The sequence below is a fragment of the Lynx rufus genome, unplaced genomic scaffold (assembly GCF_022079265.1).
Source record: "Lynx rufus isolate CCGP_SWC_20201006 ecotype Redwood Valley unplaced genomic scaffold, mLynRuf1.p SCAF_19, whole genome shotgun sequence".
Taxonomy (NCBI): domain Eukaryota; kingdom Metazoa; phylum Chordata; class Mammalia; order Carnivora; family Felidae; genus Lynx; species Lynx rufus.
This window is the reverse complement of record NW_025814833.1, coordinates 28522344-28650225: the sequence shown is the minus strand read 5'-3', so window position 1 is coordinate 28650225 and position 127882 is coordinate 28522344. Positions and strand designations below refer to the sequence as shown.

Below are 127882 nucleotides of genomic sequence, written 5' to 3'. Positions count from 1 at the left end.
GCGCTAGGTCTACTTTGGTCCTATCCTTATAGCTCTCAGGGGACTCGAGCTTTCATGAGCCATCTCAATATTGTCCCCCGGTGTCTCTTAACTGGATAAAAAGTTGTCCCCTTGGGAGATGCCTGAAACTCCATCTCATTTAAATCGGGTTCTCCTTGTTCAGCCCTCACTGGGAAAAACAACAACACTGTAGTAGCTCATAAAAGAATCGACTCAAAGGCAAGGAATATGCGTGTGCCGGTACGTTCCGTTTTCCTCACACGTAAACCACCCGAGATACGAGTTATCGTTCACGCCAGGAACCTGTGCAGAGACACTCATCAGTCTCGCAGAGAAGATCCAATCGGTGTGTGCTCAAATCTACCTGAGCTCCAAGCACTCCTCTCCCCTCCCAAAGAAGAAATCTTTTGAGGTGTGGCGCGTTTCTCCCTATCCTCTTGCACCTTTTGCACGCTGTCTTAACGCGCGTTTCACCCAACTGGTGTCACCTTTGACACCATCTCTCGTCTCTCTTCCTCAAAGAGTGTTTACTCTCAGCCTCTCGATCTGGCACACCAGAAAATCCACAGTTCTTCCTATTTTCCCCCATACGTATCAGATCACACCTTAGTCTGTATGGGCTCTCTGTTACAGTCTCTGGACTTTCATCTCTACCTCTACGTGAATGAACTACAAATCCCAAACTCTGATCTGCCACCCTCCCTTCACCCCTCTACGGGTTGGACACTGAACACACATCCTTTTGAGGGACCTAGCAAACTCAAAAACTAAAACTGCTTAAAAAAAAAAAGTTAATGTTTATTTATTTTTGAGAGACAGAGCACAAGCGGGGGAGGGGCAGAGAGGAAGGGAGGCACGGAATCCAAAGCAGGCTCCAGGCTCGGAGCTGTCAACACAGAGCCCGACGTGGGGCTCGAGCTCACAAACCGTGAGATCAGCGGTGAGCTGAAGTCTGACGTCGAACCTAAGACTCAGGTGCCCCTCAAAAACTAGAACTGCTTTGAAATGAGCTCATTCCCCCCACTACAGACCTGAATGCTTTCTGAAAATGTTCATACCATTTCATACCATTAATGGTATCCAATTCCTATTATTCTGCTTAGTAGAGGTCCTGATTCTCAAACTCTTTCTTTTTTTTTAATCTCATGGCCATATAACCTCCTTGCTAAGGCAAATAACATCCAGGAAACTCCAAGATACCCCATTTTGGACTCACTTCCACTAACCAGCTCTTTAAGTTCTGTGAGGATAGTGAGCTGGAAAAAAAAAAAAAGACCTAGAACAGGTGTTCAACTCCAAATTCTGGCTCTGTCGCATCAGGAACTATCCTAGGGACTCTGAGCCCATTTTCTCCTCTTAGTGCCTGTGTCTGTCAGCATTCCCAAGAAAGCTCGTGGCTGCCTGTCCCCTGTACCCTGGCTCCAGCCTAACCACACTGCCCTGTGCACGCAGGGCTAGACTTCAGAGAAGCTAGAAGCCCAGGTGAGGATCCTTCCCAGTCTCCCCACTGCCCTATCCCCAGACCTGTCTTCGTCACTCCAGAAGACCAAGAAAATTAGTTTACCTGTTTCTTCAGGCCTAACCACCTAATCCCAGGCTGTTTTGCCTCAGCACAAATCGTTCTTTTAGTGTCGGGAACTTGAAAAACACCAAAGTCACAGATTGCTTCCCTGACCACACAAAGCAAATGTCTTCAAGCCCCAGACTCTGCCTCTGTTTACAGGCCCCAGAAACTTAGTAGCCCCTTTGAGCCTTCCCTCCTTTTTCACTGTGAAAATCAAGACCCTCAAGAAGACTCTTCACCGTCTTTACTCCGCAACCTACTTAAGTATCTGGTTAGGGCCCCTCCTTTCTTCTCTCCTCCAGCCTCAGGTGAAAGAGGTGCTTCCTCCTCCCTGATGAAACCACCTACACTGCAGTCTGTACTCCGCATTCTGTCATCTCCTTCCTGCCTCTTCCAGGATCTAGTCCGATAATCATCTCTCTCCACCGTTTGCAATGGCTCCTTGTCCACTGTCTTTCTTTTTATCGAAGTATAGGTGACATACGCCATAGGTTACATTGTTAGTTTCAGGTGCCCAGCACAGTGATTCCACAAGGCTATGCATTATGCTGTGCTCACAAGTGTAGCTCCCATCTGTCCCCATGCAGCGCTATTATAATACCACTGACTACATTCCCTATGCTGTACCTTTCATCCCTGTGACTGATTTATTCAAAAACTGGTCTTCCTGTTCTCCCAAACCACTTCCAGATCTCTTCTGAGAAACAGGCCTTTGTCTACACCTGCCTCCACTATCGCACTAGTTCTTTCTCCCCCTCGGCGATGAGCTTCTCAAAAGAGTTGGCTACGTTCTCTATACTCTGATCCCTTAGTCCAGAGATTAGCAATGTACAGCCAGCTGAATCCAGCCTGCCACCTGTTTTGGTATGACCTGAAACTAGGAATGCTTTATACATTTTTTTTAATAGCTGAAAAAAAATCAAAAGAAGAATATTCTGTGGGAATGCAAGCTGGTGCAGCCACTCTGGAAAACAGGATGGAGTTTTCTCAAAAAACTAAAAATAGAACTACCCTATGACCCAGCAATTGCACTACTAGGTATTTATCCAGGGGATACAGGTGTGCTGTTTCGAAGGGGCACATGCACCTCAATGTTTACAGTAGTTCTATCAGCAATAGCCAAAGTATGGAAAGAGCCCAAATGTCCATCAACGCATGAATGGATAAAGAAGATGCGGTGTATACACACACACACACACACACACACACACACACACACAATGGAGTATTACTTGGCAATCAAAAAGAATGAAGTCTTGCCATTTGCAACTACATGGGTGGAACTGGAAGGTATTATGCTAAGTGAAATTAGTCAGAGAAAGACACAAATCATATGACTTCACTCCTATGAGGACTTTAAGAGACAAAACAGATGAACAGAAGGGAAGGGAAACAAAAATAATATAAAAACAGGGAGGGGGACAAAACAGAAGAGACTCATAAATATGGAGAACAAACTGAGGGTTGCTGGAGGGATTGTGGGAGGGGGGATGGGCTAACTGGGTAAGGGGCATTAAGGAATCTACTCCTGAAATCATTGCTTCACTATATGCTCACTAATTTGGATGTAAATTTTAAAAAATAAAAAAATAAAGTTAAAAAAAAGGATAAAAAAAAGAATATTCTGTGACACGTGAAAATGATGTGAAATTCACATTTCAGTGTCTATCAGTAAAGGTTTATTGGCCACGACCATGCCCATTTGTCTGCTTATGGTCTGTGGCGGCTTTTGCACTATAAGGCAGAGTTGAGTCGTTGCCAAAGAGACTGTGGAGCCTGCAAACAGCCTAAGCTATTTGCTGCCTGGTCCTTTATGGGAAAGGTTTGCTGACCTCTGCCATGGTCTCCACCAGTTATCCTTCCATACTTCTACTAGAGGGATCTTTCTGAAGCACAAATCTGATTATATATAGCACAGCCCAGCTCCAACCTCCCCCCCCCCCCGCCCCCACCATTGTCTTCGGTTCTGGCTCCTTAGCGTGGCACACAACACTCCCGAAGTCCTGACTTCCGACCACTTCTTTACCTCCTAGCCCATCCTTCTCCCCAAAATATATGTTGCTTCAGCCATTCTGAAGTCCTTGTAGCTTCCCAAATGCTTCACGTGGTTTCCTACATCTATGTGCGTTTCCATGCACTCTCTCTGCCTGAATGTTCTTCAACCCTTTCCTCACCTAACTTCTGCTCACCTGACAAAACTCAGTTTAAAGCTTTCCAGGATGCCCTCGGGCTGAGTGTGGGGCCCCTTGTATGAGCCCCCACAGCCCCTTGCGCAACTCTCTCTTAAGCCTTCCTGAAGTATTATCATGCTTGATTTACAGATCTGTTACTCTACAGGTCATGGGAACCTTGAGGGCAGTAACCAGGTGTTACTTATTTCTTTACCGACAGCACCTAGCATAAAGTCTAACCAAAACAGGTATTCAATAAAACACATCTGGGCATCCATGACTGTCTCTCAAATTTAACTGAGTACTAAGGAAATCACCATGTTTGCAGAGGACATTAAATTCTCTTAGCGACATAGACTCGGTTCAAGGACTAAACTGAAAGAGGACTTTACAGTACTGGGTACATAGTAAGTGTTCAGGAAATACTTGGTCACTGAAAAGTGTAGATAAGTTTAGCCTCTCGGTTAGCACAGTCCTCGGCTTACTGGATGTGCTTGATAAACGTTGAGTTGATTAATTCCTGTGTTGGGGGAAATGCCAGAAACTAAGCTGAGGCCGTACCTGGAAGGTCTTTATGCTGCAGACATTTTTAACTCATTTATCTCCCTGGTCAACACTTCCCCAGTGATGGGGCGCCTGGGTGGCTCAGTTGGTTGAACATGTCTTTTTCTCAGCCCAGGTCATGGTCTCCCGGTTCGTGGTATCCAGCCCTGCGTCAGGCTCTGCGCTGTCATTGTGGAGCCTGCTTGGGATTCTCTCTCTCCCTGCCCTTCCCCCACGCTCCCTCTCTCTCAAAAGAAACTTTAAAAAAAATCTTTAAAAAAAAGATTCTCTCTCTCTCTCTCTCTCTCTCTCTCTCTCTCTCTCCCTCTGCTCCTCTCCCCTGCTCGCGCATTCTCTAAAATAAAAAATAAAAAATAATAAACCCCAAACTTCCCCAATGTTAATTTGACAGCAGAAAGGGGCAGGAGGTGAGGCCAGTTGAGAAGTTAGAAAGGTGAGAAAAAAGTGGTTAGAACAGTAGTCTTGCTGAAAAGTCAGGGGGCCTTAACTTATCGGTTGCAGTAGGAATGGAAAAGGGAGAAGGGAGGCTGGATGCAAGAGCCAATGCAGATGTAGGATTAACCCGTCTTTGCAACTGATTGGCTGGGTAGACTGGGAATGCTTGAGGGAGAACGACTGGAAGATGACTGGAGGGTTTTGAACCTGCATAACTAGAAAACACAGGACTGCTGATAGCATTAAGATGGGAGGCAGGAGGTACAGGTTGGCTCTGGACAGGTCGGTTTTAAGGGACCAGCGGGATGGCCAAGTAGAGGGTCTGCAGTTCACGAGTGAAGTCAGGACCGGTTAAAGATTTGGGAGCTATATGCACAATATTGAAGTTATGGGAGTGCATGTGTTCTCCAAAGAAGGGAAGGTAGAAAGAGACCCGGTTTTGGGGCCGTGCTATAGGGAATGCCTATATTCAAGAAGTGGGAGACTGGGGCGCCCGGGTGGCTCAGTCGGTTAAGTGGCTGACTTGGGCTCAGGTCACGATCTCACGGTTCACGAGTTCGAGCCCCACGTTGGGCTCTTGTTGACAGCTCGGAGCCTGGAGCCTGCTTCAGATTCCGTGTTTCCGTCTCTCTCTGCCCCTCCCCTGCTGATGCTCTGTCTCTCAAAAATAAATTAAAAAAAAAACTATAAAAAATTTTTAAAAAAAGAAGCAAGAGAAAGAACAGGTCACAAATATCAGTTAGGACCTGGTATAATGCTGGAGTTTTCCATTTATTTTCTAAATGTACCAGCTCAATGTGCTAAAAAAAAGCAAATAAGGCCATTTTCAGTGCCAAGGCTACTTGAAATGAATAATCATATTAACCTCAGACAAGTAACCTAGGATACTTCGTGCAGATGTGGTAATGAAACCCCAGGAGAGTTATTAGTAGCTCTAGAAATGGTCCAGAGAAGAGCAATTAAAATCACCAAAGGTGAGAAGCAACTGATGTTTCAGGAAAAACTAAAGGGATAAGGAACCCTTTTAGTCTAGAAAAATATCTAGGAGAGTCAACAGTAGCACAGCAGCAATAATGGCTAGCATTTATTTAGTACTCACCATGTGAGATTATTCCAAATGACTTACATGGATGGTCTCACTCAGAACAAACAACAATCTTTCAAGGTAAGTACTATTATTATCCCCACTTTACAGATGAGGAAATTGAGGCATAGTTAAGTAACTTGCCCAATCTCCCAGATAGTAAAGGAGAAGCCAGGATTCAAATCCAACCTGATTCTAGAGCATATGCTTTTAACCCCAGTGGTATAAACCTTTCAGTGAACAAATCTTAAAGATATGAATCAAGTAATCACAGTCTTGCTTACTAAGATTCAAAACGCTAGATACCAAAGCACCACTCAACACGTTAAGAGGGATACAGCATTTTGTTTGAATTTCTTACACTGAACATACACTATTTTTGTGAAGAAAAAAGAGATTATGCAATTATCAAGACAAATATTGAAAATAGTAGTTTAGGGGCACCTGGGTGGCTCAGTCAGCTGAGCGTCCAACTTCAGCTCAGGTCATGATCTCACGGTTCGTGGGTTTGAGCCCCACATCGGGCTCTGTGCTGACAGCTCAGAGCCTGGAGCCTGCTTCGGATTCTGTGTCTCCCTCTCTCTCTCTCTCTCTCTCTGCCCCTCTGCCGTTAGCGCTCTGTATCTGTCTTTCAAAAATGAATAAAACCATTAAAAAATTAAAAAAAAATAGTAGTTTACCCAGCAGGTGGTAAAATTCTAGAATTTGTTACCCAGTGAGGTTGGAAGAAGTATAGTTTGAAGAAAGGTTTAGTACCTGCAATAGATATATTCCTCTTCTAGATAACCTGTACAGTCAAAGGGAAAGTGGGTTTTTGAACTAGGTAGGAAAGGACAGAGCATGCTGGATAGAAAGAGAATCTGCATGGGAAATGGCACGTACGAATGGTGTATGAAGTTACTCGCCTCGCTGGGTGGCACATAACAAAATGAATTAACTTGAAGACAATTTTGGATTGTGGTGCCTTCACTATACAACGAACGATCCTGGGAAGACTTGATGAGTCTTCATAAATAACATCTGGGTAGGAAACACTTCAGAGGTCTTTGTCCCCACCTTTAACAAATCCCCATCATGTACCCACTGTGAATATGGAAAATGGCTGTTTCTGTAGGCAAACTAAAGGCACTTCTGGGTTCACCTAGGAACTTAAATGCTCTTTCACATGAAGTTTCTCTTTTGTTATAAGAGTTCATGAACACAGCGCTGCCCCTTGCTGTACCTTGCACCTTTGGGATTAACTCCAACCTGGAATACAATGGATGAATGGACCCAAGGTACTTATTTGAATGATACAGAACTTGGTAACCGTGACTATGAATACTTAGGCTTCCTTCATGTTAAAATCTACAGATAAGACCATTAAAATCCCACTCCATGAATAGGAGTTGACCATTTACTTCTAGAAAATGTGAAACTAGCCTCGTTTCTTTTGCATTCTTTACACGGGTAAGATATTTAAAAGAAGAGAATGGGGCATTCATATTAAGAATGTAATGGAGAAAATCAGGGGCACCTGGGTGGCTCAGTTGGTTAAGCGTCCGGCTTCAGCTCAGGTCGTGATATCGAAGTTCACGGGTTTGAGCTCCACATCGGGCTCTGTGCTGACAGCTCGGAGCCTGGGGCCTGCTTCAGATTCTGTGTCTCCTTCTCTCTCTGCCCCTCCCCCTCCTCATGCTCTGTCTCTCTCGCTCAAAAATAAATAAAAAATTCTTTAAAAAAGGAACGTGATGGCAAAAATCATATCCAGTGCCAGGTGGCTTATACAAATACCAGATTCCTTACTGGCTCTTTCTGTACCCTCATCTTTTTAAAGGAAAGGAACCGGGGCGCCTGGGTGGCTCAGTTGGTTAAGCATTCAACTTGGGCTCAGGTCATGATTTCACAGTTCAGGGGTTCAAGCCCCACATCGGACTCTGTGCTGACAGCTCGGAGCCTGGGGCCTGCTTCAGATTCTGTGTCTCTCTCTCTCAATGCCCCTCCTCCACTCACGCTTTGTCTCCCTCTCTCTAAAAAATAAATAAACATTGGGGCGCCTGGGTGGCGCAGTCGGTTAAGCGTCCGACTTCAGCCAGGTCACGATCTCGCGGTCCGTGAGTTCGAGCCCCGCGTCAGGCTCTGGGCTGACGGCTCGGAGCCTGGAGCCTGTTTCGGATTCTGTGTCTCCCTCTCTCTCTGCCCCTCCCCCGTTCATGCTCTGTCTCTCTCTGTCCCAAAAATAAATAAACATTGAAAAAAAAATTTAAAAAAAAAATAAATAAATAAATAAACATTAAGAAAAGAAAGGAACCAGATCTAAGCTCTCTTCAGAAACCTCCTAATAATTTTTCTACTTCAGATAAATTAATATTAGCAGAGACAATTTAGTAAGGTGCCTGAAAAGGCTAATTTCAATTTGACCATTGTCAAAGCTAAAACCAAGTTCTTTTTTTTTTTTTTTTTTTGGTCTTTACCTTTTCTATCTTGCTACCTCCTGGGGCGGAAGGAAGCACTTTCAAATCAGTACAGAAGGATTATTTCCTTGTTCTTCCTGATTGTGAGGTTTATAAATACACCTACATTTGTAAGGAATACATTATACTGTACTTGATATTGATCGAGTACTGTGTCAAATCTTGGCTTAGAGGTGAAAAAATTGGAGCAGGCCCAGAGAAAAATAATGACCATAATTAAGGGTTTGGAAAATGGAATCGAGGACAAAACACATAAAGTTTAGGAAATCTGAAGGCTCTTGGATGTCTTCTTTATTTTCTAATTTTGTTTTCAGCTTTGGGGAAGGTCAAGTATATAAGAAAATGTTCATCATCAATCAAAGAGTTATCAAAATTTAAGAGGGCATACAAGTCCACAGGGATTTTTGAACCCAATCCAAAATAATGGAAGGACTCTTTATAGAGATCCTTTCAAACAAGGATACGTCACTCCCCACTTCTTTCCCATAATCCATTCAGCAAACATTGGTTGAATGCCTACTGCATGTGACAGGCAATGTTTCAGGCATGGACAGAAATCTCTGTTCTCTCCAAACTTACGTTCCAGTGTGGGAAGAGAGACAATGAACAAAAACAACACAACAAACATCATAAACAGGTAAATTATAGAATATTTCAAAAGGTGATATAGAAATAGAGTAGGCTACGGGGAACAGGAATGGGAGATTGCAAATTTACAGGGGGTGGCCAGGATAGGGATCTTCGAGCACACGTCAGTTAGCAAAACGTGGAATCCCGACAGGGCAGAGGGCATTTACCTCCTAATGTGCAGCTTACAACGCTGTGCCAATCAGTCAGGGGGCACTGGAGGAGCTGAGAATGAATTCCGTTTCGGCCACATTAAGTTTGAAGTGCCGCGGCACAGAAATAAATGATTAGCGGGTCTGGAAATGCAGATCTGGAGCGAAGGAGAGACGTTTGAGATCGAGACGTCGCTTTGGAATCCCTGTGGTCGAAGCGGTGGGAATGAATAGGTGAGCTCGCCAAAGGAGAGCAGGGTGGAAAGAATTCCAGGGAAGAACCTCACTAATGAATGTCTACATTTTAGGGGATGGACACAAAGACAAATCAAGAAAGGAGAGTATACTTTTTTTTTTTTTTTCTGATCAGAGAGAGAGAGAGAGAGAAAATGGGCCGGCGTCGTTCGCGCCCTTTCATTGCAACCTAACGTAAACTGGCTCCCTCCAGAACAAAATTCTCCCATGGCACCATACCCCCTGGGGCGTGAATCTTCCTTCAAGCCCTTCTGAAGGTAAGGGGAAAGGAACTAACTTATACGGAGCATCCCACGCATGCCAAGTGTTTGGGGCTCCAAATCCCGGGATTTTCCTTCTCTATACCCCCCCCCCCAACCCCGCCGCCGCTTCCCTTTCTGCCTCCTTCAGCAGTGTCGGCTCCCAGAAGGCTGAAGCACTGGACCGGCCGTCAGAAAACACATGAGACTTCTGGAGCTAAAAGGCAAAGCAAACAAACAAACCCCCCTGCCAGGAGTAGAGACCCGGGGCCGCCTTGAACCTCCCCCTCCGGCCCTCTCGCCGCCCCGCCCCTCAAGCCCCACCCCGGCCTCTCCGCAGGCCCCGCCCCTTGCCCCGCGGCCCACGCTCATTTGCTGGCGCCCTTCCGTTCCGCTTCTCCATTGATCCGCTTTCGCTTCTTTCTGCAAGGCTCTCAGCTCAGCGCTGCCCCTCGCGGAGAGGCCGCGCGGCGCAGGCTCGGCTCGTGGTCACTCGCGGACCTTATTCCGTGTCGCTTTCCCCTCCTTCCCGTCATTCCTGCTTCCGCTTTCTCACGGCTCTTTGGTTTTTCCACCTCTAAGGCATTTCGCGCCCAGGGGTTCGGTGACGTCATCTGTCTGCGCTGCGCGGACACCCGCCCGTGGAAGAAGGAACAGTTCCGCCGCCCTTCGCCTCTTTTGTTGGGCTGCCGCTCCTCCGGAATCATGGCGCCGTCGCTATGGAAGGGGCTGGTGGGCGTCGGCCTCTTTGCCCTAGCCCACGCGGCCTTTTCCGCTGCTCAGCGTAAGTGCCGGGGTGGGATGGGGGCGAGACCGCGGCCGCTCCTGTGCGGGACTCCGGGGGCGGTGTGTGGGCGCACGCTGAGGGAGTGTCGGACCGAATTTCCCGGGGATGGTCATTTGAGCCCTTAGAGTTGGGGGTGACTCCGAGAAGCGGCGCGGGGCTTGAGTTTGAGGAGACGGACACCTGAAATTGCAGCAGGGATGGAAGGGGAAGGGGGTGCCTGGGAGAGGGCTCTGAGCTGGCTGCAGGGTGGGCAAAGAGGGAGGCCGTGGGGCTGCAGGGTGGCCAGAGAGGGAGTTGGCCCGGAATCCGGGACGAGTGATGTCAGATCCAGCGTGGGGCTGAGCAGGCTAAGTGTCGGCTTGAGGACCTCTGGTGCTCATGGTCCCATGACAGCTAGGTGGACAGCATCTTGGGCGCTCCTGGGCTGTCCAGGCGGAGACTGAGAAGTTAAATGACCGTTTGCCTTGTGGGGGCACTGTGTTGCAGGAGAAAGGGCACTGGACCGGGAGTCTGGAGGGCTGGTTCCGAAAAACTTGCTTTACCACTAAATCTGTATGACCTTGGGCAAGTCATGTCCCTTCTGTGAGCTTTCACTGAGGTGGATTTTAGTTCTTGCCTTTCCTGTGTCACAGAGTGGTTGGGAAATTTAAAAGCAAACAAGTAAAAGTACTTTAACATACCAATACGGTTGTATCGTGGAGAAGAAACTTGGAAGGCCAACAGACGAGGTAGTGCAGTCTTTAGACAGCGGATCCGTTTTTAGGTCTTTCTCCTAGACCAGGGGGGGTCAGCAAACTCTGGCAGGTGGGCCAAATGCAGCCTCTCTCCTGTTTTTGTAGTCAGCTACACGTAGTTTCACATTTTTTAATTTGTTGGGGGAAAAAGCAAAAGAATATCATTTTATGATCCGTGACAGTTATAAAAAATAAAAAAAATCTAAGTTTCAGTCTCCATCGATAAAGTTTTACTGGCAGACAGCCACACCCATTCATTTAGGTGTTGCCTGGCTGCTTTCTAAGTGGGGAGTTGAGATGTTGACACAGACAGTGTGGCCTGCAAAGCCTAAAATATTTATTATTTGACTCTTCACGGGAAAAGTTTGCTAACCTCTGTCCTAGCGCACGTGGGCAGCTCATTTAATCCATTGCTATGATCTGTCTGCCTAGCATAATCCTCCCCACGGTAGGTACTCAATACATTTGTTAAATGAAGGAAGTGAATTTAAAGTTGAACTTTATTCGTTTGCTAGATTACTTCCCATCTTCAGGAGCAAAGTAGAAAATGAAATGTGAATTCCTTCAAAGCTTTAATTTTTTTTTCAAGATAAAATCTTTTGTTCTGTTTATTATACACAGTTAAAATGACCGAGCTATTTTCACTACTTTTTTCATGCATGGATTATGACATGACATTTGTCTGACGGAAATTCAGTTTTATTTTTTACGTACATTTTTATTTTGAAATTTTAGATTTGCAGAAAGGTTTCAAAGGTAGTACAGAGTTACCGTATACCCCTCGCCCAGTTTCCCACATTGGTAACATCTTCTGTTACCGTGGCATATTGTCACAACTGAGAGACTGACGCTGGCATATTACTGTCAACTGAAGTCTAGCTTTTATTTGGATTTTACAAGTTTTTCCAATAAGGTCTTCTATTCCAGGAATCAATCCAGGGTATCACATTACATTTGGTTGTCTTGTTTCCCCAGTCTTCTCTATTCTGTGACAGCTTCTCCAAAGCTCCAATCTTTAATGATAACAATAATAACAGCTAACATTCATTACGTGCTTACCATGTGCCAGGCACTGAACTAAGCACTTTATGTGTATTATATAATTCAGTCCTACCAAAAGCGCTGTGGGGGAGGTAGCTGTTGTTATGATTTCTTTTGAAAGATGAAGAAGTTGAGACGAACGTAGCTAGGAAACTTGCACAAACTGACAGAGATGATACATGGCGGGGTCAGGATTCAAAGACAAGCAGTTTGGCTCTAGAGCCTATGTGCTGCACCACTTTATGAAATTCAGTTTCATGTAATTGGTTGAAATTGCTCTGTGCTTAGGTGCTAGAGGTACAGTGATGCCCTGGGGAAGTTCAAAGTCAAGTGGGGAAACAAATGGATCAATAAATAATCACAATAAAGTAATATAGATGCTATGCTAAAAGTACATAAGGATGCTTGGAGATGGTCCGGGGGTGGGAGGTGAGGGACAAGGAGGTTAAGGAACGTATCTCAGAGCCTTGCTGCCCAAGTGTGTTTAACAGACCAGCCTCGAGGGAATCACCTGGGAGCTTGCTAGAAAGGCAGAAACTCAGGCCCTGCCCCAGAGTTTATTGAATCCTAATCTGCATTTTAATAAGATCCTCAGATGATTTGGTTGTGCAGTCCTTTGAGAAGCGCTACTGTAGACGAGATTAGGGTACTGTTGAGTTCTGCGTCATTCTGTACAGTTGGCTTCGGCGTTGGAATTTTAAGAGTTCTAGAGCGAGGAGATCATGGAAGTAAGTCTGACTCCTTCATTTTACAAATGAGGAAATGCCTGGTTAAAGGTAGTGTTAGAGTCAGATTAGCCTTCATGCAAAGAAGAAGGCTGGCTGGGAATCGAACTGACAGTAGGAAGCTAGCCAAACCTATTTTTGGTATTGGCTGGATGTTTCTTTTACACCGGTCCTTATGTTAAACCCATAAGATGAAACTTGAGAAATGTCTCTAAGTGCACTCTTTTAAGAGTCACTACATGTTCCCTGACAGCAGTTTGGGTTTTTTAGTCCACAGCACATTATTAAATAGGGCTTGTGCAAGATTCTTCTAGAGTTAGAGACTCGTGTTTCCGGTGAGATGAGAATGCCTTGTGGCATTTGTCACTGCAGTGGGGCCTCTTTATAATGCTTATGTTGCAAAAAGACTAATATTTACCTTGGAAGCTAATTGTGTCCTGTCAGACCGTAGCAGTGGATAGCAAACTATTGTACTGTAGCAATGCCCATCTTTGCTGCAATGAGCTTTGTTACGGCAGAATGGCTATCATGTATCTTACTTAATCTTCACATTATCTCCATTTTACTGTTGCAGAAACATGGGCAGTTGAAAAATAGATACTGTATTTCTTTGACACTCAGACACACATCCCCTTCCAAGTCCTTCATTCTAACATTCTGAAATTGAGATACATGTTACAACTCATGGTGATGGATGTCTTCGGGTTGAATGAGATAAACTCAATGACAGTAAGTTGAGGAGCTGGTTTTATGATCCAGGCTTATCAGCTTCCAAATCCTGATGCTTTTCTTTCCTACCTTGCTGCTTCCCGAGGCTAAGGCAGCAGCGGAATTGTAATTTAATCGGAGAGGCAGAAATTGACATCCTGGAATTTCACCTGTTCTCCCACTGCTCCAACATATTCTGGCAGGAGAAAAACATATCCGTACCGGTATTACTTGGTCCATACTATGTGATGGTGGTGCTACTTCAGAGTTGAGATTTTCTGTAGGCTTATTCGTTTTTAAATAATTGTGATTTCTTTGACCCGTTAGCGAAAGAAACAGTTTCAGAGGATTCTAGTTTTCCTATAGTACTGAAAGAAAGAAAAAAATGTGGTTTTAGGTATTTCTTCCTTGTACTTGCTCACCTTTCACTCTTTCTGTGTTTTATAAGGTGACAAAGCAGGTCGTGATGAAAATAAAATAGTTCAAGATCAGGCTGACCGCCTTAGAAGATAGAGGTTTTTGAGGAATCCGGGATTAGCGTTGCTTTATGTAGCATATAAGTCAGCCGCTTCTTTGGTGTATTGATTTGCTTGCATTTTAAGAAAGAAAAATGGGCTACAATTTCCTTAATGGTATGCTTCTGGTTTATAGATCGTTCTTATATGCGATTAACAGAAAAGGAAGATGAATCACTGCCAATAGATGTAAGTTGGTCATTTATATTCCGTTAAAATATATTTTAAAAATTAGCCACATCGCTTATAATAATTTTTTACTGGTTTTTATTCTCATAAAATTTTCCAGACATGAAATAACATCTGTTCTCTACTTTACTTTTTGTCACTCATTGTAAAACCCGAAGATTTGGAAACAAAAGATTTCTGTGTTTGGTTTCTAGAACTGTAGTTTAAATAGTCATTCTTGAAGTTTCTTCGTTCGTAGTCTGAGACGAACTTAAAAAGTTGATTATTTGGCTTCATTTTTTAGCAAAGTTGCTTTTTATGTAAAGTTTAAGAACAAGAAAAAGTAACATTGTTTAGGGACATATATGTAGGCGGTAAAAGTAAAGAAAAACAAACACACGTGTTGTTGGTTTTTTTTAAGCTAAAATGTTACATTAGTTGCACTCACCCTTTTTATCTTTAAAGGACTGTAAATGACACACTAGTAACTTCTTTGTAACAGAATCAAACAGTATGTGTAAAAAGTAAAACCAACCCTGTACAATAAAAGAGAAGTGACCCCACTGGTCAGCAATTCTGCTTCTACTCCCAACAGTTCGGAGTATGTCAGTGGTTCAGCCCTCTTCCTGTGCACAAACAGTATTATCTTTACTTACATATGTACAGTTTTACCTAATGAAAACAGTTTTTCTTTTAAAAAGTTATTATCTCTGTGTATATATGTATGGTTTTATAATTAGCTTTTTATTACTTAACAGTTTATTGTGACATAATTTCATGATAAGTCATTGATTTACCACATTCTTGTTAATGGTGCCTGGGATTACATTGTATGAAATAGGTCTCGGTACACTGGTGGGGGAATGTAAATTGGTATAACATGTGATATGAGTTTTAATTTAGAAAGTTAAGAGTAATAGCTTGTGGCTAATTTTGACTTTAGTTGTCTGTTATGAAAGTTTTGATAGATGAGACTATTAACTCACTCTCCTATCACCTTTGCTTTGTGGTGGATTAACCCCCCCCCCACCACCACACATGTATTCATTTATATCTTTTTAAAATACCTTGCTGCTGTTTACAAATTGGGAAATTTGGAAAATACAGAAAAATCACAATCAAGAAAATCAAATGTGCCTGTAATCCCATGTTGGTTAATATCAAACATTGCAAGTTTCTGCTTGCACAACCACTTTGGAAAACATTTTGGTATTACCTAATAAAGTTGAACGTGTGTATACTCTCCCCCAGTGGTTCTACTCCCATGTACCAGGAGACATACACCAGGATATCCATACTGACCTTTTAAAAGTAACACACAGGAAACAGCCCCCGTAGCCATCAGCAGTGGAATGAATAACTTTTGGAATATTCATATAATATAAAACATGATGAGAATGAATGGACTACAAGGATACATATATTACAATAGGGGTGAATCTCACAAGAAAGTCCAAAAATGGGAAAAAAGGAAGCAATATACATTTTAGAGGTACATACATAGCTGGTAAAATTATAAAGAAAAGCCTCAACAACTGGTTAATCTACAGTTCAGTACAATAGTTCACCTTGAGGGAAGGGTGAAGGATATAACTGGAGAGGGACATGTGGGACTTGAAAGGTACTGGTAGGTTTATTTCTTAAGCTGGGTGGTGGGTCAGGGGTGTTCTTTTTATACTCAATGATATTTAACCATAATACATTTAAAAATTCTTAGTTGCTCTTGGAAGCAGGTAACCGTTGATAACTGAGTTCTGAATGGCTCAGTACCTGTTTGCTATTTGAGAAGACCCAGAAGTATCTTTGCAGCCAATCCACAGAATGTATAGAAGATTTTGGTGTGTCTGAGTTCAAATTATTTAAAGGGAGAATTGACTCCTTGGTAGGACCTGGGAGAAATACTTGTCAGAGGCTAAAAAGAGATGGAGAGAAAATGGCAAAGTTTTATGATGATATTTGTATGTTATTTGATAATCTCAATCTTTATACTCACAGATAGTTCTTCAGACACTTCTGGCCTTTGCAGTTACCTGTTATGGTATAGTTCATATTGCAGGGGAGTTTAAAGACATGGATGCCACTTCAGAACTAAAAAATAAGTAAGTCCTTCCCTTTTCATAGGCATTTAGTTTCATAGGGGTTTTGCTTCATTTACATAATTTAAAATGTATGTTTTCTGGTACATAAAAGTTGGTTTTGTTTTTACATTTTGATTATGCAGCTCGTTTGAGTAGTGAGGTGAAAATACCGAGGCAGTGTTTGATGAGATGGAAAAATGGAAGTCGTATGACAGATTGACAGTAGACTAAGATGTGTTATATTTGCTTAAAATTATTTATTGGTTCGACGGATGGAAAGAAATAGACGTATAGGAAGATATCCCCTCAGAAATTGTTTCCTTTCATCCTTCCTCTTTTTCCTTCCCTTTCTTTCCTTCCCTTTCTTTCCTTCCCTTTCTTTCCTTCCCTTCTTTCCTTCCTTCCTTCCTTCCTCCTTTCCTTTCCTTCCTTCCTTCCTTCCTTCCTTCCTTCCTTCCTCCCCCCACTCTCTTTATCCACTTGTTCCAGCTCAGTCTTTGGAAGAATAGGGGTTTTCTGTTTCCTCTACCACTTGAACCTAGTCTGTGACATAGACTCTGCTCTCTGGCCCTTTCCTCTTCCTGGACTACAGTATATTTGTTATTTTGCTTTCTTTTTTCTCCTGTACTTCTAAGCTATTTCCTTGAGCTTTGCTTGCTTTTTCTTTTCCATATTTCTTACTGTCATGAAATTATCCTTGTACCTTTGTTCAGTTCCATCTCTGGACTTCACCCACCTTCTTGAACCTGGAAATTTTAACCCTTTACAATGTGTCCTCAGAAGGATTCACAGTGAGCATTTATTTGTTAGAGGAAACCCACCCCCTTGTTACTTTTACTTTTCAATTTACATTTTAAATAGTCACATCTCAGGCTTCCTGTTTTACGTGGGAGTATGCTTGGATTTTTAGGTGGGCTGACTTTGAGATGTGAATTTTTATCGAGGCAGAGTCCTTCTTTCTCCAGGAAAATAATGTTTAAACAAACCAATACTAAAAGCCATACACTTAGGTGTTTGTGAACTTTTTTAGACTATATATATATATATATATATATATATATATATATATATATATCTTTGCTGAGAAAATAGAAAGGGTACTCTACTATCACCACCCACTGTAGTTCTTACAAAGAGTCTACCAAGAATTGCAGGCAGAGGGCCAGGAAAGAAGTAAAACAGAATGGCATTAAGTAGGTGGTAGCAAAATATATAAATTTAGTAGGTGGTAGCAAAATGTATGAGTTTGGACAACAGAAGGTACAGAAGGGCCAAAAGGAGCTTTCTGTTGTACTTGAAAGATTCTTGGAAACAGATCTGTGAAACGATCGTATTGCTTGAGTAGTGAGGGCCAAATGAAAATAATCAAAGGTAAAATCTGTGTACTGGTTTTTAAAAAATTTTTTTGGCATGGCTAGCTAGTGTAAGATTTATAGATGTGATTACAGTTGAGCGATGATTCGTGCTATTATTCATAGAAAGGAACGGCTGAAAGACAAATTTGAGGGCTTTATGTTGCTTTCCCAGGCTTCTTATTTTCCTTGCGCAGGAAAAAGAAATGAAACACAGTATGATTATAGCCTGTTTATAGTCTGATTTCACGGATTTAAACTTAGTTAAGAGCAAATTCATAATTCATTAGAAGCCTGCTTGTTTTCAAATAGGCTTTTTGATAGGTTTGTCTAAAGTGGATGCTCTTTGTTTTTTCTTTTAAGGACATTTGACACATTAAGGAATCACCCATCATTTTATGTATTTAATCATCGTGGTCGAGTGCTGTTCCGGCCTTCGGATACAACAAACTCTTCAAATCAAGATGCATTGTCCTCTAATACATCATTGAAGTTACGAAAACTTGAATCACTGCGTCGTTAAGATTTTTACAGATTATAATAACAGGACAGGACACAGAGCTGGAATATTGGAGTTTGGGGTATAAAACACTCCCCCCCCCCATCATCAGTATTTATATTATATTGATTTTTCAGACCTAATTAAAAAGAGTCTATGGCCCTTGTTTGTACACTGTTAATCAAATCATTAATGGAGTATAAGTTATCTGTGAAATGAGTCTTTGAGCTTTCATAGAGAGAATTCCTTTTTCCACTTAAAAGAAATTCCTATCTTTTGTAAAAGTCACTGTTTTGAACACATTTCTTTGAAAAATGTTGATGATTTTGTAACTATTTATTTTCTTAGATTTCTCTTCTTTTGCACTTGAGTTTTTGGGATCCTTTTGGCAATAATGTGACTACTGCATTTTGCAGCACGAATGATAGTAGAAAGGTCTTTGGTTCTTAACAACAAATGGACTTCTCTAAAGAGACCAAAATGGTGACTTAGTTTTTCTGACGCCCCCTAAACAGTGGCTCTGCTCCAGCAGATACATGCCAGTTTTTAATTTCTCACGACCTCTCACCCCGCCCCACTCCCGTATACCTTCCCACGTCAGCTGTCTTGTGCCATCACTTCTCTGGGGTTCTGTGTGCAGTGAGCGATTCTTGTGTCCGAAATTCTTTGTCATAAGTAGGTTTAACAAATTCAACTTGCCGTAAAGCTACTTGTGTTCTCTTCATTTATCTGTCGGAAATTTCCCTAACCGATTATGTAGTTTAAGGATAGCTGCAGGTAGACCAAAAAGACCACTCATGGTTTCATTAATTATCCTGTCTGCAGAAGAATAGTAATCACGGAAGAAAGCCCATGACTGGTCATTAGCCTGTTTAACTTCTTCGAAGACTCTGTTATTTTACTGCATACTAAACTAGTGAATTAGTAAAACTAAAGGAAAGTTCTCATCAGAGGTCAACTTCCAAGGCCTCGGGACAAATGTGTTTTAAATATTTGGAACTAATACCTTTAATTAAAAACAAGGTCATTTAAGAAATTGTTTTATGGCTTCGGATTTATAGCAGGCTTAGAGTTTTCCATCTTCATTGTGTGCTGCTGAAGGTAAGGATGAGGGTACAGAGGAGACTGGTTTTTTTTGTTTAGAAACAGTAATTTTAGGTTCAGGGAAATTTGGCTAGCTCTTTGATCTGCAGGGAGCGTCACATTCTTTTGTAGAGAAGGTTGCTTTTGTTGAACTGTGCAGGTATGAAAACATTGCTTTTGTTGAATTGTGTAGGTGCAAAGGGAATAACTGTGCAGATTTGAAAAGGAAATATGCTTTAGGCAAGAGTCGTAAGGTGCCCTTATGCCTGGTGGCATTTTTCCCATTAGAAATGAACCTCAGCTCTTCTATTCTGCCTGGTAACACACAGCCCCAAAGCACGAGATTATTTCATCATTGAGTTTTTATTGTCGTTTAGTTTTGTTTTGCCAAGCCAGTCTGTCTGTGGAACACTGACTCTGCTCTCTAAGGAGAACAAAGTTAGAAATCTGCTGATAGCCTAGAATAATTTAGAAATGAATGAACAGTGGAATTCAGGGGTTAATGTGGTTATAATGTAAATCAAAACAGTGTGTGAGAAGGCAGCTCCTTATATCAGGCTTGTCTACCATTTCCTCAGGTATGACTTGACTTGCAAGAGCCTCTTTTCTGCTTTTTGGGGGCTGTCTTCCTTTTTTAATATTCACATACCTTCGAGGCTGCCATTTAAAGGGTATAGTTCAGTGGTTTTGTAATATAGTCACAAAGTTGTATGACCAGCACCACAGTGAGTTTTAGAACATTTCTGTCACCCCCAAAAGAAACCCTGTACCCTTTGGCAGGCACCTCTCATACCCCACCCCACCTCCCAGTGCCTCCCAGCCCCGGGCAGCCACTAATCTGCTTTCTGCCTCTATAGATTTGCCTATTCTGGTCATTTAATACGAGTGGATTCGTACAGTGTCTGGTCTTTTAGTGACTGGCTTCTCGAGTGTAGTTTTGTTGCACGTGGAGTGAGCGCGTCTCCTCCCGAGAACTGTGATTTCTGTGGAAGGAAGTGGTTGGTAAAATCAGTGGATGTGACTGGGGAGGGCCAGACACTTACTCGTTTTCTAGTCAGTTTTAGGCTGAATAGTTTTTCCTCGTAATCAGTCACTCATGATCTACTACTATTTACAAGATTTTGGCTAGGCTCTAGAATGGATATTGAAATCTTTGCCTGCCCAGTCAGGAAAGTCCAAGTAAAAATCATGTTAAATATTTTGGCAGATAATTGACATAGTTTTCAGGTGCGTCTAACTTTGTTAGCAGGTGTGTATACCTCAAGCCAGATGAGCTTCCCAAATTTCTTCTTTACTTTCCTCCCGTGAATTTCTGTTTCTGTTTTCAAGTATGTACCATAGGACTAAAGCTGATTTGGATGCATCGTAACAGTGCTAAATGAATTAAATTCAGAATTTTATTTATAATACTTTGAGACCGTCCATGACTACCTAGGGTAGTCCAAAAATGTAGTGATGTGAGCTAGTTAAGCCTGCAGGGGACTGCCAATTTTAGAGACATTCAGAAGCGTGTACTCAATATTGAAGGCTCGCTAGAATATAGCAAGACACTTCTTAATAACCAGGGAACCAGCCAAATGCTATCGGCTAATGTCCCAGCCACAGACAATGCAGATCGGCGGATTAGAGACCATGATGCTCTGCTAACTCCCTAATGATTGTTTCCTAAGCACTGTGGCTTATTTTTGAGTGACATGACAGCATCTTCCTGGTTGTATGTGGCCTGTTTCCATGATGTATTGAGTAGTGTTGTTTGTTGTGAACATCAATGCCTGTAACACCAAGCTAAACACCTTCTTTTGGATATGTTTCCTCTCTTTAAATGACCTTGCCCTGTCCAATAAATAAATGATTGTCTCACCCTGTTTTTGGTAGTGGTTTTTGTTTTTGTTTTGTTTTTTAAATATCATTCTCTTCTGCTTCTCTGTCCCCAGAAAAATGTAAGAGCTAATTTTATGACTGTATTTTTTTTTCCAGTGTGATGCTGTTTTACTAAATTCAATGGATACTTCACTTTTTCTTGTACATGTAAAGTCTAATGGCTATTTTGTGTTTTTTTTTTTAGAGTCAAAACAGAATGTGTAATCTCACTTATATTTATAAATTATCACATGCCCTTTGGAGTATAAGAATTTCAGTCCGTGAGTAGCAGTGTCCAATCATCCCATTGCAAATTTGTTATAACTTTATACTTGACATCATTATGATTAAAGCATCAGGTGGCCAATCGGGAGTCTGATGAAAATCCAGGGGGAAGTTCTGGTTTGTAAAACTTGGCACCTCTCTGGAGCATTTTGAAAACTAACGCCACCAGCATTCAATTCTATCTAGGGATATGTCAAAATAACCTACAAATCAAGTATGAAGTTAATATGCACATGGCAAAAACAACAAATCAGATTGTACAGAAAGGCATGACATTAAAACCTGCCCCTTCCCTCCCGTGCCTAATGCCCCTCTCCAAAGGTAACCAGCTTAAAGTGTCATGTGTATTTGTTCGGGGATGTCATTATTTGCCAGCAAATATATATTAAAAAATTTTTACACTAATGGAGTCAGAATGTATACACTCTTCTGTATATTGCTATTTTTGCCACCTGTGTCTTGCAAGATCTTTCTGTATCAGGCTATACAGAAATACCTCATTCTTTTTAATGACTGTGTGGCGTTCCAGTGTATGAATGTGTTACAAATGTCGAAACACTGATGGGATCTCAGGTTTTCAGTATTGTACTATGGTTAAACCATACTCCAGTGAACAGACTTGTACGTATAATGAGATTACACCCACAGGGTTACTTCCTAGCAGTAGGATTGCTGGGTCAAAGGCTATTTTTCACTTTCAGTTAAGTAGTTATTGCCAAATGGTTCTCCAGAAGTCTTTGCCTAGTTATTCTCCCACATATAATGTATAAGAACAATTATTCCCAAGGCCTATGCCGTTGCTGGGTACTAAACTTTTAAACATCTGATCATCTGAAACTGAATAAGTGATACCTTGCACCTTACTTCAGCTATATTGCATTTTAATAAAGGATATGGGACACATTTTCATGTTTATTGGTTACTTATATTTCATTTTCTGTGAACTGTGTGGTCATGTTCTGTTTTCTACTAGATGCTTTGTTTTTTATTGATTTGTATGAGCTCTTTGTAAGCTAAGAAAATTGGTCCATTGTCATATGTTTAGCAATATTTTCCTGAGATTGATTTATTTACTTATTTATGTAGTTAAACTTCTCAGTCTTTATGGCTTTTGGGATTCATGCCTTGCTTAGAAAGGCCTTCTTTACATTTAAGAATAAATTTAATGTATTTTTCCAGTACTTTTAAGTTTTTTTTTTAATCTTTACATCTTTGATTCATTTGGACTTTATTTAGGTAGAAGGAGTGAGGTAAGGATTCAACATTTTTCTCCCCAAATAGCTGTGTGGTTATCCCAACTCCATTTTTTGTCTTTTTTCCCCCACACTGATTTGAAAAGCCATCCTCATTCATACATTGAATTTATGTATATACTTAGACCTGTTTCTGAGTTCTGAAGTCTGTTGCAAAAATGACCAGGATTTTTCCTACTTATTCATGCATGTTTATATTTCCAGATGGACATTAGTATCATTTGGTCCATTTCTAGAATCCTGTTGGTTATTTTTCTAAAATTGTATTTTGAAAAATTTCAAACTTACGGGAAACGTGAAAGAGTAATAATAAGAATGCCAATATACGTTTCATTTAGAGTCACCATTCCTAATATTTTGCCACTTTTGTTCTTCTCTCCTGAATAGTTTATGGTAAATTGGGGACTTACATAATCACACTTCACGACATCACGACATCCTTAAATATGTCAGTGTGCCATTTCTATAAGAATGAGTACATTTCCCATTTAACCACAATACAACTCTCACACTGAAGAAAATGCTGAACCATCCAATATATTCAAATTTCCCCATGTGTCCCCAGAATGACTTTCATAGCTGTGCCCACCAAGGTTCACACATTATAGTATGTCTCTCTAGTCTCCTTTTTATTTTATTTTATTTTATTTTATTTTATTTTACGTTTATTTATTTTGAGAGAGAGTGAGCAAGCGAGCACGAGTGGGAGAGAGGCAGAGGGAAGGAGGGAGGGAGGGAGGGAGGGAGAGAGAGAGAGAGAGAGAGAGAGAGAGAGAGAGAGAATATCCCAAGCAGGCTCCACACTGCCAGTGCAGAGCCCAATACGGGGCTTGAACTCACGAACTGTGAGATCATGACCTGAGCCGAAATTGAGAGTCGGATGCTTAACCAACTGAGCCACCCAGACGCCCCTCTAGTCCCTTTTAAACAGTTCCTCTACCTCTTTTTAAAAAATGATATTTTCCAAATAAACTTTATTTCTCAGAACTGTTTTAAATGTACACAGAAATTGGGAAGATAGCACAGAGTTCCCACATACCCCATGCTCAGTTTCCCCTATTGCTAACATCTTACATTACCATGAGACATTTGATACAATCAAGGAACCAATATTGATACATTGTTATAAACTACAGTTAATATTCAAGTTTCCCCAGATTTTACTTACGTCCTTTGTGTGTTCCAGGATTCCAGCCAGGATACTGCATTGCATTTAACTGTGATGTCTTCTTAGGTTTTCCTTGGCTGTGGCAGTTTTTTATACTGTCCTTGTTTCTGATGATCTTGACAGCTTTGAGGGATACTGGCCAGGTATTTGGTAAAATTTCCCTTTATTGCAATTTGTCTGATGTTTTTACCATTACACTGGGATTACGCGTGCTATTGTTCTATCAAGGGTACATATTTATGAACGTGACTTATCACTGTTGATGTAATTCCTGATCACCTAAGTTAGTGTTTGTCAGGTTTCTCCACTGTAAAGTTCCTTTTTTTTCCCCCCATTTCCATACTGTCCTCTTTGGGAGGAAGTCACTATGCATAGCCCACACAGGGAATAGGGACTTCTGCTCTACTTCCTTGAGGATGGAGTATCTACATAAGTTATTTTTGGCATTCTTCCTTTTTTTAAATTTATTTTTATTTTTTTTATTTTTACATTTATTTATTTTTGAAAGACAGAGAAAGACAGAGCACAAGTGGGGGAGGGGCACAGAGAGAATGAGACACAGAATCCGAAGCAGGCTCCAGGCTCTGAGCTGTCAGCACAGAGCCCAACGCGGGGCTCGAACTCACAAACCTTGAGATCATGACCTGAGCCGAAGTTGGATGCCCAACCGACTGAGCCACCCAGGAGCCCCATTTGGCATTCTTCTGCACCGGAGGTATGTTTCTTCTTTCCCCCTTATTAACTTATTTGGTCATTTATATGAGTTTCGACTCTTGGGTATGTTTTTTTACACTTTGGATTATCATGCAACACTACTTTGAGGTGGAAATTGCCCCAGTGTTGGACATTGGTAGCTCTTTCACTGGGCTCCTGTGTGTCCCTTTGACATACTCCCATTGTTGTGGATTTTTTCGTTTTGTTTTAAGCACTTCCTTACCTTCTGCCACTACAAGATGTTCCAGGCTCATCGTGTATATTTCCTTCCCCAGTCCTAGAATCGGGCTTTTCTCCAGGGAACCTGAGTCCTTTTCTTGAAGAATGGTATTAGAAGCCAGGATCTGGGCCCCAGTGCTGCTGGGGTTTTGTTGCTTCAAGACCCTTTCAACTGATGGGGCAAGAAAATATATGTGCATACACTAACCTGTGCATATACACACATATATAAATATTTCCATACATAACTGCTGTATCTCTATTATGTGAAACACGAGTTCATACCGACATTCCATCCATCATCACATAAATCATTCTAACCACCTCCCCTTGCTGATCTGCAAACCGCTACTCCCATGCTAAGAAACCTGGCTCCCACGGTCTGCTACCTGTTTACTTGAATTGTTTAAACCCATTATACATGGTTTCAGAATCGTTACCCTGTACTCTCATGGAAAACAACATTCCCAACTACAGCAGTGATTATACATGTTTGTTTGCCATTGGTTTTATAGACCCCACTCATTTCCAAAGTTACTTAGGTCTACACCCCTCCCCTTCAGTATGTTTGCTTCACAAATTTGTAATACAGTTCGATTGCTTTGTCACATTCTGCATTCTATCTTGGGATTCCCCTGACCTAAATGATTTTTAAAAATTTGTATACATCAGTGGCACAAAAACAGACACTCAGCTCAGTGAAACAGACTAGAGAATCCAGAAATGGACCCACACACGTATGGCCAACTAATCTTTGACAAAGCAGGAAAGAATATCCAATGGAATAAAGACAGTCTTTTCAGCAAGTGGTGCTGGGAAAACTGGACAGCGACATGCAGAAGAATGAACCTGGACCACTTTCTTACACCATACCCAAGAATAAACTCAAAATGGATGAAAGACCTAAATGTAAGACAGGAAGCCATCAAAATCCTCGAGGAGAAAGCAGGCAAAAACTTCTTTGACCTTGGCCGCAGCAACTTCTTACTCAACACGTCTCCAGAGGCAAGGGAAACAAAAGCAAAAATGAACTACTGGGACCTCATCAAAAGAAAAAGCTTCTGCACGGTGAAGGAAACAATCAGCAAAACTAAAAGGCAACCGACAGAATGGGAGAAGGTATTTGCAAATGACATATCAGATAAAGGGCTAATATCCAAAATCTCTAAAGAACTTACCAAACTCAACACCCAAACAACAAATAATCCAGTGAAGAAATGGGCAAAAGACATGAATAGACACTTCTCCAAGGAAGACATCCAGATGGCCAACTGACACATGAAAAAATACTCAATATCACTCATCATCAGGGAAATGCAAATCAAAACCACAATGAGATACCACCTCACACCTGTCAGAATGGCTAACATGAACAACTCAGGCAACAACAGATGTTGACGAGGATGCGGGAAAGAGGATCTCTTTTGCATTATTGGTGGGAATTCAAGCTGGTGCAGCCACTCTGGAAAACAGGATGGAGGTTCCTCAAAAAACTAAAAATAGAACTATCCTATGACCCAGCAATTGCACTACTAGGTATTTATCCAAGGGATACAGGTGTGCTGTTTCAAAGGGACACATGCACCCCCATGTTTATAGCAGCACTATCCACAATAGCCAAAGTATGGAAAGAGCCCAAATGTCCATTGATGGATAAATGGATAAAGAAGATGTGTATATATACAATGGAGTATTACTCGGCAATCAAAAAGAAGGAAATCTTGCCATTTGCAAATACGTGGATGGAACTAGAGGGTATTATGCTAAGCAAAATTAGTCAGAGAAAGACAAAAATCATATGACTTCACTCAGATGAGGACTTTAAGATACAAAACAGATAAACAGAAGGGAAGGGAAGTAAAAGTAATATACAAACAGGGAGGGGGACAAAACATAAGAGACTCTTAAATATGGAGAACAAACAGAGGGTTACTGGAGGGGGTGTGGGAGGCGGATGGGCTAAATGGGTAAGGGGCATTAAAGAATCTACTGAAATCATTGTTGCACTATATGCTAACTAACTTGGATATAAATTAAAAAAAATAAATTGTATACATCAGGGTTCACTTTTTGTGCTTTGAAGTTCAATGGATTTTGAGAAATTGATAATGTTATGTATCCACAATTGCACTCTCATATAGAATAATTTCATAGCTCTAAAAATCCCTGTGCTTCAGCTACTCAACCCTCTCCCTTTCCCTTGAGCCCCAGTTTACCACTCATCTTTTTACCGTCTCTATGGTGTTGCCTCTTCCAGAATGTCATATAGTCAGAATCCTGCATTATGTAGCCTTTTTAGACTGGCTTCTTTCCCTTAACAATATGCATTCAAGGTTCCTCTATGTCTGTCTATTGTTTAATTCATTTTTTTAAATCTCTGAATAACAGTCCGTTGGATCGATGTTCCACTGTTTATTTGCACATCACCTTTTGAAGGACATCTCCAGTTTTTGACAATTGTGCATAATGCTGCTTAAACGCATGCACATTTTTGTATGGGCATAATTATTCATATTAGTTGGATAAATACCAAGGTGCATGCTTAGCTGGACCATATGGTGAGATAATGCTCTGCATCCTCGTCAGCAACTGGTATTGCCAGGTTTTAAGTTTTAGCTATTTTAATAAGTATGCAGTGATATCTCTCTCATTTTAATTTGCCGTTCCCTCATGACAAATGATGTTGAGCACCTTTTCACATACTTCTTTGCCAGCTGTATTTGTCTTCGGTGAAGTATCTAATTTGGATCTTTTCCCCAACTTCAAATTGTGCTGTTTCTTTTCTTACTGTTGAGGTTTAAGAGATTTTGGTATATTTCAAATACAAGTCTTTTACAGACATGTGTTTTTCAAAGATTTTCTCCCACTCTGTGGTTTGTCGTTTTTTTTTTTAATGTTTATTTTTGAGAGAGAGAGAGAGAGAGAGTGCAAGCGGGAAAGGGGCAGAGAGAGAGGGAGACAGAGGATGCAAAGCAGGTTCTGCGCTGAGAGCAGCAAGCCCAAGCTCAATGCAGGGCTCGAAGTCACCAACCATGAGATCATGACCTGAGCTGAAGTCGACGCTCAACCGACTGAGCCACCCAGGCTCCCCTGTGGTTTGTCTTTTCATTCTTGTAAAAGCGTGTATCACAATGAAGTTTTTATTTTTAGTAAAGTCCAACTTATCAGATTTCTTTTGTGAATTTTCCTTTTGGTTTTGAATTTAGAAACTCATTTCCAAACCCAAGGTCGTCTAGATTTTCTCCTATGTTTTCTTACAGAAATGTTATTGTTTTTCATTTTATATTTAGGCCCATTATACATTTTGAGTTAATTGTTGTGAAAGACAGAAGATCTGTGTCTAGGTTCATTTTTTTCCCACATGGATGGATAGCTGATTGTTCCAATCCCATTTGTTGAGAAAACTATGCTTTCTCCCTTGAATCACCTTTGCTCCTTTGTCAAAAGTCATTTAACTATATGTGCTGGTCTCTTTCTGGCTTGTCTACTCTGTTTCATTCATCCACGTGTCTACTCTTTTGTCAGTACCATACTGTCTTTATGACTATAGCTTTATTTTTTTAAATTTTTTAAATGTTTATTCATTTTTTTTTTTGATAGAGACAGAGTGTGAGCGGGGGAGGCCAGAGAATGAGGGAGACACAGAATCCGAAGCAGGCTCCAGGCTCCGAGCCATCACCAGAGAGCCCGACGCGGGGCTCGAACTCACAGACTGTGAGATCATGACCTGAGCCAAAGTCGGATGCTTAACCGACTGAACCACCCAGGAGCCCCAACGACTATGGCTTTATATTAAGTCTTGGAATTGGGTAGTGTGGGTCCTCCGTGTTTGTTCTTATTTTTCAGTATTGTGTTGGCTGTTCACGGTCTTCCATCTTTCCCTATAGTCTTTGTGGCCAGTTGGTCAATAAAATAACTTGCTGAGATTTTGATTTGGGATTGCTTTGAACAGATCATGCTGGACAGAATTGATATTTTAATAATATTGAATCGGGGCGCCTGGGTGGCGCAGTCGGTTAAGCGTCCGACTTCAGCCAGGTCACGATCTCGCGGTCCGTGAGTTCGAGCCCCGCGTCAGGCTCTGGGCTGATGGCTCAGAGCCTGGAGCCTGTTTCCGATTCTGTGTCTCCCTCTCTCTCTGCCCCTCCCCCGTTCATGCTCTGTCTCTCTCTGTCCCAAAAATAAAAAACGTTGAAAAAAAAATTAAAAAAAAAAAATAATATTGAATCTTCCAATTTGTGAACATGGAATATCTCTTTACTTATATAGCTCTTGTGGTTTTCCATACAGATATCCTGTACATATTTCATTTGATGTGTATGTGTTTCATTATTTTGGTGCTGTGGCAAATGGCATTTTTTTTTAATTTCATATTCCAATATTAATCACTGGTATTTAGGAAAGCAATTGACTTTTATATATTAACCTTATATCTTACTCCTTATTATTGTTATGTTTAAAATTGGGAATGGATCTTGAATTTTGTCATATGCATTTTTGGTATATATTGAGATAATCATAATTTTTTCTTTGTTTACCTATTGAAGTGGTAAATTATAAGAATAGATTCTTATTTTTTTATTTAAATTTTTTTTTAACGTTTATTTATTTTTGACACAGAGAGAGCGCGAGAGACAGAGCATGAGCAGGGAAGGAGCAGAGAGAGAGGGAGACACAGAATCCGAAGCAGACTCCAGGCTCCAAACTGTCAGCACAGAGCCCGATGCGGGGCTCGAACTCACAGACCGCGAGATCATGACCTGTGCCGAAGTCGGACGCTCAACCGACTGAGCCACGCAGGTGCCCCAAGAATAGATTTTTAAATGTTGACTCATCTTTGCATTCAAGGGATGTAGCAAATATCCATTAAAAATAACAGCCTGCTAGGATTTTTGTTTTTTCAATTTTCTTTAATGGTAACCCTGCTTCTATAATAATTTCTTCAAACCACAGGTTCACTAGTAAGACTAAACTTCTGCTGAAAGTTGAATTTATTTCTTCCGTGGTTATTAAGGGCACTGTCCTCCTTCTCTGCCGTAACTTATAAGCCTTTCTTTTTCCAGGCAAACGTTTTATAATGTAACTTCATTCATACAAAAATATATGGGACATTTTACATAAGATGAAACTTAGTAAAATGGATGTTTGTAAATTTATCATCAAACTTAAAAATGAGAGTATTACCAATGCAATTGTATCCACCTTTTCTGTTATGCTTAGCAATTTTTTTTTCCTTCTTAAGAAATCTTTTCCTATTTTGGAGGCGCCTGGGTGGCTCCCTTGGTTAGGTGGCCGACACTTGATATTGGCTCAGGTTGTGATCTCCAGGTCTTGAGATCAAGCCCCATGTGCTCCGTGCTTAGCATGGAGCCTGCTTGGGATTCTCTCTCTCTCTCTCTCTCTCTCTCTCTCTCTCTCTCCCCCCCCCCCCCGCTCATGCTTCCTCTTTCTCTCTCTCAAAATAAATTTAAGAAATAAACATGAATAAATAAATAAACATTAAAAAAAGAAACATGAAAAAAGACGTATTTTCCTAATTTGAAGTCTTTTTTCTTTTTTTTATTGAAGTATAGTTGACATCCTATTCTGAAGTCTTCCAAATTTCTTCTACAGTCTTTTTTATATATTTAAGTACTTAATCATCTAAATTGTTTCTTTTTTTGTATATGGTGTAAAGAAGAAACCCAATCTATTTTTCACATAGATTGCCAATTGTCCCAGTGCCATATACTGCAAAAAGAAGAAAAGTCTGTTCTTACCCCAGTGATCTGAAATGGCATCTCTGAAATGCATGAAATGTCCATCTATGCATGACGCGGGCTCTGCTTTGTTCAATGTATGTATCTCTGTATCTCCGGCACATTGTCTTTATTACTAAAGGTTAGTAAGTCTTGAGACAGCAAGTCAGATTCTCCTACTTTGTTCTTCTTTATGTTTGTCTGGGCTATTTGGGGGTATCTACTTTTCCATGTAAATTTCAGAATCAGCTTGTCAAGTTTCATGAACAACTCTATTGGGATTTAGATTGTAATTGTGCTAGATTTATACACTAAATGAGTGGTCAAGGAAATGGACACCACGTCTTCCTATCTATGGTGTTTATGGTATAGCCGTCTCTTTAAATATTCTCTGGTGTCTTTCAATAAAATTTTATAATTATCTGCATACTGGTTTTACACACATTTGGTTATATTCATTCCATTCTCTCTCTCTCTCTCTCTCTCTTTCTCTCTCTCTCTCTCTCTCTCTCTCGCATACACACACACACTCTCATATACATATATATTCCATATATATACTATGTATTTCTATCTTTATATATTTATTCCTTATATAGTTTAGCTAACTTTAGCAATAGCTTAAAAACTTACATTCCCAAAATTTCTTGTGGCTGTTATATAGAAATACAGTTAATTTTCATGTGTTGATTTTACATCTAGCCTCATTGTTCAACTCTTAGTCTATAGACTACTTTGAGTTTTCAGGTTAGCTAAACAACTTATTTATCTTTTATTGTCTCGTGGTGCAAGCTAGGGATTCTTGTAGTGCAGTGTTGAATAGACATGGTGATAGTGGACATTCTTGTCCTGGCAAAGAATATTTCTCATTTTCATCACAAGGAATGATGTGCATTGCAGATTTCTGGCAGATTCACTCTTCAACCAATGCTTTTGATTTTGTCCTCATGGATAGTTATTACGTCTTATCAATTGTGCTTTCTACATTGATTAGGATCATTGTATGACTTTGCTCCTTTGTGAATACAGCATACTGGTTACGGATTTCTTGCCTCTCAGCTCCCAATTCAGGCCCACCAGATTTGGCCTGATCTGGTTCGTTTTCTTGCGGCAGTCGTCACTGAAGTTTGTCTGTAGGGGGCGCCAGAGACATTGCAGGGGGAAAGTTTTGCTTCCTGATCGGGTGGCGCTGGCACCTGCTGGGCACCAGGCTTCTCCAGCACCAGACCCTGCACGCAGCTTCTCCTGTACCCAGCTGCTACAGGGCGGTGTGGCCGGCAGCACGCCAACAGCTTCCCTTTAAACCCTCCCAAGCAGTAATACATCCGAGCGCTTCCGGTGAGACATCTCTGCGTACAACATCCTCAGCGACCCCTGAGGCAGATTTCAGGCAACTGTCAGAAGGCTGATTTCTAGAAAGTTCCAACGGTGTGACACCACAACTTGACTGCCATTGTCTGAGTTACTTCTAGTCTCCTTCAGTAAGGTAAGGATTTCAACTCCTGGGGTGGGAATACTTTTCCTTGGGCACTTTATCTCTGCCCTGGAAGGGGGACTCTTCCTTGGGTGTTCTCAGGCCAGGGGGTGGTACTATTCCTTGGTTGACCTATCTCAACCCTGGGAGGGATTGAGGTGCTTCCTTGGGTGCTATAGATCAGCCATGGGGTGGGGAGACTATTTTGTAGGGGTTCTGCCTTCAGCTATATGGGGGACTCTTTCTTGGGTGATTGTTTCAGCCCCAGGGGGGAGCTTTTCCTTGGGCACTCTCTCTCTCAGCTGTGTTGATGAGGGGGCTTTTTTTGGGTGTTATTTCAGTCCAACGAGGAGGATCTCTTCTTTGGGTGATTAGCTCAGTACTGGGGGAAGACTTTCCCATGGGTGCTCCTTTTCTCAGCTATGTTGGGGGAAGGGACCTGCCTTTCTTGCTTATCAGCCATGCAGTGGGGAGTTACTTTCTTGATTGCTTCATTTCAGCCCTGGGTTGGGGGCTGTTTCTTAGATTCCATATCTAAGCCCTGTGAAAGCGCTCTCCTCTATGGGTGCTTTATATTGCCCTGGGGTGGGGGTTCTTCTTTGGATGCTCTGTCTTAGACACGGAGAGGGGGCTTTTACTTAGGTGCCCTGTCTGAGTGGAGGCAGGGTGGAGATCTTCCCAAGGCCCTCCATCTCAACCATGTTAAAAGGGGGGCTTTTTCCTGGAGTGTTTGCTCTCAGCCCTGGACAAAGGGATTCTCCCTTTGGTGCTACAGCTCTCATTCCAGAGGCTGGGTTTCCAGCACCACAAAAATCCTCTGCCATACATTGAGTCATAGCTCGGCGTCTCCAAGATCCGGACTTCAACCCTTTGGAGGTGGGGATTTTCCTCTTAAGTTCTCGCTAAGTCCTGGAGAGGACTTTTCACTGGTTGTTCTATTTCAGCCCAAGTGTGACACTCTTTCTGGGGTGTTTATGTCAACACTGGAGGAGGGGCTTTCCCTTCGGCACCATATCTCAGCTAAGCATTTGGGGGACTTTCCTTGGGTGCTATATTTCAGCCCTGGTGAGGATGCTTCCTTTGGTGCTGTAACTCAGTGCTGGGAGTTGTGCTTTTCCTTGGGTGCTCTTTCTAAGCCTTGAAGGCTGGCTCTTCCCTGGGGCTCTATCGCAGCCCTAGTGGGGATGGGAGGGACACGTTATATCCGCACTTGTGGAAGAGGCCATCGGTATTGAGGCACAGGACAGGTAATAATCCTTGTCTCACAAAAACTAGACTTGATGGTATTCCGTTTTACCCCAATCTTCAATTAGAGTTTTCCTTAATCTTTCTGTGCTTTGGTTTCCTTATTTATAACAATGAGAATGATAGTCATACCTAGTTCACAGGGCTCTGCAGGGGATTAAGTGAGTGAGTCAATACATGTAAGGCGTTTAGAACAGTACCTGGCAGGTACTCAATGAAATGTTTTCACCCTCTTTGTACTCTCCTGTTGTGGAAGATGCAAATGGTGTGGAAAATTGTTTCTTGTGATTTTATTCAAATAACACGGGGCATAGTTTTGGTTACCTTTGGATGTTGACAGCTTAAAGATAACCTAGGGGTGCCTGGGTGGCTCAGTTGGTTAAGTGTCCGACTTCGGTTCAGGTCATGATCTCGTGGTTTGTGAGTTCGAGCCCCGTGTCGGGCTCTGTGCTGACAGCTCAGTGCCTGGAGGCCCCTTCAGATTCTGTGTCTCCCTCTCTCTCTCTCTGCCCCTCCTCTGCTCTCTCTCTCTCTCTCAAAAATAAATGAACATTAAAAAAATAAAAAAAGATAACCTTCTATACTTCTGGTCCTTATTCCCCAACATCGAAAAGCACCCCTCTCTACCTGGCACCTTGATGGACATATTTGAATTTCCCTGTGTTTGGGGACTTAACATTTTCAGACTACCTAACCCTTCACCATCTATGTGTAGCATTAGGTAGGTAATTAATAGTTGTCAATGATGAATTTAAAGCATAAACACACACACACACACACACACACACACACGAATGATTTCCCCTAAAGAGGGTTGACACAGAATGGGTTATACCTCGTCCATGGGTAACCACGTGTTTGGCTCCTTTTGGTTGATGAGAGCCACTCATTCCCCAAACGTTTTGATTAATCATGGTTGTATCATGTTTGACTTTGGACAACCCCTTGTATTTTCACTTCCTCCTCATTTCACTTAGACTGCATTAAAATTAAGTTGCATTTCTGAGAACAGAGCATTTATTTTTTTAGGTTCATTTATTTATTTTGAAGAGAGAGAGCATGAGTGGGAGAGGGGCAGAAAGAGAGGGCGAGAGAGAATCCCAAGCAGGCTCCATGCTGGCAGCACAGAGCCCAACACAGGACTTGAACCCATGAACCATGAGATCGTGACCTGAGCCTGAATCAAGTCAGATGCTTAACTGACTAAACCACCCAGGCGCCCTGAGAACAGAGCATTTCTTGGTGGATGGTAAATTCTTGTTGCACGATTAACACTTATATTAATGATGCAAATGCATGATTTTAGACATATATGCAGACTTTCCGATTTTGCAGTGGTTACATTTTTTGTCATTAATGGACATGTTGGTTGATTCTTTTCAGTGAATGGTGACTGATGGGGCAGATGAGTTTGCTGCAGGGCTTGAAAACACAATGAAAAGTCCTGGAGAACTCGACGGTCCTTCGTCATCTAAGAGAAGGTAGAGTATGGCCTTGCTGTTAATGAAATAGGAAGGAAGATGGTAATTATGTCTTTGAAGAACAGATATGAGCATGCTTGCAAATAAACGAGAAAGAATCTAATAATGTGCAACCAGTTGGAGCTGCTGCAAGAGTCAGTAGGATGAAGCGGGTCTCTGGGGGCAGTAGAAGATGACGGGCTCAACCGGAAGATGGGCCTGTGTTCACTCTCTGCAGTCCTCACCTCCTGTTCACACTCTAACCCAGTGCAGCCTGGCTCCTACCTCCTCCGCTCTACCTGAAACTGTGTTGCCTTTAACTTCTCAGCAGCATTTGACACGGTCATTCGCTCAGTCCCCCACGAAAAACTTCTCGGGTTTCCAGAAACCCCATTTTCCTGATTTCTTCCCTCTTTTTCATTCTCTTTCTCTGGTTGTTGTTTTTCATTCCCGACACTAAGTACTGTAGGGGCACTAATTCGAATCCTGGGCCTTCTTCCCCTTGAATGTAGCCTCTCCCTAGATGGTCCCACATAGTCTTGGAACTTTAAATACGATGTGTATTTCAACAACTCCCAAGTTTATACCTCTAGATTACAACTTGCTCCTGAACTCCAGACTCAAATTCAAATGCATACATGGTACCTCCGCTTGCATGGCTAAGAGACATTTAAAACTCAACCCGTTCCACACATTTAAACTGAACTCCTTGGGGCGCCTGGGTGGCTCAGTCGGTTGAGCGTCCGACTTCGGCTCAGATCATGATCTCACAGTTCGTGGGTTCGAGCCCCGCATCGGGCTCTGTGCTGACAGCTCAGAGCCTGGAGCCTGTTTCGGATTCTCTGTCTCCCTCTCTCTCTGCCCATCCCCCACTCTCGCTCTGTCTCCCTCTGTCTCTAAAATAAACAAGCATTAAAATAAATAAACAAACAAACAAACAAACAAACAAACTGAATTCCTGAACTCCCTCACTTTCCAAAGCCTTCTCTATATACAGCACTATTTTGCCTTTTGGTGTTATATCTAAGAAATTATTGCCAAATCCAATGTCAAGGAGCTTCCCCTCTATGTTTTCTTTCAGGAGTTTTATCATTGTAGGTGTTACATTGAAGTCTTTAATCCATTTTGAGTTTTTTTGTTTATGGTGTGAGATAAGGGCCGCACTTTATTCTTTTTTATGTGGCTATCCAGTTTTTCCAGTACCATTAAAAAAATTTTTTTAAAGCAGGTTCCACGCCAAATGTGGAGCTTGAACTCGTGACTCTGATATCAAGAATCACATGCTCTACTGACTGAACCAGCCAAGCACCCCCGTCCCACCCCCCAGTACCATTTTTTGAAGAGACTCCTTTCCCCATGGAGTGGTCTTGGCACTCTTGTAGAAGAGAATTTGACCATATATGCAAGGATTTATTTCTAAGATCTCTATCCTATTATTGGTCTCTTTGTGGATCTTCCCGCCAGTACCACACTGTTTTAATTACTGAAGCTTTGTAATACATTTTGGAATTAGGAATGTGAGTCTTCCCATTTTTTGAGTTTATTTATTTATTTTGAGAGAGATGGAGAGAGCGAGAGCAGGAGAGGGGCAGAGAGAGAGAATCCCAAGCAGGCTCTATGCTGTCAGCCCAGAGCCCAACGTGGGGCTTGTGAGATCACGATCTGAGTGGAAATCAAGAGTCAGTCGCTTACCTGACTGAGACACCCAGGTGCCTGAGTCCTCCGGTGTTTTCCTCCTTTTCAAAATAGTTTTGGTTATTCAGTGTCTCTTGAGATTCCATATGAATTTTAGGATGAATTTTTCTATTTTTGCACAAAATGCCATTGTGATTTTGGTAGGGGCTGCACTGTAGATTGCTTTGGGTAGTATAAGCATCTTAACAATATTAAACCTTCCAATCTATGGACATGGGATGTCTTTCCATTTATTTGTATCATCTTAATTTCTGTCCGCAATTTAATTTTTTTTTTTTTTTTACTTTTAGAGAGAGAGCGAGAGCATAAGTGGGGGAGAGGGACAGAGGGAGAGAGAGAATCTTAAGCAGGCTCCATGTTCAGCATGGAGCCCAACACAGGGCTCGATCCCATGAACCCTGAGCTGAAATCAAGAGTTGGATGCTCAACTGAATGAGCCACCCCGGTGCCCCTTAAGTTTATTTATGTTGAGAGAGAGAGAGAGAGAGAGAAAGAGAGAGAGAGAGAATCCCAAGCAAGCTCCATGTTGTCAGTGTCGAGCCTGACTCGGGGACTGATCTCACAAATCTTGAGATCATGACCTGAGCTGAAATCAAGAGCCAGACGCTCAACCAACTGAGCCACCCAGGTGCCTGTTTCAGTGAGTTTTTAAAGTAAACTCTACACCCAATGTGGGGCTCACACTCATGACCCCAAGATCAAGAGTCACAAGTTCTACCAACCGAGCTAGCCAGGCACCCCATTTCGGCAATGTCTTGTAGTTTTCAACGTACAAACATGTCACTTTCTTTGTTGGGTTTATTGCTAAGTATTTTATTCCTTTTGATGGTATTATAGATGGAATTGTTTTCTTCATTTTCATTTCAGGTATTTCATTGTTAGTGTGCAGAAACGCAGCTGATTTTTGCGTGTTGATTTTGTATCCTGCAACCTTTCATGTAGATTCATTTTATAGTCCCATGTTTTATATCCCCCACAATGTCTTGCATAGCATAGATGTTTTAGGCATCTTTTGGTTAATGGCATTTCTGTTTATTTTCAGGTTTAAAAAAAGATTCAGGACCTTGAGAAGGTACTAGAAAAAGTTAATTTTCATTCACCATCTTCATAACAGAGCTAATTACATCAAAAACATAACCTGTTATCGCAACTCTCTGGGAAAAACAAGGATAGGTTTGCTGTGCTGTAGAATGATGCTGGATTTTTCTGGTTTCCTAGAATGTGACACTCAAGGGAATTGCCTTCCAGAGGTTAAGAAAAAGCAACGGAGCTTTTTAATGTTATGATTCTCCATCCGTAAAGTTTGGCTTTAGCCCTAAAGACATCCTTTGAAAATACAGTTGGCTTTCTTACTTGTTTGTTTTCCCATTTGAGGAGATGTGTGTTAGTAACTCTTCAGGCAGAAGCTATTATATTCCTGGTTTCTGCAGCGGATCACATTGCTGGCACTTATAACTACCTTCTTCTTTTAAGTTTATTTATTTAAAAAAATGTTTATTTATTTATTTTGAGAGAGAGAGAGAGAGAGAGAGAGAGCACAGGGGAGGAACAGAATGAGAGGGAGAAAGAGAATCCCAGGCAGGCTCCATGTTGTCAGCGTGGAGCCCCCAACTCGGGGCTCAATCTCACACACCGTGAGATCATGACCTGAGCTGAAATCAAGAGGCAGATGCTTAAGTGACTGAGCCACCCAGGTGCCCCTATAACTGCCTTCTTTCACAACCCTTGTCCTCTGCCAGCCCCTCAGCTCCTCTTGAGTCCTTGCCTGGGGAGATGACTCAAACCTTCATTCCTGAATGGTTTGGGCATTAGATGTTCTCTCTCAGTTAGGTTATTATTATTATCTATTGACTTTTTTCCAGCTTCATTGACAAGTAAAAGTGTAAGATATTTAAAATGCATACCGTGATGATGTGATATACGTATGTCATCCATTGACTAATCGCGGAACACGGGTGTATCAGGAAGCTCTCTAGATATGTCAGACATACTCCTCCGTAGCACTTTTGTAGTAGGAACTCAATTTGCCTTTGATAGTCAGGTTCAGTCACCACAGCCAATACAGTACAGCCCTTCTTTTCCTGTCGATCGAGAGGTCTGGGGAGTCCAAAGTGGCCAGCTGGAAGTCTCAACTTCCCATTCAATGGAGTCATTGTTTTATCCCCTGGTGAAAGCATTTCTTTCTTTGGAACTAAGACCTCTGGTCCAGAAGAGCTAGATCTATTATCACGGGGACAGGAAGCAAAAATTTTCTATTGTATTGCTAGGGGTAAAAGTGAGGAGAGGCATACCCGTTTCCATACCTTGATTGCAGGATCCATAAAGCCATGTGACAAGAGGAACGGCACCATGTATCTATGCATGCACGTGCTTAGATAAATGGTGACCATCTCCTAGAGGCTGTTGCCCCAGACCCTCAAATTATTGCCACTAAGCTAGAAACAATGGAGGTCTTCCAAAAGTCATTCCACTTCAGGATGAGGAGAAACCGAAAACCAGTGAATTCCACGAATATTGCTCAATTGCTGCGCTCATTTCCTATGAAATGGGTTTCTTGTTTAGAAGTGATGCTGTTTGAAATGCCATGATATGGTGAATAAGGCAGTTTTCTTTTCTTTAAAATTTTTTTAACGTTTATTTATTATTGAGAGAGAGAGAGAGAGAGAGAGAGAGAGAGAGAGAGAGAGAGACAGAGCATGAACATGGGAGGGACAGACAGAGGGGGAGACACAGAATCCGAAGCAAGCTCCAGGCTCTGAGCTGTCATCACAGAGCCAGACACAGGGCTCGAACTCACAAACCATGAGATCATGACCTGAGCCGAAGTCGGACGCTTAACCAACTGAGCCACCTAGGCACCCCTCCTTTTCTTTTCTTTCCTTTTCCTTTTCCTTTCCTTTTCTCTTTTCTTTTTTTTTTTTATTCTCAAGTTGGTTAACATACAGTGTATGTCTTGACTTCAGGAGTAGAACCCAGTGATTCATCACTTACATATGACACCCAGTGCTCATCCCGAAAAGTGCCCTCCTTAATGCCCATCACCCGTTTAACCCATCCCCCACCCCCCACTCCCATCAACCCTCAGTTTGTTCTCTATATTTAAGTGTATCTTATGGTTTGCCTCCCTTTCTGTTTTTATCTTATTTTTCCTTCCCTTCCCCTATGGGCATCTGTTAAGTTTCTCAAATTCCATTTATGAGTGAAATCAAATGATATCTGTCTGTCTCTGACTGACTTATTTTGCTTAGCATAATACCTTCTAGTTCCAACCTCTAGTTGTTGCAAATGGCAAGACTTCATTCTTTTTCATCGCCAAGTAGTAGTCCATTGTGTATATGTTCATCACCTCTTCTTAATCCATTCATCAGTTGATGGACGTTTGGGCTCTTTCCATACTTTCGCTACTGTTGATAGTGCTGCTATGAACAGTGGGGTACATGCGCCCCTTCGAATCTGCATTTCTGTATCCTTTGGATAAATTCCCAGTAATGCAATTGGTGGGTCGTAGGGTGTGAATAAGGCATTTTTCAAATCAACAAATACTGGTTTCTCCAAAGCACTGCAGGTGGGAAGGAAAATCCATATCCAGAGTAAGTATCTGTTTGGGTGAGCACAAAGCATTGCCCCTTCCTTAATAGAAGTGTTCTAGAGTGAACTCCCTGCCACCTGGTAGCATATCAGGGGCTCATGTTGGCCCTGCTTCTGGCCCTCAGAAGATGGGGCACTCAGCAGTGGCTGTGGTGAGGTCAGCCTTGGTGAGTGGAGGCCCATGGTGCTGAGCACAACCTCCATCCCTGCCACTTGGCCACTTAGTTCTTGACCCCCCTGGGTCCTGACATGGCTGCTGGGGAAGAGCCTGGTGGATATTTACCAGATGGGTATGCTAGCCATCAGAATATTGAATGTTGGTGCCGGGAAGGTTAGTTGCCCAGTTAGATTGGCAGATCACCCATGACACACACTTCCCTTCATATGTCTCTTCAGATGAGTGTATCCACATACGTCTTCCCCAGACCTCCTTGCCACCAATTTTCAGTCATGTATTTTCAAAGTCCCTGACCATTCAGCTAACGACTCGGACGTGGCATATGCGTGGCCATACACTCATACCGCTGGCCATCTCTCCTCCAGGCAGCATGGCCAAGCGAGCGCACTGCTCAAAATCTTCCCTCTGGGAGGCTTCCTCTTCACCACTGTCCTTCAGGGCTGTCGCAGGTGGGGCTGTAGCACAGCAGTTGTCCACTTTTGGCCTGCGTAGGAGGCAGGGTTCTAATTATGCCCCCACCATAGTCCAGTCGTCTGGTAATTCAGACACTAATATGCGTACTGCTGAGGTCGGATTTTTTAACGCCAAAGTGCGTATTTTATTGTGGTAGCATTAAACGAAAACCCCAAACAACGGTGTTTCTACCGGTGAGGTGAAAACACTGTTTAAACTTTGTTATCAATCAAATAGAATCCAGATGAGAGTATGTGTTATGAAGGTCCCAAAGCCCAGGCACATCTTAACACAGTGGTTCAGGAGTCTGTAATACTGAAAATCGCTCTCCTCTCACAGGGGGCTTAAAAACCTATTTTTTGAATTATAAAGCCAGTGAAGCAACCCCTTCCAAACAAATGTGTCAAGAGTGAACTAGCATGTTCCATTCAACACTCTAACGATTTCGTTGTAATGCTTTGTACTGCAGTGGCAATTTTATATAAATTTTGCTGTATTTAAACTAAGCTTTGAAAGTGGGAAAGTATATAAAGTTCCAGATAAAATGATTACGAGATGCAGTTTACTAAGGTTCCCCCCCCCCTCCTTTATCTTTGATTGATGACCTTTAGCAGCTATGAGTTGAACTTTAAAATACCACCCCTGGAGCACCTGAGTGGCCATGATCTCGGGGTTTTTGAGTTCGGTCCCTGTGTCCGGCTCTGCACAGAGAATGTGGGGCCTGCTTGGGGTTCTCTCCCTGTCTCCCTCTCTCTCTCTGCCTCTCCCCTTGTGTTCTCTCTCTCTCTCTCTCTCTCTCTCAAAATAAATAAATAAACTTTAAAAAGAAAATAAAAAATAAAATGCCACTCCCAAAATGAAAACCCAAGTTTTAAATCTTTTTTTTTTTTTAAAGTTTACTTATTTATTTTTGAGAGAGAGAGAGAGAGAGAGAGAGAGAGAACGAACATGGGCAGGGAAGGAGCAAAGAGAGAGGGAGAGAATCCCAAGCAGGCTCCACGCTGTCAGCGCACAGCAGCCTAAGGCGGGGGCTCAATCTCAGGAACTGTGAGATCATGACCTGAGCTAAAACCAAGAGTCAGATGCTTAACCAACTGAGCCACCCAGGCGCCCCCTAAGTTTTAAATCTTAATCAGCTATAACTGGAAACGTTTACTATATTTGGACACCTTTTATAAGGTTTCTTCTTTTTTGTATTAAAGCAGAATCTGGTTTCCAGGCCCTCTCATTCGATTATGTATCCTGATTGGGCCAATATCTGAACTAGAAGACTGTCACTTTTGCTTCTGTAATTGTGACTTTTCTCTGGGGTCTTCTATAGCTTTTACAGAGTTCATAGTCCCTAATACCCCCCCCCACCCCTGTTTCCCGGGTGGGGAAATGGCAGCCATAATAAACTTCTCACTGATAGAGTTTCTGGAAACATGTACTGTTTGTTATTATTTAAGAGGGGCTCGATGCGGGAATTCTGGGTGGATGGACTACAGGTTTTCTTGTGGTGAGTACCAGTTTCCAGCGTGAAAAATGCTGGGCACTTGAGGAACCGCACTTTCCAGAATGCTGGAAGCCAGGGTACTGTCACATATGGAAGAATCCAGTCCCCGCGACAACCACCATCAGAACAGAAAGTGTCTGCATTCTCTCCGCTTCTGATACGCATCCCGGGGGGAAGGCCCGCCCGCGGTGTAGTCTGCGGGGTGCCAAGTTTTCGTCCCCACCTTGTGGGCAGTGCCACAGAAACTGCGCCCGGCACAGTCTATCTAGGTCCCCTCTAACTTCCCCATCTTTTCGAAGACACGGTAAAAGCCTGGGGGCTAGGCAGTGATCCCCATCCAGCAGAAGTGTGAAGTCGGGCGGCGTCCTGAGGGTTTTTTTGACCTTTTCCCTGACAAAACGCAGCCCCTCCCCCCACCGATGTTTGGGCTGGGAGAACTTGGCTTCTCCCCAGTGGCCGAAGGAGTCGGGGTACTCGGCGTTAACGCATCCCACCCTCAAAGCTGCATTCTTCTCTTGGTCCCTGGGGCAGTCCCTGGGATCACTGTCAACACTGCCAACGGCTGGATGCCGCAAGGACGGACACCTGCGGAAACGGACGGAAATGCACACGCCCAGCCATCGCCAGAACCCCGCGGCTGCCCTCGCTGACTCATCCCGGCGGGGGGGGGAGGGTTCCCGCTCGAAGGCCTTCAGCTCGCCGGCGACCCTGGGGCTCTGCGCGTCCCCGCCCCCGCGCCACCGTCCCCGCGGCTGCAGGCGACCCCGCCCCCACGGCTGCAGGCGCCCCCGCCACTAGGAGGCGCGCTCGGAGTCCCCGGCTCCTCTGCAGGGAGCCGCACGCGACCGGGAAGACGCCCCGCCCGCCGCCGCCCTACCGCACCCCAGCTCCGCGACCGGGGCCTCCAGCGTCCCCGCGTCCTGGTCCTCGCTGCTCCCAACAGCCCCGCAGCCTCCTCCCACCCCGGCGGTGACCTTCTGTGATGGGCTTTTGCAGCTGGCCTAACCTCCCTGTTTCCACTGTCCGGGAGCTGTCGCGTCCCGTGGATGGGCCTGACGCACGCAGGTGGGTCCGTTGAAGGCAGGCCGATTTCCTGATTGGGGAGCAGAAGAGGAAGCCAGGAAGGATTGGCCACCCTTTGCCGCTTGGAAGATGTTGGGGTCCACGTGAGAAGGGGTGCGGAGGAAAGCAGGAGCTGACAGCGGCTCCTGGATGACACTCAGCAAGGCAATGGGGACCTCATCTTTACAGTCTTACACACGCCAATAGATCCCCAAACCTTCTCCGTCACCAGGGAGCTGGACATCAAAACCACAATGAGATACCACTTGACACCCACGGGGATAGCTGCTAACAGGTGTTTAACAAGGATGAAGACATTGGGACCTTCCCACGTTGCCGGTGGGAATGCAAAATGATGCGCATCTGCCCAGAACAGCCTGGCAACTCATCACAACACTAAACATAAAGGTATCAAGTGACCCAGCAATTTCACTGATGGCATGCAAGAGAAATAGAAGCTCGTGTCCACGCAAAAACTTGTACACGAGCGAGATCCAAGCATATATTGCTTCTGCCTCCTTACCCCTCCCTCTAGAACCATTCTCCTACATTTACCCCAGGCTACCCTATACCTATTGGAAAAATCACGCTGTTCTTTTTGGTGAATGTCACATCTCCCCGTGGGTCTCATTGTGTAACCCGCTCTTCTGGCCGGCGGGCACTCGTGTCTAGTCATAGGTTAAGAAGCAGTGAGAGGTGGTGGTAGGAGGGGAATCAGCAGGGCCCTGCCAGAGAACCATCTCAGGTGAGACCCTTACAGGTTCTTCAGGCAAAGGGGAAATAGCCCTTCTCAGGCAGGAGTGGAAGGCCTGCTTTTTCCTGGCAGAGATACTTCCGGAAATTCAGAGGCTCAGGGACCCGCACTCATTGGCATGCACCCGTATATCCCTATTCCAATTTCCGATATCCCATTTTCCCCTAACATTAGCAGAAGAGACCCCGTGAAGTTGTAAATTCAGTTTGTGTTGTAATTCAGCCCCTCAAAGATTAAACTTTGGATCTGGACTCCCCAAATCTTGCGCCTGTGGCTATACCAGGTACTGGTTTCTTTCAGGCCTGTCACAGGACTTTTCAGGTCCTTCATTTGGACGTTGGTCTGAGACTGTAAGGTTCTGAGCTCAGCATTTTCTTTCCTCGAGTTCTGAGGCCCCTTTAGAAATGACAAATCTACTCCATAATACTCTTTATCTTTTGTCTTCATAATACTCCTTATTTTGATGAAAATATTCTAACATATCATACACTTAGTCACCCGGAGACTCGTCTTTTATAGGCACTTGATTATAGGTATGAAAAGTTGAAAATTTGTGTAACGCTTTTGCCACTTCCTGCTGCGGACTAACAGTGCCCACTTTACCACTGGAAACAGGGTCATTAAAGCCTTCCAATCTAATTAAAGGCGTATTCCAGAAAACACAGTACAAATTCAGAGAACACACTGTCAAGATTAAGTTCCTTTGGAACCACTCTCGGGACCACAACCTGTATCAGTCAACCTTCGACCCGAAAAGCAGAACTAATGGGAGCTTTTAAAGGGTGTATGTATATTACATAGACAAGTATATATACAACGAATGTAGTTGTTATGTGGAGTTGGTTCCAGCAGTCCCTTAAGGCTACTGTCTCCAGGTATGATCTTGGAGCAGGTCGGGCAGGCAGGAAGGGAAGACCGCGTGCAGGTTGACTGGCACCTTCTACGCTTTTAAAGCACCAAAAGAGGGAGATGTTGGTCGAAGTGTACGGTTGTGGTTGTGTAGGACGAAGAAGCCTAGAGATCTAATGTGCAGCATGGTGACTCTAGTTAATTCTGTATTGAATCCTGGCAATTTGCTGAGAGAGTAGATTTCTGGTGCTCTCACCACGTGTGTGCACACACACACACACACACACACACGGTAACTGTGTGAGGAGATGTTAATTAGCTTGACTGTAATAATCATTTCACCGTGTATATGTGTATCACACACTGTGCTGTAAAACGTAAACATGTACAATTTTTTATTTAAAAAAGCAGAATAAAACATAATTTTAAGATACACTAAAAGACAAGCAAAATACGAATTTTTCTTTTCATGTTTATACCACAGGTTATATTTAGCAGTGTTACACTCTTATTGATTTGCAGATATTTTGTGTAGCAAAAGACTGACTTTGCATATATAAAAAGAATACATTTTATTGATTTTTTGCAAGTTCATTGATGCTGGAGAGATTTCTAGTTATGTCTCTCTCAGGATTTGTCATTCCTTCATAGAAAAATAAATTCTACTATTTTCTTTTAAAAATTTAAGATGAGCTCATAAGAATTTGGACTTCAAAACATCCCTCATTGTCATCAATGGTATTTGTTCATTTTTGGTTCCAAAATGGTGAACTCAGGGGCGCCTGGGTGGCTCAGTTGGTTAAGTGTCTGACTCTTGATTTTGGCTCAGGTCAGGATCTCACAGTCGTGAGATTGAGCCCCGCGTCTGGCTCTGCACTGACAGTGCGGACCCTGCTTTGGATTCTGTCTCTCCCTCTCTCTGCCCCTCCCCTGCTCACCTGTATGCGTGCTCTCTCTCTCTCTCTCTCTCAATAAATAAATAACCTTTAAAAAATGATGAACTTAACAGCTGGGTAATTTTAAAAGGTGGATTTCAAAATAGGCCAAAGTGGAAGATATCAGCACAGAAATTGCTGTCTTCACAAGTCTAGAAGACGGTGGTATAATGGGATTAGTAAGGGTTTGGTCATCTCCCTCGCTTAGCATTCAGCCAGCTGCAGAAGAAGTCGGGGGGATAGATGAATGGATAGATGGATAGATGGATGGATGGATAGATAGATAGATAGATAGATAGATAGATAGATAGATTTGTTAAAGAAAATGGCCTTACACAATGTGGAAGGCAGTTAAGCAGGCTCTATAAGGTTGTTGTCATCTCAACTAAGGGTAAGGAGGTAGCAAACAGGCTGGAACTCACAAACGTGATCTGGGGCGCTATGAGGACAGACTGAAGTGCATACTCATCCTTGTTGCCTCTGACCTTGGTGACAATGGTGACCCATAGAAGCCAAGAGGGCCCTTTGCATGGAGTTAAACACACACACCTGGCCCAGAAGATAGAGCCGCCGAAGGAGGATCCAGGGGAAAAGAGAGAAATTGCAGGGCCAGCTGCTACTTCACCCCAGTGAAGTGAATCGGCCAATCAGCAACAACGTGTGTGAGCTACAAAATGGCTGCTGCTTCCCCTCACACACCATCCCCTATCTCCACAGAAGCTGCCCGTGGCACATGCTAACCAGATGCATACCAGAAAGGGTATTGTGGGTGACGTGATTTGGCCTGGCCAAGTTGACACATTACAAGTGACACAAGTTGACACATTACAAGTGACTTTCTCCGTGACACTGAGAAAATCCTAAGCCTTCTCTAAAAGAGGGCACTAAGTCTTATATTTTCTCACCTTGCTTATTCTTCTGCTACCTGATTCACATCCCAACTTAACATCCTGTACCTTAAATGCTGAAAAAAAGTTAATAACACACCTTGTGTTGCAAGACAAAGGGAAGGGAGGGTGTCAAAACCAAAATTATTTGGTTAATATATATGTGGATAAATTCATATGAAAAGAAAGAAGTAAATACTCATTATTAAAGCCCTTTTTTCTGCATTTGATTACATCATTACTTCTTCCACTCTCCATTCCACATCCTCTTACCTGGTGACTGGTGATACTCCTTTTCCTGATGGGGGGTCGACCCTAACTTTGTCTCCTGAGGTTCATGGTCCTTGGTCCTGAATAAATGAGCTTGGTGTAGTTTGCATTGACCATAGTAAAGGGACATGGGAGTATGGAGAGGTGACCCCCACAGGATCACCTGCACTGCAGACCATACTTCTTACTCTACTAATGACTAAGGGTCCCTGAGTCAACCAAAGCCCAGACTTCACGAAAGGTCCAAAGACTCATGTATGAAGGGGAAGCTTCTTAGGGAAGGACCCTTCTACAGAAATTTCTATTGTTGGAAGGACCCTTGTAAAAAAAAGTTTCTATTGTTATCTTTCTCCCATTCATACCCAAAGGGGACTGCAACCCTTTACCAGTGTGACTGTGCACTGGGGACAAGAAATTATCAGATTTATCCAATATCACAGGACCCCAGCTCCAAAGTGGCACTACTTTTCTGGACACATTAAATGTCATCCTGGTCCTTTTGAACAACATTTGGCCTACCACTGGGACTTAGCAGGAACGAATGCTTGACCAAGGGACACCGAGTTCCCAGGTCACCTGAGCTGCCCGTCCTAACCTGGGTGACCCACCAGTCACAGCAGTGGGTGTGCAGAGAAGCACCCCTTTTCCAATGCAAGTGGCTGTACAAGATCAACTCAAGCAGGTCCTGAAGCCACAAGGGCTTTGCACGAGGAAGTGGGCCCAAAACCCATGGCTCTGACTCCTGCTACCTTAACTTCTTTCTCTTGGAAAGAAGAGAAGAATTTGAAGATGTTCCCCGTGACCTTTGCCCTCTGGTGTTCTCCCATCGTCATACTGGTGTCCTCCCATCTGACCTTTAGAGTGGGATTCATGGGAGTGCCAGAGCTCCCCTCCTGAGCCTTTTCTGCAGTTTCCTCCAGCTGGTAGCATTGCAGGCAGCCGAGGTAGTTAGCAAGCTCGAGAAGAATCTGATGTGTCATTGCTCACTTGGAGATGGACAGAGCCCCTGAAAAGGGCCTGACAGTGGCCTCTAGAGGTGACACTGAGCCCTAGCTAACAGCCCGTGAGAAATGCAGGACCGGTCTCACGGGACAAAGGACTTGACTTCGGCCAACAATCCCAGTGAATTTGGAAGCTCATTCCATCCCGGATCTTCCAGATGAGAACCCAGCGCAGCTAAAATATTGACTTCGGCCTTTCAAGCCCCAAAGGAGAGAACCAAGTCAAAACTATCCAGACTTCAAGCTACAGAACTGTGGGAGAAGAAATAACAAACACTGTTTCAATCCACCAAGTTTGGTATACCTTTTGAAGTCACTAAACTGGGGGCAAATTGTGACACAAAATAAAAAAACTAATACCCTCTCGGAAAGGGGATTCACATATGCCCATGTGGATTTCACGAAAACCAGCTGGCTAGAGAAGCAATGCATGAGGCCTGGATTGGGGAGTTCTTCCTAACAGGCAGGACTGCCGATTCTAGTTTCTTCCAAAACAAGAAGAGAAAGAGTGTAAGTAATTTACAACCGGATACACTGGGTTTAGACTTTGTTCAAAATGTAACATACACGAAGAGGCGCGGGGGTTAGTGGAATGAGATCCTGGGAAAATCCACTCCAGCATGAAAGCAATAGGAACACAGGCATCGTATCTAAATGAACTGGCTCACAACTGTGCAAAGTAACCCAAGGCTTGCCAGGCCCGAAGAGCGTTTACTCCCGAAACCTGGCTACATCCCAGTAGGAACAGCGAGCCTTGGGCTGTGGTAACAGCACTATTCCCACCGCCCCCTCCCCAGCTCCGCGGTGGTCTTGAAACCCATGACCTCACATCCAGGGTAGCTCTGAACGCCAGCAAGCTGTCAGCCACTAGAGGAGACGGAACTGATTGCAGTTCCCCAGCATCTCTATTCCTAGACAGTTGTCACTGTTTGACGTGCCTGGTAGTCACCCTGAAAAGCACCACTTCTGGGGCTTATCCGTAATTGAACAGTCGGAGACCCCCTGTGTGCACAGCGTATTTACTACCTGAAGGTGCAAGGTAGGAATTCCTGTAGGGAGCGTTGAATAGAAGGGATGATGGTGGGCAGTCTCATCTTGCTTTGATTTTAGTTGGAACACTTCTAATGTTTTTCTCCCAGGGAGAATGTGCAATGTCAATTTCTGCTAGACGCCTGTCTTAACAAATGCTTTTAATTTTTCCTCATGAATATTTGTTCATTTTTATCATAAGCATTCCTCCTTTCCTGTGAATATAGTATGCTGGTTTTTTATTTTTTCTGTCTCAGCTTCCTACTCACCCTTTTTTCCTGAAATGTGAAAAATATTCTGGTTCCTTTAAAAGTTTTCCTGTGGCGTCAGTGACCGAGGTCTGTCTGTAGGGGGCGCCTGACACATGGTGGGGGGGGTGGAAAGACGTGCTTCGTGGCGCTGGGGGACTGGCACAGCAGGCTCCTGGGGACCCCAGGCTTCTCCAGCACCAGGCTCTGCGCCCAGGAGCTGAAGGCCCGCTGTAGGGCAGCGGGCCTGCGGCATCCGGGGTCTGCAGCTTGGCTTATACCCCCCGGGAAAGTAATAATGTATCAGTCCTCCGGCCACACACGTGCCTGTGCACACCGCTCCCAGAACCCTTAGAGGGCGCATTTCCAGAAAGTTCCACGTGAGAGGCACCACAGCCTGACTGCCATTTTGCGGGTTACTGCCAGGCTCCGGGAACAAGGTCAGGATTTTAACACTCGGAGCGCGGATTCTTTTCCCTGGGAGCTCTCCCTGAACTCGGGAGGCGTGCCTCCCTTAGGTGCGGTATCCTGCTGGGCGATCTACCTCAGCTCCGTGGAAACAGTTCCTTGGCTTCTGGTCTCGGCCCGGGGGTGGGCGGCGTTTCCCTGGGCGGCGGGTGTCGGCCAGTTTGGCGGTCAGAGAGACAGAGTTCCGCGAGGGGCTTTCCTCGTGGAACCGTCTCAGTGCTGGGGAGGGGACTCTTGTCCGGGGCTGATGTCAGTCGTGAGTGGGGGTGGGGGTGTTTCCTGGCAGTGCACCCGAGCCGTGCGAGGGCAGCGTTTCCTCGGGCGCGTCGCCTCAGCCCCCAGATTCCTGCCCACGAGGGCCACTGGCTCAGCCCGAGGGGGCACTTTTCCCTGGGTGCTCTGTCTCAGCCACGGTGGCGGTGGGCTTGGCTCGCGTCGGGCTGGTCCCCGGGCGGCGGGGACGCTCAGCCCTGGGGAGGCTTTCACGGGTGCTGTGTCACAGCCAGTGGGGGTGCTGTTCCTCGGGTGTTTAAGACTGGAGTCGAAGTCGCCGTCGGGGAGACAACTTGACGTTGGGTCCTTTCTCGGCGCTGGCGGCTTGGGCTCTTTCTTGGTGCTCCCTCTGCTGCCATCTGGGGAGCCGAGACTGTTGTTGGAAAGGTCCATCTGTGCACAGAAGGGGGACTCCGCCTCGAGTGCTGCGCCTCGGCCCTGGCTGAGGAGGCGTCCCTTCTGCAGTGGGGGGACTAGGCCCCGGCTGCTGTCTCAGCCGTGGCTGCGGAGCAGTGTGGGGCTCTGTCTCAGCCTTTGGGGGGGGGCCTTCGTTGGGTGCGCAAAGGCACTTTGGGGGGGGTGCTGTTACTTGGATGCTGTGTCTCAGTTGTGGGGTGAGGTACTTTTCTTTGATTTATTATTTATCTTTTTTCTTTTAGCTACGACATTTTATTCTGATTTTAAAAATAAAACTTGTTCCTATTGGGGAAAAGATGAAATGTTATAAATACAAAGAGAAAACAGTAAAGCATGAACATATTTTTTATCTTCCCTTTCAGCAGTTTTTTTTTATGTGCAGATACGTTTTAACCCAAATCGAGATCGTGCTGCATATCTCAGAACCTGTTGTGTCCTATAAGTTTTTTATCATCAGCAGTTTCTCTAGTTGGTCAGTGTTAGTGTCAAATCTGTGCTTTAATGGTTGCAAAGTACTTGTAGCAATATAAAGATATTTCACCGCTTCTGTAGTGTTAAGCTTTCAATATATGTGTAATTTTCCACTTTTTAAATTTCATTTATAATATAATACTTATAGACAATATTTTATGAAATTCACATCTATAAATTAGCAGAAACAGTATTGCCGGGGACGAAGTCATGAAACATTAACCTTCAAAAAATGGCAGCAGTTAGGAAACTTTACAAGAAGGCACATTTTCTTGTCACTTGGCCATAATTACTCCCGTTAGTGCTTAATTTTTTTTTTTTAATTTTTTTTTTCAACGTTTATTTATTTTTGGGACAGAGAGAGACAGAGCATGAACGGGGGAGGGGCAGAGAGAGAGAGGGAGACACAGAATCGGAAACAGGCTCCAGGCTCCGAGCCATCAGCCCAGAGCCCGATGCGGGGCTCGAACTCACGGACCGCGAGATCGTGACCTGGCTGAAGTCGGACGCTTAACCGACTGCGCCACCCAGGCGCCCCCGTTAGTGCTTAATTTTAACATTTATATGGAATGTAGTGTTTTCTTGACTTACTTTTAACTTTTTTCCTTATTTTTTTGTATTTTTATTTCATTTCAAACATTTTGAACAGGCACTGGTTCATTCTAGCAAAAAAAAAAGAATTATTTTTTTATTTTTATTTAAAAAATGTTTATTTTTGAGAGAGAGAGATGGAGAGCGAGTGGGGGAGGGGCAGAGAGAGAGGGAGATAGAAAATCTCAAGCAGGCTCTGCACTGTCAGCACAGAACCCGACGTGGGGCTCGAACTCACAAACTGTGACATCATGACCTGAGCCGAAATCAAGAGTTGGACACTTAACCAACTGAGCCACGCAGGTGCCCCGAAAACAAAAACTTTTTATTTTATTTATTTATTTATTTATTTATTTATTTTTTAAACAAACACTTTTTAAAAAGAATACTGAGAGGGGGCGCCTGGATGGCTCGGTTGTTTAAGCGTCTGACTCTTGGTTTCAGCTCAGGTCACAATCTCACAGTTCATCAGTTCTAGCCCCACATCAGGCTCCACACTGATTGGGATTCTCTCTGTCTCTGTCTCTCTCTGACTCTACTGTGTCTCTCTGACTCTCCTGTGCACTCTCTCTCATAATAAATAAACAAACTTCAAAAGTAATTAAAAAAGAATACAGGGTAGCTTTCAACAAACTAGGGGGAAAGTATGTACAATGAATATGAAAGATATGGGGCATATGGTCTTAATATATAAAAACCTAACAGAGAAGAACAAATGTAATAGTTGGGGAAGTTAAGGGCATTTAAAGAAAAAGCAATTCACTAAAGAAGAAGCAACAATCACCAACGGGTGTATGGGGACATGTTTTTATTCACTAGCAAAGCTGATGTCCGTTGTTTTTGTCTATTGTGTCCTTTTGGGGAACCACGCGTCCTCTCCTTCGCGGGGTCGTACCAGAACTGTGCCCCTCCTAACACAAACTAGGGCAGCCCACACTCTTTGCAGACAAAAGTCAAGGCTGAGTTGTTCAAACAGCAACATCTTAAAAAAACTCTTCATCAGTTCATGCTTCCTGTATCTCCAGAATTACCCTGTTTGAACTGACACCAGGTTGCTCAGTTGTATTTTCCTTGATTTATCTCAGCCTTGAAAGTTCTGTCTAACCTTTCAGCTATGGCCTTGGGAATCTGGGTGGGAGTCTGGGTCCAGCAATGGATAAGAGTTCTAGATGCACCGCGTTATAAACACTCTACAGACATTTGGGAATCTAGGCCACTCTGGGGGCTGTACAGGGACCTCTCATGATGTTTAAACTGCATTTCTCTGCTGATTAATGAAGTTGAGCGCCTTTTAGATATGGATTGACCATTTGGGTATGTCTCTATTAAGTGCCTCTTTGGGTCATTTGCTTATATTTTACTGGGATGTTTGTAAACTTTTTAAGTTTATTTATTTATTTTGAGAGAGAGGGAGGGACATAATCCCAAGCAGGCTCCACGCTATCAGTGAGGATCCCAATGTGGGGCTTGAACTCACAAACCATGATATCATGACCTGAGCTGAGATCAAGAGTCGAATGCTTAACTGACTGAGCCACCAGGGGCACTTGGAATGTTTGTAAGTTTTAAACTGATATAGTTCTACGTAGATACATTCTGGATTCCAGCAATTTTTGGAGAGAGAAGTGTATATATATATATATATCTCCAGTTATACATACATGTTTATATATTTAAATACACAAAATTTACATATTATTTATACTTACTATCTATTTATACATTATAAATATATATGAATATATGAATATTTTATATATAAATGTTTGTCCAACTATGTATATATACAATTTTGAGTCTCTCCTACCGATCTGTTTTGCTTTTACTCTCTCTTAAAAGCATCTTTTTGATGAACAGAAGTTTTAAATTTAATTCTATCCAATTAAACAATCTATTACTTTTAGTCAGTGCTTCTTTTCTCTTTGTTAAAAAAATCTCTGCTTACCCTAAAGCCATGAAGATAATATCCTAAGTTTTCTACTAGATCCCCTATTCATCTCTAATAAAGTTTTATGGAATGAAATGGGGTAAGAATAAAGGTTCATTTTCTCCCCCTGTACCTATCATGTGGATTTATCAAAGACAGTATCCTTTCCACAATGATTTGAAGGGACTCTTGTGTGATGAATCTAGCTGTTTTGTATTTCCAGGTTTGTTTCTGGGTCCTCTGCCCTTCCACTGGTGTGTTTGCCCAAACTTACTTCATGACCACACTGTTTGTTTGTTTTTTTTAATATTTATCTTTGCGAGAGAGAGAAAAAGAACGAGCAGGGGAGGGGCGGAGAGAGGGGGACAGAGGATCCAAAACAGGCTCCCTGCTGACAGCAGAGAGCCCGATGCAGGGCTCAAACCCATGAACTGGGAGATCATGACCTGAGCCGAAGTTGGATGCTTAACTGACTGAGCCATCCAGGCACCCTGACCACACTGGTTTTTTTTGTTTTTTTTTTTGTTTTTTTAATTTTTTTTTTCAACGTTTATTTATTTTTGGGACAGAGAGAGACAGAGCATGAACGGGGGAGGGGCAGAGAGAGAGGGAGACACAGAATCGGAAACAGGCTCCAGGCTCTGAGCCATCCGCCCAGAGCCTGACGCGGGGCTTGAACTCCCGGACCGCGAGATCGTGACCTGGCTGAAGTCGGACGCTTAACCGACTGCGCCACCCAGGCGCCCCTGACCACACTGTTTTAATGACAGTATTTTTATAGTGAATCTTCATATCTGGTAGGGTGTGTCTTCCAACTTTGTTCTTTTTCCTCAAGACTGTCTTGTGTATTCTGAGTCCTTAGGTAGCCATAGACTTTTTACTATCTGCTTGTTAATTTTTCAAAAAAAAAAAAACAAACAAACAACCCACTAACATGGTGGGATTTTAAGCAGGATTGGTAGAGATCACCTGGGGGAGATTTGATCATAATGAGTCTTACCAACAAGAATTTCAATCTATGCAAAAAGTATTTCTCCTCATTTCCTGGAGTCTTTAATTTCTCAGTGATGTTTTGTTCTTTTCATGTCATGCTTTAGCACATCTCTCATTAGGTTCAGATATTTGATGTATTTGATACTATTTTCAATGGGATTTAAAATTTTCTTTTCTGATTATTTGTTGCAGAAATAGAAAAAGTGGTTTTTATTGTATCTTATAACTTGACTAAATTCACTTATTAACTCTAATGATTTGTATTCTTTTGCATATTCTATATAGAGAACAATTTCATCTGTGAATAATGACAGTTTTACTTCTTCCTTTCCAAACTTTATAACTATTATATTTTCCGGGTGCTACTGCACTTTTTAGGACCTCCCGGAAATTATTGAGTGGACAGTGGACATCCTTGCCTTTCTTCCAAACTCGGGAAAAACTGTTTTGATATTTCACTATTAAGTATGGCATTTATTATAGTTTTCTCTTGTACATGTGCTTTATGAGATTAAGGAAGTCACCCTGTATTCTAAGTTGCTAATTGTTTTTTTCATGAATAGGTGTTGAAATTTAATCCATTTATATAACTTATATGGTTTTTTCCTTTTTTTGTTTGCTTGTTAATGCGACACATCACATTGATTTTCAAATTTCAAAACAATATTGCCTTTCTGCAATAACCCCCCCTCCTAAGACAGGACGTGCATCCTTCAGGATACTATTATATTTTATTTGTTAAACTTTTGTTTAGGATTTTTGTGTCTAAGTTCAGGAGAGATCTTGGCCTTTAGGTTTTCTTTTTCCTTCCATTGTCTTGTCAGCTGTTGTGAACAGGTTTGTAGTGGCCTCCTAAAAAGAGAACAGAAAAGAGGAACTATTTCCCCTAACAGGTTGACGCAGATTGGTTTGTACTTCTTCAAAGAGGTAATCATATTTTCATCCACGTTTGGCTGATGAGAGTTGCTCATTCCCTAAGCACGGTGATTAATTATGATTATAACATGTTTGACTTTGTATAGTCTTCTATGTTAGCTTCCTCCGTTTGCCCTCTAGACTGGATGGAAATGAGGCAGGGTTTCTTGAGAACAGGGTGTTTGTGAGGGCCTGGTAAACCTTGGCCTCCGAGAAAACTCCCAATGATGCAGATGCATGTTGTATACACGTATGTACAAGGCGGTTTTACAATGGTTGCATTTTTGTCGTTGATGGACTGTGTTTCTTGATATTTCTCAGGAAATGATGACAGATAAAGCAGAGGAGTCTACTGTTGGGCCCGAGAAGCAAATGAAATGTCACAGAGAACTCATGACTTCTCCTCTGTGTAAGAGTAGGCTGACCAGGGGGCTGCTGTCAATGATGCCGGAAGAAGAGGGAGCATTCCAGGCCAGGGGCTCAGCCGTGTCTTTGGAAGATGGTGAGGATGCCTGTCCCCCACCCCCTTTCTGACCTGCCCCAGTGCAGCCTGGCCTCTGGCCCCTCCCTGCCAGGGAGCAGTTCGCTCAAGGTCACCGGCTTTGGGTGACGCTGCCCTTAATTTCTCGGCCACACTGGGCACAGGTGTTCCCACTCTCCTACTTGGAAACCTTCCCGGATTCCCAAGCTCCCCACTCTACTGGTTTCCTTCTCTTTTTTGGTGACCGCTTTCCTTCTTTTTCTTAAAAATTGTTAATGTTTATTTTTCAGAGAGAGAGACAGATTGTGAGCAGGGGAGGGCAGAGAGAGAGAGGGACACACAGAATCCAAACTAGGTTCCAGACTCTGACCTGTCTGCACAGACCCCAATGGGGGGCTTGAACCCACAAACCATGAGATCATGACCCGAGCCAAAGTCGGACGCTTAACCGACTGAGCCACCCAGGTGCCCTGGTAACCCCTTTTCATTCTTGTCTTCTGCTTTTCCTTTATTTTTCTCCCTATAAATATTGTAAAAATTCCTGAATCCAACCATTTCTGTCTGTGCTCCTAATTCTCTCTGACATGATCTTTCACCAAGATATTACAGTAGCTTCTTATATGGTCTATCATTCTTTTTAAAAAGTTTATGTATTTATTTTTAGGAGAGAGAGAGAGAAGGGAAGAGGCAGAGAGAGAGGGAGAGAAAGAATCCCAAGCAGGCTCCATGCTGTCAGCACAGAGCCCTACGCAGGGCTTGATCCCATGAACCATGAGACCATGACCTGAGCCGAAACCAAGAGTCGGACACTTAAACCAACTGAGCCACCCAGGCGCCCCTGATCTATCATTGTAGCTCTGATCTGACTCATACTGTCTGCCTCTGCAGCCCAACTGACCATGTGCACACAGAAATCCGACCCTGCCGCGTCCATCCTGAAACCCGCCACCAACTCCCCCAAGCACTCAGAACAGAATCGGAGCTCCTGACGCTGGTCTACACGCTCTGCAGGACCCGGGCCTGCCCTCCTCTCCTGCACGCGTCCTCTGGGTGTCCTGCTTGTTCTCTCTGCCTCAGTTCTTTGCTCCACGGCCCCGGCTCGTCCCCTCCTAGGGGCCCTGCACCGGCCCTCAGGGCAGCCAGAAGTCCTCCTCACGTGCACAGGCCGCCCTGTCTCCTGTTCCAGACTCTGCCCAGGGGTCACCTCCTCAGAGGACCCCGCCCGACCCCAGGGTCAAGGAGACTCCCCTTCCTGCTCTCTGTCACATCCGTGATGTCTTCCTTCCCAACGCACATTCACACTGTGTTGTTTCCTTTGTCCATTTTACGTGTATTACCTGACCTCCCCATGAGAATATGTCAGGTCTGAGATTTTCCTCTGGCCTATATTTCTGCTATGAAATACAAAATTTAAGAAACCGTGGAGTACATGAATGTCTCTGTGGGGTTGTTCAAACACCCCTGTACCTAACTGCAGCTCAATCTCTAAATTTAGCTTCTACACGCTCCTGTCAGTCACAATATCCACGGGGAGGTGAGGGAAAGTGGTCCATCCACACTGATGGCTTCTTGTCAAACTCCGTTCCCCCAGAGCCTATGAATATGTCAGGAGATGGTATTCCACGCCAACCAGTTGGATTCTCTGTCTCATGACTTAACCCGTCTCAGCAAAGGTGGGCTGAGTCACAAACCTGGTAGCAATTCACTGGCGGGACGAATCATTCCCCACTGTCTCTCTACAGATGACCCCAAGGTCGCCAGGAAGTCTGTGCTGTTCGGAATGATGCCGGATACGTTGTCATTCAATCCAGAGGCGATGAATAGTGATGTAAAACATCAAATCATGAAAGAAATTCGACAGTTTGGACGAAGTAAGTAGTGTCAAAACTTGTATCCAGACAAACAAACAAAAACCCATGGGAAGCCCCTCTCATTTCACGACTTGGAATAAATCTGGCTTGCCTCTTGAGGTTGATCTGTTTCCAGAATGGGGTTTTCCCGTAATTTAGGATAGCTCATTTTTATTCTGACTGAAATGTCCCAGTAGACTTCTTTTTTTGTTCTTTTTCAGTTCTTAGTTGGTTATCGTTTACCACAATTCCATAGGTAGGTATGTTCAGGTGTCCGGATGTAGGCATGTAAAGCTTGTTACACGTACTATGTAACATTCTAGCCCTTGAATGACTCTACTGGGGCAGCAGATACACCAAGATTGAGTTCTACCTTCTCTTTGTATTTTAGACATATTGACGGGATTTTTTTTTTTTTTCTAAATGTCTTCAGACTATGAAAAAATCTTCAAATTGCTTGAAGGAATTCAAGGACCTCCAAAAGTGAGGAGACAGTTTGTTGAATTTGCCATCAAGGAAGCAGCAAGGTGGGTATAGAGAGAAACTCCAGTACATCTCACATTGGGGCCCAGTGCGGTGTTGGGGGAGGGGTGGGGATGGGACTGCCTGGCGTTTCTCAGACCCTGGTCCTCACTCAGAATTCGTGCTGTCTCTACAGCTATTTAGATCGATATTATCTAAGTCTCACTCATTCTTCCAAGCTCCAGGAGACTTCTGTTCACACAGAGTTTCAGGTGGGCATTGACCCTGAATGACACTCTCTATATTTGCTGGATTTTCCCTACCACCAGGGTCCATTTTCTATTCCCATGTAGATTGAACCACATCATAGGGATTTTTTTGGGGGGTGTCTTTTGGTTAATGACGTGTCTCTTCATTTTCAGATTTAAAAGACGAGACTTAATTAAGCACCTTGAGAAGATACTCGACAAAATAGAATCTGACAAATTTCTCAGCAAAGATAAGCATAGCCCAAACCTATAATCCTGTTATCTCAACAATCAAAAAATAAGAACCAGATTGCTGTCTTCTAGAACGGAATGGGATATTGCTAAAGCCTCCTAGCATGTGTTAGTTAAGAGAATTGCCTTCCAGAGGCTAAGAAAAAGTTGTTGTAGTTTTAAAAATTTTATTAATTGTTGTTAATAAAAGCTGGGCTTTTGCCCTACGAGTTCATTTGAAAGGGTAACTTGTGTTTGTTTGTGTTCCCACCTGAGGTGGGAGTTACTATTAAGTCATCAGACTATGGGACAGTCCTAGTTTCTGCAGGTCACATGGTCATAACTGGTGTCTATTACAGTGTCTGCTCACTGTCCATTTCTTTGGAAATGTCCATTTCTTTGCCCTGAGACTGCACCTCACCTAGTCATGGTGCTTGGCCTGGGGGTCGGGTGACTTAATCCTTCTGTACTGAAGGATCTGGACCATTAGATGTCCTGCCTGATTTGGGTGGTTGTAACTTTCCACATACTCTAACCACAAAACATGGGCATATTAGGAAGTGTTCTAGACCTTCCCCACATCCTTAGCCTTAGCCACTGCTTAGCAGGGAACTCCATATCCTTGATAAGTTCTACCACCTCGGCCAGTTCAGAAACCCCCTTTGTATCTGTTGACTGAGACAGATGAGCAATCCCAAGTAGTTAACTGGCAGTCTCGGCTTCCATTTCAATGAGTCATTGCTGGGTCACCTGTTGATAAAATTTCCCCATTTGGAACAAAAACCTTTGGTCTGGCAGAGCTTCGAGATGTGGGGGTGGGAAGCCAAATTTTGCTACTGGATACATCGTAGGAGTAAGTGGGAGGAGGTCCCCACATTGCCAGTTCTTCACTGCCGAAGACACAAATGTGGTTATGGGAGAAACGCCATCACATACCAGACGCTAAGATAGAACATTGCCGCCTCCCAGAGTCGCCTCAGTTCCAAAAGGAATTGACATCAAGCTGGAACACTGAGACTCCAAGAGTCATTCCGTTATTTATCGAGCCAGCCAATTCAAGATGATAGTGAACGTACGACCAGTGAAATCCATTAGCACGACCCCATTGCTGTACTTTATTTCCTGTCAAGTGATTTTCATTCTTAGACATGATACAGTGTAGAATACCATGATGGTGGATATGACATTTTTAAGTGTTTATTTTTGAGAGAGAGAGAGTGAGAGAGAAATGGAGAGAGTGAACATGCGTGAGCAGGGGAGGGGCAGAGAGAGAGGGGGCAGAAGAGAGAGAGAGAGAGAGCACACGCGTGAGCAGGGGAGGGGCAGAGGGGAGGCAGAAGATCCAAAGCAGGCTCCATGCTGATAGCAGCAAGGCGGAAGCGGGGCTCAAACTCACGAACCATGAGATCATGACCTGAGCTGTAGTCGGCCAACCAACCGCCTGAGCCACCCAGGCGCCCGTCCTTAAGGAATAATTTATGACATAAGCTCATCTCTGATATAGAGATGTCAGGCTGATATAGCCTGAAGGAGGAAGTGAAGGTGCATTGCTGCCTTTTCCAGCTCAAGGCAAACTCCTTCTGGTGATATTCATTGAAGAAAGAAAAAAGCATTTACCCAACCAATACTGTATACCAAGTGCCTGGGGATGTGTTGATTGCTAAAACAACAAACCCACATGTAGAACAGCAGCTGTAATTGGAATAGCCATCGTTAGGCTGATGGTAATAATCTCTCTTTCTCTAAGATCCATCTTTTCTGCATAAGGCAAGTATGGAAGTTGGAAGGGATGTCCTAAGAATAACAACTCTGCATCTTTCTAATTCTAATGGTGGCGAAATCACTCCACTCCCTACAGGAATATGATATTGCTCTGGGTTGACTATTTTTATAGTTAGGGCAGTTCTAGCGGCTTCTGTGTAGCCTTTGTTACCAGAATAGCCCTCATTCCATAGGTCAGGGAGCCAATGTGGAAATTCTGCCACTTACTGAGTATGTTCTTTCTAATTCTGCACTATGGCTCTTGGAAATGACCAGAGCATGGATTCGTTGACTAATTGGATTCATTGTGAGAGGGAACCTAAGATAAAACCACACTGATTGCCTGACCTCCATAAGCCAATACTCTAACCAGAGAACAATACTGATGTATGTATTTGAGTGTCAGGTCAGAGCCAATATTGAATAGTCTCATGGAATTCTCATTATGTACCTTTCCACTGTGCATTGTCACCCTAGCAATTGGCCCGGGGTCAATTGGGGAAACTTGGGATAGCAATTCACAGCATAAATATTTGGCGATGTAGCATGGTCCTTCCTCAAGGACAAGCCCGCAGTAATTTATGACCAGCAGAGAAGAGGAGAGCCGCGACAGATGCCTGGGCTCCCCTTAGAAAGCATTTTACCATGGCCTTGGTGGAAATTGTATCTCTTAGAACTCCCAAGGTGAGTGAACACATCTTACAGGATAAATTCACTCTAACTTTCCAGTCTCCTTAAGGCTTTGGATTTTTCCTCTGCAGTACATCGTGAAAGTTCTCGCATTTCTCCTGAAAGAAGGATGGGCCACCTTTGGGACTTATCTCAGTCAGCCGACCAAGCAAACTGTTACAGCCATCCCCCTATCTGCTCAAGCAAAACCACTGACTCCGCCTTGGCTTAATGACTCCCTATCAATAAATTTGGCCTACCTTGACTTTATTTTTTCTTCATACTCTACCTTCAAGTATTTTCCTGCACAAATTTCCCAGATTTCTAACTCCTTGTTTTAGAAAAATCATGCCGTTGTTTGGGTAAACTCTACACCTGTGCATAGGTCTCACTAAAACTCACGGTTTTTGGCCTGTGGGAATTTGAGGCCCGTTGCAGGGCTTTGAAGGAACGAGAGGTGCTGGATGTCGCTTCGGTGCAGGGTTACTAGTGCCCTGCAAGGCGGCCACGTCAGGCAAGATTATGACAGATTCTTCAGACAGAGAGGAAATACCTCCTCAGAAAGTCTGCATCTGTTGGCAAAGACACCTCAGAGAATTCGGGGGTTCAGATTGCACAGCGTCATCAGGCTGTGCCTATGTGCTGCGCTACAATTTTCAGGGCCCCGACCATTCCCAAGTAGTGCCCTAACAATATGTGAAAAAACCATGAGAATCTGGGACTTCGTGCTGTGTTGTAATACAGAAGATGACAAGAGTAGACTTTGAATTTGGTTTTCCCACCTCTTGGCCGTGTGGCCAGGGGAGATAGTGATTTCTTTCGTGGCTAGTTCATAGAAGCTTGCACATCCTTTATGTAGACCTTGAGCTGGGACTTTAAGGACATGAGGGCATTATTTTCTTTCCCTATATTCTCTAGCTGACTTGGAGGCAACCACTCCTCTACCATATACTCCTTATTTTGACTAAAATGTTCCCAGGTAGCACCTACTGTTTACGCCGACCTTCGGATTCTGTAGGTTCTTGATTATAGGCATCCAGATGTCATAGTTTGAGAAACTCAGTGATCACTTCTGCCACAGAATACCAGTGCTCTTTCACCATTGGAAACAGAGTCACTAATGCCTTTAAATCGAATCAGATTAAAGAAGAAATCCCATAAACCCAGAGCAATTTCAAAGTACTCATCCTTAGCATTCCGTTTTTCTGGAACCACTCTCAGTATAAAATCTGTATCAGTCAGGCTTCAGCCAGGAAAGGAAAACCAGTAGGGGACAATACGCACACGTGTCTGTACACGTACATGCACAAATGTGTTGCCGTGTGTGTTAGTATAGACCTGTTGCCGGGAAATGGTTGCATGCAGTGGTACTTGCTCACGCAGCAGTCTCTGCAGGACCACGGTCTCCTCCTCTGATGCCGGAGCAGGGCAGGCGTTCAGGAGCAAGAGATGGGGACCAGGCCGAGAGCCACGGACATGAGCTTCACCCCCCACGCAGACCGCCAAGACCGCCGAAGCGCGGGCCCGTTCACCTGCACCCGGCCTTGGGGAAGAGGCTATTCTGCAGAGGCCAGGGCCCTTGGAAATGCACTGACTGCCAAGGCCTTTTACTCTGCTGCGGGTGAGACGTCTCCTCCTCGCAGAGGCTTCCCTGACCACCACAGGGAAACACGGTCCACCCTTTCCCATCTCTCCATCCCATCTCCACTTTGTGCAGCGTGCGTACCATTACCTGGCAGTTTCTCTGTCCGGCTGGTGTCTCCTGGAGGATCCCTTTGAATGAGGTCTAGTTCACGGTGATTTCACACCTAGATAAGTGGCTGGCACTTAGATGGGTTCTAACACATATTGAATGAATTATTTTTATTCCTCACCACAAGCAGGGGAGGTGGATGGTGGCAGGAGCCTCAGTTCAGCAAAGGGGATGTGGAAACAAAGATGTTCCGTACGGAGCCCCCGGTCAAGAGCAAAGGAGGGGGTCCCTGGAGAAACCACTGGGGGCCGGGTCTCCCTTGAAGCCAAGTTCTTTCCACGCCTCCGATGCTGCCCCTGGACTCCACAGCCTCTGGCTGCCCCTGGCCCACAGTCTCCCACTGGTCCCTATTTGTCATCTGACCCTGGATCTGGAACATTCTCTGCTCACTCTCCCTCCCTGATGGGAGCTCCCAGGGGAGGGAGGGCCTGGCTCTCACCTGCCTCAGCCTCGGCCTCAGCCCTTCAGCGCTGAGGACTCCCAGGGACACCTGTCCTGTCACACAGGCCTAAGCTTGTGTCCCTCAGCCAGTGCCGGGCCCGTAGGGGAGTCTGCTCTCCGTGTGTGCCCCAAAGGAGATCCCTGCCCATCAGCGAATGACCCACCGTGCACTGCTCTCTGCCCCGGAGCTGGTAGCCTCTCCTGGGTTCTGGGCCACGACTGTCTCCCATAGGCAGCACCAACCCCGAGCAGCACATTTGCAGAGCACCTACATCGTGCCAGGATGGGCTGGGGCTACCTCATGAGGCAGGGGCTGCGATTTCCCCTCAACACCCGAGGAACCGGAGCCCCCAGGGAGCACGTCCTTGCTCAAGGTCAGACAGCTAGCTGGTTGGGAGCTGAAGCCCGAGTTCAACCCGGGCGGCCCTCCCTCCACTGCGTGCGCTCTTGAGAGCCGTGCAGCTCTGGGCCCGGACCTCACAAAAGGGAAACTCCATTCCTTACTAAATTGAGATGTAAAGTCCAAAGAGCGTGCGGACTTTGCCTCGCGGGGTGAAGAAGTTGCTAACCTTCAAAAGAAACCCGTCAGTTATCTCGCCAGCAAAATGCACGTATTTGGGAATAGCCGAGAATTGCGATCTGGGCCAAGCAAGCTCCAGCAAAACCACAGGCGAATTCAGAGAGCAAAGCAGAGGCCGGCTCTCTTACAGAGGAGAGGGGACAGCAAAAACAGCGAGTCCAGTGGAAGCAGGGAATGGATTCAGGAGCTTTGATGGGGGGGGGTCATATTAACCTCAGGTGCTAATCTCCGTGTCCTTCTTCCATGACAACTTACCCCGATGGTTCAGGAAAGGGCGAATACGTGACAAGTAGATCATGTGGGATGAACAAAAATCAGGGTCGCGAGCAATTGTGCCCTTGGATGGGCGGCAGGTCTCTGCTTATTTTTTAAAATAAATGTTTATTCCATTTAAGACAGAGAGCAGGGGAGGGGCAGAGAGAGAGAGAGAGAGAGAGAGGGACAGAAGATCTGAAGCAGGCTCAGCGTGGGCTCCGTGCTCACGGCAGCAGGCCGGATGCAGGGCTTGAACTCACGAACTGTGAGATCATGACCTGAGCCGAAGTCAGACTCTCAACCTACGGAGCCTCCCCAGAGGCTCCCCAGATCTCTGCTTCTTATCCCTGATGTTCTGCTTCAAGCAGACTTTCCAGAAGCTCATTATCCAATTCATGGAATCACTAAAAATGATGGTCAGGGAGCCTAAGAAGAGGAATAGAGTTATCACCTTGTGGCAAAAGTCCCTTAGGATGGCAGCAGTGGGCGGCACAGACCTGTGTTTAAAGTGCTTGGGTTTTTTGGTTCTTTGCCCTTCTTTTCCAAAAATGTTTACTTATTTTGAGAGTGTGTGACCGGTGGAGGTGCAGAGAGAGAGGAAGACAAAGAGGGAGAGAGAGAATCTCAAGCAGGCTGCATGCTGTCAGCGCAGATCCCCACGTGGGGTCTCAAGATCGTGACCTAAGCTGAAGTCCACTGTCAGATGCTTAACAGACTGAGCCAGCCGGGAACGCCTGTGTGTATCTGCTTTGACCATAACTTTGGCCCTTTCAGCCCCGTGCGACTGACCACGCAACCACGGAAGGGCAGGTGGAAAGGACCGCGGGCGTGTGCAAACACACTTGGTAGCCCTCCCTTCCCCCATCCCTGTGCTGCCCCACGCCGGCCTCCTGGTTCCCTGCCTGTGGCAGCCTGCGCCCATTCGCGGGCCTTTGCGGCTCTTCTGCCCCTGCCTCAGCTCTGCTTCCCACGTCTTCCCACCCGCCCCGTCTCTCCTTAAAGGTCAACTCCTCAGAGAAGAGCTGGGTCACCCAACTACAGTAAGACCTCAGTAGTTCTCCTTCCGCCCCTTTACTGTCAGAGCACTGCCACTTGCAGACAGTTAACCGGTCTGCTTCCTGGTTCCGCGTGGCTTCCAAGCGGGCAGGGACTGCTACCTGTCCCTCCGTGCTCAGTCCCCTTCCTTCCTCACTGTTAGAAGCCTGCTTCCGCCTTGGCGGCCGTGTGTCCTTCAAAAAGTATTTCCCTTCTCAGATTCCTGTGCAGTGTGGGATGGCCCTTGTCCACAGTTCTGGACAAAGACATGTCAGCTGAGAATGTGTAAGGAAGTCCTTTCTTTCACAGCCGTAGCTGCCTCCTTCCACGGAGGAGTCTGGACGCATGGAAGAGGACAGCCCGAATCCCCTGCATTCGTGCTGGGCGGCGTCACTGAAGTCTGAGACGTGGGAAAAATATGTGTCCCTAAGTATCTGGCTTATGAAATTATATCGTAGTTATTTTTTCACCCAGAACATCAAAGATGTTGGAAAGACAGACTTATTTCACTTAGCTTCATGCCCTCTAGATCCATTCCTGTGGCAAATTGTATTTTTTATGGCCGAGCGATATTCCACTGTATAACATTCCACATCTTCTCTGTCCGTTTGTCAACGAAAGTCAAATGCCGTCTGGGGTACCTGTCATGTGAACACTCTCACTCATATGTACAAGTTAAGACACGAAACAAATGAACAAAGAACAGAGGGACAGACAAAAGAACGGACTCAACTATAGAGGATGGATGGTTAGCAGAGGGGAGGGAGGGGGAGGGAGGGGTGAAATAGGTGAAGGGCATTAACAGTCCACTAGTTGTGAGGAGCGCTGGCTAAGGTCCAGATTTGCGACTCACCATGTTGGACATGTGCAACTAATATAACACTGTGTGTTAATTATATTGGAATTTAAATCAGTGAAACGTTTGTAAGTCGTTGGAAAGATATCGAAAGATTGAAAATTGGGTGTACCTTAACTCACGATATTATTTTCAACTTGAATATTTTTGTCCCCAAATAGAATTTGTTATAATCTCACTCCCTGGCTTTCACGGTAGCAAAGTCATCAATCAGGTTTCAAAAGATACTTCTTGCCGATGTCATTTTGGACCAGCAACTTGCCATGTGCGCCAACTTCTCTTGCCAGATGATGATTTATAATGATTTTTATTTAACTTCGGCTTACTGACCGTTCTTTTGCAGGATGCCACCGTGACGGGTGTTGTTCACGAAAAATCTCAAGGCTACTTCTCCACTTGGACAAGAGTGGGCAAAGGAAAATCCATGAGTCTCTCATTCTTGTAAGCAAAGGAATAGACCTTCTTTTAAGCCAACGGCTTTACAGACAGTCACGGTTTATGGCCAGAGAGTTTTATTGCCTTCCTCTGTTTTGTTCATACTATCATCTCACATATATACGTTACCTAAGAGATTGTACCCGAGTTTACGAAACACTTTTGATTCACTGTACTGTGTGGATGTCATATGATACTCATAGCTTTTACAAAATTGTGAAAGTCTCTAATTTGTGGGCAAAAGTGTCTTGACTGCATTTGGTCTGATGCCTTATAATGTCTCCATTTCTACTTAAATATAGTCTTCCAGCAGAAATAAAGCACCTTCTTCGGGCAATTGATGCCATCAGAAAATGAGCGCATCACAACACAGGTTTGGTACGATCACTTCTGCAGGCATAATGGCCTCTAAGCACACTTGTATGAACGTGTCATAGTTGGCCCCTCATTGTATCCCTGGCCTGAGCATTCTAATGCCAAGGTTACCTTACAATGTATTAAAAACTTTATCGGCTGGGCTGTATGTAGTCAGCCTTTTCTCTTCCTTTCAACCAAGTCAATAAAAATCTTTATTGGTATGAAATCATCCTTAGTGTGCTCATACTTAATAATCAGAAATTGGGTCGCGATGAGTCATATCTGGTGTACGATCAAGAGGCAAGAACACACATTTTGCTTCATTTATTCTCAACGATAGGCCATACGTAACATATTTTCCGGAAGCATTACATATCTGTCTTTAGCTCTATAAGAGAAACATGACACAGAAGACTTTTTTAAAATCAGCCAAGTTAATAGCTGCATCAACAGTGTACAATAGCAAAATGATCTTCAACATGATAAAGGCCTGTGAGTTCAGTTAAAGTTTAAAACTTTCAAGCATTTGGGGTGCCTGGGTGGCTCAGTTGGTTGAGTATCTGACTTCGGCTCAGGTCATGATCTCAGGGCTCGTGAGTTCTAGCCCTACATCTGGCTCTGTGCTGACAGTTCAGAGCCTGGAGCTTGCTTTGGATTCTGTGTCTCCCTCTCTCTCTGCCCCTACCCTGCTCACGCTATGTCTCTCTCTCTCTCTCTCTCTCTCTCTCTCTGAAAATAAGTAAACATTAAAAAAATAAAACTGTAAATATCTGGACTTTCAGTGATTTCCTGGGATCTTTAAAGAGACAAATTATTTTGTGCACAAGCACACCAGTCACCAAATCCATTCCCAAAAACTCAACTGCTTTGTTCTCTACTTTGGTCACCTTCCTCTAACCACCATCATCTATGAAACTGTGCATTTGCGAGTAAGGATACTTTTGCCTGGGGACAATGTGGTGCTGTGCCCTCACTGTCTGCAGATGACAGGGCCACAGTGGGACCTGACGGCAGGTCCCAGGGGGTGAGGGTGGCCTGCAGCTCACAGCGGTCAGGAAAGCAAGGATGATACTCTTATGTGGCAGGGGACCGGACTGGCCGGCATTCTGAACGAGCGTGGAGGCAACAGTCACCCTGGGCCTTCCAAAGGACGACATGAATTGGCCACAGTCGTGATTTCAGCCATTTAAACCTGGAGCAGAGATCACTGTCAACACTACCCAGAATGAGGAGCTACAGAACTCCGAGATAAGGAACAATAAATGGGTGTGATTTCACCCACAAAATTTGGAGTAACGTTTGAAGCCGCCAAACGCGCGTGGTTTCATACACAAAATTAAAACGAACCCACTCCCTGAACCCGCGTCCATTTCCTCCTGTGCATTCCACTAAACCAGTTGGCCAGAAAAGCAATCCACGAGGACTGGTTCGCAGGTAGTTTTGCACAGAATGCAGGCACTGCCCATACTAGCGTCCATCCAAATCAAAAAGGAACTCGGTGTAAACTGTTTACAATCTGAGACACCGGATTTTGACCGTGTAGAAAAAGTAGCACGTAGGAAGAGGCACGTCTGCATTGGTGGCATCAGGGCCAGTGAAAGTCGACTCCAGCATGATAGCGATGAGAACATGGGCAAACCCTAAGTAAAGGGTTTCAGAACCGTGCAAGTTAACACAGGGTTTGCAACCACAGGAAGAGCGTTTACTCCCGAAACCTGGCTACATCCCAACACGAACAGCGAGCCTTGGGCTGTGGTAAGGGCACTATCCCCACGGCCGCCTCCTCAGCTCCGTGGTGGCCTCGAAAGCCACGACCTCACATCCGGGGTAGCTCTGAACTCCGGCAAGCTGTCCGCCACCGGAGGAGACAGAACTGATTGCAGCTCCCGAACATCATATTCACAAATAACTGTCACTATTTGACGTGCCTGGTGACTCCCTGAAGGGCACGATGCGCGGGGCTAGATCATAATTGAAGGGTCTGACAGCTCCCTGTGTGCACTGTCATGGTCATCATCTTAAGGTGCCAGGCAAGACCCCTGTGCGGACAGAACAACAGAAGGGACGATGGTGAGCAATCTTCTCTGGCTTCAACGTCACGTGTAATAAATGCTTCTGATGATTTCCCCCAGGAAAAACGGGGAAAGCAGATTTGGGCAGGGACCTTTTTATCAAATGGTTTTTATTTTTCTCATGAATTACATTGCACTGGGTCACGTCGGTTTCCTGCATCGATTATGACAATCAACTAATCCTCCTTTTTTTCTCTGAGGTCAATGTGCCAGCTTTTGGTTTTCCGTCTCAGCTTCCTACTCACCCTTTTTTCCTGAAATGTGAAAAATATTCTGGTTCCTTTAAAAGTTTTCCTGTGGCGTCAGTGACCGAGGTCTGTCTGTAGGGGGCGCCTGACACATGGTGGGGGGTGGTGGGAAAGACGTGCTTCCTGGCGCTGGGGGACTGGCACAGCAGGCTCCTGGGGACCCGAGGCTTCTCCAGCACCAGGCTCTGCGCCCGGGAGCTGCAGGCCCGCTGCAGGGCAGCGGGCCTGCGGCATCCGGGGCCTGCTGCTTGGCTTACGCCCCCCCGGGGAAAGTAACGATGTATCAGTCCTCCGGCCACACACGTGCCTGTGCACACCGCTCCCAGAACCCTTAGAGGGCGCATTTCCAGCGACTCCCAGAGGGCACATTTCCAGAAAGTTCCACGTGAGAGGCACCACAGCCTGACTGCCATTTTGCGGGTTACTGCCAGGCTCCGGGAACAAGGTCAGGATTTTAACACTCGGAGCGCGGATTCTTTTCCCTGGGAGCTCTCCCTGAACTCGGGAGGCGTGCCTCCCTTAGGTGCGGTATCCTGCTGGGCGATCTACCTCAGCTCCGTGGAAACAGTTCCTTGGCTTCTGGTCTCGGCCCGGGGGTGGGCGGCGTTTCCCTGGGCGGCGGGTGTCGGCCAGTTTGGCGGTCAGAGAGACAGAGTTCCGCGAGGGGCTTTCCTCGTGGAACCGTCTCAGTGCTGGGGAGGGGACTCTTGTCCGGGGCTGATGTCAGTCGTGAGTGGGGGTGGGGGTGTTTCCTGGCAGTGCACCCGAGCCGTGCGAGGGCAGCGTTTCCTCGGGCGCGTCGCCTCAGCCCCCAGATTCCTGCCCACGAGGGCCACTGGCTCAGCCCGAGGGGGCACTTTTCCCTGGGTGCTCTGTCTCAGCCACGGTGGCGGTGGGCTTGGCTCGCGTCGGGCTGGTCCCCGGGCGGCGGGGACGCTCAGCCCTGGGGAGGCTTTCACGGGTGCTGTGTCACAGCCAGTGGGGGTGCTGTTCCTCGGGTGTTTAAGACTGGAGTCGAAGTCGCCGTCGGGGAGACAACTTGACGTTGGGTCCTTTCTCGGCGCTGGCGGCTTGGGCTCTTTCTTGGTGCTCCCTCTGCTGCCATCTGGGGAGCCGAGACTGTTGTTGGAAAGGTCCATCTGTGCACAGAAGGGGGACTCCGCCTCGAGTGCTGCGCCTCGGCCCTGGCTGAGGAGGCGTCCCTTCTGCAGTGGGGGGACTAGGCCCCGGCTGCTGTCTCAGCCGTGGCTGCGGAGCAGTGTGGGGCTCTGTCTCAGCCTTTGGGGGGAGGCCTTCGTTGGGTGCGCAAAGGCACTCTGCGGGGAGTTGTTCTTCCGTGGATGCTGTGTTGCAGCCTTGGGCACGTAATTTGCCTTGAATTCTGGATCTAGCCTTGGGGGAGTTTCATCTCACTTTTCAACTATCACCTGGGGCATCAAGCTGGGGACCTGGGTCCACAGTGCATGAGAGTTGGTTACGTTCCATACTCACAAACGCTTGGTGTACAGGCAGTCTTGAATCTCAGCCACCCTGCTGGGTGTGCAGGGGCCTCTCCTCAAGTCTACGTGTGCATTTTGTGCTGATTAGAGGTTGATTGGCCATCCGTGTGTGTGTTTTACGAGGCGCCTTTCCAGGTCTTTTAGCCACATTTCATTGAAATATTTGTGTTCCGCTGAATTGATTTGTAGCCCTACATATATTTCTATTTCTGTGTATATTTAAATATATCATCCTGAGTATCTTCTGCAGATCTGTTTCGCTTTGTCACCATCTCAATAGTGTCATTTTGATGAACAGATATTCTCCGTTCAATTAAGTATAATTGAACGATCTCTTCTTTCTGGTCAGTGCTTTTATTTTTTCAAAACCTTTCCTACTCTAAAGCCGTGAAGGTGACGTCCTAGGTTTTAGGCCAGATGTCCTCTTCATCTGATATCAATGTGGTGTGGATGGGACTGAGGTCAGGGAGGAGTCCCATTTCCCCGCAGGGACCAGGTGGGGCTTACCGAAGGGACCACAGTGGTTCGCGGGCCCCAGTGTCAGCCGTCTAGCAGCTGTTATTTCCGGATTGATTTCTACACTCTCTAGGGTCTTGCACGGGTGTATCCGCCCACCCTTGCTCCAATCCCACGTGCTTGCCATGCTCCTCCTTTCCAGGAAGTCTGCTAGCTGGCGTCGGACCTCTTCCAACCTTGTTCTTTCTCTGAAAGGTTGTCTCAGCCCTTCCACTCTTTACTATCAGCTCACTAATTTCCCCAAAAGGAACAAGATGGAGTTTTGAAATTTGAAATAGAAAGTTATTTACATTTAAATATGGTTGCAATAGTTACTCCTGGCAGAAATGGCAATGATGACTTAATGAGTCTTGCAATCCGTAAAAAAAATGTATTTCTCTCCGTTGCCTTGAGGCCTGAAACATCTCTCAGTGGGGTTTTTGTGTTACGTATAGTTCTCTGGGACACCTGTCATTAGGTTTACTCCCTGGGTCTTGACGTTGTTGACCCTGTTTGCAATGGTATTTTAATTTTCTTTTTCTAAATATTTTGGTTATTACAGAGAAGTAGATGTGGTTTTTGATTCTTCCTCCTGAATACAATAAATTGGCTGTTGTTCACATATCAACTCTAATTGTTTGTATCCTTTTGGATATTCCATGTACAGAAAAATGTCATCCGCGAATGACAGTTTTGCTTTTACCTTTGCACAATTTATACTTGTAATATTTTCTTGGCACTGTTGCAGTTTTTATGACCTCCATATATTTTCGAATAGATCGTAGACGTCCTTGTCTGGTTTACAAACTCAGGTAGAAAATGTTTGGTGTATCGCCATTAAGTATTATGTTTGCTATAGGATTTTGGGGGGTGAATACTCTCTATTAGGTTAAGGAAACTACCTTCTATTCTCAGTTGCTGATAATTTTTAAGCATCAGTAGCTTTTGAACTTGGAACCATCTGTAAAATTAATAATGGAACCTTTCCTTGTTTTTTTTTTTTTCCTAAATACAATTGGACTGATCAAATTTTAAACCAATGTTGCCTTCATGAAATACACCACATCATAACATGATGCATATCTTTTATCTTTGTTTGCTGATCTTTTGTTTCGAATTTGTATATGTGTTTTCAGGAAAGGAATCTTGGCCAGTGGTTTTCCTTTCTTCTATGTCCTTGTTAGATGTTGGTGTCAGGTTTATACTTGCATCATAAAATGAGGTGGGAACTGGTCCAAGAGTTTATGTAACACTGATATTATTTCCCCCTAAATTCTTGGAGTACTCATCAGGGAAGCCTGCTGGATAGGAAGTTTTTGTTTATTTTTAATTTTTTAATTTTTTTTAATTGGATAGGAGGTTTTGAAATTTTGTGTTAATCCTTTTACCAGATACAGGAGTTCTAAGATTTTGTCTTTCTTCTTTAGTAACATTTTGGTAATCTTTATTTTTCCCTAAGTGTCTCTATTTTATCTCCGCGAATGCAATGGAAGGTGCCAGGCAGGAGCCTTGAGAAAGCAAAGGAGGGGTGGCCCCTGGGTTGGCCTGGAATCAGGTTTGAGAACAGATCAGCTCCCTGTGCTGCTCAACCCTCATATGGTCACTTTACTCCAGGCCCTGACTGTGAACATTTTGAGTTCAAATGCAGTCAAAGGTTTATATTCAAAGTTAAATGCAGTTAACATCTTGCAGTTCGAATGGCACTAAAGTAGTTTTCAGGGGATGACAGTTCTCAGGGAGAGGGATTCACACTCACCAGCATCACAAGAGATCTGCTGATAAACAAGCATGTCAATGGCAGGGTGACAGATGTAGTCGAGGTGATGGAAGTCGTGCTCAGCAGACTGACACGCTCTTCCCTAGTCACTCCTGGATTTCTTGGATTTCTTGACTGTGCTCCAGTGCCGCGCGTGAGGCCTCACAGCAGGGATTCCGGTGACCTTCAGTTCTTGTTCTGGCCACTCTTGATGTGGCCACCCCCGCCTCATCTCAACACTTTATTCTTTTTTAATTTTTTAATGTTTTTATTTATTTTTTAGACAGAGAGAGACAGAGCAGGAGCAGGGGAGGGGCAGAGAGAGAGAGAGAGAGAGGGAGACGCAGAATCCGAAGCAGGCTCCAGGCTCGGAGCTGTCGGCACGGAGCCTGATGCGGGGCTCGAACCCACCAACTGCGAGATCATGACCTGAGCCGAAGTCGGACGCTCAAGCGACTGAGCCACCCAGGCGCCCCTCAACACTTTTATAAGATGGTCTGTTCCGAGCAAAGGGCTTTTCATGACCAGACGAAACTGAAGGCTGCATGCTAGCAACCCCTGGAGAAGGCATCAGTACTACCAAACCCTCCCACTGCTCCTGGGACTCTCTGGGCCCCAGATCCCTTCTGACTCCACATCTTCTCTTCCTTACCTTGGCCCTGAGTTTTTGCCACAATTATCGCTCTGTGAAATACTGAATAAATTAGTACGAGTAGAGCATTTAGCAGAGTAGAGCATTTAGCTGGCTGGTATGAAATGCTCCATGAAAATAATTCTCCCCTTTTGTACTTCTCCTTAATGGGAACTGTCAAGGATTCAGGAAAGGAATTTGTCCCCAGTTCGTTCCAATATGATGGGGCAAATTTGGGGGTTACCCTTAAATGAGAAGACCTTTCAGCTAGTCTGTCATACCAATTCGTGCCAATTGATCTATGAACGATATTGAGAAGTGCCCGTCACAGGGCTCCTAGATGGACACATTGGACTCTGTGCCATTGGACACGCGTGGATGAAAGATTTCCGCCTCCTGTCCCGTCACCCTCGACGAGGGGCATTCTGTAAAGACTCGGCCAATATCGATAATGTTTATTTAAATCAAATATGGAAAGGAAACTGAGTTATTTCCCCTGAAAGGGTTGACACAGAATGTTGATTCCTTTGTCAGCGAGGTAATCATGGATTTATTTAATTCTGGCTGAGGGGTTCGCATCCTGCAAGTGAGCTGATTCATCGTGTGCGATGTCTGCCTTTGGACTTCGCTTGTAGGATAGCTTCCTCCCAAGCTTCCTCCATTTTTCTCCCTAGAGGGATGGAAAAGAGGCTGGGGCTCCTGAGAACGGAGTGTTTGTGGGGGCATGATAAACCTTGGCCCTTGAGAAAACTCACATCAACGATGGAGAGGCATGTTGTATGCACATATGTACAATGCAGCTTCAGCATGGTTGCATTTTTTTAAGTTTATTTGTTTATTTTGAGAGAGAGAGAGAGAGAGAGAGAGAGAGAGAGAGAACCAGCAGGGGAGGGGCAGAGAGAATGAGAGGGAGAAACCCGAGCAGCCCTGTCTCAGGGCTCTGTCCCACGAACCGTGAGATCATGACCTGAGCTGATATCAAGGGTCTGAGCCACCCACGCACCCTAGTTTGGTTGCATTTTTGTCACTAATGGGCTATGTTTCTTGATGCTTCTCAGGAAATGATGACCGATAAAGCAGAGGAGTCTGCTGTTGGGCCCGAGAAGCAAATGAAACGTCATGGAGAACCCATGACTTCTCCTCTGTGTAAGAGAAGACTGACCGTGGCAATGCTGTCAGTGATGCCGGAAGGAGAGGGAGCATCGGAGGCCGGGGGCTCAGCCGTGTGTTTGGAAGATGGTGAGGATGCCTGTGCCCCACCCCCTTCCTGACCTGCCCCAGTGCAGCCTGGCCTCTGGCCCCTCCCTGCCAGGGAGCAGTTCCCTCAAGGTCACAGGCTTTGGGTGACGCTGCCCTTAATTGCTCATCCACGTTAGGCACAGGTGTTCCCGCTCTCCTTCATGGAAACCTTCCTGGATTCCCAAGCTCCGCACTCAACTGGTTTCCTTCTCCTTATTGAATACTCCTTTTCTTTCATTCTTTTTCGAGTCTCCTGGCCCTCCTCTTAATATTGTACTCCTTCCTGGATCCCACCATCGGGATGTCCCTCTACCCACCGCCGCCTCACTCAGCAGGTCGCTGCACTAGCTTCTGACCTTACAGCCTGCTCTCCCACTTGACCCTCCTGACCCATCACCCCCCGCAGCCCGACTGACCCCGTGCGCACGGAAATCCGACCCTGCCGCGTCCATCCCGAAACCCGCCGCCAACTCCCCCGAGCACTCAGAACAGAATCGGAGCTGCCGACGCTGGTCTACACGCTCTGCAGGACCCGGGCCTGCCCTCCTCTCCTGCACGCGTCCTCTGGGTGTCCTCCTTGCTCTCTCTGCCTCTGTCCTTTGCTCCACGGCCCCGGCTCGTCCCCTCCTAGGGCCCTGCACCGGCCCTCACGGCAGCCACAAGTCCTCCTCACGTGCACAGGCCGCCCTGTCTCCTGCTCCACGGGTCACCTCCTCAGAGGGCCCTGCCCCACCGCGGATCCTGGAGGCACCCCCTCCTGCTCTCTGTCACATCCCTGATGTCTTCCTTCCTAACACGAGTTCAAACTGTGTAACTCCCTTTACCCATTTTACACATACCGTCTGACTTCCCCATGAGGATGTAAGTTCCACAAGGGTAGGGATTGTTCTCGTCTGTCTCGTTCACTGCCGATCTCCCAGCATTTGGCTCAGTGCCTGGCACAGAGGAGGCTGAGTAAATGAAGGAGAGGTGTCAACATGATGTAGAAAACAATTCGTCTTCCGAGGCAGAAAAGACAGATGAGGAAGATCATTAACTGACTGGGAGTGTTAGTGATGGAGTGCCAATATCAGGCATGCTGACATCAAGTGGCACATTCAGCTTTTTACCTTGTAAACGGCATCAAAGGGGCATTAAACCATGAGTGCCAGGGCCCTGTGAATGTTTGTTTACTGGTTGTCCTGTCCGACTACATTTCTGTATGCACGCAGAGTGCCAGGAACGCAAGAGGCTTCTTTGTTCTGTTCTTTTTCCTGAAGTCCAACCTTCAGGTCCGATACATAGATCCGGTGTATCCTCCTGCTATGACCTGAGAACTTGAGAGACTGTGGAGCACGTGGATGTCCGTGCGGGGTCGTTGAAATGCCTGCCATTGCAGCTCCGCATCACACTTGGTTTCCAGATGCACCTGTCGTTCACAATATCCACAGCAGGCGAGGGAAAAGTGGTCGATCCCTACTGATAGCTTCTTGTCAAAATCCGTTCGCCCAGAGCCTATGAATATGGCAGGAGATGGTATTCTACACCAACCAGTTGGACTCTCTGCCTCGTGACTTAACCCGTCTCAGCAAAGGTGGGCCGAGTCACAAACCTGGTAGTAATGCACTGGCGGGAGGAATCATTACCATCCGTCTCTCTACAGATGATCCCAAGGTCACCGCAGTATCTGTGCTGGAAGAAGGGCCAGGGAGACTGCCGAAAACGATGGAAATCACTGTGGAAATGAAACATCAATTGAAGAAGGAAATTCAAAGATTTGGACGACGTAAGTAGAACGGGAATTTTCATAAGTGAAACCACAGGAAGTCTTTCTCATTCTATGAGTTCAAAGTTTTTTTAAGTTTACTTATTTTGAGAAGGGGGGGCAGAGAGAGGGAGAGAGAGAGAATCCCGCAGCCTCTGCACTGACAGTGCCGGGTTGGATCTCATGAACTGTGGGGATATGACCTAAGCTGAAATCAAGAGTTGGATGCTTAACCGACTAAGCCACCTAGGCGCCCCTCTCATTCTGTGATTTAGACTGGATTCCACCGAGCTCTTACGGCTTCTCCTTTCCCAGAATTGGGTTTTCACATAATTTAAGACAGTTCCTCTTTATTGTGACTAAAATGTCTCAGTACTTTGTTCTTTTCTAATCTCTTAATCGTTTATTATTCCTAAGGGTTCCATGGGTAGCTATGTTTCGGTGTCCGGATGTAAGCATGTAAAGCACAAGTACTATGTAACATTCTAGCCCTTGAATGATTGCTGAGGCAGCAGATACACCAAGATTGAGTTCTGCCTCTTCTTTCTACTTTAGAAATACTGACAGTTTTCTTTCTAAATATATCCAGAATATGATAGAGTCGTCAAACTGCTTGAAGGAGTGCAAGAACCTCTGGAATTGCGGCAAAAATTTTGTTGCATTTTGCAGGAGGAAGGCGACAAGGTGGGTACAGAGAGAAACTCCAGTATGTTTCACAGCAGGGCCCAGGGAGGAGCTGGGCAAAGGGTGGGGACAGGACTGCCTGGCTGTCTTAAACCCTGGCCCTCATTCAGAGTTCATGCTGTCTCTGCAGTTATTTAGATTGATATTATCTGATCCGCCTCATTCTTCCAAGCTCAATAAGACTTGTATTCACGACAGAATTTCAGGTGGGTGCGGACCATCGACCGACACTCTTTGTATTTCCTAGATTGTCTCTTACCATGAGGGTCCATTTTCTATTCCCATGTAGATTGGAAGCTTCTCTTTCTAGTCTTCACAGAGTCTCCATAATTATGGGTTCTTCGATATCTTTTGGCTAGTGACTTGTTTCTTTGTTTTCAGATTGAAAAGACAAGACTTAATAAGCCACCTTGAGACAGTACTAGAAAAATTGGAATCAGACCAAATTCTCAACGAAGATAATCCCACCCCCAGTTTATAATCCTGCTAGTGAAATGATCAATAACAAACCAGAACAAGATGGCTGCCTTAGAATGGAACCCGATATTGTTGATGCCTCCTCACATGTGTTAGTTAAGACAATTGTCTTCTTGAGGCCAAGAAAAAGAGTTGGAACTTACATGTTATACATTTCTGTTATTAAAAGCTGGGCATTTTCCCTAAGTATTTGGTTTGAACAGACGATTTATTGTGTGCGTGTGTGTGTGTCTGTGTTTGCCTTCCCCCTGAAATGGGGGACCCCGTGAAGTCATCAGGTTGCACTGAATCCTACTCCTCAGCGGGTCCCAGGCCTGTAGCTGGCATTCATAACTGTCTTGTCCACTAGCCATTTCTTCTTCGTTTTGCCTGAGAGCTGTCTCAGCCTGAGGGGTCAGTGGGCTCCTCCTGAGGGGATGACTCACACCTTAATTACAGATGGACCTGACCAGTGGATGTCCTCACTGAAGTGAGTTGTCATAACTTCCTTTGACTGGAGTCAGCACCGTGAGAGCGCCGGGAGACACCCAAACCTCGCCGACATAGTCCTCCTCAGCGTCTCGTGTCGTGGCGAGCCAGTGTCCTTAACACTCGGGTTCCGTCTCCCCACCCTGTGCAGGCGCCCCGTGTTTGCCTGACGGTGGGGAGAGACGAGCATCCGGACTGACCGCCGGGCAGCGTCTGTTTCCATCTCGGTGGAGTCAGTGTAGGGGCTCTGGTGGAAAACAGTCCTCCTTTGGGAAAAGACCTCCGGTCCGGGGAAGCCTGAAGCCGTGGGGACAGGAAGCAAGATTTCGCTACTGGATGCGTGGGAGTGAGAGTGAGCGGAGCCCCTCACATTGCCATCCCTTCAGTGAGGAAGACGTGATCACGCCTACGGGAGGGACAGCTCTCTCTCTTGGCAAATGAGGGAGAGCGTGACAGCCTCTAAACTATATTGCCCCAGCCCCTCAAGGTACCGTCTCCAAGTTAGAACCAAAACTGAGGCTTTGAAAGATCCTTCTATGATTTTTGTTTTGAAACTTCTGCTTGGGGTGATGAGGCAGGTCATAACCCCAGTGAATTCCGCGAGCATGCGCCCCGAGAAGCAATATCCTTGTTTCTAAGTGATGCTGCCTGGAAATCCATGACAGGAGATCAGGCATTTTCTAAGTGCATGAATGTTGGGTTTCTCAAAAATCGATGGGTGGGAAGGAAGATCCATCGGCAGAACCGAGGTGCAGCTACCTTTCCCTGAGGAAAGAGACCAAAATGATCAACCTGCCACCTGGTAGCTGACTGACCATGTGGGGGAATGGCGCCATATTGGGTTCTCGGGGTGGGTCTGTGTGACTGGCGCACAAAGAAGTCAGCAGTGTCTACACAACAACATCAGTCCTGGTGCGTGATGCCCCATTACTACTTGGAGGAAGAGGGGTGCCTGTAAGGAGCTATGGGTGTGGTCCTGGGAGCTCAGAGTGGCCTCAACTGAGAGACGTAAAGGAATTGGGGACCTCACTCCTACAACCTGAAGAAACTAGACCTGACAATGACCTGACAGGGCTTGGAAGCAGGTTTTCTCTCTTGAGTTTCCAGTTAATGACTCAGCATGGTCAACAACTTGACTTTAACTCCATGAGCCCCTGAGCAGAGAAACTCATAGTACCTGCCTGGAATTCTGAGCTATGAAACTGCTTGAGAATACATTTGTGTCATTTCACACCGCTAAATATGGACAAATTTATTATGCAGAATTATAATATTAATATGGGTCTCTTATAGTTTGCCAAACCATAAGGGACTCTTAAAAACAGAGAACCATTTCAGGGTTTATGGGGAGTGGGGAAGAGGGGAAAATGGGTGATGGGCACTGAGGAGGGCACTTGTTGACATAATCACTGGGAGTTGTATGTAAGTGGTGAACCATGGGATTCTATCCCAAAAACCAAGAGCACACTGTGTACACTGTATGTTAGCCAATGACAATAAATTGTATTTAAAAAATAAAAGAAAAATAGTATGTACAAAATGCTTGTATATTGGGAAGTAACAACTGCAAATCAGACATGATGTGTTTTTTTTTTCCCATCAAGTGGTCACAGGGACCTCCCATGTATGTGGCCATGGTGGATCCTCAGAGAACATCTTTCTTCTGGGCCCTACTCCAAGCTAGCACGTTTTAAGGTAACATGTCAGTGGGTCATAGAACCACAAAACCACAAAACCATAAACCGTGTTATCACCAGCACCTGATAGGCTAACTCTGCTACATGTCTCTTTTTGAATGGGAAGAAAGCTGAGATTTCCCAATTATCTGTCCACCGTACAAGCATAATCGTGACATGCCCCAGACTACTACATCACTAAGCATTTCACTAAATTGCAAGGCCTCTGATTTTGTGAGAATTCTTTCCTACGTTCTGTCTTTCACGTGTGTTGCCAATGTGTCTATATTAGTTTCTCCTTCCTTCTCAATGACAATAACGTCATGGAGGTAAAGGAATAGTGCAGTGCCCGATGTAAGGGACAGGTGGTGAAGGCCTGTGAGGAGTAGTTTATGACATAAGCTTAGAGAGTTGATACAAGCCTGAGGTAGGAAGTGAGGGTGCCCTTTCCAACTGAAGGCAAACTCTTTCTGGCTAGGTTTTCTAAAAGAGAAGAAAGCATTTGCTCATTCAAATGTACTTACCAGATGCCCAGGAACGTGTTAATTGCTAAAGAATGGAGCTTCAAGGAAAACAGCAGCTATAATTGAATAAACAGCCAACTAAGTTTATGACGCTTTGCTGTCATTGTCCAAGATGTAAAAGTTCTGCACGGACCAAATAGGTAAGTGGAAAGGGACATGCTCAGAGTCATCACCATGAAGCTTTCAAATTCTTGATGGTGCCACTATCACCACTGGATGGATTTGGGGAAACCCTGACACCACTGAGAGACAGGACTGATGTAAAATTCCATCAATGAGGAGGAGCCAAGATGGCAGAATAGCATGGGAGTTTTTTGTGCGTCTCGTGTCCATGAAATACAGCCAGACCAACACTAAGCCATCCTACACACCTAGAAAACTAACTGGAGGATTAACACAACAATCTGCACAACCTGAACCCCAGAATTCAGCAGGTACACGGCGTGGAGAAGTGAACTTGGGGAGCGAGAAGGTGTAGGAAGGGAGGTGCTTTTGTGAGCGAAGAGAGGACAGAGACTGGTGGGGGGGGGGAGAATATGGGAAAAGCACCCTTCCCCAAAGCAGCTGGAGAGAAAGCAGAAAATTGGAAACTGCCACAGGGACTAAATTAAAAAGGGAGAAAGGAGAAAGGAGAGGGTTTAAATTCCATTAAGATTGTAAACAGGGGGAGCACAAGGCTGCAACTCCCCAGCTTGATACCTGGCGGTGCTCTGGTGGGAAGGGCAAATCCTCAGGAACAGAGTGGGTCCGGGAGGTTCTCGGGCCACACAGGGAGAAGCGGTCCACTGCTGGAAGGACATTTGGTAGAGACTGTTGAAGCCACCTGGTCCCAGCAGACCCCGCACAACGGCCACATTCGCTGGTGCTGGAACAACGTCATTAAGGGTGAAGCCTGGTGCCAGATGTGTGTTGTGATTTTCCTTAATCCCTGAAACACTGCTGCTACACTGTCTCGTGAACTTTTTCTGGGGCGGGCTGGCACCTGGCCGCAGTCTCGGGGTCCCGCCCGCGTTCCTGGGTGCAGCCGACATTCGGCCATTGCTCATTCGGCCTTTGCTCTGTGAGACCCTCCCGCAGAGGGGTGGAACGGGTCAAAGCCGAAGTCCTTCGGAAGTAAGGGGCCGGGAAACACAGCCGCGTCTGAGACAAAACTTCGGAGAGAGGTACTGCCTGGGGCCTGGTCACGGAGAGTGAAAAAGCGGGGAGTCGACGAGAGCTGAAGAGAGAGGACGGGTGCGTGATTGCTGACCCGGGAGAACAGACTGGGTAGCTGGGTGGCGCCATTTTCACCGATTCCTGAGCATGTGCATACGCACCTATGAGCGTGGCAACGCTCCACCCCAGTAGCCTAGCAGCGCCATCCAGTGGAGAGCGGAGCCGTTACACTGAGACCCGCCCACCTGGGCCAACCTCGCTCTTCAAGAACACAAGTCTCACTGCCCGCTTTGTTTATGGACTATAAAGTGCTACATAGACCAACTTCTAGGGGAAAACGAAGCAGTTTCATTCCTACTTCAATCTGTTAGCAGGTCCATCTAGGTCCATCTATTCAATTTTCTTTCTTTCTTTTGCTCTTTTACACTTCTTTTTCTTAAATACAGAAAGAGAAAAAACTCATTTTTATTTTCAATTTTTATTAAAAATGTTTTTCTTTAATTTTTATTACTATATTTTTTACTTTTGTGTAAATTTTTTCAAATTTATTTTACTTCCATCATTTTATTTTAGTCTACTTCAGTGTATTCACCTTTTAAAATTTTCAAACGATTTCCCCTTTTTTCCTTCTCTTTCTTTTTTTTTTTTTAATTTTTTTTTCAACGTTTATTTATTTTTGGGACAGAGAGAGACAGAGCATGAACGGGGGAGGGGCAGAGAGAGAGGGAGACACAGAATCGGAAACAGGCTCTGGGCTCTGAGCCATCAGCCCAGAGCCCGACGCGGGGCTCGAACTCACGGACCGCGAGATCGTGACCTGGCTGAAGTCGGACGCTTAACCAACTGCGCCACCCAGGCGCCCCTCCTTCTCTTTCTTTTTACTTTTTCACTTCTTTTCTTTTTCTTGAATGCAGAAAGAGAAAAACTTCATTTTTACTTTCAATTTCTATTAAAAATATTTTTCTTGAAATTTTTTACTATATTTTTTGCTTTTATGTATTTTTTTCCAAATTCTATTTACTTCCATCATTTTATTTTACTCTACTACAATGTATTCACTTTTTCCAATCTTCAAACATTTCTTTTTTTCCTTCTTTTTTAAATCTTTTTTCTCTTTTTCGTTTCTTTTCTTTTTCTTGAATACAGAATAAGAAAAGATTTGTATTTATTTTTAATTTTTATTAATTTTATTTAATATTTTTTCTCCCTTATTCTTTACTTTTGTGTATATTTTTTCAAATTCTATTTTACTCCCATCATCTCATTTTAGTCTACTTCTGTGAATTCATTTTTTCAAATCTTCAAACGATTTCCCTTTTTTTCTTCCCCCCCTCTTTTTCTCTAATCTGTCAAACCACGTTCAACACCCAGACCAAAACACACCAAGAATCTAGCATCATTTATTTGATTTTGTGTGTGTTTTTTAATTTTTTAATTTTAATATTTTTTTAATTTTAATTGTTTTAATTTTAATTTTTTCTACCTCATTAATTCCTTTTCTCCCGTCAAAATGGCAAAACGAAGGAATTCATCCCAAAAGAAAGAGCAGGAAGAAACAACAGCCAGGGACTTAACCGACACAGATACAAGCAAGGCGTCTGGACCAGAATTTAGAATCACGATAATAAGAATACTGGCTGGAGTTGAAAATAGATTAGAATTCCTTTCTGCGGAGATAAAAGAAGCAAAAACTAGTCAGGATGAAATAAAAAATTCCATAACTGAGCGGCAATCATGGATGGGTGCCGTGGCGGCAAGGATGGATGAGGCAGAACAGAGAATCAGTGATAGAGAGGACAAACTTATAGAGAATAATGAAGCAGAAAAAAAGAGGGAGATAAAGGCAAAAGAGCACGATTTAAGAATTAGAGAAATCAGTGACTCATTAAAAAGGAACATCAGAATCATAGGGGTCCCAGAAGAGGAATAGAGAGAAATAGGGGTAGAAGGGTTATGTGAGCAAATCATAGTGGAAAACTTTCCTAACCTGGGGAAAGACACAGACATAAAAATCCAGGAAGCACAGAGGACTCCCATTAGATTCAACAAAAACCGGCCATCAACAAGCCATATCATAATCAAATCACAAAATACTCAAGCAAGGAAAGAATCATGAAAGCAGCAAGGGAAAAAAAAGTCCTTAACCTACAAGGGAACACAGATCAGGAAGTTGATGTTGTTCCTTTAAGAGTCCCTTATGGTTTGGCAAACTATAAGAGACCCATATTAATATTATAATTCTGCATAATAAATTTGTCCATATTTAGCGGTGTGAAATGACACAAATGTATTCTCAAGCAGTTTCATAGCTCAGAATTCCAGGCAGGTACTATGAGTTTCTCTGCTCAGGGGCTCATGGAGTTAAAGTCAAGTTGTTGACCATGCTGAGTCATTAACTGGAAACTCAAGAGAGAAAACCTGCTTCCAAGCCCTGTCAGGTCATTGTCAGGTCTAGTTTCTTCAGGTTGTAGGAGTGAGGTCCCCAATTCCTTTACGTCTCTCAGTTGAGGCCACTCTGAGCTCCCAGGACCACACCCATAGCTCCTTACAGGCACCCCTCTTCCTCCAAGTAGTAATGGGGCATCACGCACCAGGACTGATGTTGTTGTGTAGACACTGCTGACTTCTTTGTGCGCCAGTCACACAGACCCACCCCGAGAACCCAATATGGCGCCATTCCCCCACATGGTCAGTCAGCTACCAGGTGGCAGGTTGATCATTTTGGTCTCTTTCCTCAGGGAAAGGTAGCTGCACCTCGGTTCTGCCGATGGATCTTCCTTCCCACCCATCGATTTTTGAGAAACCCAACATTCATGCACTTAGAAAATGCCTGATCTCCTGTCATGGATTTCCAGGCAGCATCACTTAGAAACAAGGATATTGCTTCTCGGGGCGCATGCTCGCGGAATTCACTGGGGTTATGACCTGCCTCATCACCCCAAGCAGAAGTTTCAAAACAAAAATCATAGAAGGATCTTTCAAAGCCTCAGTTTTGGTTCTAACTTGGAGACGGTACCTTGAGGGGCTGGGGCAATATAGTTTAGAGGCTGTCACGCTCTCCCTCATTTGCCAAGAGAGAGAGCTGTCCCTCCCGTAGGCGTGATCACGTCTTCCTCACTGAAGGGATGGCAATGTGAGGGGCTCCGCTCACTCTCACTCCCACGCATCCAGTAGCGAAATCTTGCTTCCTGTCCCCACGGCTTCAGGCTTCCCCGGACCGGAGGTCTTTTCCCAAAGGAGGACTGTTTTCCACCAGAGCCCCTACACTGACTCCACCGAGATGGAAACAGACGCTGCCCGGCGGTCAGTCCGGATGCTCGTCTCTCCCCACCGTCAGGCAAACACGGGGCGCCTGCACAGGGTGGGGAGACGGAACCCGAGTGTTAAGGACACTGGCTCGCCACGACACGAGACGCTGAGGAGGACTATGTCGGCGAGGTTTGGGTGTCTCCCGGCGCTCTCACGGTGCTGACTCCAGTCAAAGGAAGTTATGACAACTCACTTCAGTGAGGACATCCACTGGTCAGGTCCATCTGTAATTACGGTGTGAGTCATCCCCTCAGGAGGAGCCCACTGACCCCTCAGGCTGAGACAGCTCTCAGGCAAAACGAAGAAGAAATGGCTAGTGGACAAGACAGTTATGAATGCCAGCTACAGGCCTGGGACCCGCTGAGGAGTAGGATTCAGTGCAACCTGATGACTTCACGGGGTCCCCCATTTCAGGGGGAAGGCAAACACAGACACACACACACGCACACAATAAATCGTCTGTTCAAACCAAATACTTAGGGGAAATGCCCAGCTTTTAATAACAGAAATGTATAACATGTAAGTTCCAACTCTTTTTCTTGGCCTCAAGAAGACAATTGTCTTAACTAACACATGTGAGGAGGCATCAACAATATCGGGTTCCATTCTAAGGCAGCCATCTTGTTCTGGTTTGTTATTGATCATTTCACTAGCAGGATTATAAACTGGGGGTGGGATTATCTTCGTTGAGAATTTGGTCTGATTCCAATTTTTCTAGTACTGTCTCAAGGTGGCTTATTAAGTCTTGTCTTTTCAATCTGAAAACAAAGAAACAAGTCACTAGCCAAAAGATATCGAAGAACCCATAATTATGGAGACTCTGTGAAGACTAGAAAGAGAAGCTTCCAATCTACATGGGAATAGAAAATGGACCCTCATGGTAAGAGACAATCTAGGAAATACAAAGAGTGTCGGTCCATGGTCCGCACCCACCTGAAATTCTGTCGTGAATACAAGTCTTATTGAGCTTGGAAGAATGAGGCGGATCAGATAATATCAATCTAAATAACTGCAGAGACAGCATGAACTCTGAATGAGGGCCAGGGTTTAAGACAGCCAGGCAGTCCTGTCCCCACCCTTTGCCCAGCTCCTCCCTGGGCCCTGCTGTGAAACATACTGGAGTTTCTCTCTGTACCCACCTTGTCGCCTTCCTCCTGCAAAATGCAACAAAATTTTTGCCGCAATTCCAGAGGTTCTTGCACTCCTTCAAGCAGTTTGACGACTCTATCATATTCTGGATATATTTAGAAAGAAAACTGTCAGTATTTCTAAAGTAGAAAGAAGAGGCAGAACTCAATCTTGGTGTATCTGCTGCCTCAGCAATCATTCAAGGGCTAGAATGTTACATAGTACTTGTGCTTTACATGCTTACATCCGGACACCGAAACATAGCTACCCATGGAACCCTTATGAATAATAAACGATTAAGAGATTAGAAAACAACAAAGTACTGAGACATTTTAGTCACAATAAAGAGGAACTGTCTTAAATTATGTGAAAACCCAATTCTGGGAAAGGAGAAGCCGTAAGAGCTCGGTGGAATCCAGTCTAAATCACAGAATGAGAGGGGCGCCCAGGTGGCTTAGTCGGTTAAGCATCCAACTCTTGATTTCAGCTTAGGTCATATCCCCACAGTTCATGAGATCCAACCCGGCACTGTCAGTGCAGAGGCTGCGGGATTCTCTCTCTCTCCCTCTCTCTGCCCCCCCTTCTCAAAATAAGTAAACTTAAAAAAACTTTGAACTCATAGAATGAGAAAGACTTCCTGTGGTTTCACTTATGAAAATTCCCGTTCTACTTACGTCGTCCAAATCTTTGAATTTCCTTCTTCAATTGATGTTTCATTTCCACAGTGATTTCCATCGTTTTCGGCAGTCTCCCTGGCCCTTCTTCCAGCACAGATACTGCGGTGACCTTGGGATCATCTGTAGAGAGACGGATGGTAATGATTCCTCCCGCCAGTGCATTACTACCAGGTTTGTGACTCGGCCCACCTTTGCTGAGACGGGTTAAGTCACGAGGCAGAGAGTCCAACTGGTTGGTGTAGAATACCATCTCCTGCCATATTCATAGGCTCTGGGCGAACGGATTTTGACAAGAAGCTATCAGTAGGGATCGACCACTTTTCCCTCGCCTGCTGTGGATATTGTGAACGACAGGTGCATCTGGAAACCAAGTGTGATGCGGAGCTGCAATGGCAGGCATTTCAACGACCCCGCACGGACATCCACGTGCTCCACAGTCTCTCAAGTTCTCAGGTCATAGCAGGAGGATACACCGGATCTATGTATCGGACCTGAAGGTTGGACTTCAGGAAAAAGAACAGAACAAAGAAGCCTCTTGCGTTCCTGGCACTCTGCGTGCATACAGAAATGTAGTCGGACAGGACAACCAGTAAACAAACATTCACAGGGCCCTGGCACTCATGGTTTAATGCCCCTTTGATGCCGTTTACAAGGTAAAAAGCTGAACGTGCCACTTGATGTCAGCATGCCTGATATTGGCACTCCATCACTAACACTCCCAGTCAGTTAATGATCTTCCTCATCTGTCTTTTCTGCCTCGGAAGACGAATTGTTTTCTACATCATGTTGACACCTCTCCTTCATTTACTCAGCCTCCTCTGTGCCAGGCACTGAGCCAAATGCTGGGAGATCGGCAGTGAACGAGACACACAGAAACAATCCCTACCCTTGTGGAACTTACATCCTCATGGGGAAGTCAGACGGTATGTGTAAAATGGGTAAAGGGAGTTACACAGTTTGAACTCGTGTTAGGAAGGAAGACATCAGGGATGTGACAGAGAGCAGGAGGGGGTGCCTCCAGGATCCGCGGTGGGGCAGGGCCCTCTGAGGAGGTGACCCGTGGAACAGGAGACAGGGCGGCCTGTGCACGTGAGGAGGACTTGTGGCTGCCGTGAGTGCCGGTGCAGGGCCCTAGGAGGGGACGAGCCGGGGCCGTGGAGCAAAGGACAGAGGCAGAGAGAGCAAGGAGGACACCCAGAGGACGCGTGCAGGAGAGGAGGGCAGGCCCGGGTCCTGCAGAGCGTGTAGACCAGCGTCGGCAGCTCCGATTCTGTTCTGAGTGCTCGGGGGAGTTGGCGGCGGGTTTCGGGATGGACGCGGCAGGGTCGGATTTCCGTGCGCACGGGGTCAGTCGGGCTGCGGGGGGTGATGGGTCAGGAGGGTCAAGTGGGAGAGCAGGCTGTAAGGTCAGAAGCTAGTGCAGCGACCTGCTGAGTGAGGCGGCGGTGGGTAGAGGGACATCCCGATGGTGGGATCCAGGAAGGAGTACGATATTAAGAGGAGGGCCAGGAGACTCGAAAAAGAATGAAAGAAAAGGAGTATTCAATAAGGAGAAGGAAACCAGTTGAGTGCGGAGCTTGGGAATCCAGGAAGGTTTCCATGAAGGAGAGCGGGAACACCTGTGCCTAACGTGGATGAGCAATTAAGGGCAGCGTCACCCAAAGCCTGTGACCTTGAGCGAACTGCTCCCTGGCAGGGAGGGGCCAGAGGCCAGGCTGCACTGGGGCAGGTCAGGAAGGGGGTGGGGCACAGGCATCCTCACCATCTTCCAAACACACGGCTGAGCCCCCGGCCTCCGATGCTCCCTCTCCTTCCGGCATCACTGACAGCATTGCCACGGTCAGTCTTCTCTTACACAGAGGAGAAGTCATGGGTTCTCCATGACGTTTCATTTGCTTCTCGGGCCCAACAGCAGACTCCTCTGCTTTATCGGTCATCATTTCCTGAGAAGCATCAAGAAACATAGCCCATTAGTGACAAAAATGCAACCAAACTAGGGTGCGTGGGTGGCTCAGACCCTTGATATCAGCTCAGGTCATGATCTCACGGTTCGTGGGACAGAGCCCTGAGACAGGGCTGCTCGGGTTTCTCCCTCTCATTCTCTCTGCCCCTCCCCTGCTGGTTCTCTCTCTCTCTCTCTCTCTCTCTCTCTCAAAATAAACAAATAAACTTAAAAAAATGCAACCATGCTGAAGCTGCATTGTACATATGTGCATACAACATGCCTCTCCATCGTTGATGTGAGTTTTCTCAAGGGCCAAGGTTTATCATGCCCCCACAAACACTCCGTTCTCAGGAGCCCCAGCCTCTTTTCCATCCCTCTAGGGAGAAAAATGGAGGAAGCTTGGGAGGAAGCTATCCTACAAGCGAAGTCCAAAGGCAGACATCGCACACGATGAATCAGCTCACTTGCAGGATGCGAACCCCTCAGCCAGAATTAAATAAATCCATGATTACCTCGCTGACAAAGGAATCAACATTCTGTGTCAACCCTTTCAGGGGAAATAACTCAGTTTCCTTTCCATATTTGATTTAAATAAACATTATCGATATTGGCCGAGTCTTTACAGAATGCCCCTCGTCGAGGGTGACGGGACAGGAGGCGGAAATCTTTCATCCACGCGTGTCCAATGGCACAGAGTCCAATGTGTCCATGTAGGAGCCCTGTGACGGGCACTTCTCAATATCGTTCATAGATCAATTGGCACGAATTGGTATGACAGACTAGCTGAAAGGTCTTCTCATTTAAGGGTAACCCCCAAATTTGCCCCATCATATTGGAACGAACTGGGGACAAATTCCTTTCCTGAATCCTTGACAGTTCCCATTAAGGAGAAGTACAAAAGGGGAGAATTATTTTCATGGAGCATTTCATACCAGCCAGCTAAATGCTCTACTCTGCTAAATGCTCTACTCGTACTAATTTATTCAGTATTTCACAGAGCGATAATTGTGGCAAAAACTCAGGGCCAAGGTAAGGAAGAGAAGATGTGGAGTCAGAAGGGATCTGGGGCCCAGAGAGTCCCAGGAGCAGTGGGAGGGTTTGGTAGTACTGATGCCTTCTCCAGGGGTTGCTAGCATGCAGCCTTCAGTTTCGTCTGGTCATGAAAAGCCCTTTGCTCGGAACAGACCATCTTATAAAAGTGTTGAGGGGCGCCTGGGTGGCTCAGTCGCTTGAGCGTCCGACTTCGGCTCAGGTCATGATCTCGCAGTTGGTGGGTTCGAGCCCCGCATCAGGCTCCGTGCCGACAGCTCCGAGCCTGGAGCCTGCTTCGGATTCTGCGTCTCCCTCTCTCTCTCTCTCTCTCTGCCCCTCCCCTGCTCCTGCTCTGTCTCTCTCTGTCTAAAAAATAAATAAAAACATTAAAAAATTAAAAAAGAATAAAGTGTTGAGATGAGGCGGGGGTGGCCACATCAAGAGTGGCCAGAACAAGAACTGAAGGTCACCGGAATCCCTGCTGTGAGGCCTCACGCGCGGCACTGGAGCACAGTCAAGAAATCCAAGAAATCCAGGAGTGACTAGGGAAGAGCGTGTCAGTCTGCTGAGCACGACTTCCATCACCTCGACTACATCTGTCACCCTGCCATTGACATGCTTGTTTATCAGCAGATCTCTTGTGATGCTGGTGAGTGTGAATCCCTCTCCCTGAGAACTGTCATCCCCTGAAAACTACTTTAGTGCCATTCGAACTGCAAGATGTTAACTGCATTTAACTTTGAATATAAACCTTTGACTGCATTTGAACTCAAAATGTTCACAGTCAGGGCCTGGAGTAAAGTGACCATATGAGGGTTGAGCAGCACAGGGAGCTGATCTGTTCTCAAACCTGATTCCAGGCCAACCCAGGGGCCACCCCTCCTTTGCTTTCTCAAGGCTCCTGCCTGGCACCTTCCATTGCATTCGCTGAGATAAAATAGAGACACTTAGGGAAAAATAAAGATTACCAAAATGTTACTAAAGAAGAAAGACAAAATCTTAGAACTCCTGTATCTGGTAAAAGGATTAACACAAAATTTCAAAACCTCCTATCCAATTAAAAAAAATTAAAAAATTAAAAATAAACAAAAACTTCCTATCCAGCAGGCTTCCCTGATGAGTACTCCAAGAATTTAGGGGGAAATAATATCAGTGTTACATAAACTCTTGGACCAGTTCCCACCTCATTTTATGATGCAAGTATAAACCTGACACCAACATCTAACAAGGACATAGAAGAAAGGAAAACCACTGGCCAAGATTCCTTTCCTGAAAACACATATACAAATTCGAAACAAAAGATCAGCAAACAAAGATAAAAGATATGCATCATGTTATGATGTGGTGTATTTCATGAAGGCAACATTGGTTTAAAATTTGATCAGTCCAATTGTATTTAGGAAAAAAAAAAAACAAGGAAAGGTTCCATTATTAATTTTACAGATGGTTCCAAGTTCAAAAGCTACTGATGCTTAAAAATTATCAGCAACTGAGAATAGAAGGTAGTTTCCTTAACCTAATAGAGAGTATTCACCCCCCAAAATCCTATAGCAAACATAATACTTAATGGCGATACACCAAACATTTTCTACCTGAGTTTGTAAACCAGACAAGGACGTCTACGATCTATTCGAAAATATATGGAGGTCATAAAAACTGCAACAGTGCCAAGAAAATATTACAAGTATAAATTGTGCAAAGGTAAAAGCAAAACTGTCATTCGCGGATGACATTTTTCTGTACATGGAATACCCAAAAGGATACAAACAATTAGAGTTGATATGTGAACAACAGCCAATTTATTGTATTCAGGAGGAAGAATCAAAAACCACATCTACTTCTCTGTAATAACCAAAATATTTAGAAAAAGAAAATTAAAATACCATTGCAAACAGGGTCAACAACATCAAGACCCAGGGAGTAAACCTAATGACAGGTGTCCCAGAGAACTATACGTAACACAAAAACCCCACTGAGAGATGTTTCAGGCCTCAAGGCAACGGAGAGAAATACATTTTTTTTACGGATTGCAAGACTCATTAAGTCATCATTGCCATTTCTGCCAGGAGTAACTATTGCAACCATATTTAAATGTAAATAACTTTCTATTTCAAATTTCAAAACTCCATCTTGTTCCTTTTGGGGAAATTAGTGAGCTGATAGTAAAGAGTGGAAGGGCTGAGACAACCTTTCAGAGAAAGAACAAGGTTGGAAGAGGTCCGACGCCAGCTAGCAGACTTCCTGGAAAGGAGGAGCATGGCAAGCACGTGGGATTGGAGCAAGGGTGGGCGGATACACCCGTGCAAGACCCTAGAGAGTGTAGAAATCAATCCGGAAATAACAGCTGCTAGACGGCTGACACTGGGGCCCGCGAACCACTGTGGTCCCTTCGGTAAGCCCCACCTGGTCCCTGCGGGGAAATGGGACTCCTCCCTGACCTCAGTCCCATCCACACCACATTGATATCAGATGAAGAGGACATCTGGCCTAAAACCTAGGACGTCACCTTCACGGCTTTAGAGTAGGAAAGGTTTTGAAAAAATAAAAGCACTGACCAGAAAGAAGAGATCGTTCAATTATACTTAATTGAACGGAGAATATCTGTTCATCAAAATGACACTATTGAGATGGTGACAAAGCGAAACAGATCTGCAGAAGATACTCAGGATGATATATTTAAATATACACAGAAATAGAAATATATGTAGGGCTACAAATCAATTCAGCGGAACACAAATATTTCAATGAAATGTGGCTAAAAGACCTGGAAAGGCGCCTCGTAAAACACACACACGGATGGCCAATCAACCTCTAATCAGCACAAAATGCACACGTAGACTTGAGGAGAGGCCCCTGCACACCCAGCAGGGTGGCTGAGATTCAAGACTGCCTGTACACCAAGCGTTTGTGAGTATGGAACGTAACCAACTCTCATGCACTGTGGACCCAGGTCCCCAGCTTGATGCCCCAGGTGATAGTTGAAAAGTGAGATGAAACTCCCCCAAGGCTAGATCCAGAATTCAAGGCAAATTACGTGCCCAAGGCTGCAACACAGCATCCACGGAAGAACAACTCCCCGCAGAGTGCCTTTGCGCACCCAACGAAGGCCTCCCCCCAAAGGCTGAGACAGAGCCCCACACTGCTCCGCAGCCACGGCTGAGACAGCAGCCGGGGCCTAGTCCCCCCACTGCAGAAGGGACGCCTCCTCAGCCAGGGCCGAGGCGCAGCACTCGAGGCGGAGTCCCCCTTCTGTGCACAGATGGACCTTTCCAACAACAGTCTCGGCTCCCCAGATGGCAGCAGAGGGAGCACCAAGAAAGAGCCCAAGCCGCCAGCGCCGAGAAAGGACCCAACGTCAAGTTGACTCCCCGACGGCGACTTCGACTCCAGTCTTAAACACCCGAGGAACAGCACCCCCACTGGCTGTGACACAGCACCCGTGAAAGCCTCCCCAGGGCTGAGCGTCCCCGCCGCCCGGGGACCAGCCCGACGCGAGCCAAGCCCACCGCCACCGTGGCTGAGACAGAGCACCCAGGGAAAAGTGCCCCCTCGGGCTGAGCCAGTGGCCCTCGTGGGCAGGAATCTGGGGGCTGAGGCGACGCGCCCGAGGAAACGCTGCCCTCGCACGGCTCGGGTGCACTGCCAGGAAACACCCCCACCCCCACTCACGACTGACATCAGCCCCGGACAAGAGTCCCCTCCCCAGCACTGAGACGGTTCCACGAGGAAAGCCCCTCGCGGAACTCTGTCTCTCTGACCGCCAAACTGGCCGACACCCGCCGCCCAGGGAAACGCCGCCCACCCCCGGGCCGAGACCAGAAGCCAAGGAACTGTTTCCACGGAGCTGAGGTAGATCGCCCAGCAGGATACCGCACCTAAGGGAGGCACGCCTCCCGAGTTCAGGGAGAGCTCCCAGGGAAAAGAATCCGCGCTCCGAGTGTTAAAATCCTGACCTTGTTCCCGGAGCCTGGCAGTAACCCGCAAAATGGCAGTGAGGCTGTGGTGCCTCTCACGTGGAACTTTCTGGAAATGCGCCCTCTAAGGGTTCTGGGAGCGGTGTGCACAGGCACGTGTGTGGCCAGAGGACTGATACATCGTTACTTTCCCCGGGGGGGCGTAAGCCAAGCAGCGGGCCCCGGATGCTCCCGGGCGCAGAGCCTGGTGCTGGAGAAGCCTCGGGTCCCCAGGAGCCTGCTGTGCCAGTCCCCCAGCGCCACGAAGCACGTCTTTCCCACCCCCCCCCCACCATGTGTCAGGCGCCCCCTACAGACAGACCTCGGTCACTGACGCCACAGGAAAACTTTTAAAGGAACCAGAATATTTTTCACATTTCAGGAAAAAAGGGTGAGTAGGAAGCTGAGACGGAAAACCAAAAGCTGGCACATTGACCTCAGAGAAAAAGAGGAGGATTTGTTGATTGTCATAATCGATGCAGGAAACCGACGTGATCCAGTGCAATGTAATTCATGAGAAAAATAAAAACCATTTGATAAAAAGGTCCCTGCCCAAATCTGCTTTCCCCGTTTTTCCTGGGGGAAATCATCAGAAGCATTTATTACACGTGACGTTGAAGCCAGAGAAGATTGCTCACCATCGTCCCTTCTGTTGTTCTGTCCGCACAGGGGTCTTGCCTGGCACCTTAAGATGATGACCATGACAGTGCACACAGGGAGCTGTCAGACCCTTCAATTATGATCTAGCCCCGCGCATCGTGCCCTTCAGGGAGTCACCAGGCACGTCAAATAGTGACAGTTATTTGTGAATATGATGTTCGGGAGCTGCAATCAGTTCTGTCTCCTCCGGTGGCGGACAGCTTGCCGGAGTTCAGAGCTACCCCGGATGTGAGGTCGTGGCTTTCGAGGCCACCACGGAGCTGAGGAGGCGGCCGTGGGGATAGTGCCCTTACCACAGCCCAAGGCTCGCTGTTCGTGTTGGGATGTAGCCAGGTTTCGGGAGTAAACGCTCTTCCTGTGGTTGCAAACCCTGTGTTAACTTGCACGGTTCTGAAACCCTTTACTTAGGGTTTGCCCATGTTCTCATCGCTATCATGCTGGAGTCGACTTTCACTGGCCCTGATGCCACCAATGCAGACGTGCCTCTTCCTACGTGCTACTTTTTCTACACGGTCAAAATCCGGTGTCTCAGATTGTAAACAGTTTACACCGAGTTCCTTTTTGATTTGGATGGACGCTAGTATGGGCAGTGCCTGCATTCTGTGCAAAACTACCTGCGAACCAGTCCTCGTGGATTGCTTTTCTGGCCAACTGGTTTAGTGGAATGCACAGGAGGAAACGGACGCGGGTTCAGGGAGTGGGTTCGTTTTAATTTTGTGTATGAAACCACGCGCGTTTGGCGGCTTCAAACGTTACTCCAAATTTTGTGGGTGAAATCACACCCATTTATTGTTCCTTATCTCGGAGTTCTGTAGCTCCTCATTCTGGGTAGTGTTGACAGTGATCTCTGCTCCAGGTTTAAATGGCTGAAATCACGACTGTGGCCAATTCATGTCGTCCTTTGGAAGGCCCAGGGTGACTGTTGCCTCCACGCTCGTTCAGAATGCCGGCCAGTCCGGTCCCCTGCCACATAAGAGTATCATCCTTGCTTTCCTGACCGCTGTGAGCTGCAGGCCACCCTCACCCCCTGGGACCTGCCGTCAGGTCCCACTGTGGCCCTGTCATCTGCAGACAGTGAGGGCACAGCACCACGTTGTCCCCAGGCAAAAGTATCCTTACTCGCAAATGCACAGTTTCATAGATGATGGTGGTTAGAGGAAGGTGACCAAAGTAGAGAACAAAGCAGTTGAGTTTTTGGGAATGGATTTGGTGACTGGTGTGCTTGTGCACAAAATAATTTGTCTCTTTAAAGATCCCAGGAAATCACTGAAAGTCCAGATATTTACAGTTTTATTTTTTTAATGTTTACTTATTTTCAGAGAGAAAGAGAGAGAGAGAGAGACATAGCGTGAGCAGGGTAGGGGCAGAGAGAGAGGGAGACACAGAATCCAAAGCAAGCTCCAGGCTCTGAACTGTCAGCACAGAGCCAGATGTAGGGCTAGAACTCACGAGCCCTGAGATCATGACCTGAGCCAAAGTCAGATACTCAACCAACTGAGCCACCCAGGCACCCCAAATGCTTGAAAGTTTTAAACTTTAACTGAACTCACAGGCCTTTATCATGTTGAAGATCATTTTGCTATTGTACACTGTTGATGCAGCTATTAACTTGGCTGATTATAAAAAAGTCTTCTGTGTCATGTTTCTCTTATAGAGCTAAAAACAGATATGTAATGCTTCAGGAAAATATGTTACGTATGGCCTATCGTTGAGAATAAATGAAGCAAAATGTGTGTTCTTGCCTCTTGATGTACAATAGATATGACTCATCGCGACCCAATTTCTGATTATTAAGTATGAGCACACTAAGGATGATTTCATACCAATAAATATTTTTATTGACTTGGTTGAAAGGAAGAGAAAAGGCTGACTACATACAGCCCAGCCGATAAAGTTTTTTTTTTTTTTTAAATGTTTTTATTTATTTTTGAGACAGAGAGAGACAGAGTATGAGCAGGGAAGGGGCAAAGAGAGAGGAAGACACAGAATCTGAAGAAGGCTCCAGGCTCTGAGCTGTCAGCACAGAGCCCGATGCGGGGCTCGAACCCATGGACCGCGAGATCATGACCCGAGCTGAAGTTGGACACCCAACCGACTGAGCCACCCAGGCGCCCCCGGATAAAGTTTTTAATACATTGTAAGGTAACCTTGGCATTAGAATGCTCAGGCCAGGGATACAATGAGGGGCCAACTATGACACGTTCGTACAAGTGTGCTTAGAGGCCATTATGCCTGCAGAAGTGATCGTACCAAACCTGTGTTGTGATGCGCTCATTTTCTGATGGCATCAATTGCCCGAAGAAGGTGCTTTATTTCTGCTGGAAGACTATATTTAAGTAGAAATGGAGACATTATAAGGCATCAGACCAAATGCAGTCAAGACACTTTTGCCCACAAATTAGAGACTTTCACAATTTTGTAAAAGCTATGATATCATATGACATCCACACAGTACAGTGAATCAAAAGTGTTTCGTAAACTCGGGTACAATCTCTTAGGTAACGTATATATGTGAGATGATAGTATGAACAAAACAGAGGAAGGCAATAAAACTCTCTGGCCATAAACCGTGACTGTCTGTAAAGCCGTTGGCTTAAAAGAAGGTCTATTCCTTTGCTTACAAGAATGAGAGACTCATGGATTTTCCTTTGCCCACTCTTGTCCAAGTGGAGAAGTAGCCTTGAGATTTTTCGTGAACAACACCCGTCACGGTGGCATACCTGCAAAAGAACGGTCAGTAAGCCGAAGTTAAATAAAAATCATTATACGGGGCGCCTGGGTGGCGCAGTCGGTTAAGCGTCCGACTTCAGCCAGGTCACGATCTCGCGCTCCGTGAGTTCGAGCCCCGCGTCGGGCTCTGGGCTGATGGCTCAGAGCCTGGAGCCTGTTTCCGATTCTGTGTCTCCCTCTCTCTCTGCCCCTCCCCCGTTCATGCTCTGTCTCTCTCTGTCCCAAAAATAAATAAACGTTGAAAAAAAAATCATTATAAATCATCAGCTGGCAAGAGAAGTTGGCGCACATGGCAAGTTGCTGGTCAAAAATGACATCGGCAAGAAGTATCTTTTGAAACCTGATTGATGACTTTGCTACCGTGAAAGCCAGGGAGTGAGATTATAACAAATTCTATTTGGGGACAAAAATATTCAAGTTGAAAATAATATCGTGAGTTAAGGTACACCCAATTTTCAATCTTTCGATATCTTTCCAACGACTTACAAACGTTTCACTGATTTAAATTCCAATATAATTAACACACAGTGTTATATTAGTTGCACATGTCCAACATGGTGAGTCGCAAATCTGGACCTTAGCCAGCGCTCCTCACAACTAGTGGACTGTTAATGCCCTTCACCTATTTCACCCCTCCCTCCCCCTCCCTCCCCTCTGCTAACCATCCATCCTCTATAGTTGAGTCCGTTCTTTTGTCTGTCCCTCTGTTCTTTGTTCATTTGTTTCGTGTCTTAACTTGTACATATGAGTGAGAGTGTTCACATGACAGGTACCCCAGACGGCATTTGACTTTCGTTGACAAACGGACAGAGAAGATGTGGAATGTTATACAGTGGAATATCGCTCGGCCATAAAAAATACAATTTGCCACAGGAATGGATCTAGAGGGCATGAAGCTAAGTGAAATAAGTCTGTCTTTCCAACATCTTTGATGTTCTGGGTGAAAAAATAACTACGATATAATTTCATAAGCCAGATACTTCGGGACACATATTTTTCCCACGTCTCAGACTTCAGTGACGCCGCCCAGCACGAATGCAGGGGATTCGGGCTGTCCTCTTCCATGCGTCCAGACTCCTCCGTGGAAGGAGGCAGCTACGGCTGTGAAAGAAAGGACTTCCTTACACATTCTCAGCTGACATGTCTTTGTCCAGAACTGTGGACAAGGGCCATCCCACACTGCACAGGAATCTGAGAAGGGAAATACTTTTTGAAGGACACACGGCCGCCAAGGCGGAAGCAGGCTTCTAACAGTGAGGAAGGAAGGGGACTGAGCACGGAGGGACAGGTAGCAGTCCCTGCCCGCTTGGAAGCCACGCGGAACCAGGAAGCAGACCGGTTAACTGTCTGCAAGTGGCAGTGCTCTGACAGTAAAGGGGCGGAAGGAGAACTACTGAGGTCTTACTGTAGTTGGGTGACCCAGCTCTTCTCTGAGGAGTTGACCTTTAAGGAGAGACGGGGCGGGTGGGAAGACGTGGGAAGCAGAGCTGAGGCAGGGGCAGAAGAGCCGCAAAGGCCCGCGAATGGGCGCAGGCTGCCACAGGCAGGGAACCAGGAGGCCGGCGTGGGGCAGCACAGGGATGGGGGAAGGGAGGGCTACCAAGTGTGTTTGCACACGCCCGCGGTCCTTTCCACCTGCCCTTCCGTGGTTGCGTGGTCAGTCGCACGGGGCTGAAAGGGCCAAAGTTATGGTCAAAGCAGATACACACAGGCGTTCCCGGCTGGCTCAGTCTGTTAAGCATCTGACAGTGGACTTCAGCTTAGGTCACGATCTTGAGACCCCACGTGGGGATCTGCGCTGACAGCATGCAGCCTGCTTGAGATTCTCTCTCTCTCTCTTTGTCTTCCTCTCTCTCTGCACCTCCACCGGTCACACACTCTCAAAATAAGTAAACATTTTTGGAAAAGAAGGGCAAAGAACCAAAAAACCCAAGCACTTTAAACACAGGTCTGTGCCGCCCACTGCTGCCATCCTAAGGGACTTTTGCCACAAGGTGATAACTCTATTCCTCTTCTTAGGCTCCCTGACCATCATTTTTAGTGATTCCATGAATTGGATAATGAGCTTCTGGAAAGTCTGCTTGAAGCAGAACATCAGGGATAAGAAGCAGAGATCTGGGGAGCCTCTGGGGAGGCTCCGTAGGTTGAGAGTCTGACTTCGGCTCAGGTCATGATCTCACAGTTCGTGAGTTCAAGCCCTGCATCCGGCCTGCTGCCGTGAGCACGGAGCCCACGCTGAGCCTGCTTCAGATCTTCTGTCCCTCTCTCTCTCTCTCTCTCTCTCTCTGCCCCTCCCCTGCTCTCTGTCTTAAATGGAATAAACATTTATTTTAAAAAATAAGCAGAGACCTGCCGCCCATCCAAGGGCACAATTGCTCGCGACCCTGATTTTTGTTCATCCCACATGATCCACTTGTCACGTATTCGCCCTTTCCTGAACCATCGGGGTAAGTTGTCATGGAAGAAGGACACGGAGATTAGCACCTGAGGTTAATATGACCCCCCCCCCCCCCATCAAAGCTCCTGAATCCATTTCCTGCTTCCACTGGACTCGCTGTTTTTGCTGTCCCCTCTCCTCTATAAGAGAGCCGGCCTCTGCTTTGTTCTCTGAATTCGCCTGTGGTTTTGCTGGAGCTTGCTTGGCCCGGATCGCAATTCTCGGCTATTCCCAAATACGTGCATTTTGCTGGCGAGATAACTGACGGGTTTCTTTTGAAGGTTAGCAACTTCTTCACCCCGCGAGGCAAAGTCCGCACGCTCTTTGGACTTTACATCTCAATTTAGTAAGGAATGGAGTTTCCCTTTTGTGAGGTCCGGGCCCAGAGCTGCACGGCTCTCAAGAGCGCACGCAGTGGAGGGAGGGACGCCCGGGTTGAACTCGGGCTTCAGCTCCCAACCAGCTAGCTGTCTGACCTTGAGCAAGGACGTGCTCCCTGGGGGCTCCGGTTCCTCGGGTGTTGAGGGGAAATCGCAGCCCCTGCCTCATGAGGTAGCTGTGGGGTTGAGGTGAGCGGGATGGGCAGAAGCCCCAGCCCATCCTGGCACGATGTAGGTGCTCTGCAAATGTGCTGCTCGGGGTTGGTGCTGCCTATGGGAGACAGTCGTGGCCCAGAACCCAGGAGAGGCTACCAGCTCCGGGGCAGAGAGCAGTGCACGGTGGGTCATTCGCTGATGGGCAGGGATCTCCTTTGGGGCACACACGGAGAGCAGACTCCCCTACGGGCCCGGCACTGGCTGAGGGACACAAGCTTAGGCCTGTGTGACAGGACAGGTGTCCCTGGGAGTCCTCAGCGCTGAAGGGCTGAGGCCGAGGCTGAGGCAGGTGAGAGCCAGGCCCTCCCTCCCCTGGGAGCTCCCATCAGGGAGGGAGAGTGAGCAGAGAATGTTCCAGATCCAGGGTCAGATGACAAATAGGGACCAGTGGGAGACTGTGGGCCAGGGGCAGCCAGAGGCTGTGGAGTCCAGGGGCAGCATCGGAGGCGTGGAAAGAACTTGGCTTCAAGGGAGACCCGGCCCCCAGTGGTTTCTCCAGGGACCCCCTCCTTTGCTCTTGACCGGGGGCTCCGTACGGAACATCTTTGTTTCCACATCCCCTTTGCTGAACTGAGGCTCCTGCCACCATCCACCTCCCCTGCTTGTGGTGAGGAATAAAAATAATTCATTCAATATGTGTTAGAACCCATCTAAGTGCCAGCCACTTATCTAGGTGTGAAATCACCGTGAACTAGACCTCATTCAAAGGGATCCTCCAGGAGACACCAGCCGGACAGAGAAACTGCCAGGTAATGGTACGCACGCTGCACAAAGTGGAGATGGGATGGAGAGATGGGAAAGGGTGGACCGTGTTTCCCTGTGGTGGTCAGGGAAGCCTCTGCGAGGAGGAGACGTCTCACCCGCAGCAGAGTAAAAGGCCTTGGCAGTCAGTGCATTTCCAAGGGCCCTGGCCTCTGCAGAATAGCCTCTTCCCCAAGGCCGGGTGCAGGTGAACGGGCCCGCGCTTCGGCGGTCTTGGCGGTCTGCGTGGGGGGTGAAGCTCATGTCCGTGGCTCTCGGCCTGGTCCCCATCTCTTGCTCCTGAACGCCTGCCCTGCTCCGGCATCAGAGGAGGAGACCGTGGTCGTGCAGAGACTGCTGCGTGAGCAAGTACCACTGCATGCAACCATTTCCCGGCAACAGGTCTATACTAACACACACAGCAACACACTTGTGCATGTACGTGTACAGACACGTGTGCGTAGTTTCTCCTACTGGTCCTCCTCTTCTGCCTGATTTCTGACTGGTAGACGTTCCTAGATTCTTAACGTGTAGCTCCTAGAAGAACAGAATCTTTAACATGGCATCTGTGAGCTATTTCTGGGTTTCTGTAATTCCTTCTTAAAACGGATTCCTCGGAAGCTATTATTGACCCATTTTCCGGTTGTAAAATGACACTCATAGTTCATAGCCAGAAATGACAAAGGAGTTTCTCAAATTGTCGCACTTAGACACCTGTAGTCAAGTATCAAGTGCCCAGGGTCTGGGTGACCAAGTGTGGTAGCAGTGAGCATTGCAGTCAAAATGAGGAGTATAATGGAGATGGATGGTTACTCTAAATGTGGTGAGGAACTGGGGGAAAACATTTATGTCCTCACATCCTGGAAGTCCCAGGTTAAGGTGCACAGAATGGAACTGAAATAATCCATCATTGCCTGAACAACAAATCATTCTCTGGGGCGCCTGGGTGGCACTTTGGTTAAGCATCTGACTTTAGCTGAGTTCATGATCTCATGGTTCGTGAGCTTGAGCCCAGCACTGCATTCTGTGCTAAGAGCCTGTGCTAAGAGCCTGGAACCTGCTTCAGACTCTGGGTCTCTCTCTCTCTCTCTCTGTCCCTCTCCCACTTGGGCTCGCTCTCTCTGTCTCAGAAATAAATAAATATTTTTAAAACTTTAAAAATTAATCTTTCTCTCCTAAGGGCTGACATTTGGGGAAACCCAATAAAAATTCTATTCCTATGAATGGCCGAAACACAACATACATTCAATCCCAAATTCACATGGCCTTTCTGTTACTGTTACACCACCAATTGGGAATGAACGGGATCCTGAAACTCATAATGGGTCATATATGCACACTCTGATGAAACTGGGTCTCCGCAAGCCCCAATTCTGTGGAATGTCTTTGCAAAGAGAAACATACTTTCCACTCCTGGGAGGAGCTTATTTCCTGTTTGTCTGAAGAAACTGATGGTCTTGCCTGAAGTAGGTGCCTTGGAGGGCACGGCTGACCGTGCTCACGAGCGACACCCACCATCTGTCTCTCCTTCCTTCAAAACTCTGTAACTACACGCATTCCCACAGGCCCTGCAAGTGAGGTACAGAATGTGACCCATGAGGACCTGCAACATTCACCAGAAGGTCTACGTGTTTTTCCTAATATGTGTATGTAAAAGCCTGGAGAGTTTGAGTGGAATGTTTTTAAGAGGCATGTCTGAAGGTGGAAAGAAAATACTCAGGGAGGAGATCAAGTTCATGACACGGGATCCTTAAGGGAGGATATAGATTCAAAGCTTTCATTTTTAGAGCTAGGGATGCCTCTCATAGTTTGCTTGGTTAGTTCACTGAAACAAGCGCCAAAGGTGGCCTGCTATTAGGGAGAAATGCACGAAGCTCCCTGGTGCACTGCGGAGGAAGATACCCTCAAGCAGATGAGAGTGTTAACCTGAGTTCTCCAGACAGACGGGCTCACCTAGGGTGGGAGGTCCAGAGGACACGACATTCATGACGGCTGTGGTACGTTGTTTTCTAACAGGAGCCCAGGCATCTGTCAAGAGCTCTGTGTGGCTCTGCTCTTCTCTGCTGGTCAGAAATGACTGGGCTTCCCCTTGAGGGAGGACCGTGCCGCACTGCCAATTATTTATGCTGTTAATGGTCACCCCCTCCTTCCCTGTAGCCCGTGGACCTGTAGCCAGGAACTAGCAGGACAGTGCATGGGGGAAAGGGAAGTAATCGGACTCTCGAAGAGTGATCAATACTGGATCCCAATGACACTAATTCCAGGAGACCCAAAGCATCCCTGTGGCCCACCAGCCACTGCGAGGGACGATGGTCGTCAGGTCTTCGATGGAGTTCTACCTCAGTCCTGTCTCTCAGTGGTGTCAGGGTTTCCCCAAATCCATCCAGTGGTTTGTGATGTGTGATATGTGGCACCATCAAGAACTTGAAAGCTGCATGGTGGTGACTCTGAGCATGTCCCTTTCCACTTACCTATTTGGTCCGTGCAGAACTTTTACATCTTGGGCAATGACAGCAAAGCGTCATAAACTTAGTTGGCTGTTTATTCAATTATAGCTGCTGTTTTCCTTGAAGCTCCATTCTTTAGCAATTAACACATTCCTGGGCATCTGGTAAGTACATTTGAATGAGCAAATGCTTTCTTCTCTTTTAGAAAACCTAGCCAGAAAGAGTTTGCCTTCAGTTGGAAAGGGCACCCTCACTTCCTACCTCAGGCTTGTATCAACTCTCTAAGCTTATGTCATAAACTACTCCTCACAGGCCTTCACCACCTGTCCCTTACATCGGGCACTGCACTATTCCTTTACCTCCATGACGTTATTGTCATTGAGAAGGAAGGAGAAACTAATATAGACACATTGGCAACACACGTGAAAGACAGAACGTAGGAAAGAATTCTCACAAAATCAGAGGCCTTGCAATTTAGTGAAATGCTTAGTGATGTAGTAGTCTGGGGCATGTCACGATTATGCTTGTACGGTGGACAGATAATTGGGAAATCTCAGCTTTCTTCCCATTCAAAAAGAGACATGTAGCAGAGTTAGCCTATCAGGTGCTGGTGATAACACGGTTTATGGTTTTGTGGTTTTGTGGTTCTATGACCCACTGACATGTTACCTGAAAATCTGCTATCTTGGAGTGGTACCCAGAAGAAGAAAGTTCTCTGAGGTTCCACCATGGCCACATACATGGGAGGTCCCTGTGACCACTTGACTAGAAAGGAAACACATCATGCCTGATTTTCAGTTGTTATTTCCAATATGCAGGCATTTCTTAGATATTAGTTTTCTTTTTTTTTTAAATATATGTTATTGTCAAATTAGCTAACATACAGTGTTTAAAATGTGCTCTTGGTTTTTTGGGTAATTCCCATGGTTCATCGCTTACATACAACCGCTGGTACTCATCTCAACAAGACCCTCCTCAATGCCCATAACCCATTTTCCCCACTCCCCCAAACCTCCATCAACCCTGAGATTGTTCTCTGTATTTAAGAGTCTCTTATGGTTTGGCAAACTATAAGAGACCCATATTACCCTTATAATTTTGCATAATAAATTTACCCATATTTAGCAGTGTGAAATGACACAAATTGTATTCTCAAGCAGTTCCGTAGTTCAGAATTCCAGGCAGGTACTATGAGTTTCTCTGCTCAGGGGCTCATGGAATTGAAGTCAAGTTGTTGACCATGCTAAGTCATTAACTGGAAACACAAGAGAGAAAACCTGCTTCCAAGCCCTGTCAGGTCAATGTCAGGTCTAGTTTCTTCAGGTTATAAGGGTGAGGTCCCCATTTCCTTTCTGTTTCTCAGTTGAGTCCACTCTGAGCTCCTAGAACCACCCCCATAACTCCCCAGGTGTACCTCTCGTTCCTCCAAGTACTAATGGTGCATCATGGTCATGGAAGCAAGGATGAATGTTATGCATGGCCCATAAACATGAACATCCTCTCACCAGGACTGATGTTGTTGCAGACACTGCTGACTGCTCCTTGCGCCAGTCACACAGACCCACGCGGAGCACCCGATATGGCGCCATTCCCCCACATGGTCAGTCAGCTACCAGGTGGCAGGTTGATCATTTTGGTCTCTTTCCTCAGGGAAAGGTAGCTGCACCTCGGTTCTGCCGATGGATCTTCCTTCCCACCCATCGATTTTTGAGAAACCCAACATTCATGCACTTAGAAAATGCCTGATCTCCTGTCATGGATTTCCAGGCAGCATCACTTAGAAACAAGGATATTGCTTCTCGGGGCGCATGCTCGCGGAATTCACTGGGGTTATGACCTGCCTCATCATCCCCAAGCAGAAGTTTCAAAACAAAAATCATAGAAGGATCTTTCAAAGCCTCAGTTTTGGTTCTAACTTGGAGACGGTACCTTGAGGGGCTGGGGCAATATAGTTTAGAGGCTGTCACGCTCTCCCTCATTTGCCAAGAGAGAGAGCTGTCCCTCCCGTAGGCGTGATCACGTCTTCCTCACTGAAGGGATGGCAATGTGAGGGGCTCCGCTCACTCTCACTCCCACGCATCCAGTAGCGAAATCTTGCTTCCTGTCCCCACGGCTTCAGGCTTCCCCGGACCGGAGGTCTTTTCCCAAAGGAGGACTGTTTTCCACCAGAGCCCCTACACTGACTCCACCGAGATGGAAACAGACGCTGCCCGGCGGTCAGTCCGGATGCTCGTCTCTCCCCACCGTCAGGCAAACACGGGGCGCCTGCACAGGGTGGGGAGACGGAACCCGAGTGTTAAGGACACTGGCTCGCCACGACACGAGACGCTGAGGAGGACTATGTCGGCGAGGTTTGGGTGTCTCCCGGCGCTCTCACGGTGCTGACTCCAGTCAAAGGAAGTTATGACAACTCACTTCAGTGAGGACATCCACTGGTCAGGTCCATCTGTAATTAAGGTGTGAGTCATCCCCTCAGGAGGAGCCCACTGACCCCTCAGGCTGAGACAGCTCTCAGGCAAAACGAAGAAGAAATGGCTAGTGGACAAGACAGTTATGAATGCCAGCTACAGGCCTGGGACCCGCTGAGGAGTAGGATTCAGTGCAACCTGATGACTTCACGGGGTCCCCCATTTCAGGGGGAAGGCAAACACAGACACACACACACGCACACACACACACACACACACACACACAGACACACACAGAGTGCAAGTGGGGGAGGGGCATAGAGAGGGAGACACAGGAACCGAAACAGGCTCCTGGTTCTGAACTGTCAGTACAGAGCCCGATGCGGGGCTTGAACCCATGAACTGTGAGATCATGACCACAGCCATGAAGAAGGTCCTTTAACCAACTGAGCCACTTGGATGCCCCAAGGGGGTTCTCCCACTTTAGAGGGAAGACAAACATACACACACAACAAATTGTCCGTTCAAACAAAATACTTAGGGCAGATGCCCAGCTTTTACTAACAGAAACTTATTTCATTAAAGTTCTAATGATTTTTCTTAGCCTCAAGAAAACAATTTTCATAACTAACACATATGAAGAGGCATCAACAATACCGGGATCCACTCTGCGGCAGAGAACTGCTTCTGGTTTCTCATGGATCATTTATCAATAGGATTATAAATTTGGGTTGGGATTGTCTTCGTTGAGGTGGTCAGATTCTAGTTTTTCCAGTATGTTCTTAAGGTGGCTTATTAAGTCTTGTTTTTTGTAGCTGAAAATAAAGAGACAGGCCATTCACCAAAAGATATCCAAGAACCCATAATTTCGGGGGCTTTGGGGGAATAGAAAGAGAAGAAAGAGAAGCTTCCAATCTACATAGGAATAGAAAATGAACCAACATGGTAAGGAAAATCCAGCAAGTAAGACGAGTGTCAGTTCAGGGTCCACGCCCACCTGAAACTCTGTGTGATCAGAAGTCTCCCTGAGCTTGGAAGAATGAGTGAGACTCAGACGATATCAAAATAAATAACTGCAGACACAGCAGGACCTCTGAGTGAGGACCAGGGTTTGAGAAACGCCAGGCAGACCCATCCCCACCCCTCCCCCAACGCCTCACTGGGCCCCAGTGTGAAACGTACTGGAGAGTTCTCCACACTCACCTCGCTGCTTCCTTCATGGCATATAAGACAAACTTTTTCTGCACTTTTGGAGGCCCTTGCACCTCTTGAAGCAATTTGAAGATTCTACCATATTCTGGAGATATTAAAAAAAAAAAACCTGTCAGTATTGCTGAAGTATAAAGAGTACGTAGAAGTCAATCTTGGTGTATGTGCTGCCTCCGCAATCATTCAAGGCCTACAATGTGACAGGATACATTTGCTTTACATGCTTACATCCAGACACCGGAACATCTACCAATGGAACTCTGGCACACAACAACCAATGGAGAGATAGAAAAGAATCCCCCCAAAAAAGTTTTCCTGGGACATTTCAGTCCAGACAAAGAGGAACCATCCTAATTGGGAAAACCCAATTCTGGCAAAGGATGTACCTCAAGAGTTCTTTTGAATCGAGTTTAAATCATAGAATGAGTAAGACTTACTGTGGTTTCATGGTTAGAAATTCCTGTTCTACTTACTTCGTCCAAACTGCCGGATCTCTCTCTTCAACTGATCTCTTATTTCTATATTGATTTCCATTGGTATTGGTATTTTATCTGGCACTTCTCCCAGCACAGATATTGCTGTGACCTTGGGGTCATCTGTAGAGAGACAGCTGGGAATGATTCATCCCGCCAGTGAATTACTACCAGGTTTGTGACTCAGCCCACCTTTGCTGAGATGGGTTAAGTCATGAGACAGAGAATCCAACTGGTTGGCATGGAATACCATCTCCTGCCATATTCAAAGGTTCTGAGGGAACGGATTTTGACAAGGGGTCAAGAAGGGGAGGGAGACAGACATCCTCACCTTCTTCCAAGAACACGGCTGAGCCCCCAGCCTGGGATGCTCCCTCTGCTTCCGGTTTCAGTGACAGCAGCGCCATGGTCGGCCTTCTCTTAGATGGAGCAGAAGTCATGGGTTCTCCATGACGTTTCATTTGGTTCTCGGGTCCGAAAGCAGACTCCTCTGCTTTATTGGTCATCATTTCCTGACAAGTAGCAAGATACATGTTTCATTAATGACAAAAATGCAACCATTCCAAAACAGTATGGAGTTTCCTCAAAAAGTTAAAAATAGAACTTCCCTATGATCCAGCAACTGTAATACTAGGTATTTACCCAAAGGCTACAAAAACACTGATCCTAAGAGGTACATACAACTGAATGACTGTAGTAAGCACTATCAACGATAGCCATGTGGTAGGGTCCCTCCCTAAGGAAAGAATTAAAAAAACTCAAGGCAACCTGGCTATAAGTGTTTGTGACAACTTCCCTCATTACCTTGTAACATGAGGCCAGTTAATCAGACTGCCTGTTTGTGTGTTACCATATATGAGAGACAAAGAGGCAAAAAATTTATAAAAAGCTACACCATGTGGCATTCGGGGCTCAGTGCTTTGGGTATGAACCCAACTGAGCAGTGCCGGCACAAAAAAAGTTCTTCCTGGGAATGAAAAGTCTCGGGTCACGACTCTCTGTGCGAGAATCCTGCTACATTATTTGGGGGCTCATGTCCGGGATTCAGAGGTGGTGCGTTTCCACCTCCTTTGCCGCCGGGGGTATGAATTGAACCTTGAGGTGTCGGGAGACAGCTCACCTGGAGTCAGTGGACCACTTGATCTGCAGGAGACTAGCCCTCCAGGTGCACCGGGGCGAGGACCCTGTGTGGGCCAATGGGACCCTGTGTGGGCCAATGGAACCCGTGAGGCCCAGGAGCCAGCTAAGGGAGCGCTCGTCAGACTGGTAAGAACGCGGGTTCGCTTTGGCAGATCTGTCCCTACGAGGCAGAAGGGGAGCCTGATTACCTCCCGGAGTTGCCCTAGTGGTTCCACAAAGGGCAAGGAATGAAGCTGCCACTCTAAGGCCCTGAATGTAGGGCGGTGGGTTGGAGTCCTTGCGTGACTGTGTGGGGGGACCTGTCTCTCATTTACTTCCTGGGTCAATGACGGTGATAATTAGAGCCACGTGTCTCTGGTTAGCCCACCTCAGAACGGGGACTTTAAGGAATATTCCCAAGCAGCAGCTGAAACTCCCTTTGTTTTGGGAACATTCCCTGTATTCTCCAGACTGACATGGACTGCCTAATTCCACTAGTGGAAAACAAACCAAAAAAAAAACAAAAGAAACCTAGGGTCGGGTCCTCTGTGTGAGTGGACAAGATTTAAAGCTGGGAATTCTCTTTCTCTGACTTCTGCTGGCACCTCTCCTCTTCTGCCTTCTCTCGCCCTCCCCCACTCCTGTTTCTGCACCCCCTGGGGGGGCAACTTGTATAACGGGCTCCTTAATGCCTCATGCACTAGCAGCTCCTCCTCCCACTCTAGATGTTGAGGAGGGAAGACCACCTACATCAGGTTTCCCCACCAATGTTGCACGTAAAAATTAACCAGGGGGAGCAAGTTGCCTTACATGGACCCAAATAAAACCGATTCAGTGTTTAAGCTAATTTAAGTTTGTTGGCTTGATGTAGACAATGTTTATCAACATTGAAAACAAATCTTTTATTCTACCTAGATTTGTTGAAGGTCAAATAAGCTCATGTTATCTCTGTTCCAATTTGTTAACAAAAGGATGACTTAAAGCGATGGTTAACTTTGTCTGTCTCATAGTTTCCATGGGTAATTGTTAAGATGGTTTTCAAAGTCTTTGGTAACCTAAAATGTTAAAGTTTTGCTTGCATGATAAACTAAGATTGAATTCATTGGATATCTAATGAGATAAGCTAAAGCACTAATTACTAGAAGTAGGTGTGTGCTTTTGACTTGTTGCAAAAAAAACTAAGGATATTTGGAACTGTTGACAAACATGCTTTGTGCTTAATGGATTCATAAGCACATAAAAAAAATTCTGATATAACATAGAGTTCGCAATTGGTTACTACTTAGTTTTCACTGGAGACTAAGGTTTCTAAGAGTTAAAATTATGCTAAATATAGTTAAAACTGATAAAAATAAAAAAAACTCTGTATGTAGAAAAGTAGTAGATATGAAAGAAAGATATATATGTAAAAGATATATATAAAAGAAAATATATTTTTGTTAAAGGTCAAAGAAAGTAATGTTGTCCTAAATGAGACTGTTTAGTTGGAGAAAAATGGCTTGGGACAAAATCTAAATGCAAAGAAAAGTTGTAGAAGGTTCATGAAGGAAAATCTTTAAAAAGAAATTTTATGTGCGGTCAGGATGGACTAAGGTTAAAATAAATGGATTTTAAATGTGCGCTGGGTTAAGATTAAAATTCCTCCTCCTTTGATCCGAAAGCTGGGGAAATGATGGCAATACCCTTGGTGCCGGCCTCCAAATCCTACACATTTGTGTTGTTCCTGTTTAGCAGAGGACTGGATGCCTGTGCCATATGAGGGAGGGATGATATATGAAGCGCTTTTACTAAGATACATGGGAACCATTTTACTAAACTTAGTCCACTGTATGCCCAAAATGGATATCCACATGGCTGAAACATATTTATATGGGCATTGTTGACAAAGGCAGGGGAATAGACCTTGACTTTGGCCCTTTAACCCCTTCCCTCAATGGCCAATGATCAATATGTAAGTTACTGTTAGGCCACAATAAAATTAGTGCATCCTACGACAACCAGGAAAGTCTTCCTTGGTCACAGTCCATATCCCCAAGGTCCTATAGGTGGGAAATGGAGGGGTAAGTTAAGAAAAACAAAACAAAACAAAACAGGAAAGACCAGGCCAGTGCTCAGAGGTAGAGTCAAGCCTGGGTAAGAATGACTACTCCCAGCACCTCACGAGACTGACAGGGCTTTTGGCTGCTAGTCACATAGCCAGCCAAAACACAGGGACAGGAGATGAGGTTTCTCCTGGCCAGCTACCGGAAATTGAGATAAGGGACATCTTTCTTCCTTTTTCCTATAGATAGGTAACTCCCCAACCAGGGCCATTACTCCTTTGGAATGCATTATGATTCATTTTCTTTTGCCCAAAGGCTTGGTCCCAATGGAAATTGGAAGAGGAACCTGGCCTCGAGAGGGAAATATCAATGACAATATTATCCTACAATTGGACTCGTTTTGCAAATGCGAAGGGAAATGGCCTTGAAGGGGAGGAGCTCTTACAGCTGCCAATTGGGTATATTACAAACAAAACAGAAAAGGAGGCTTAAAAAAAAAAATCTGAGGCCTTAGCTGTGGCCTTAACGTACTATGTCAGACCAGACTACCCAAGGTCCTGGCACCAAGTGCCAGTTATATGGCCATTCAGAGCACTAAAAATGAGAATTTCCTCAGAGGGGACAACCAAAATGAAAACCCCATGAGCCCTGCCTCTAATGTGGAGACAGTCACTGGAGATCTGAATGCCCTCGGGGACCTGTATCTGTGAGGGTTCCGATAACCAGTGTTCCTAGAAGGGACTAACTGGGGCCTGGGGCTCTTCACGGTGAATCCCCTAAACCAACTGTCTATCAGAAACCCAGAACCTCGGGTAACTAAATTCAGAAGGAAAACCGGTTGATTTCATTCTTAACACCAGAGATATCTTTTCTGCCTTCCTTTCCACTCCAGCCCAACTATACAAACAAGGCATGACGATTAGAGGCATCTCCGGAAAACTTCTACCTGTTTCTCTCGGCCCCTGGGGTGTGTATGGGGAAACCTAATTTTTTCCCATTCTTCCCTGATAACTGCCAGAGAGCCTTACTCCCTTGCTAGAAAGGGACATTATAACTGTATTAGAGACTATGGTGCTACTCACTCCAGGACAGATAAACCATTACGTGTGATTTTGAAAATTACTGGATATTGTAGGCTATAGATACCAGGGTTCAGGAAAATAGTTTGCTGCTATATCAATTATTAAAGGAAACTCAACCCCACCTACTCTCCCCCCTCCAAAAAAAATGAATACATAAACTGGGGTCTGACTGATAGACACCTTCTCCAGCCCTTGGAATGGTTACAAACAAAGCAGGGCAATTACTATTACGAAGCTCACAGAACTAAAAGATCATTAAAACACAACATCAGCCCTTTCATTTAGAGAGGGACAAAACTTATCAAATGGCCCAAAGATGTTTACAGGAAAAAAAAATTGTCAAGGACAATTCTGCAAGTTGTATCAGCCTGTGAAGTATGTCTTAGAAACAATCCTTTTGGGGTGCCTGCATGGCTCAGTCGGTTGGGCGGCCGACTTCAGTTTGGGTCATGATTTCGAGGTCCGTGGGTTCGAGCCCCGCATCAGGCTCTGTGCTGACAACTCAGAGCCTGGAGCCCGCTTCGGATTCTGTGTCTCCCTCTCTCTCTGTTCCTTCCCTGCTCGCACTCTTGTCTCTCTCTCTCTCTCTCTCAAAAAGAAAGATTAAAAAAATTAAAAAAAAAAAGAAACAATCCTTTCAACCACAAACTTGCTGTCCCAGGCAATCAAGGAACTGAAGCTGTCCAGAAAAGACTAACAATTAGGTTTCACTCCTATGCCACGGTCAAAGAAATTCCAACGTCTGTTGGTATGGGTTAATACTTTTAGTAATTGGGTAAAGGCCTTCCCCTACAAGACAGAAAAGGCACAAAAAGTAATAAAAATTCTGCTTTATAAAATAATACCCAGGTTTGGCTTACCTATAAATTTAGAAAATAATGGTAAATGGCTGCCTTGATTCTTTCTCTCGTAGAACTCCTGGCTGTTGGGAAGGTTTTATCCATCAAAATAAAACAAACTGTCTGCTTATACTCAGCAAAACGGTAAATAACACCTCACAAGCATTAGGGGCTTTAAAATTTTTTTAAATTAAATTAGGGCCAAACTCTTGGAAATAGAGCCATCACTGATTATTTACTGCGCCTGCTTCTCCATCACTTGGGTCATGAGAGATCCCCTGACATGTTGTTTACAAAGTCAGGGTCTCTCCTAGATTATTTGGCAGGTTTGGAAAGTGTAGACATGATCTGAAGATGCCATCTTGTTGGTCAGTATAACCAACTTCACTTTGTGTTTTTTTCTCTTGGTGTCTGCCAATGTTTATGCCACCTCCTGCCTGCCAGCCTTCCTGTAGAAGCACAGTGTGGGCCACTCAACCAACCCGTGGGTGACTCTCACTGCTGTAGCCCGACACCATCCCTTCTTGTCAGCTTGAAGAAGCCAGAGCGGTCATCGTCCCTGTTCCCTAACAGCAGTTACAACCCTGTTCCAGGGGAGAAATAAATAGGGAAAGGGTTACATTAGGCAGGGAGAGATGAGGGACCTTCAGGGAGGCAGGCTGCAGCTCCAGGTGGGAGGCCGAAAAGGCAGATGGGGTTCTCCCCTTAGGAAATCCTTTATGGGCACCCTCCCCCCATGATCAAGGGCATGAGGGGGAGGATCTAAATGACATAGGCAATCTAACCCTAAAACAACAGATGCGGGCCCTTGGCTTTACCCTAACCACTTTACCCCACTGGGTCAGGGAGCGATTACCTGTGAATCCGACCACAGGCACTCACCCCTTTAAACTAGGAGATGCTGTATGGATAAAGGAGTGAAATGTCCAGCCCCTAAAACCCGTCTGGAGGGGCCCATTCACTGTCATCTTGTCCACCCCTACTGCAGTAAAGGTAGACGAAGCACGTCCCTGGATTCACTACGGCAGAGTGAAGGCAGCCTCTCGAAACTGGGAGTGCGTTCCTGATCCATCAGCGCCGCGCGAGCTGACCATACGGAAGAAGCAATCTGCAACTCCAGAGGCTCTGGGAGACTGCAGCCCTGCCCTGGTCACTCTGGAAGCTGACTGATCCACGCACGGCAGAAGCTTGAGAAATCGGCGGTCCGGTAGAACAAATAGACTGTCCTTATTTTCTATATGTTTCCTCACTGTGATGCACCATCACTCCTTGTTCCTCGCTAGTATTGTGATTCTTGCTCTACTCTTTGCCGTAGGATTCGTGGAGGCCGCCCTGGCCGGCTGGAAACGTGGTAAGAAGTTTCTGTTAACCCTCACCTTCCTCTTATGGCTAGGATACTTCGTTGGTACCAACGTGGGGAAACAATGGCCCTAAGAGCCCACAAAATTAGATCCCCACAAACCTTAGAGTAAAACAAAATACCCCAGTCCTAATACTGGGGTTTGGCTTCTCAAAAGCTCAATTATTGGGAAAGGCTGTCTTTCCTGGTGGGGAAAAAGTTCATTGTCGTCTCTGTTAAAAATGTAACATGCCTAGGCCGAAGGTTTTATAACTCAGTTGCCCAGAAAATCCAATGGTGGGGGTCCCCAGATCCCCTTGAGCCAGATCCCAACCCCTTGTCTAACTTCTCTCATCTCCGAGAGACCTGGGACAATGTCAACACAGTCATCAAATGGCAGGTCCTGGGTGGACTATGCTAGATATGTGGAAGGACAGCCTACATAAACCTCTAAGCCAAGATGATGCTCTTTGACCCTAGAGGGGTCCGAGCATTAAAGGGGGGACGTGGTAGGGTCCCCTCCCTAAGGAAAGAACAAAAACCTCAAGGCAACCTGGCTATACGTGTATGCCACAACGTCCCTCACGACCTTGTAACACGAGACCACTTAATCAGACTGCATGTTTGTGTGTTACCATATATGGGGGACCGAGCACTTCCCCTGGCTCACACGCGTGAAGTGTAACACACACATCCTGTGAGACGTCCCATTGTAAATTCCGGAAGATAATGGCTCTCCCAGGCCCGATGGCACTTGGAGTCCTCGGCGGCACAGCACACCGATCCTCCGTGAGAGCCGGGGCAATGGCTGCCTCCCGAGCTTTCCATGCCTTTATGACGCTAGGTGTCTCGTCAGGGTCTCCAGTCTGCTGTGTGGGGTAACACACAGGCCCTACTAGTTGCTCATTCAAATGTATTAAGGCCTGGGACAGTACCTGAGTCCACCAGACCAAGGTGGTTTTACCTGTCAGCAGTTTAATCTGCTGCTTTAATATCCCAGTCTTCGTCTTGACCAAACTGCTGCCCGCGGGCCACAGGGCAGCTAGAAACTCCATCCCAGGTCCCGGTCCTTTGCCTAGTCTTGCATGTCATGACCCTTAAAAAGTGACCCCGGTCACTGTTTGACAAGGGCATCCGTACTCTGTCCTCGGCCTCTGCGATCCCCTAATCACGGTGGCCTGGTTTGCCCTACTGGGCAAGGCTCGCATTAGGCCAGATGTTTGATCACGCAACGCACGGCCACTGTTGATCCTTCACTGGGAGGGAGGGGGCCCATGTAATCAACTTGCCAACCCCTCACCAGTTGGGAACTCGGGTGGAGGGCCCCAGATGCCTTTGGCAGTAGCCCTGGGTTTTGTTTAGAATACACAAGACATGCTGTTGCTGCCTTAACCTAGTCGCTGTATTTTCAAGCCCCCCCTTCCCATGCCCGAAATCTGCGAAGGGTCAGTTGCTAGGGCTCAGCTCGTGCTAGGGCATCAGCTTCCTGATTGCCAGCGGTGTCAGTGCCTTAAGAGCCAGAAAGTGGAAAACAGGAAAGACTGCCTCAGGCTCCTGCAGGCATCCCAGATGTCTGTCCACATACCCTGACCCCAGAAGGGCTTATTCATGATCGCCCACCCTAGCTTCCCAGTGGCCATGCCTGGGGTTCATCCCTGGGGATCGGGCCAACTGTCAGCACAAAGGGTTCTGGGCCCTCATGACCCTGTATCCCACGGCCACACTAACCACACGTGGATGCCTGCCTGGGCTGGGTGGGCAGCTTATGTCAGTGAGCTCAGCGGGCCTATGAGCTCTCCTCAAGCGTTTACCAACTGGGATTCCGCGACCCGGGCTGTGCTGCTGAGTTTGATTTCCTTGGTATCAGGGGTCCGAGAGCACAGGGCACACATCCGTGTCCTCATGCATCACCAGCGTCTCCTCCTCCTCGCTCCCTGCACTTTCCCAGGGGGCTTCCCTCTCAGCGGTCTGTCAGCTTTGTCCCAGTCTTCGGACCAGAATCCGCAGACGGCCCGTGCCTCCTAACTTTGCAAAACTGTGCCTAAACTCTCCAACAGGCCGTCCTGCTGTCCTGCCTTGTCTGCCGCCCCCAGGCCTCGGAGCAGTGCATCCGGGCAAGTCCTTCTCTACCCTGCGCTCTTCTGTCTCCCTCGTATCCAGGCTGTATGGAGCCTGTTGCCAGGCACGGGTGACCACCGGTATGCCCACAGCAGAGGCCAGCCTGCCACGCGGCTGTGGCGTATGTCCCTGTCATGGTGACCTGGTGCTGCTTCCCCCACAAGGACATCAGCCTGGCCGGTGCGGTCGGGGTGTCCCCATCCCCACGGGGGGGTCCCCAAGCACCTGATGGACGTTCACACCTCCCCACACAGAGGTCGATGGCCAACCCCGAGCTTCCCCAAGGATGCCTCCTTCTCCAGACCCATTTCTCTGGTCTCCTGGCCGGCTGGCCCCTTGTGAGCTCCTTCCAGAGCTTCTGGGTGAACTCAGACACTGGCCCCTTAAAGGGAGGACAAGGAGAGACCGGGAAGAGACAGGCCACTCCACGTGGGTCGTGGCAGGTTTAAGAAGCAAGGAATTACATACCAGGTGGCCCAAGACTGGATCTGTCCTGCCTTCCGAACCTTTACAGTTCCTATGGATGCCTTCAGGGATTTCACCCCGACAACAACGGCCAGAAGGGCGGACCCCTGCTTGCCCTCAGGCTGTGACCTCGCAAAAGCTCCCAAGGTACAGGAAACTTACATTTCAAGCACTAGGGAGGGGGTGAGGGGGTGAGGGGCCTCCAATGGCCCAGGGCCAGCTTCAGGTCAACAGGAGGTCACGTTCTCTTAGGAATGCCTTCAACAAAGGCATAATTCTGGCAAAGACTAGGGACAAGGTAAAGCAGGGAAATGTAGGGGTCAAGAGGAATCAGCGAGCACAAGATTGCCTGGATGGGGGTGGGGGGGTCGGGGGGTGGCCTGGCAGGACAGGGGCCTTACCCGGGTCCCTCCCATCAGCCTACAGTATCATCCATTCATCAAAATCCCTTTACTTGAGAGAGGACCGTCTTGTGAAAGCAACCAGGTGAGGAAGGGGCTGGTCAACGTTAAAAGTGGCCAGAACGAGAACTGAGAGTCACTGGAATCCGTGGCCGGAGGCCCCAACGTGCCTGTTCCACCAGGGTCACAAGGAACCTAGGAAACAGGAGTCCCGGGAAAGCATGGCCGTCAGCTTGTTACTATTTCCCGCACCCCGCAATTGATAGGCTTGTTTGTCTGAGCGAATCTTGTGAAGGTGCTGAGTGTGAACCGGTCTTTCTGAGATCTCTCATTCCCGGGACACTCCCTTAGCGACATTGTAACTGCAAAATTGTTACTCCATTTCACTTTAAATGCTAAGCTGTAATGGCAATTGAACCCGAAATGTTACAGGTCACTGAAGACCGGGGCCTAGATTAATGTGACCCTGTGAGGGGTGAGCAGCGCTGGGGCCCGCTGAGTCCTCACAGCTGAGTCCCCCACCCAGGGGCCGCCCCCTCCAGGTGCTCAGGGTTCCCGCCTGGCCTCCTCCATGGTGTCCACCCGCACAAGTGCAGAAAGGAGCCCTTCTTCCTCTCGGGGCTGCTCTGCAGTCTCTCACTTGTCACAGCAGAGTGGGGGCCCCCTGGGGGGACGCACTAAACAGAATCTTCACACGAAGCGCAAACTGTACTAAGAGCCCTGCCTTGTTCCGAGAGGACCCCAGGCTGTGGTAATGCTGAATGTGCAAACTGCTTGTGGCCAAGTGGCAATTTCGGGTGATTTCCACCTGCACCCTGTGTTTTCTCTTCGACTTGCCGCTGTGAACGCTGTTTTGCAAAGGTTGCTTTCAGGCGCAGGAGCACAGAACTCCCCTGTTTGGGCTAACGTGAGACAAGGAGCCAAGAGCTAAGTGGAGATTAGCATCAAGTGAGGCCAAGTCCTATATTAATAGTATGACCAAAGTCCTGGCCTCTTCCCCACGTTCTCTTCTGCTTTCTGGAAGCCATTTTCATCCCCGTTCCGGCTCCTCCTCGTGATCGCAAAGTGGCTGTCAGGGCTCCGCAGTTACGTGCTGCTTAAGTCCTGTGTCCTGGGAGAATACGGTGGCATCTTGCCTGGCGTTCCCAGGTGGGGTCCTAGGCTTTGCTTGATGGAATCCTTTCATGCACCTGTCCATCTGCACCAGTTAGTTCGCTCAATGGGGCCTCAATCAGAATGTGCCAATTTGCTCAGTTCAGGCTCCAAACAGCAAATGTATAGATTGAAAGATACCATGAGACTTGATCATGGCCTCACAACGAAACCTGTATTCAATAATCAGGATATTGTTTCTCTCAGGGCGTCTGGGTGGCTCAGTCAGTTAAGCAGCTGACAGTTGATTTCGGCTCAGGTCATGATCTCACGGTTTGTGAGATTGAGTCCCTGGATAGGGATCTGTGCTGACAGCCTGCAGCCTGCTTGAGATTCTTTCTCTCCCTCTCCCTCTTTCTCTTCTTCTCTCTCTGCACATCTACCTCTCGCACACTCTCAAAATAAATAAAAAAGATTTTTTAGATAGAGAGAAAAAGAGACCAAAAAAAAAACAGTTTAAACACAGGTCTGTGTCGCCCACTGTTGCCATCATAAGGAACTTTTGGTGGGAAGTGATAACTCTATTCCTCTTCTTATGCTCCCTGACCATCACTTTTAGTGATTCCATGAATTGGATAATGAGCTGGTGGAAAGTCTACTGGAAACAGAACATCAGGTATAATAAGCAGAGATCTGGGGCGCCTGGGAGGCTCCGTAGGTTGAGAGTCTGACTTCGGCTCAGGTCATGATCTCACAGTTTGTGAGTTCAAGCCCTGCATCGGGCTCGCTGCCATGAGCACGGGGCCCACACCGAACCCGCTTCAGATCTTCTGTCCCTCTCTCTCGCTGCACCTCCCCTGCTCATGCTCTCTCTCATAAAAGTGAATGAACATTTATTTAAAAAATATAAGCAGAAACCTGCTGCACATCCAAGGGCACAATTACATGGGACCCTGATTTTTGTTCATCCCACATGATCTACTTGTCATGTATTTGCTCTTTCCTGAATCATCAGGGTAGTTGTCATGGAAGGAGGGCAGGGAGATTAGCACCTGGGGTTAATTTCACACCCCCCCCCCCATCAAAGCTCCTAAAACCATTATCTGGCTCCAGCGTCCCTGCTGGTTGTCTGTCCCCAATCAGTAAGAGTTGGCTTTGCCACTTACTGAGAGAGCTGCCTCAGCTGTCCCCTCACCTGCCTTGGCCTGAATTTCCTCATAACAGCAGGGGTGAATAATCTCCACCACATGGGTCCACGTGGAAGAAGTCAGATGTTCTCAGGGCGTTGAGTGCCTGGACCCAGTGGCACCCAGAAATTTCTGGATTCATGATGAGGGTGATGACGAGGGGCAGCTGGGCTCCTTAGTGCTGGTGACCGCTACATGGAGACACACTCTGGGGAACCCAAAACACGAGGGAGACACTCTAAACGTGCAGAGAGCTAGGCCACGGGTCAGCATGCTCTTGGGGGGCAGGAACACCGTCCCAAGTGAGATGTCCGCTTTAGCTCAGCAGACTCTCCGCTGTCAATGTGAACTGGATTTCTGAGTCAGTCCCCTTGAAGGGACGTTGTTCTAGGCGCAGGCTCTCAGAAGTTGGGCCATCCGTATCCCTTGACCCGCTCCGTGTTGCAGAAACTCCAAGTGTCTGCCTAGGGGCAGTCAGCCTTCTGTGCTGGTCTCTTGAACCGGGGAGGCCTCAGGCTGTACTTGAAGATGAAAGGGGGGACTTGCCTTGGACTTCTTGAAGTTTTTTTTTTTTTATATGAAATTTATTGACAAATTGGTTTCCATACAACACCCAGTGCTCATCCCAAAAGGTGCCCTCCTCAATACCCATCACCCACCCTCCCCTCCCTCCCACCCCCCATCAACCCTCAGTTTGTTCTCAGTTTTTTAACAGTCTCTTATGCTTTGGCTCTCTCCCACTCTAACCTCTTTTTTTTTTTTCCTTCCCCTCCCCCATGGGTTTCTGTTAAGTTTCTCAAGATCCACATAAGAGTGAAACCATATGGTATCTGTCTTTCTCTGTATGGCTTATTTCACTTAGCATCACACTCTCCAGTTCCATCCACGTTGCTACAAAAGGCCATATTTTAATAAAGGGAAACTTCACTACGTTGGAGCCAAGAGACCAGAAGGGGGAGCTCTCGCTCCCTACCATCCGGGGCCGATAGTGAATCCAACAAGAAGACAGGTACCTGGCAAAGCAACAGTTTCAGCCACTGTGTTACCATCCCAGCAGGAGGCAGAAAGATCTTCCTCCGCCCCCAGCAACAGCCCAGCCAATGAGAGACCGTCACAGCTCAGCCAATGAGAGACCTTCACAGCTGGGAACTGTGACTTTCCTGCTGGGGACTCGCTGTTTACCGCTGTCCCCTCTCCTCTACAAGAGAGCCGGCCTCTGCTTTGTTCTCTGAATTCGCCTGTGGTTTTGCTGGAGCTTGCTTGGCCCGGATCGCAATTCTTGGCTATTCCCAAATACGTGCATTTTGCTGGCGAGATAACTGACGGGTTTCTTTTGAAGGTTAGCAACTTCTTCACCCCGCGAGGCAAAGTCCGCACGCTCTTTGGACTTTACATCTCAATTTAGTAAGGAATGGAGTTTCCCTTTTGTGAGGTCCGGGCCCAGAGCTGCACGGCTCTCAAGAGCGCACGCAGTGGAGGGAGGGACGCCCGGGTTGAACTCGGGCTTCAGCTCGCAACCAGCTAGCTGTCTGACCTTGAGCAAGGACGTGCTCCCTGGGGGCTCCGGTTCCTCGGGTGTTGAGGGGAAATCGCAGCCCCTGCCTCATGAGGTAGCTGTGGGGTTGAGGTGAGCGGGATGGGCAGAAGCCCCAGCCCATCCTGGCACGATGTAGGTGCTCTGCAAATGTGCTGCTCGGGGTTGGTGCTGCCTATGGGAGACAGTCGTGGCCCAGAACCCAGGAGAGGCTACCAGCTCCGGGGCAGAGAGCAGTGCACGGTGGGTCATTCGCTGATGGGCAGGGATCTCCTTTGGGGCACACACGGAGAGCAGACTCCCCTACGGGCCCGGCACTGGCTGAGGGACACAAGCTTAGGCCTGTGTGACAGGACAGGTGTCCCTGGGAGTCCTCAGCGCTGAAGGGCTGAGGCCGAGGCTGAGGCAGGTGAGAGCCAGGCCCTCCCTCCCCTGGGAGCTCCCATCAGGGAGGGAGAGTGAGCAGAGAATGTTCCAGATCCAGGGTCAGATGACAAATAGGGACCAGTGGGAGACTGTGGGCCAGGGGCAGCCAGAGGCTGTGGAGTCCAGGGGCAGCATCGGAGGCGTGGAAAGAACTTGGCTTCAAGGGAGACTTGGCTCCCAGTGGTTCCTCCAGGGACCCCCTCGTTTGCTCCTGAACCGGGGCTCCGTACCCAGAGTCTTTGATTGTGCATCCCCTTTGGTGAACTGAGGCTCCTGACACCATCCACCTCCCATACTTGTTGTGACGATTAAAAATAACTCATTCAGGGGCGCCTGGGTGGCGCAGTCGGTTAAGCATCCGACTTCAGCCAGGTCACGATCTCGCGGTCCGTGAGTTCGAGCCCCGCATCGGGCTCTGGGCTGACGGCTCAGAGCCTGGAGCCTGCTTGGGATTCTGTGTCTCCCTCTCTCTGCTTCTCTCTCTCTCTCTCTCTCAAAAATAAACATTAAAAAAAATTTAAAAAGCAACCCACCTCAGCCCTGGCTTACCGTCATTCCCTCACAGCAGGCATGCAACACAGTATTGATTTCATTTTGGCACATGACAAATCATCACAACTGGGGCAGCTGAAAACACCATGCATTGATCGCCTCACTATTCTGCACATCACAAAAACCCAGAAGGCTCATCTAGTATCTGCTGAATGACTCACAAGGCCAAGTGAAAGCATCAGCTAGGCTGGTGCTTACCTAGAAGCTGTGGGATCCTCCTCTTTGACTCATTCAGACCTGACCCTTGAAGGGTGGAGAACGAGGTCCCCATTTCCTTGCAGCTGCCAACGAGGGGCTGCCTTCCCAGCCACCCCCATGCCTTCTCAGGGGCGCCGCTTTCTCCTCATAGTGGTCACTGCGTGTTGTGTGCTTCTTGTGCTCTGAGGCTCTCTGACTTCCTCTTCCCTTCCTCGGTAGGGAAAAGCTTTGAAAGGACTCCCTGAGTGGGTCAGGCCCGCCTGCATTCTTTCTGTATCTCAGGATCAACTGACTTGGGATCTTAATTACATCAGCAAAATGCCACCAGAACGGCACTCGTGCATTGTACTCGTATGTTCGATACGAGAAACGGGAATACGGGAGGCCATGATGAGACTCTTGCTGTCTTTGTCTGCTCGGGCGACTATAATAAAGTACCATAGCCTGGGTGGCTTCAACCACAGAAATCTGTTTCTCACTGTCTGGGAGGCTGGGAAGTCCAAGATGAAGGTGCTGGCGGATTCAGTGTCAGGTGAGGGCTCTCTTTCTAGTTTGCAGGTTGCTGCTGCCATTGTCTGAATGTGTGTGTCCGTGCCCCCAATGCATACGTTGAAATCCCGATTCTCAGTGTGATGGTACTTTGAGGTGTGGGCCTTTGGCAGATCTTCATGAATAGGCTGTGTGCCCTTGTAAAAGGGGCCCCGGAGAGTTCCCCCATCCCCTCAGCCACGCGAGAACATGACAAGAAGACAGCTGTCTGTGAACCAGGAAGCAGGTTCTCCCCATACACTGAATCTGCCAGTGCCTTGATGAGGGCCTTCCCAGCCTCCAGAACTCCAAGAAATTCATTTCTGGTTTTTCAAGTCACCCAGTCTATGGTGTTTTGGTAGAGCTGCCCTAATAGACTAAGACAGCTGCCTTCTCGCTGTGTCCTCACAGGGTGGAGGGCGAGAGCAAGCTTTCTATTTTCTTCTTATAAGGGCACCAATCCCATCGTGGCTGTCCCACCTTCATGACCTCTCCCAAACCTAATTACCTCCCAAGGGGCCCACGTCCAAACACCATCACACTGGGGGTTAGGGCTTCAACACATGAATGTGGAGGGGGAGACACAGACATTTAGTGCATAGCACTTGCCTACCACACAAGCCAAAAGTGGACCGCTGCCGTACTACGGTCCCACCTGGGACAGCCCTGAAGGACAGTGAAGGGTAAGCCTCCCAAAGGGAAGATTTTGAGCAGAGGTACAAGTGTATGGCCATGCACAGGCTGTGTTCGAGTCATTGGCTGAATGGGCGGGGACTTTGAGGATCCGTGGTTGAAAGTGTGGGACAAGGAGGTCTGGAGAGGATGTATGTGGATATACACCCACCCAGACAGACATCCGATGTGAAGATACGTGTGTCTCATGAGGGTGATCAGCGAAGAATAACCTTACCGGTGCAGAAGTTTAGTGATCTAATGAATAAAGCATCCATTGTGTAGATCTCAATCAGCCTCTTCGACCACACTTGCATCCTCCCCAGTGGGCTCAAATGTAAAGTCACCAATGTGGCAGGGGTGGAGATTATGCTAAAAGTAAAAACTTCTTTTTTTAATTTTTAAAAATTTTAATTTCTTTAAATGTTTATTTTTGAGAGAGAGAGAGAGAGAGAGAGAGAGCATGAGCAGGGGAGGGGCAGAGAGAGAGGGAGACACAGAATCCGAAGCAGGCTCCAGGCTCTGAGCCGTCAGCACAGAGCCTGATGTGGGGCTTGAACTCACGAGTGGTGAGATCATGACCTGAGCCACAGTGGGATGCTTAACTGACTAAGCCACCCAGGCGCCCCTGGAAGTAATAACTTCCAATAAGCAGTATTTGCTGTATATAAGCATCTGACATCATTTGTTTTTCCCTCCTGTAGTCAGGATTCACAGGCGTTGAAATCAAAGGGTGGAATGGAAGTACCCTCCTGTCACTTTATCCCTAAAACCTTCCCATGCCTCTTGCTTTAGGCTTTTCTGAACCAGAGGTCTTCATCCCAAAGGGAGAAAAGCTTTCACTGAGGAACACAGTCGTGATTCCATGGAGAGGGAATTGAGACTGCTAGCTGGCCATTTTGGTTCCCTCAGCCCTCTCCATCAAAAGCCAAAGAAGGGGGTCCCATACTGGCTGGGGTGATGAAAGCAGACAATCAAAGGGAATGGGTTCCTGCTACTCAAGGAGCTAAGAAAGAGTATGTCCAGTACGTCCAAAGAGCTTACTACTCTCACTTCGTGTGATTCGATTGTGGAAAATTGCAACAACCCATTTAAGGCAGGACATCTTAGCGGCCCAGATGCTTCAGCAATTAAGTTTTGAGTCATGCTACGAGGCAAAGAACCCTGACCATGACCTGAGATGCTACCTCGGGGGGAAGGGAATGAGAAATGGGTAGTGAAAGAAAGCAGGTTTAAATACCAGCTACAACCATGGGACCTGCCACAGAAACCGGTACTGTAATAATATTCAGCTTGATGAGTTAATACCTCCCTCTCCCCAGGTAAGAAAACAAAGAAACAAACAACAAACTAGGCTTTCATAAGAAATTCTTAGGGCCATAGCTCAGCTTTTATTGATGGAGAACCATAAAATTAAAAGACTCCATTCCTTTTTATCTTAGCCTCTAGAAGGGAATTTTCTTGACTACAACATTTTGGGGAGCTTCAACACTACCCTATTCCATCTTACAACATAGGAAATTCGCCTTTGCTTCTCAGTGGTCTTTGCAAGAACACAATTCTCTGCTTTTCTTGTGATTAACGTTCTTGAGATGGCAGCAGGATTCCAGGTTTTCTAGTACCTTCTCAAGCTGCTGAATCAAGACTGCTCTTTTAAACCTGAAAATAAAGACAAATTTAAGGAACCAGAAGATACCTAAAGCATCTATAATGTGCTAGTCATAGTAGTGGATACAAAATAGAGCCCACAATCTCCATGGGAATAGAAAATGCATCCTCTTGGGAAAATGTAGTCTAGCAAAATACCAAGAGTGTCATCAATTGAGGGCCCATGCCCTCCCCTGCCCAGACTATGATGGCCAGGGCTTGGTTTTGCCCCTGTTCAGCATTGGGCACAACTGCTTTAAAAAAAATGAGGAGTTCTTAAAAAAAAAAAAAATGGAGAGTTCTTTTTTCCACCTACCTTGCAGCTTCCTTGATGGTAAATTCAACAAATTGTTTCTTGACTACAAGAGGCCCTTGAACTTCTTCAAACAAGGCGAAAATCCTTTCATACCCTGAAAATAATTTGTAAAATTCAGTATTTTTAAAAACACAAAGATGGCTTAGAACTCATTCTTAGTGCATCCGCTGCCTCAGCAATCGTCCCTCATGGGCTAGAGGGCTGCATAGTGTTTGTGTTTTGAATGCTCACTAAGGAAACTATTGTAAACACCAAGCAAGCCAAACAGACAATTTTAAGAGGTGTATCGGGAATTTCGAGACCAGTTAAAGAGAAACCATCCTAAATTCTGTAAAAACCCAATTCAGCCAAAGGATGAGTCCAAGAGGTGGGTTGGATCTATTCTAAATCATAGAATGAGACTTCCCATGGTTTTATTAAGAGCCATCCTGTCACTACTTACTTCGTCCAAACTTCCGAACTTCCTTCATTAATTGATGTTTTATATCATTATTAATTTTCTGTGCCAGAGCAGCACTCATTGGCACTTCCTTTGGCACAACTCCTGTCGAAGGCACCGCTGGGACTTTTGGGTCACCTACGGAGACACTGCTGTTTTTGGCTCCTCCTCCCGGTGAATTACTACCAGGTTTGTGAGACAGGCCGTCTTTAGCGGAGTCATCAGAGAGCGAATCCTGTTGGTTGAGTGGAATACCATTTCCTGCCACATTCGTAACTGCTGGTGCAGCAGCATTTGGCAAGAAGCCATCAGGTGGGGTTGGATTATTTTTCATCTTCTTGTCACGGACTTTGTGAGTGACGGTGGCTCCTGAAAACCAAATTAAGAGATTGAGCTGTGAGGCAGGTGCATTTCATCACCCCCAGGGGTACGTCCCCGGGCTCTGCACTTTTGAGAAAATTGTTTGTTTCTTAAAGCGGAAGTAGATACCAAGTGGAAATATCAGATCCCACGAGTAGGTCTCCATAAAGATCATACCATAAGTCACTTTTTCTCTCTTGGCACTAGGAATACATACAGAAATGCAGTTTGACAGTACAACTAACAAACACTCACAGAGCTCTGACACTCGTGATTTAATGCCTCCTCGATGCCCTTTACAAGGTGGAAAGCAGAATATCTATCTTACTTGATGCCAAGATATCTGACATTGGCACTCCATCACCAAGAATCCCAGTCCGTATATGATCCTCCCCATTTGTCTTTTCTGTCTCAGAAAGGTGAATTTCCTTTTGTTCCCAGTCTGACACCCCTGCTTCATATACTCAGCCCCCTCTGTGCCAGACACTGCCGAGTGCTGGGCGATCGGCATCGAGACAATCCCTGCCCTTATGGAACTTAGATCCTCGTGGGGAGGTCAGGTGGTACAAGTAAAAAGGGGAAAGGAAATAATAAAGTGTGAATTCGCGTTGGGAAGGAAGACATTGGGGATGTGACAGAGAGTAGGAGAGGGAGCCTCCAGGACCCTGTGGTCAGGCAGGGCCCTCTGAGGAGGTGACCCCTGGGCAGAGTCTGGAACAGGAGACAGGGCGGCCTGTGCACGTGAGGAGGACTTCTGGCTGCCGTGAGGGCTGGTGCAGGGCCCTAGGAGGGGACGAGCCGGGGCCGTGGAGCAAAGAACTGAGGCAGAGAGAACAAGGAGGACACCCAGAGGACGCGTGCAGGAGAGGAGGGCAGGCCCGGGTCCTGCAGAGCGTGTAGACCAGCGTCGGGAGCTCCGATTCTGTTCTGAGTGCTCGAGGGAGTTGATGGTGGGTTTCGCGATGGACGTGGCAGGATCAGATTTCCGTGCGCACGGGGTCAGTCGGGCTGCAGGGCGGTGATGGGTCAGGAGGGTCAAGTGGGAGAGCAGGGAAATCAGATGAGAAGTTGTTGTAGCAGCTTGGGGACAGACGGTGGCAGCACAGACCAGAGGGATAGAGACCAAGGGTGATCCAGGCAAGGGTGATACAAAGGGTGATACTGGGAGTTAAGCTGCCTGTACTTGCTAAGGGGTGGAGGTGAGAGATGAAGAACAGAATAACAAGAGGAGTCATGAGTGAATCTAAGTGTTTTGTCCTGAACCCCTGGAGAAATAATAGTGCCAGGTGTGTGCAGGCTGTTAGGCAATCGCTCACAAGTGTCACAGATGGGGTCAATCTGTCCTGATTCTGGTTCAGTGACCCCAGGTTGGTAGCTTGAACTAGTCTATGGTGGGGCTATTTACACTATGGATATCTGCAAATCTAAGTATTGGAGCTTCTAGGCCTTCCATGGCTCCCATAACGCTGGACAGCAGGTTGTTACACCTTTATAAATATTACACGAATGGGGTGCCTGGGTGGCTCAGTCGGTTCACCTTCTGACTTCGGCTCAGGTCATGATCTCACGGTTTGTGAGTTCAAGCCCCACGTCTCGGGCAGAGCCTGGGTTCTGCTTCAGATTCTGTGTTTCCCTCTCCTTCTCTCTGTCTCTGCCCCTCCCCCCACTTACGCTCTGTGTGCCTGTGTCTCTCTCTCAAACATAAATAAACATTAAAAAAATTTTTTTAATTATTAAATAAATAAATAAATAAGTAAATGTTACACCAATGGATGGTATTATTTGCTGAGATCGAGAAGGCTGAAAGTAGAGCATTTTTGGAGAGGAGGAAGGTCAGAAGTTCAGGCAGAACCAATTGTATTTTAGGTATGTAGTAGACGCTGATTGGAGGGGTCATGTAAGCTGTTGTATTTGAGTCTGAAGTTCAGGAGCAAGTTGTAGTCTAGAGGTATAAAGGTGAGAGTTCTTGCAGTATGAATAATATTTAAAGTTCTAAGACTGTGTGGAATCGCCTAAGGGGAGAGCGGGTTGAAGAGACAAGGGCCCAAGATCCAGCTTTGGGCCCCTGCAGAATTACAGGTGGGAAAGAAGAGGAAAAAATCAGAAAAGGGAGAAGGAAAAGGGGTCACTAGCCAGGGGATAAGGAATCCAGGAGAACGCGGTGTCTGGGAACCAAGTAGGTTTCCACGGAGCCCAGAGTGAACAAATACATCACATGCTTCTGAGAAATGAATGCCAAAGTGTAGCAGCCACTGGTGAAATTGACGCTAACAGCTTCACTAGACTATGGTAAGAAGCAGCCAGACTGTACTGGGTTAGAGCAGGAACACAACGTGAAGACAAGGAGAATATGAGCAGATCCATCCTGGTGGTGAGCCCATCATCTTTTTGTGTGTCCGGAACCTGCTTATTCTACAGCTTTTTAAAAAATGTTTATTTATTTGAGAGAGAGAAAGAGAGGGAGAGGATCCAAAGTGGGCTCTGCTTTCGGTTGACAGCTGAAACCCCGGTGTGGGGCTCAAACTCGCAAACCGTGAGATCGTGACCCAA

At 46.1% G+C, this 127882-nt stretch overlaps 1 protein-coding gene and 1 pseudogene across 1 annotated transcript; one reads left to right on the top strand and one right to left on the bottom strand.

Moving 5' to 3' along the window:
• The first annotated feature begins 9962 nt into the window (after positions 1–9962).
• On the top strand, positions 9963–21094 carry MMGT1 (membrane magnesium transporter 1). Its single transcript, XM_047082049.1, has 4 exons — positions 9963–10328; positions 14191–14243; positions 16218–16321; positions 18016–21094. Exons 1-4 carry the CDS (start codon positions 10250–10252, stop codon positions 18173–18175), a joined length of 396 nt encoding a protein of 131 aa, XP_046938005.1. The 5' UTR covers positions 9963–10249; the 3' UTR covers positions 18176–21094.
• Positions 21095–41827: 20733 nt separating this feature from the next.
• Positions 41828–107383, bottom strand: LOC124513839 (alpha-1,6-mannosyl-glycoprotein 2-beta-N-acetylglucosaminyltransferase-like; annotated as a pseudogene).
• Between the last annotated feature and the right edge of the window lie 20499 nt (positions 107384–127882).

What these genes read in the sequence shown, in the direction of transcription:
- MMGT1 (XM_047082049.1), top strand. Translation starts at nt 10,250, where the DNA reads ATGGCGCCGTCGCTATGGAAGGGGCTGGTGGGCGTCGGCCTCTTTGCC. An exon ending in GGCCTTTTCCGCTGCTCAGC is followed by an intron (nt 10,329 to 14,190) that starts GTAAGTGCCGGG and finishes TCTGGTTTATAG; the next exon opens with ATCGTTCTTATATGCGATTA. An exon ending in ACTTCAGAACTAAAAAATAA is followed by an intron (nt 16,322 to 18,015) that starts GTAAGTCCTTCC and finishes TTTTCTTTTAAG; the next exon opens with GACATTTGACACATTAAGGA.